At 51.5% G+C, this 143,427-nt stretch overlaps 4 protein-coding genes and 1 non-coding gene across 11 annotated transcripts; 3 read left to right on the top strand and 2 right to left on the bottom strand.

Annotated features, from left to right (window-relative positions):
* Positions 1-3,417: 3,417 nt before the first annotated feature.
* LOC133347740 (acidic proline-rich protein PRP25-like) lies at positions 3,418-4,257 on the bottom strand. Its single transcript, XM_061560286.1, has 3 exons — positions 4,178-4,257; positions 3,756-3,891; positions 3,418-3,609 (listed from the first exon to the last, which is right to left on the bottom strand). Exons 1-3 carry the CDS (start codon positions 4,255-4,257, stop codon positions 3,418-3,420), a joined length of 408 nt encoding a protein of 135 aa, XP_061416270.1.
* Positions 4,258-4,732: 475 nt separating this feature from the next.
* On the bottom strand, positions 4,733-22,048 carry C3H17orf75 (chromosome 3 C17orf75 homolog). Its single transcript, XM_061555198.1, has 10 exons — positions 21,700-22,048; positions 16,143-16,211; positions 14,353-14,478; positions 13,510-13,752; positions 12,105-12,162; positions 11,649-11,768; positions 10,471-10,535; positions 7,674-7,798; positions 6,938-7,041; positions 4,733-5,285 (listed from the first exon to the last, which is right to left on the bottom strand). Exons 1-10 carry the CDS (start codon positions 21,903-21,905, stop codon positions 5,061-5,063), a joined length of 1,341 nt encoding a protein of 446 aa, XP_061411182.1. The 5' UTR covers positions 21,906-22,048; the 3' UTR covers positions 4,733-5,060.
* A 1,292-nt stretch (positions 22,049-23,340) lies between these two features.
* COIL (coilin) lies at positions 23,341-44,171 on the top strand. Of its 2 annotated transcripts, none has more exons than XM_061555219.1 (9): positions 23,341-23,475; positions 24,236-24,561; positions 28,396-29,604; positions 30,362-30,629; positions 32,366-32,452; positions 39,907-39,954; positions 40,503-40,575; positions 41,733-41,833; positions 42,883-44,171. In XM_061555219.1, exons 2-9 carry the CDS (start codon positions 24,281-24,283, stop codon positions 42,979-42,981), a joined length of 2,166 nt encoding a protein of 721 aa, XP_061411203.1. In that variant the 5' UTR covers positions 23,341-23,475; positions 24,236-24,280; the 3' UTR covers positions 42,982-44,171. The 2 variants fall into 2 exon arrangements, with proteins under 2 accessions (XP_061411203.1, XP_061411195.1); XM_061555211.1 differs by having other exon boundaries at positions 23,353-23,475; positions 24,272-24,561.
* A 3,202-nt stretch (positions 44,172-47,373) lies between these two features.
* RAB11FIP4 (RAB11 family interacting protein 4) lies at positions 47,374-116,679 on the top strand. Of its 6 annotated transcripts, none has more exons than XM_061555233.1 (13): positions 47,374-47,769; positions 83,925-87,295; positions 101,893-102,048; positions 102,656-102,796; positions 104,263-104,298; positions 105,472-105,571; positions 106,970-107,073; positions 107,558-107,698; positions 108,447-108,528; positions 109,139-109,276; positions 110,122-110,280; positions 110,696-110,839; positions 111,464-116,679. In XM_061555233.1, exons 2-13 carry the CDS (start codon positions 84,081-84,083, stop codon positions 111,578-111,580), a joined length of 4,533 nt encoding a protein of 1,510 aa, XP_061411217.1. In that variant the 5' UTR covers positions 47,374-47,769; positions 83,925-84,080; the 3' UTR covers positions 111,581-116,679. The 6 variants fall into 6 exon arrangements, with proteins under 6 accessions (XP_061411217.1, XP_061411252.1, XP_061411226.1 ...); XM_061555242.1 differs by lacking the exon at positions 47,374-47,769 and adding an exon at positions 61,668-61,727; XM_061555254.1 differs by lacking the exon at positions 47,374-47,769 and adding an exon at positions 75,895-75,967.
* Positions 116,680-124,364: 7,685 nt separating this feature from the next.
* On the top strand, positions 124,365-124,436 carry TRNAT-CGU (transfer RNA threonine (anticodon CGU)). Its single transcript has one exon. It is a non-coding gene; the product is annotated as a tRNA-Thr (tRNA).
* The last annotated feature ends 18,991 nt before the right edge of the window (positions 124,437-143,427 follow it).

The raw sequence follows: 143,427 nt of genomic DNA on the forward strand, positions 1-143,427 counted from the left end.
GAGTTCCGTTTGTCAGATCAGGTGTCTAACAGTGACGTCATAGTGGAAAAGGTAAATGCACTCTCTTCTGCATCTCGCCACCGCACGGCGCCTGCCCGAGGTCATACTCCGCTTGACGTTCCCCTGTCGCTTGCTCCCCACACAGTGCCAACTTGCGACCTCTTTTCGACCCTGGGCTCCATCCTGGAGACTTCACTTGGGCTCGGCATCGTCTCCACCGGACTCAGACCCTCCTTGGTGTCCCGTCTCCGAACTCGGCGATACCCCAGTTTGCATCGGGGACGCGTTCCTGAAATGTGTGACGACGAATATTGAAATGACGCAAATTAAAGCCATTTATCCACGAGAGCTAAACAAAGACAACGGAGGGGTAACGGTGAAGCTGCGTGTGAATGTGCACATCTTCATCCTGGACGTACCCACAACGTTACATCGCACCTCTGATTAGCACGGTTGGCTGCGTACGGTGCGAAAGAAGTTCAACATACAAGCGTTAAATTACTTAAAATACTGTACTCCCACTCGTGTACAGTAGTCAACCTTAACACACTATTTAAACCATCAAAATACCGTATATAAACAATGGTGCACTCTCCAGTCGCGCGACGCGAGGCAGTTTGTGTCCAGGGTCGGTGGTGGTGGCCGAGACGCGATGGATGCGAGAAAGGACGTCCGATGCTGGCGGTTGACAACTAACATCGGGTGGCGGTATATTGATGCGTTCCCTTTTTACGCGAATAATCACATTCACTCACTGCACCATTCGACGCGAGTTGAACTGCGGCGAGATGACTCTGCGTCCGACCGACGCTTACCCGGCCCTCGCTTCACAAGATGCTCGCAATTCTGCCAGCCGCCACGGAACCAGCACCACTGTTCGCGTTCTGTGAAGCTCGTCCTTACACCTCTTCAGTTTATTTCAGTTTCAGTTTATTTGGTATAGCCCTGTGAGCCATTCGGCTCTTGAATCGGGTGCAACCGCAACAAACAAAAACATGAACAAGAAAACATCTTAAAGTGACTATGCGCAAACAGAAAAATCTTGTAGCTTGTCTGCCATTACCCACAACCCCGTTACTTAACGTTGACTGCCGATAGTTTTTTTTTTAACATTATACTCTGGGGATATCTGCGGTTCTAATCACTCAAGTCAACGAGTTCGTGAAAAAAAAAAAATCTCCCCCAGCAACAAGAAGTGGAAAAAAAAGTTATTCAACGTAAACGTCTCCTTTTAAGGCTGTTATTGCCAAATGTGTTTGAGATTATTTCTGCATCTTGCACCACTGCCAACCCCGGAAGCACCAAACGATTTGTTTGAGTCCGACGCAAACATACCAACTGGGGTCTCCACAAAGACGAACGCAGGCGCTGTTGTTATTCCACGGAATAAATTACTTTATTCGGTATCATAGTGAAGACTACCAATTGTTACATCGGCAAACAAAACCCATCGCTGGTGCGATAGCTCATGCGCTCCAGCTGTGTGGACAGGGAGCTAATTAACAATGTACAGCAACTACACTCGCACCGGCACTTTGACCTCAATAATTACAGCAAATAAAACAGCGTGGAGATTACCTTTGAATATAAAATCCTGGTAAAGTCAGTCGTCTAAAACATTTATGAAGGTCAGTTACATCCTGAAGGTCAGTGCTCACGTTTAGTTACATTCCCACAACAAGCTCTGGGCAGTCGTCTTGGAAACGTGCACCAGGCAGATGTTTCAGTTTTGATTTAAAATTAATAAAAAAAACTTGGAAAATTAAAGCAGCGTGTTGACTTTTTGCCCAAAAAGTTGAGTCGCGTGAACATACATTTTTATCAGCATCTTTTCGTGCAAAGGAATGAACTCGACAACGGAAACCACACTTCGCCACAGAGTGGAATTAAAACAACCAAAGCAAACCATGAACATTTAAAAATCAAACGTGCCAAACGGAATCATTTCGTGTGCTTGGCCACAATGCTTTAAATTTCTCCTCGGTACTACTCTCCGCCTTTCCCCATCTCGCCTCCGTCCAAACGGAATGCCGTGTTCGTGGTTACGTAACTTTCAAAGCAGGTTAACCCTTTCCCGTTCCCGAGACGTCTGTAAAGTTGCAGGGTGGGTGTCCCGTTCACCGCTGCTGAACCTCAGCACGCGCGAGCGGCTCAGCGTTAACTTTATTAAGAGCGACGTCGTAGCGCCGTTGTTTTTAAATACATTGTACTCACCGCAGAGAACCGTAGTGACACGACCGCACGCTATGATAGCTGGCGCCAAACCCTGCCGCACGCCTTCCCCCACATGGCCTTGTGGGAGCCTCGGTACATCTTCTGACGTGAAGACGTACCGATAAGGATATTTTATTTATTATTTAATAAATAATAGTTCAAGGGTTAACTCGGCAGCAGTGTCTCACGTGCATTCAATTAAATTACAACACCGGACGTGGTGAATTTGGCACAAGCTGGACCGAAACGGAGCGAGTGTAGCAGTGTCTGCAAGGCAGTGGCGCGCCCTTCGCAAACTCCTCAATGCCTCCTCCGTGTCTCGAACGTAGTGCCGGGACCCCGCCCAATGGGCCAAGCGCAGCCCAGTGTGGTGACATGTGCGACTTCCGATCCTTGGGGCAGAGCGGTGGTGAGATGTTTACCACCTTGCCAAACCCTGACAACTGTATATTTGGAGTTTGCGTGTCTTTCTCCCCGTGGTCGCGTCGATTTTTCTCCAGGCCCTCCAGTTTTTCCCTCCACATTTTCCCTCCACATTTAGAATCAATGCGCATTTAAGAGTATTTGGCTGCTCTAATCTTCCACATGATGATAAGCCACTTCGAGTATTTGGCTGCTGGTTTAAATGGCCACGCAATAAGCCACTTCGTTGAGCCATAATTTGTGGCCATATATGAATGGAAACAACGAAATTATTTTCTTTGTTTAATGTGCATTTATAGAGTATTTGGCTGCTATAAATTTCCACATAAGCCACTTTGCTGAGCTATCATTTGTGGGCAGAGATGGCATGGGCCATGTCGATACCCGACTGCTTCAATCACAGTCTGGTGAATGGACAGGAGCATTTGATAACGGCTAATTAAATTACGTTTTGGCCACAACATTTGACGTCCTGCGTTTGTGCCGAACGTTATAACGGTGGTAGTTAAAAAGAACCATCTGAATGAAACGCTAAACGTGTGTGGAGATGGGCAGAGCTCGGGACACGCTTGACGTGGGATACGGAGTGGAGTCTGCTTCTGTTCCAGTTTGGTCGTTGTCCTCCTCGTCGTGGTCTCACATGGTCTCACGGGGTCTCACGGGGTCTCACGGGGTCCCATGGGGGTCTCACGGGGGTCTCACGGGGTCCCACGGGGTCCCACGGGGTCCCACGGGGTCCCATGGGGGTCTCACGGGGGTCTCACGGGGTCCCACGGGGTCTCACGGGGTCCCACGGGGTCCCACGAGGTCCCACGGGGTCCCACGAGGTATCACGGGGTCCCATGGGGGTCTCACGGGGTCCCATGGGGTCTCACGGGGTCTCACGGGGTCCCACGGGGTCTCGCGGGGTTTCGTGAGGTCTCGCGGGGTCTCACGGGGTCCCACGGGGTCTCGCGGGGTCTCACGGGGTCCCTTGGGGTCTCACGAGGTCTCGCGGGGTTTCGTGGGGTCTCACGGGGTCCCACGGGGTCCCACGGGGTCCCACGGGGTCTCACGGGGTCCCATGGGGGTCTCACGGGGGTCTCACGGGGGTCTCACGGGGTCCCACAGGGTCTCACGGGGTCCCACGGGGTCCCACGAGGTCCCACGGGGTCCCACGAGGTCTCACGGGGTCCCATGGGGGTCTCACGGGGTCTCACGGGGTCCCACGGGGTCTCACGGGGTTTCGTGGGGTCTCGCGGGGTCTCACGGGGTCTCACGGGGTCCCACGGGGTCTCACGGGGTCTCACGGGGTCCCTCGGGGTCTCACGGGGTCTCGCGGGGTTTCGTGGGGTCTCGCGGGGTCTCACAGGGTCTCACGGGGTCTCACGGGGTCCCACGGGGTCTCGCGGGGTTTCGCGGGGTCTCACGGGGTCCCATGGGGGTCTCACGGGGTCTCACGGGGTCCCACGGGGTCTCACGGGGTTTCGTGGGGTCTCGCGGGGTCTCACGGGGTCCCACGGGGTCTCACGGGGTCTCACGGGGTCCCTCGGGGTCTCACGGGGTCTCGCGGGGTTTCGTGGGGTCCCACGGGGTCCCACGGGGTCCCACGGGGTCCCACGGGGTCTCACGGGGTCCCATGGGGGTCTCACGGGGGTCTCACGGGGGTCTCACGGGGTCCCACGGGGTCTCACGGGGTCCCACGGGGTCCCACGAGGTCCCACGGGGTCCCACGAGGTCTCACGGGGTCCCATGGGGGTCTCACGGGGTCTCACGGGGTCCCACGGGGTCTCACGGGGTTTCGTGGGGTCTCGCGGGGTCTCACGGGGTCCCACGGGGTCTCACGGGGTCTCACGGGGTCCCTCGGGGTCTCACGGGGTCTCGCGGGGTTTCGTGGGGTCTCGCGGGGTCTCACAGGGTCTCACGGGGTCTCACGGGGTCCCACGGGGTCTCGCGGGGTTTCGCGGGGTCTCACGGGGTCCCATGGGGGTCTCACGGGGTCTCACGGGGTCCCACGGGGTCTCACGGGGTTTCGTGGGGTCTCGCGGGGTCTCACGGGGTCCCACGGGGTCCCACGGGGTCTCACGGGGTCTCACGGGGTCCCTCGGGGTCTCACGGGGTCTCGCGGGGTTTCGTGGGGTCTCGCGGGGTCTCGCGGGGTCTCACGGGGTCCCACGGGGTCCCACGGGGTCTCACGGGGTCCCACGGGGTCTCGCGGGGTTTCGCGGGGTCTCACGGGGTCCCACGGGGTCTCACGGGGTCTCACGGGGTCCCACGGGGTCTCACGGGGTCCCATGGGGGTCTCACGGCATCTCACGGGGTCTCACGGGGGTCTCACTGGGTCTAACGGGGTCCCACGGGGTCTCACGGGGTCCCACGGGGTCTCACGGGGTCCCACGGGGTCCCACGGGGTCTCACGGGGTCTCACGGGGTCTCACGGGGTCTCACGGGGTCTCCCCATTCTCGCGCGTGAACTCGGCGAGCACGCGCAGCACGCTGAGCGCCGCGGGCCGTGACGCTGGCACGAGGCCCGGCCCCATCGCGGGACAGGACAGCAGCACCCCGCCGTTCCCGCACGCGCGCACAAACTGCAGGCAGCGGTAGAGCGCGTAGTGGTCGCTCTCCGCCTGATTCAGCAGCCGCTGGAAGCTGTTCATGTCCTGGATGGCCTGATCAGGTCAGGGGAGCCAGCAGTCATGGATGAATGAACAAAAGGATAAACAAAATCGTGAATATGTGCCCCGGAACGAAGCACGTCCAGCCATCGAGTGACGTGCAGGTGAGGGTTGATGGACTGTAGAGAGACCATGCGTGTGACACGTGTGTAAGGTGCCTGAAGGAGGTAGTACAGCAGCGAGGTTGTATACAGATTATGTATGACAGATTGCATAGGTTTCATCTGCTCAAGTCGATTTTCAGATAGAATCCAGTGCAATTTTTTTTTCATAAAGTCCCGACTCAGTGCGGCTTCCGATCACTTGAAGAACTTCACTAATCACAATGCCTCCTTTGTGTTAGCTCCTTGTTGACGTGGTACCAACCGCAACAATCCACACAACTGATCACAGCGCTCTACAGCAATCCCATCGCCTCAGCAGCCCCACACATACCCCTCTACATACCTAAAAATCTTTCTTTGCTAACGGCTGTCAGAATCAGAATATGTATTAATACTGGAAGAATCCGATAAGATATGAAGCTCTTTTTCACAGATGTCCAGTCGGGGTGGGTCACGTTAGAAAAATAATACAAAAACATGATAGTAGTGCAAGGTATAAGAAAGGTAAACAAATCAACCAAACACGTAAAAAAAAATTAACCCGTAAAAACAAAATTTTTCACTATAAATCCTTTATATGTAAGATCACCTCTTGACATGCCCCGTATATTCCCGAGGGCACTAGCGTTGACCCGTTTGACCACTTTCAAGAACCTGGCGGCTTCAATTTAACTGCTCTAAATAGTCTCCATTGTACAGTGTGGGGGCAGGGATTTCATGCCATGTGGTTAGTCAACATTTGCGTCATCATGAAACGGGCGGCTAGAGTCCTCTCGTCCTCTGGCTTGAGATGGCTGCCACCTATGGGTCAGATGATTGTCTGCCACCATTAAGCAATTGGTAATTAAATATTTTAAAAAATTTCCCTAAACAGTGTAAAATTTTGGAAATGTTTTTCACGAAAATTAATTGTCACGCACAACGAGTCTGTGTGCAAAATGTCAGCTCGATTGGATCACGGGAAGTGGGTTAAAAAACGACCGAAAGATTTGCACGGTCGTAAGCAAGCAAGCAAGCACGCAAGCAAGCAAGTGAACTTAATATAAAGGATTTAATCAAATGAAATCATCCCCATCCTACCAGGCAAAGCCCACTGAGGTATTAACTTATTTATCAGAAGCGACCTGGACACAAATGATAGCTGAACGAAGTGGCCCATCATTTGGACATTTATAGCACCAAAATCTAAATAATCTCAATGCATGTTTCTAAATGTGGAGGGAAAAACCAGAGGACCCAGAGAAAAATCCACGCGACCACAGGGAGAACATGCAAACTCCAAATATAAAGGAGGCAGGGTCGGGATCGAACCCCCGACCTCCATATCCAGGCTAGGAAGATAACGTCACACCACCATGTTGCCCCTTTAATAAATAATTATGAAGTTTCTAATTAAAAATTGCATTATCAATTCCCAAGAATTACATTTACAAATCACATTTGCCAATGTGGCTGTAATTCCAGCTCGCAGGCCGTCGCAAATACAAAGTGTGGACGGGAGCGCAATCCCCAGGCGTCGCCGCCGCATCCGTGGTCACGCACCTTGAGCTTGAAGTTCTCCAGGATCTGGCGCAGGACAAAGGCGCTGCCGGTCTCCGCTGCCCGCGTCAGGGCGTCTGCCCACGTGTCGCAGAACCTATTGCTGGCTTCGCAGTGCGGGGCAAGAGATACATGGGACCGGAGCGGCAGACTTCACAACACAATTCACTGACCAAACAAACATTGAAATTGATGTTGACACCCAAATAATCTACCAGAACAGCATTCTCTTCCCTTGCCACCTGCTGCCACAATGTAGGGCACCTGGGTGCCGAGATGTTAACAACCTCGCCTGGTGTACAGGAGGTCGTGGGTTCGGTCCCGACCTTGATGCCTGCTGCTGTATATTTGGAGTTTGTATTTCTATCTCCCCGTGGTCATGTGGATTTTTCTCCGGGTCCATCCGGTTTTCCCTCCGCATTTAGAATGAGCATGCGTTCAGAGTATTTGTTTTAATAGAAGTCACTTCATTGGCCTATCATTTGTGATGGCCAGGTCGCTTGTGAAAAAAGAGCTTTACAGCTCAGTGGGCCTTACCTGGTAAAAGTTAAATAGTTTTAAATAGCAAAATATAAAACGTGAGACCTCTTAGCGGGCGTCTCCAGCCGAGGTCCCAGCCTCCCACACAATGTTCAGTGTGCAGGCGACTCGGCAAAGTCGGTTTCGGGAATTGTTGAGTCAGCCGGGGGTGGAAGAGACGGGGGTGGGGGGGTGGGGGTGAGGGGGGGTGCGCACTCACTGCCGTTCCTCACGCTTGGGGAGTCGGTGCTGCAGTCGACCGTCACCATGCTGTCGCCCGCCGACTGGGGGCACGCAGAAGGGGACCCCGGCATCAGCCCCTCGAGCCGGCTTGTCTGCACAAACCTGGCGGAGAGCCGACGGAAAAAGAGAGGGAGTCTCCCTCGATTTCCTCCGTAACGAGAGATCCGTGGTGCAGCGGTGGCGCCGTGGTTCAGCACGCTGCGACACCTGGCGAACCCGAGTTCGATTCCCGACCAGGGCTAACATCGGCGGCATGGTGGCGGTATGTTAACTACCTTGCCTGGTATGCAGGTGGTAGGTCCAATCCGGACCCTGACGCCTGCTGTATAATTGGAGTTTGCATGTTCTCCCTGTGGTTGCGTGGATTTTTCTCCAGGTCCTCTTGTCTTTCCCTCCACATGTACAGTGAGGGAAAAAAGTATTTGATCCCCTGCTGATTTTGTACGTTTGCCCACTGACAAAGAAATGATCAGTCTATAATTTTAATGGTAGGTTTATATGAACAGTGAGAGACAGAATAACAACAACAAAATCCAGAAAAACGCATGTCAAAAATGTTATAAATTGATTTGCATTTTAATGAGATAAATAAGTATTTGACCCCTCTGCAAACATGACTTAGTACTTGGTGGCAAAACTCTTGTTGGCAATCACAGAGGTCAGACGTTTCTTGTAGTTGGCCACCAGGTTTGCACGCATCTCAGGAGGGATTTTGTCCCACTCCTCTTTGCAGATCTTCTCCAAGTCATTAAGGTTTCGAGGCTGACGTTTGGCAACTCGAACCTTCAGCTCCCTCCACAGATTTTCTATGAGATTAAGGTCTGGAGACTGGCTAGGCCACTCCAGGACCTTAATGTGCTTCCTCTTGAGCCACTCCTTTGTTGCCTTGGCCGTGTGTTTTGGGTCATTGTCATGCTGGAATACCCATCCACGACCCATTTTCAATGCCCTGGCTGAGGGAAGGAGGTTCTCACCCAAGATTTGATGGTACATGGCCCCGTCCATCATCCCTTTGATGCGGTGAAGTTGTCCTGTCCCCTTAGCAGAAAAACACCCCCAAAGCATAATGTTTCCACCTCCATGTTTGACGGTGAGGATGGTGTTCTTGGGGTAATAGGCAGCATTCCTCCTCCTCCAAACACGGCGAGTTGAGTTGATGCCAAAGAGTTCCATTTTGGTCTCATCTGACCACAACACTTTCACCCAGTTGTCCTCTGAATCATTCAGATGTTCATTGGCAAACTTCAGACGGGCATGTATATGTACTTTCTTGAGCAGGGAGACCTTGTGGGCGCTGCAGGATTTCAGTCCTTCACGGCATAGTGTGTTACCAACTGTTTTCTTGATGACTATGGTCCCAGCTGCCTTGAGATCATTGATAAGATCCTCCCGTGTAGTTCTGGGCTGATTCCTCACCGTTCTCATGATCATTGCAACTCCACGAGGTGAGATCTTGCATGGAGCCCCAGGCCGAGGGAGATTGACAGTTCTTTTGTGTTTCTTCCATTTGCGAATAATCGCACCAACTGTTGTCACCTTCTCACCAAGCTGCTTTGCGATGGTCTTGTAGCCCATTCCAGCCTTGTGTAGGTCTACAATCTTGACCTTGGCATCCTTGGAGAGCTCTTTGGTCTTGGCCATGGTGGAGAGTTTGGAATCTGATTGATTGATTGCTTCTGTGAACAGGTGTCTTTTATACAGGTAACAAGCTGAGATTAGGAGCACTCCCTTTAAGAGTGTGCTCGTATTCTCAGCTCGTTACCTGTATAAAAGACACCTGGGAGCCAGAAATCTTTCTGATTGAAAGGGGGTCAAATACTTATTTCCCTCATTAAAATGCAAATAAATTTATAACATTTTTGACATGCGTTTTTCTGGATTTTGTTGTTGTTATTCTGTCTCTCACTGTTCAAATAAACCTACCATTAAAATTATAGACTGATCTTTCTTTGTCAGTGGGCAAACGTACACAATCAGCAGGGGATGAAATACTTTTTTCCCTCACTGTAGAAGTCTGCGCTTAGAGAACTTGGCTGCTATACATTTCCACGTGATAAGCCCCTTCGTTGAGCTGTCAGTTGTGGCCAGGTCTCTTCTGAAAAAGAGCTACACAGCTCAGTAGGCTTTACCTGGTAAAATAAAAATTGTTTAGTTTAGTTTTAGAGTGGTATCTGAACCAGTCCTGAGCAGTCCCCAACCCCTCACCAACCCGCGCTGACCAGCGTGGTGAAGTATGGTCAAGCAACTGCCGTAGCCGATATGGAGTGAATTCACATTCGCTATAAAATATTAAATTAAAGTAACCAGCATAACACACCTGTCAACTCCTTATCAGTGCCTACCTTACTACAGACCAATTCAGACCTTATTGGTCACCCCGTGCCCTTAAAAATCTCAACGTTCATCCTACAAAACTCCATCATAAAAATATATTTTTTTGCCTGAATTGAAACGGCTGTACGTCGTATGGACCTGAAAAATCTATTTCCCTGTACAAGAATATTGGTAAACCGTATGGGTTGACAGGTATGTATCAATCGGAAGGATTCGTGTTTAAAGCCTGGCTCGGGGTCAACTCGGCCCATCACCGCCTTGTCGTCAATTATGGCTGTTCCGTGCATAAACTGGCTTCTGCCACGGCAATGTGGAATTTCCACCACTGCCTCAGGCCCATCACGGGTGATAAGCGCCACTCGTGTGAGGGTGAGGAGCCGGCAGAACTTTTGAACGTTTGATGAAAATTGAACGGTCACATCTGCATCGACGGTGCCCACCTGGATATGTCTTGGCTGAGTTTTTCATTGGCTCCGACTACGTCCACATGTGCGTGACTCAGAGCCTGTGGAACAGACGCCAGCGGACGGAGGCACCGAGTGTTACAAACAAACATTCGGAAGCAACGAACAAAATCAATACGCAAGCCGATGGGAGACCTTTTCTGTTTGACATCGAGTGAGGTTTCCATCTAATTCATTCTATTTGCTCAAAACAAATCTATTTTTACACATTTCTTGCGTTGTTTTGTCCAGCATCTTCAAAACATTACAACTGATATTAGTTAACAAATTGTTCAGCGTTCAATATTTTGTAGACTGTCAACGTGATGGATGACTGCTTTTAATTTTCTCTCCAATTATCTAAAATGTTGTCCTAAATAGCTTGTGCAACTTGGAAATGATCTTGAAGGAATTGTCCAGTTCTATGGTAAATTGAACACAGTAATCAGCGATGAGTGAACGATTAAAGAGGAGATAAACACGACAACCTCTCCAAATGCATAGAGATTTGGGCAAAAATATATGTGGAATCGTAAAAGGAAAAGTGTGAAGAATAACAATTGGAGTTTTGTCTTTTCACGACAAAGACAAGGAAGTACATTAGTGCAACTGCACACTTTGTCTCAAGTTGCACACGTTTCTGACAAACGTCCTGTGCTTTTAGGCGTCATCAATTCGAAAGGCATTGCCCCAAATGCGTACGTAAAATATGAACAAAATGACACAGTCCAAACATCCAAGCAGAACCCTGTTAAAAGTCTTGAGACTCATTGAAGTAGTCGTGAGTAAATCAATGTCATGTATTTTTATAATCAACTATGGTGTCCCCTGCCAGAGTAACGTGGAATTTCTACCACTGGGTCAGAGCCAGTGTGAGATTATGGCTGCCTGCGTGTGATATATTTTTAGGCTGGTGAGGAGTGTGGAGTGTGTGTGTGTGCATTCGCCATACACGGTGTGTATTGTATACCTGTGTTGAGATGATTATCGGTAACACTTGGTGAGCGTGTGTGTGCGCTAACACACACAGTGTGTACGTGTTAAGATAATGATCAGTAAACACTGGGGGTGTGTGTGTGTTGCGACGATAGGTAACGCTGGATGTGTGTGTACGCTAAAGGTATGTGTTGAGACGATGATTGGTAATGCCTGGGGTGCGTGTACGCAAGACGCACGGCGTGTAGCAGCATGGCGATGTGCCCGTTGAGGGTGCGCAGCACGCGGTGGATGTAGAGAACCGCGTCCTCAAGCCAGCCACCCAGGTATGTCGCTCCGTGCCAGCCTTCCGTGCCCACCTACAGAGAAAACAATCTCCGTGCGTGTCAAGCATCTAAATGCGACTGCACCTCGACACTCTCGCTACACAGGAGTGGGGGACACGTTGAGAGGGGACGATTGGTTGGGACGGAGAGGGTAGAAGTTACCAATCAGCACAGTTGGCTACGTACGGTGCGAAAGAAGTTCAACATACATTACCACAGTGTTAAAGGACTAACGGATTCCTGAGACGTATGCTTACACGCCGAGTAGAGGTTGTGTGGGTATAACAGAGGCGTCATTAGACGTCAATGGATGCTGTTCTACATAGGTGAACTACACACAAGTGGAGTTTTGTGACTTGTCGCACTTACCTCGGCATCCAGATACGCCAGCAACCCAGCCGCATACTTGTCCAGCTCTGGCCTGAACGTAAGGGAGTGTTAAGGTCCTATAACATCGGTCTGGGGTTTATTCTAACCTATGTTTTATTTTACCAGATAAAGCCCACTGAGCTATGTAGCTCTTTCTCAGAAGCAACCTGGCCACAAATATCTTAATGAAGTGGCTTATCATGTGGAAATTTAAAGCAGCAAAATTCTCGAAACGCATGTTTTTAAATGTGGAGGGCAAAACCGGAGGACCCGGAGGAGAATTCACGCGACCACAAGGAGAACGTGCAAAATCCAAATACACAGGTGTCGGGGTCGGGAACCATGACCTTCTGCATACCAGGTGAGGAAGATAACATCTCCTCGCCACCGTGGTGCCCACACAGCCAACTTGGCTTGTTATCAAGCCATGACAAATTCAGAAGTGGTTCTGTGGTGTCATTTACCAGAGTTGTTCGTGAACGAGACTCCTAAAGCGAGTGGGATAAGTAGAGATTTTAAATATAGTCCTTTTTGGTTTATCTTTGTTTCACCCCCCCTACACCCCACCGTTATATAAGTGTTGTTTTCAGGATCATGGAATGTCAGGGAACGGCCATTTGAAGTAGACATGACACAAAAGGGCTTGAGATCCCTTCAAGTGATCTCCTGTCCCCACTAGTGGTGCTGCACTTTGCCATATTTCGTGCTATAGAGATGTTTATTTGCAAGCCAAAGCAAAATGTTATACTTTTAATTATCAGATGGAATTTAGCTAAATTAGAACATTTAGCCAGAGTGTAAAAGTTATGAAATTTTTTGTTGTTGTGTGTGCAGTCATTGCCGCCTGAGCTGAGACCATCAAAAGTCCCTACATTTATTGCATTCTGACCACGAGTATTGTGGTTAATGCAGACAAGATTCCTTGTAAGAGGTTTCAGTTTGGTGTTTTAACAACTTAACACCTGTTTGTTGCCAGAAAAAAGGCGAAAACCTATTCTCATATTTTGGTACTGGCAAAGGAGGTCCCATGATGTAGCTGCTCAGCCCGAGCTCGCATCACTCTGATAGTGCGTTGTCTTCGTGCTGTACGCCTTTTGGCGTCCTCTGGTCTAACACCGTTTTAAGACGAGGCTTAAAAGAAAGCCGTCTCTGGTGTAGACCAATCAGTTTCAAAGACAATGCATATATTTATCAGAGTATGTTTTTTGTTTGCATCCTGACCACAAGTATTGTGGTTAATGCAGACATGATTCTCATTTCAGAACCCGTTTTAATCAGTGGCATCTTAAACCAATATTCTTCAACCAAGATTTGAACCCAGGATCTCAACGTGTCCGCTCGGCGTCCGTGATCCCCGAAACACTCTGCTGCCACTTAACAAAGTACACATTCTAGCGGAGGATATAACTCGAGGCCCTGCTCTGTCAGACCCAAAAAACAAATGACGTAATCAGCAGCCATGGCTCCATTGGAGCCCTCCTCCCTGCCGCTTCCTCCATCCTCCCCGGGCTCCCCGGGCTCCGCACTCTCCACACGCTCCGCACTCTCCACACGCTCCGCACTCTCCACACTCTCCACACTCTCCGCCACCGCTGGTAATGGTTGCTGCAGCAGGCAGTAGTAGCAGGCCGTGCTGTCGTCGGCTGACCTGCACAGGCAACAGTGTCACACACGCGACTCGGATAATCCCATTTCCAAGATATAATTGTTCCTTCAGCATATGTCTGTGTATGCTTCACGTTTGGTTTTGTATTCACTCACAAACAGTGGCAGTGGCATGTGAGCCTGTTTGGTTGTTGTATTTGCAGTCCCTTTTCATCATTTAACAGCAGCTCAAATGTGTGTTGGGTAGCCCGGGACACGTAGCATGGGAGTTAATAAGGGCACCGCTGTTTTGAGATGTTAACTGCCTCGCCTGGTATGCAGGAGGTCGTGGGTTCGATACAGACCCTGTCACCTGTATATTTGGAGTCTGCATGTTCTCCCAGTGGTCCTCCGGTTTTTCCCTCCACATTTAGAATCAACGTGCGTTTATAGTATTTGGCCGCTATAAATTTCCACGTGATGATAAGCTACTTCGTTGAGCTATCATTTGTGGCCAGGTCACTTCTGAAAAAGAGCTAAATACTGTAGCTCAGTGGGCCTTGCCAGGTAAAATAAAAAATTGTAATATAATAGGTGTGTTGTGTTTTGGGTTGAATATTCCTGTTTAAGGTTTAGATCTGTGTGTGGCTGCTGCTGGCCGTACGTGAGGTTGAGAGTGGCGACGCTGCCGATGCTGCCATAGAGAGCGCCCTTCTCCAGGCGCCTGGCGATGAAGCTGCGGAGCTCTGCCTCACACTCAGCTGCCAGGTCGCTCGCGACCACTGTCAGCCTGTTCAAAGCCACGGTCACAACACAACCACTCACAACCACTGTCAACCTGTCCACAACCACTCACAACCGTCAACCTGTCCACAACCACTCACAACTACTGTCAGCCTGTCCACAACCAAGGTCACAGCACAACCACTTACAACCACCGTCAGCCTCTCCACAACCACGGTCATAGTGCCAACCACAGACGACAAGTCACTCACAACCACCGACAGCATACACACACACATAGCTAACCAATTATCGTCGACTGGTCACTCACAACCACCGACATCCTACAAATGCGCAGTTGCGCCACCGTTCTTCACTACCGGCGTGCATCTCCAAGAATGTATAATAGAGACTGCTAAACAATAAAGGAAGTATATGCCTCTCTCAGACTAGGTTATTATATTATACATCTTGGAGTAATAAGATGGCCTGCTAGTCATAATCATCTCTACCGCTCCATTATAACCATCACTTAAAAATGTTAACTCTCATCCCTGCAAGACACAAGCCTCCGATTAGCGCGGTTGGTTACGTACGGTGCGGAAGAAGTTCCACATACATATGTGGTGTCGGTGAGTGCCTCTTCTGCTCGTTCTCTCTTCTCGACGCTCGAGGCTTGTGTGTGTGTGCGGGTGGCGCGTATCGCACACACACTCAGTCGGAGACGAGGTAGTCGCAGGAGGCACCATCCTCCCCTTTTATTGTTGTTGAGTTCACGCCACCACTCGGGCCCCCTCTGTCTCACGACCACGCTGCCGCACGACCCATCCCAGACACGACCCTGTCCGCGTTGCACTGACGGCGTCGACTGGGACAGCCAAGTACTGTCCGGTCGCGCAATGCCCGGACGAAGGCGGCAGCGACGAGAGCGACGAGTCCAATCCCATAACCAGCAGCCCAGAGCTCTCCGCCGCTTTTATTCCCTTCAGCGCGGCTTGGCTCCGCCCTAGCCGCGCCTCCCTTCTCGAACCCTCCAGATGGTTCCAGGGGCTTCCCAACGAGGTCTACCTTGACCTTTGCCCTAGTTCCTCCACCCTGCCAGCACACCCGCGTATATGCTCAGCGGAGTGTGCGCTAAGTGCCCACCTGCAGTTGCGGCTGCTGTACAACAGTCAGCGCTATGTCACTGCACATACAAGCTGAAGCAATGTATTTTAATAAAATTTAGAGATTAATGCAATTAATAGGGAGCTTAATACATCAATGACTGTATACGTTATGGTTCTTTCGGTAAAGTCACGTAGAAACAAAATAGATTAAATAATAGAATACGATGTTTCGATTGCAACACAAGCAATCATCATCAGGTACGAATGAATGAGAAAAAACAAACCTAGCAAACTCAGAAATATAATGCAATACAACACAGTCGGCTAACATAACAGTCAACACACTACCTGGTGGATTACTTTCTTCCAAAGAGTGCTAAATTTGAGAGAGAGACAAAACACAGACACGGAGACACATAAACAGACACATAAGCAGAGAGAGATAAGCAGAGAGACACACACACATAGGCACACAGAGAAACAACGCCTCTGTGTCGAGGCCTTAAATAGAGAGAGGGGCAGAGAGAAAGAAATCCCTGCAGTCACGAAAGCTCCAAATCAAGTTTAATGACTCTATACTGAAGGAAACTCTTAGAAGAGGCAACTACGAAAACATCCTCACCGTAAGTCTTGGTCAGAAGCCTCCTGCTGCTGCAGTGTGTCCGTAATTGAGGCTTTTCGTGACTTGGCCCTGTTAGATACAGAGAGGCACCACAAACACACACATTTAGCATACTATAGAAAACTATGTTTAATTTTAACAAGGCTCAATGAGCTGTGTAGCTCTTTGTCAGAAGCGACCTGGCCACATATAATAGCTCAACGCAGTGGTTTACCATGTGAAAATTTATATCAGCCAAATACTCTAAACGCATATTTATAAACGTGGAGGGAAACACACTGGAGGACCCGGAGAAACATCCACGCGTCCACGCGGAGAGACATGCAAACTCCAAATATACTGTAGAGGCGTCAGGGTCGGATTTGAACCAACGCCTCCTGCATACCAGGCGAGGGAGCAAACATCAAATCTATAGAGAAAACATCTCGTCACCGTGGCGCCATTACAATTATAACATCATTGACACAGTTCCATAATCCCGGATGTATATTTCACACGAGCTTTTTTGCCCGTCCAAGGACGGGTGTATATTGCAGTAAATCTGAAATATTTCACGTACTTTAACGATGTACGTAATTATTGGGATTATGATGAAGTGACTTGTTAACTGGGTACAGAAAGCCAACCTACATCGACAATGTATACCCCCCTACCTTGCTGCTCGCGCGTTCAGTTTCGTGTCTGTGTCAAACCATTGCCTTCTGCCATGAATAATTAATTAATCCACGAGCTCCCAGCCTTCAGTGAATTACTTGAAACATGACACGCGTGACACTAATCTGGCGGCAGGCAGGCGAAATCGTATAACTCGTGCCTCACAGCAAAAAGGGACCTGGGTTCGACTCCGAACTTGGGGGCCACTGTGTTGGGGTGTGTATGTTGTCTCGCCCTGTTCTGCATGAGTTTCTTCTCATAGCTGCGCGCGGTGTCACTGGCCAAAACCACATCCCAACGTTGACTAATTAACTGCGAATGACTCAATTGGAATTACACACGGTAGCAAGTCCCCTCGTGTGAAAACTTAGCGGTGGCTAGATGTTAACTACCTCTCCTGGTATACAGGTCATGGGTTCGATTCCGACCCTGACACCTGCTGTATCTGTGGAGTTTCCGTGTCTGTCTCTCTCTCTCATCATCACAGTGGCTAGGGGATGTTAACTACCTCGCCTGGTATGCAGGAGGTCGTGGGTCCAACCCCGACGCCTGCTGCTGTATATTTGGAGTTTGCGTGTCTCTCTCCCTGTGGTCGCGTGGATTTTTCTCCAGGTCGTCCGGTGCTCCCCTCCACGTTTAGAAACATGCGATTTAGAGCATTTGGCTGCTATGCATTTCCACATAAGCCAGCCGAACTTCTTATAATCATGACAATAATCAAGGGGACGTGGGAAGGAAACGAGAACTTGGGACGACGTGAACGATCCACGTGGGTGCTCGCAAGCTCACCCGCACAGCAATCAGCCTTAGAACGACTTCCCTTGTCAGAGTGAACCCGGGAGAAGTTCAAACTCCGGTGCCGCGTCGCTTTGACCCCAACCCAACCCAGCGCCGTGGACGCAGCGCCGGGCCACGGACTCCAGGCCAGGCCGGGACCCCGCAGCCCAGCCCGGGCAAAGGATTCAGGCGACACCGAAGGCTTCATTCCGACTCAACCCTCGGTCCCGTGTGGAGGCCCCAGGCGAGGGGCTGCCACTCTCCCTGTTCTCCCCGGTCTCTTCTCGCCTTCCTGGCTCCCTCGGGCCGATCCTTTCGCCCCCTGTCCCCCTCAAGTTCAAGTTCATTTATTAGGTATAGCCCTGTGAGCCATTCTGCTCTTGAATCGGGTGCAACCGCAACAAACAAAAAACATGAACAAAAAACATCTTAAAGTGAATATATGACTAAGTGCAAACAGAACATCTAAGAAAAGACAGCAAAATATTGCAGAAAAAAACACCGTACACCAACGCTGTGTGCAAAAATCCCAGTGGTCACCGTGGAGTTTCCAGACTCTGCTTCGTTAGATTCCCTGCGGTCTCGTCTCGGACATCTCGGAACTTCCACTTCTCTCTCGCTGCTGCCCCCCCTTCTCCTCCTGCCCCCCCTTTCTCCTCCTGCCCCCCCTTCTCCTCCTGCCCCCCCCCTTCTCCTCCTGCCCCCCCTTCTCCTCCTGCCCCCCCTTCTCCTCCTGCCCCCCCTTCTCCTCCTGCCCCCCCTTTTCTCCTCCTGCCCCCCCCTTCTCCTCCTGCCCCCCCCTTCTCCTCCTGCCCCCCCTTCTCCTCCTGCTCCCCCTTCTCCTCCTGCCCCCCCTTCTCCTCCTGCCCCCCCTTCTCCTCATGCCCCCCCCTTCTCCTCCTGCCCCCCCTTCTCCTCCTTCCCCCCCCTTCTCCTCCTGCCCCCCCTTCTCCTCCTGCCCCCCCTTTTCTCCTCCTGCCCCCCCCTTCTCCTCCTGCCCCCCCTTCTCCTCCTGCCCCCCCCTTCTCCTCCTGCCCCCCCTTCTCCTCCTGCCCCCCCCTTCTCCTCCTGCCCCCCCTTCTCCTCCTGCCCCCCCCTTCTCCTCCTGCCCCCCCTTCTCCTCCTGCCCCCCCTTTCTCCTCCTGCCCCCCCCTTCTCCTCCTTCTCCTCCTGCCCCCCCTTCTCCTCCTGCCCCCCCTTCTCCTCCTGCTCCCCCCTTCTCCTCCTGCCCCCCCTTCTCCTCCTGCCCCCCCTTCTCATGCCCCCCCCTTCTCCTCCTGCCCCCCCTTCTCCTCCTGCCCCCCCTTCTCCTCCTGCCCCACCTTCTCCTCCTACCCCCCCCCTTCCCCTCCTGCCCCCCCTTCTCCTCCTGCCCCCCCCCTTCTCCTCCTGCCCCCCCCCTTCTCCTCCTGCCCCCCCTTCTCCTCCTGCTCCCCCTTCTCCTCCTGCCCCCCCCTTCCCCTCCTGCCCCCCCTTCTCCTCCTGCCCCCCCTTCCCTCCTGCCCCGCCCTTCTCCTCCTGCCCCCCCTTCTCCTCCTGCCCCCCCCTTCTCCTCCTGCCCCCCCTTCTCCTGCCCCCCTTCTCCTCCTGCCCCCCCTTCCCCTCCTGCTCCCCCCTTCTCCTCCTGCCCCCCCTTCTCCTCCTGCCCCCCCTTTCTCCTCCTGCCCTTCCCTTTCTCCTCCTGCCCCCCTTCTCCTCCTACCCCCCCCCTTCCCCTCCTGCCCCCCTTCTCCTCCTGCCCCCCTTCTCCTCCTACCCCCCCCCTTCCCCTCCTGCCCCCCCTTCTCCTCCTGCCCCCCTTCTCCTCCTGCTCCCCCCTTCTCCTCCTGCCCCCCTTCTCCTCCTGCTCCCCCCTTCTCCTCCTGCCCCCCTTCTCCTCCTGCCCCCCCCTTCTCCTCCTGCCCCCCTTCTCCTCCTGCCCCCCCTTCCCCTCCTGCCCCCCCTTCTGCTCCTGCCTCCCCCTTCTCCTCCTGCCCCCCCCTTCTCCTCCTGCCCCCCCTTCCCCTCCTGCCCCCCCTTCGCCTCCTGCCCCCCCTTCTCCTCCTACCCCCCCTTCCCCTCCTGCCCCCCCTTCTCCTCCTACCCCCCCCTTCCCCTCCTGCCCCCCCCCTTCTCCTCCTACCCCCCCCCTTCCCCTCCTGCCCCCCCTTCTCCTCCTGCTCCCCCTTCTCCTCCTGCCCCCCCCCCTTCTCCTCCTGCCCCCCCTTCCCCTCCTGCCCCCCCCCTTCTCCTCCTGCCCCCCTTCTCCTCCTGCCTCCCCCTTCTCCTCCTGCCCCCCCTTCTCCTCCTGCCCCCCCTTCTCCTCCTACCCCCCCTTCCCCTCCTGCCCCCCCCTTCCCCTCCTGCCCCCCCTTCTCCTCCTACCCCCCCTTCCCCTCCTGCCCCCCCCCTTCTCCTCCTACCCCCCCCCCCTTCCCCTCCTGCCCCCCCTTCTCCTCCTGCTCCCCCTTCTCCTCCTGCCCCCCCTTCCCCTCCTGCCCCCCCCCTTCTCCTCCTGCCCCCCCTTCCCCTCCTGCCCCCCCCCTTCGCCTCCTGCCCCCCCTTCTCCTCCTGCCCCCCCCCTTCGCCTCCTGCCCCCCCTTCCCCTCCTGCCCCCCCCCCTTCTCCTCCTGCCCCCCCTTCTCCTCCTGCCCCCCCTTTCGCCTCCTGCCCCCCCTTCTCCTCCTACCCCCCCCTTCCCCTCCTGCCCCCCCTTCTCCTCCTACCCCCCCTTCCCCTCCTGCCCCCCCCTTCTCCTCCTACCCCCCCCCCTTCCCCTCCTGCCCCCCCTTCTCCTCCTGCTCCCCCTTCTCCTCCTGCCCCCCCCCCTTCTCCTCCTGCCCCCCCTTCCCCTCCTGCCCCCCCCCTTCTCCTCCTGCCCCCCTTCTCCTCCTGCCTCCCCCTTCTCCTCCTGCCCCCCCTTCTCCTCCTGCCCCCCCTTCTCCTCCTACCCCCCCTTCCCCTCCTGCCCCCCCCTTCCCCTCCTGCCCCCCCTTCTCCTCCTACCCCCCCTTCCCCTCCTGCCCCCCCCCTTCTCCTCCTACCCCCCCCTTCTCCTCCTGCCCCCCCCTTCTCCTCCTGCCCCCCCTTCTCCTCCTACCCCCCCTTCCCCTCCTGCCCCCCCCTTCCCCTCCTGCCCCCCTTCTCCTCCTACCCCCCCTTCCCCTCCTGCCCCCCCCCTTCTCCTCCTACCCCCCCCTTCCCCTCCTGCCCCCCCTTCTCCTCCTGCTCCCCCTTCTCCTCCTGCCCCCCCTTCCCCTCCTGCCCCCCCCCTTCTCCTCCTGCCCCCCCTTCCCCTCCTGCCCCCCCCTTCGCCTCCTGCCCCCCCCCTTCGCCTCCTGCCCCCCCTTCCCCTCCTGCCCCCCCCCCCTTCTCCTCCTGCCCCCCCTTCTCCTCCTGCCCCCCCTTCGCCTCCTGCCCCCCCCCGTCTCCCCTTGGTCCTGTGACCTCCCCCCGTCTCTGTCCCCGTCTCTACCCCCGCGGTCTCCCTGAATATCCCCTTCCCTCCCAGGGCCCGTCTGGTCTCCCGTCTCCCCCCCCCCCCCCCCCAATTCCATTCCCCACTAAGTGACGGTGGCGTCACCACGGCGCCTGTGCCAGGCTAGGTGCACTTTAAGGCCACGTGAAGTGTCGACAGCTCGCTGACAGGTGTCGGGACAGACCCAACAGGTGCCACGGGTTGAATGACCGAGATGACCGACAGATGCACACCAGCTGTGACCCCTACTGTGACAACTTTCTGAATTTTATCCGCCCGGCGCTCCGTTCGTTGTTGTGAGCGTCGCTCCTCCACCCTCCGTTGTTGCTGGAGGACGACTGCCTCCAGCAGCAGCAGCAGCGTCCTTCACGAGCCTCCTCCTCCACAGAGGCCGATTTTGGCAAGTCCACTAAGCTCCACATCTTCCTGTACTACATCAGCTCCATCTCTCCGGCCAAACAGAAGCTGCTTGGGGGCCATGCGGTGGCTGGGCATGCGGGCTACGTGGCCCTGCTGGAGGAGCTCGCCGATGGGAATGTTGTCACAGATCCGTCAAAGGGTCTGTGAGCTCCTCACAATGCGACCTGCTGGTTAAACCCGTGATGGCTCGTGGGCAGCGCCAGCCTGAATGTTTTCCCCGAGAGGGACCCCCACACACACCCCGCGTACCCGCATCCCCGCGCCGCGTAGAGGGTGAAGGAGCGCGCCGAGGAGGCGGCGGCTGCGGCCTCCCCCGCCGCCTCCGCCGCCGCCTCCTCCTCGTCGTCGTCGTCGTCCCGGGCCGCGCCGCCTTCGCCGCCTTCGCCCTCCCTGAAGAACGACGACGACGACGACTCCTCTTCCGTGGACTCCGTGAACAGTGCCGCCGCCTCCATAGCTGCTGCTGCCGCCGCTGTCGCTGCTGCTGCTGCCGCTGTTGTCTTTGCTGTTGTCTCGGGAGGGAGAACCCCGCGGGCTCGCGACGGGCGCAGCTGCGGACGTGGTGCCGGGCGAGGCGGAGGAGGCGGCCCGCGACTCGCCGCCCGCGCCTCCTGCTGCCTCCTGCTGGCGGCGCGGGGACGGGCATCTGAGCGCCTCGCCTCGGAGGGATCGACCCCGAGCCGCTGACGAGGCCACTGACGTTGTGGGTATCAACATATTAGAGTAGAATCTAGAATAAGAGGAGGCTTTACCCTTTCTGGTAAGAAAACAGCTGCGTTAAGATGTTAAAGCACCAAACTGAACCTTCTGCAAGGCATTGTGTCTGCATTAACCACATAAACGTGTGGTGAACATGAACACATAAACACGCTTTCTTTAGAGCCCGGTGTGTCTCTGGTGTGGACCAATCAGTTTCAAAGGCAATGCATCATACACGGCCAGAGCGTGTGTCTATGTTTGCATGTTCACCACAAGTATATGTGGTTATTGCAGACATGATGCCTTGCAGAAATGTTTCGGTTTGGTGGTTTAACATCTTAACGCAGCTGTTTTATTGACAGAAAGGGTTCAACCGAGTCTTGTGTATTTGTGGAGTGGAGTTTTCTCCGGGTCCTCTGGTTTTTACCCTCCACATTTAGAATCACCACGCGTTTTGAATGTTTGGCTGCGAGAAATGTCCACGTGATGATGAGCCGCTGCGTTGAGCTATCATTTGTGGCCAGGTCACTTCTGAAAAAGAGCGACAGCTCAGTGGGTCCTTGGTAACAAATCCGAGTGGAGAGTTGGGAGAGCTTCTGCGGATTTCCTTTGTGGTTGGCTGCCGCGGATTTCTCACCGGAAACAGCCTCGCGGACAGGAAGCTGCGCGGCCCACGTGGAGCTGCGGCCTTGCGACGCCGCGACTACAGCAGAGACAGCGACACAGCACGGAGACAGCACAGAGACAACAGCAGAGACAGCGACACAGCACGGAGACAGCACAGAGACAACAGCAGAGACAGCGACACAGCACGGAGACAGCAACACAGAGACAACACAGAGACAGCGACACAGCACGGAGACAGCACAGAGACAACAGCAGAGACAGCGACACAGCACGGAGACAGCACAGAGACAACAGCAGAGACAGCGACACAGCACGGAGACAGCACAGAGACAACAGCAGAGACAGCGACACAGCACGGAGACAGCACAGAGACAACAGCAGAGACAGCGACACAGCACGGAGACAGCACAGAGACAACAGCTGAGACAGCGACACAGCACGGAGACAGCACAGAGACAACAGCAGAGACAGCGACACAGCACGGAGACAGCAACACAGAGACAACAACACAGAGACAGCGACACAGCACGGAGACAACACAGAGACAACAACACAGAGACAGCGACACAGCACGGAGACAACAACACAGAGACAACAACACAGAGACAGCGACACAGCACGGAGACAACAACACAGAGACAACAACACAGAGACAACAACACAGAGACAGCGACACAGCACGGAGACAACAACACAGAGGTAGCGACTACAGCACGGAGACAGCATCACAGAGACACAGATACAGCATCACAGAGGTAGCAACTACAGCTCAGAGACACAGAGACAATAACACAGAGAGACAGCGACTACAGCTCAGAGAGACAGCGACACAGAGACAGAGAGACAGCGACACATCACATTGGTAGCGGGGTCAGCAGCAGAAGTAATCAGGAACTGCTGTAGCATAGCAGCGAGATGATGATGATGTTACAGCCAGAGCCATCATCTTTACACCAGAATTGGCAGGCGTTTCGAGGTCACGGCTCGAGTCTTTTAAGAGCCGTGAGGACTGCGGGTCGCGAGTTCCCACTGATCGATGCTTTACACGCGGTCCTGCGAGTGGGTCGTGCGCGTACGAATCGATATCGATCTACACGCATCAGGTAGCTTCGGCTCCGCAGCCTGCGGACTGCTTAGCGACTGCTCTTTGTGAAGGACCGCCACCGCCTCGCGGCTCTTATTGTGGTTGCTGACCCCTGCGGTAGCCTAGAGTAGCAACATCAGCAGTTGTAGCATCACCAAATAGACGAAGACACCTCGTATAACCTTAGACTGTAGGGGCAAGTGTTGTTCGCGAGCACATCGCACCAGGTACTCATTTGAGGCGGAGTCAACCTAGGGGAGGCCCAGAACCGCTTCAGATAGTCGTCACTGGTGTTGGCCGTGAGCCGGAATCGAACTCGGGTATCTTGAGTTCGTAGCGCTTGCGCACTAACCACTGCACCACCGCTCCCCACAGCATCATCATCATCATCGTCGTGATCGTCACCTGCAGGGCCCCGTGATGTCGTGGGACTGCCCGCTGGACCCATCTCCCGGGACGTTCCCTCGGCCGCCGATCCGCCTCAAGGTTTCCTTCGAGTACGCGCCGCCCGAGGCCGCGGGCGAGAGGCTGTGCTGGCTGGCGCTGGAGCCCGGCCGCTGCCGCGTGGTGGCCGACCTCGCGTGCCTCATCCGCCAGCGCTTCGGGCTCGGCGGGCGCGTGGGGCTGTCGCTGTTCGTGCAGGGCTGCCTGCTGCCGCACGCCGAGCCCGTGGGGCTCGTGCGCGACGGAGACACGGTCCAGTGAGTTCAGCTCATCTGTCCAGAGTTGTGGGACACTTTCGCCGATAAGACATCATCGGCGTGAGAGGGGTTACGCCACACACGGCACCGCCTGCAAGGGGAGGCCGCTTACACATTTGGTCCGCGGGCCCCTTGCAATGATAAACACTGGCGTAGTGTTTTGCATGCGTGTATGTATGCATGGGACATTTTTGGCAGTATCAAAATTAATGGGGGGAAAATAGAATAGACTTTAGCTCTTCTGGCAATAAAGCAGACGTGAAGATGTTCACACACAAAATAATGAGGTAATAAACAAGCTTTTCAATGTACACTTTTATTTGCACTCAAAAGTAGAAAATCAATTATTTTGACCACAGAATTAATCAAATTTGATGTGCTCAATAAAAGTGGGTGGCTTGCATAAAGAAAATAAAAAATCGAAGGGAAGCTGCTACCCACTTCTTCCAACATTATCCGCCGGTCCTCGGCCGATCCGGCGAACCTGCATCACAGCTGATTGAGTTTGATTCAGACTCTGAATAACCACCTCCATTTCGAGCCCCCTATGATCATCCCATGCAAGTCTTCGAGATTCGAGTGGTAAGCACAGTCCAGTAAATACAGTAACTTTTTACAGTAGATATATTTTTCGTCTTTGTATGTTTATTTAGGCCAACTTCATATGGTAAACAAAATTAAAAGACAAAAAATTTTACACAACACCTAAAAACTTGTTATTCAAGAATGTGCAAAAATACGTTATTTTAAATACTGATATGATTACCTGGCGTTTTTGAAAATCCGGCACTCCCTAACCCCCCTAAGTCGATCATCGATCTACATCCAGTTGATCGATGATCGACTGTATGTTGAACTTCTTTCGCACCATACACAGCCAACCGTACGAATCGGAGGTGCTGTGGAAGGATAACAAACACAAAAACTTGACTATTTAGAAACATGCGTAGAAATTATTGATATTAATTTGTTGCTATGAATTTTCACTTGATAAGCCACTTCGTTGAGCTATCATTTGTGGTCAGGTCGCTTCTAAAAAATAAGCTAATAGTTCAGTGGGCTTTACATGGTAAGATAGCAATAGTTTAGTTTTATTTGTATATATTTTAAAGTAATTTGTTTACCTTTCCAATACGTTGCACTCTCACCATGTTTTTGTATTGTTAGCTGTTGTCACATTCTGACCGGCCCCTACTGGGACCTCACTGTCCCTTTGTATATATGTTGAACTTTTTTTTCACCATACGTAGCCAACCGTGCTAATCAGAGGTGCTGGGGGGGGGGGCAAGTTTCATTGGACCTCTGTCTGTCACCAGAGTTTGGTGACATGGTACCCTGGTCTCATTCCCATGGGACCTCACGCTCGAGGGATCTCACTCTCACAGACTTCACTGGCTCTCCACCCTTGCAGACCATACCCCCGTAGCCACACACAAGCCGGGCATGGTTCCTGGATCACGCAGAGATGGGAGCCGTCGTGCTCGTATGAGATATCTGTAGATACGACCAGGTGGTAGTCTCCGACGTGTTCAAACTGTCAGGATTGTTGAGCCAGTCTTTTGAAGCAAGGGCTGGATAGATGGCTTCCTGAACCCAGTCTGTGTAGACCTTTGAGTTGTCTACTCGCCCGAGCGGGTTTTCTCCGGTTTCCGCACGCACGAAGCTAAATGTGCGTTTCAACCGGAATGGGTCAAGCGATCCTTTGGGACTCCCGTGAGGCTTTTCTGGAAGGACATTGTTTTTAGTTTTAGGCCGGAGTGGTCCACGGTGACCGTGGTGTCCCAGCGATGAGCCTCATGGGGGGGGTCTCCCCGCTGCTGTTGGCAGTTCTCACCTTTGCGGCCTGATGACCGCAGCAGTCTGGGCATGCACCATTACCAGACAGGAATCTAGGAGAGATCGCTGTCGGGGTACTTGATCTGGACATCAGTAAAAGCATTTCATTTTCTTTTACAATGAACACATTTTTGACGATTCTGTAATTGAAATGCTTTTTTATAAACGACGTTTCACATTTTTCAAAGAAATATAAAACGTGAGAATAGGTTTTCCCCTTTTTTCTAGCAACAAAACAGGTGTTGAGATGTTAAAACACCAAACTCAAACATTTTAAAAGGAATCAGACAGCTTTCTTTTGAGCCTCGTCTCAAAAGGCGTCCTCTGGTCTAACATCGTTTTGAGACTAGGTTGAGACTAGGCTCAAAAGAAAGCTGTCTCTGGTGTGGACCAATCAGTTTCAAAGACAATGCATATATTATCGGAGTATGTTTTTTGTTTGCATTCTGGCCACAAGTATTGTGGTTAATGCAGACATGATTCCTTGTAAAAGGTTTCAGTTTGGTGTTTTAACATCTCAGCACCTGTTTTGTTGCCAGAAAAAAAGGGGAAAACCTATTCTCATATTTTGCTACTAGCAAAGGAGGTCCCATGAAATCTAAACCGTTTAAGGCAGGGGTGTCCAAACCTTTTGCAAAGAGGGCCACATTTGATAAAGTGAAGATGCTCGGGGGCCAATAGTTCCTTCTGACATTTGTTTTAACCACAAAAGTTACGTGAAAATACACACTGTTATAAAACAATTTTCATTGTCACAATTACCTTTATTTTTCAAATGACAATGTAACCAAATATAAGCCACTCAGGCAGACGTGAACAACTCTAAAAACACAATTCTGCCTTTCATTCAGTCAGATAACATTGAACAAACTGTATAGAATACCTTAAATTTCCATGAGTTAAATATCTTTGCCTCATGAACATTTTAAACAGGAGTTATAAGTAATGCAAAGTGATCTGTTATCATAAACCTTTAAAACAAGTGAATTTTGCCCTTGTCTTTTACAAGATCTTTCAGAAAGCAATAGTTTGTGTCACATCTACAGGTACATAACATCAACAGTTATAACCAAATCTTATTCAAGAGTTTAATAAAACAAGTGCCATAATTCCAAGTGCATTAGTGTGCTTTAGGCTTTTCACTGTTAATAGTGACAGATGTTACCGTTCAAAACACTCAATTTCAGATTGATCAAGGAACAGATAACTTGCTGACACTAATGAGAAGGGTGATACTGAGATCTAGATTTTAGTAAAGAGACCAGGTCTGGCTTGAGGGCAGTGGTTGAGATGCGTAAAATGTCACGCAAGTGGGAGTCGCTCATCCTTGACCTCAATCGGTTCTTGTTTAAGTTCATGACTGAGAATGTTTGCTCACACAAATATGTGGATCCGAATAAGCTCAGCTTTTTCTTAGCGAATGACCGCATTTCTTTTTTTGCAGTCGCCATGGCAGAAATGACTCGAGAAGGGTTCGCGGCACGGATGCAGAGCCAGATAGAATTAGAATGGTGTTGACACCGTGTGGTCAAAGGAGGAATTACATCTTTAAAGTTTTATGATTTATAAGACCGAAGCTGCGGGCCGTGTGAAATCTGACTGCGGGCCGTGATTGGCCCGTGGGCCGGACTTTGGACATGCCTGGTTTAAGGGAACACGATAATAAAATAAACACTGGGTGTGGACCAGTATGCGGGCAGCAGAGGGCAGTGCAGAAGATGTTGTGCAGTCCTGTGCTGCCACATCTGTGCTCTACGTCAACACGAACCATAAGGGACCAACGTGGTAGAGCCTGGTCACTCGCAAAACCGGCACGGTTTGGCAGGGCTCTCGTCCAGCAGTGCATTGACAATCACCAGCAGCCATGCTCTATCCACTGCTGGTTGAAGGCCTCCCATTACCGTCACCACCTCATATGTAGTATTCTGTTGCCACTGTTTCATTGGTGGGTCGGTTATCCTCGTTTCTGAGTTCGTGTGTGTTGTTGTTTTTATCCAGTGTGCGGCAGACAGAACTTCTGGACTTGTGCCCATCTAGTGGTGAGAGCCAGTCGCTGCCATCTTGCAAGAAAAGGAAGAGCTGCCACGTTGAAGGTGACAGCGATGGAAGCGACTCTGTCCACAACAACGTCAGAAAGCGTAAAAAGAAAAATAAACGGGAAACGGAGTCTCCCAAGGACCAAGAGGACCTACAAGAAAACCACGTGAATTCAATCTCACCAGCAAAGAAGAGAAAGAAGAAGAAAGCTGAAGAGGTTAATGATGATGATACAGTCAATGCCAGACAGGCATTTGAGACAAGTAAAGTCAAAGCGAAATTGGATAAATTGAATAAAGGCCACGGGAAAGCTGTGAGTTCCAGCAGTGAGAAGGATGAGCATGAAGATGGTTCTGAGCACGAGAATTCAACGACGAAGGTTCGCCAGAAAAATAAAGTTTCCCGGAAATCTGAAACCAGAGTGCAGGCAAATGATAAAAAGGAGAAAAGGAAAGCATTTGATTCCCAACAAAACGGTTCTGCTTTGTTTACAAAGGAAAGAAAACGGACTTCGTCAAAAGCTGCAGCAAGCACAAAATCAAAGGTTGCAGTTACAGTGAGCAAGCAGAAGTCGAAAAGCAGCTTATCTTTGAGCTCAGGTGATGATGGCGACGATGGTGTCCAAAGTGATAAATCAGGCAGTGGATCTAAAGCCGCAAAAAATAAAACGGTAGGTGCTGGACGTGCAAGACAAGGTAAAGGGAAACGAAAGGTCACCAACGGTGGGATGCATGCAACTGTGCAGATTCCCACGCAACAACGGAAGGCCGGGAAACCAGTGGAAGAAACTGACTCCAGCTCCGACAGCGATGAGAATGACAAGGGAAATAAACTAAACAGTCCTGCCGACAATACGGTTCGCCCACATTCGGGAACAAGATCTGCAGCAGCTCCTTCGGCCGTCGCCAAGAGCAGCATTGCAGAGAAGTCCTCGAAAGGGGACGGCTCGGCCGAATCGGGCAGCAGCAGCAGTGAAGACGCGTCGAGTGGAAAGGAAGCTGAACCCGCAGTGGGGCCGACGCCCATGAATGTGTCGGGGAGGAGAGGGGGGAAGAACACGCAGCGCGAAAATTCACCATGTGAAGTAGAGGATGATGCCCAGGGAGCCACGTCTGGACTGGGAAGGGGCCAGAGGAAGTGGAATGGAGCAGGGAACCGTGGAATTGGAAGGTGCCGTGGCTTTTTACTTAAAACAAAAAAATCCTAATATTAACATATAACTTCTAAATACGAAGGGACTTTCTAGATGCTGTACAAAGCAACCCATAGAAGCAAATAGAAAGCAAAGCAAAGACAATGTACGTGTTATGAGTCGCTAGAATAAGGCTAGTATTACTTATTCTTAGTGTGCAATTTGTGGCTTTTTTATGTGTTTTTCTATTATTTGGTTCTTTTGGTAAAGTCACAGAGATAGAAAAATAATCATTATTATTTTGAATTCCTGCAGTCACGAAAGTTTTGAGTCATCATATTTTTTTCTGCATAACTGTTTGCAGATACACCAGTGTAGTCTCGAGTGTGGTACGTGTAGGTGTTTAATATCCAGCCAGGTGTCACTGGCACAACGCTCGGCTCTCGCATTCACACGGTTGTGAGGTCACTTGCTGGTCGGGAATGAGTTTAGCTCTTGTACACCCCTCTGCGTCAGTAAAATATGGATCACCTTATGAAAAGGCATCAGTGCTTGTGATTCGGAGAGTGCCTCTCGCCTTGGGAATTTAGACTTTCCACCACTGGCTACTTAGTGAGGGAGAGTGCCATGTTAATACTTGTTTCAGAATCAGAATATTTATTTATACTGGAGGAATCCGATGAGTTAGAAAGCTCTTTTTCTCAGATGTGCAGTAGGTCGACAGATGTCCAGTAGTTGGAGCATGCGTACACTTTTAAACGTGTACTTAACTGGACTGTATTCTTTCGAATGCAGGAGTTGTGGAACGTTTCCTGGCACTCCGTACCCGAGCCGGCATGAAGATGGGACATCTGGGATGCCCAACGATGAGCCTTTCCCCGGGCGAGGGAGAGGCTGGAGGGGCGGTCGGGGCCGAGGGGCAGTGGGGGAGAGCGCTGCTCAGTGCCGCAGTCACTTGCGCTTCGACGCGTTTTCCTCAGAGCCGGAAGTGTTGCCCAGCAAGGAGCTGAGCAGAGAGAGTGGAGCTGGAGATGTCTACACCAACGCCTCCACCGTAGTGCAGGTGCCGCCATCATTTACAAACACTGCATAACGTGGCCACTCTTTAACCTTCGTTGTTAAAGTTGTGGAAACACCGACCATCAACCAACATAGCGAAATGCTGAAAACTCCGAAAAATTCAACAGAAGTATTGAAGCAATCCACCACCCAAGAACTAAATGTCCGGGCTAACTACTTTGGATATAAATATATAAGTTGTTTATCATCCAGCATTCAATGCAAGGATGAAAATTATTTCCGAGGTTCTTGATACATGCATCAAATCACACGTGTCAGAATTGATTATTAAAAAATAAATAATTTAAGATGCTCGCAGATCATTTGATAATAGTACAAACACAGCGATACAAACTAGACAGGAAAAACAAAACAACTCCAACGGGACAAGAAGCAAAAAACTAATTGATAGATTATTGCATAGAATTGCAAACCCCAATAATGTGAATTCATTCATTTACTCGGGGGTTGTATCCATTAGATGCCTATAGTATTAATAAATAGCACAACTAAACAAAGCCACTGGAGGCTGTTTGGCATAGTTCAGGGGTCGGCAACCAAAATAACAAGCAGAGCATTTTTTTCGAATTCTGTAAAAAAAAAAAGCTGAATATATCAAGAGCCGCAATGCAATGTGAGCACGAGACAGTGGCCCTTCATAAATAACGTCACGAAACAGCAGTCCTTAAAGAGCCGCATGCGGCTCTGGAGCCGCAGGTTGCCGAACCCTGATACAGTGTGACGCACGGCATGATAATAAACAGACATGGGGGCATGGGGGGAGGTGTGCTTTGGAGGTCCAGAGGACCCAATGGAGAGAGCCATTAAAAGAGAGCTGAGCTCAATGGGCCTCGCCTGAGATATACTGACTGACTGTGTCATAGTGAGAAAGAGGTGGAGATGCCTGGGGATCTGAGTCAAGGATCGGCCGATAAAAAAAAAACTGCTTTATGCGATTAGTTTGTTGTCCTTCCCCCACACCTCCAATTGGCACGGTTGGCTGCGTACGGTGCGCAAGATGTTCAATATACAGTCTGTTCTCCTGTAACGTGGAAGTTGTGTTCCTGAAGAACATACACGCTTGCAAACACTTTTATTGGAAAGCTTGTGCTGATTTGGTGTTCATGTCGCCAGGATGTTACAAGGAAGCTGAGGCATACATTCTGCCCAGCAAAGTGTGTTCAGGATGGAGGTCATGATTTTTTCCAGTTGATATGGAGTTTGGCAGTCGTGCAATAGGTGGGTAAGGAAGGCGTTGTGGTGGTACTGGGTTCGGGGCCTAGCCCACCAGAAACCAGAGGCAACAGTGGTGTAAGTATAAATGTGCCGTTAAACCCGCCACCACCCGACACAGCCAATTAGTAACGTTTGTCACGTTAACAAAACATGGCCATTAGTTACTAGTTCAACCTACGACATTCCAGTACTTTGATGTTTGGCCGGTAATTACAACCAGCCTCGTCAGGCGACATACAGAATTGTGGAGAATTTCTCCTGTTTCGGTGTGAGACTCACAAAGCGGTGTTAGACTCACAAATTGCATTTTAACAGTAGTCTAGCATGTTTGTTTACACATTCAAATATAAAGATTTTATATTAAAGTCCACACAGTTGTCCGTTTGACCGAGTCCTTTTGTTCGGAGATACCCAAAAGGTATTGGAGCTGCGTGTGAAAGCGAGTAGCAAGGTGCTGTCGCTGCCACGGTCACCTCCGCCGTGTGGTCTGTGTGCACCGTCCAGAATGCCGTGGAGGTGGTCAAGAGGGATTACTCTGCACTTCCTACCTTGGATGGACCTCCACGGGCAGGGGACCACATCGCTTTCAAGGTGATGGCAATAAATATACTTTACTAAACCCTTGTTAATTTGACACATGGGGATCTGACCTTGCCGAATTATCCAATATTCCGAATTATGTCCCCAGTGCCTCCTGCCCTAATAGTTTTTGTTTTCCAAATTTGTTTTCCAAAACTCTTCACACACCATACGCATTGACACACACCCTGCATCGATTCTATCAAAAAGTTTGGATTTGTCTTGCAGACTAAAGCATTTATACTTCAGTCCCTTTCTATTACTTCTTGATGCCGTATTCTATGGTTCTTTCAGTAAAGTCACGTAGATAGAAAAAATAATAACAAAATAATAAAAATAAAGTGAATAAAATATCACGACGTTTCGATCAAAACACAAGCGGTCATCAGGAACAGGGGGATTAGCCATATGAGGGCAAGCTGTGTATAAAGGTGTAATAAACCTTCTCGAGACGGCTTCTGGAATCAGTCCTTTATTTTCCACTTCCACAGTTTACACACACTCCCCGTTGCTGGCAGGCAACGGGAAGTGGGTAGACAGCCAGCGAAGTCGCACCGCTCACGTGGCACTCAGAGCCCCGTACGCGCATGGCTCCTGCTCTCTTCGTTCCCAGGTCTGCTCCCGACTCCTCCGTCTCTCCCCCTCTTAACCCCTGGGTCACGTGGTACCCCTAAGCCAATCCTCAGTAGTCAGCGTCGAATACTCCAGATTACTCCCCGTCAACTCCCGGGACCACGCCTCTGATCCGGCTTCCCATTAGCTGAGGCCAAGATCGGCCAAGCCAATCACCTTAGCTAACATGCCGTGATCACGCCGAGGCCATGCTCCCGGGCTCTCCCCTCATTGGCTACAAAGCGGGACCGGCAAGCCGATCGCCACGTGAGTCATACATGGCTCTCATTACATCACCACCCCCCCCCCCCCCCCCCCGGTGAAAAAAATCAGCCGTCTCGGCTGGGAAAAGGGTGATTAGCCGATTCCATAAAATTGCTTATTAGGGCGCCAAGGCACATTTAACAATAAAGGGTGAAATGGCGTCAATGCGCCGAACAACACTTAAAAACAGAATCACTCATGAACAACCAGACATACATTAGGGCGCCCCTGCAGCGCGGTAACGACAGGGAAGGGACAGCAAGACAATCAGACGCTAACGAAACGGGAGAGATTTAGATTGCGTACGCGACGCGGGACCCTCTCCGCTTCCTGCGCACGGTCGCCTTGCCGCCGGTTCGACAGGAGGTGGTAGGCATGAAGAAGAAGATTGTTCGTTTTCGGTCATGTCCAGGGCAGGTCCCATTGGAGGGGGGACAGCGGGGGCTTCATCAGCCCTCAAAACCTGTTCATCTGCAGGGGGTACAACAACAGTCCCACTGGGGATCAACGGGCGAGGCAAGCGGCGTATTCGTCACAGCAGATCCCGGCAGGTCAACAAGTGGAGATGAGGGATCAACACGCGTACTAACATAGGGTTTAAGTCGCGATGAATGGACGTACCACCGACGTTTTCCGTACTGGACGCGAACACTCTGTGGATTCCGAATGTCCACCAACGTCACAGGCCCCCGCCAAGGCCTGTGCAGTTTAGGGGATGTGCCCACCGGCACCTGAGGGCAGTGGAGCCATGCCAGGTCGCCCACCGACCAGGGCATGTGAGTACGCGATCGACGCGCATACCTCTTGTTCCTTGCCTGCGCACGGGCCGTCGCACATCTGGCGGCCTCTCGCGCCTCTGTAACCCGTTCAAGCGAGTCCCGTACGTGATCAGGCAAGGAACGGGACCGTTGTTTACTCGGCGTACCCAGTTGCACATCAATGGGTGGTACGTTCTCACGGCCATACATCAGAAAAAATGGTGAATATCCCGTGGACGCGTGTGGAACCATGCGGTATGCCGCTAAGATGCTCGGTATGTGCAAGTCCCAATCGGTTTGCTTTTCACTCACCGTGTGACAAAGCATAGCCGAGAGGGTGCGGTTGAATCGTTCCACCATGCCATCCGTTTGCGGATGGTACAGGGAAGTGCGGATCTTCTTTGTGCCCAGCGCCTCGCAAACCTCCTTGAGCAATTTGGAGGAGAAGTTGCGTCCCTGATCTGTGAGCAACCTGTCGGGTGCCCCCTTATCCATGACGTACCCGTTCAAGAAAGCATCAGTGATGGACGCGGCCGTTTGGTCGGGCAGAGGCCAGGCCATCGGCCATCGAGAAAAATATTCTACTCCGACCAGAAGGTATTTATTGCCCCTAGCCGATGGAGGGAACGGGCCGAGAATGTCCAGAGCAACCAATTCGTTGATGCGGGACACCTCAATGGAACGTAATGGCGGCACATACTGTTTCCGAGGCGGTTTCCTCTTCACACAATCATGGCATGAGCGGACAAAGTCATTAACGTCTGCCATCATGCCGGGCCAGAAGAAATCTTTTTGCATCGCGGCCAAAGTCTTCTGCACGCCGAGGTGCATCAATTTGTCAGCGTGCAGAGCGCGAAGCAGGTCATAGCGAAGGGAAGTAGGCACGACCAAGCGTGGTCGGTCAGGCAACCCATCGATACACATCAATAGTCCCGCCTGGCCTCGGAACATCCGCCACTTCCATCCCGCTAACTGAGCTTTTTGTTTCCCGATCAATTTCCGCAGCGGAGCCAGCGAAGTATCGGCCTCCTGCTCGCGTAGCCAGACCGAGTGCGGCAGCTGTAGGGTATCATCAGTGTCCACTGACACCTCCTGGTTGGCCTCGTTCGCTATCGCCCCCATAACCGGACAGGGCGAGGTGAGCGGCGCCGAGCAGCGGTGCATACCCGTCAGACAAGTGCACGGGGGAACAGGTGGTAGCCTGGAGAGCGCGTCTGCGTTAGCGTGGCGGGCACCCTTACGGTACGTAATATCGAAGGAAAATGCCTGTAATGATTCCAACCACCGAGCCAATTGGCCTGATGGTCCAATTTTAAGGAGTATTGCAAAGCCGCGTGATCAGTGCGAACGAGGAATTTCCTTCCATATAGGTACGGCCGGTACAGGCGGACAAAATGCACAATTGCCAAAAGTTCCCGCCTCGTTACGCAATATCGTGTTTCTGCAGGGGACAGAACCCTGCTGCCTTACGCAACCACTCGCTCAACCCCGTCTTTACGTTGTGATATCGCTAGCATCCGTGTCAAGGATGAACGGCTGGGAAAAGTCTGGGTAATTGAGCGTAGGCGCCGTGGCGAGGTGATCCCGAAGCGAGTGAAAAGAGCTTTCCTCCTCCGGGCCCCATTTAAACCTTTGATTTTTGCCCGTCAGAACATGCAATGGTTTAGCCAATGTTGCAAAGTTCTTAACGAAGTGGCGATAATAGGATGCGAACCCAATAAACCGCCGAACATCGCCCACCGAAGTGGGTGTGGGTCACTCTCCGACACATTGCGTTTTCTGAGGGTCAGTGGACACGCCATCCGAACTGACGATATGACCCAAGTAACGGACGGAGTGTTGCAAAAGGTGGCATTTCTTAGGTTTAAACTTTAGGTCAGCCGACCGCATTCTTTGAAAGACCGTCTCCAGGCGTTGGAGGTGTTCCTCCAACGTGCGGCTAAAAACGATGATATTGTCTAAATATGAGGCACGTTTCCCACTGTAATCCAGCCAGTACCAATTCCATGAGTCGTTGAAACGTCGCCGGAGCCGCATTCAAGCCCATAGGCAACCGATTAAACTCAAAGAGACCTTGTGGCGTGCGGAATGCCGTCTTGGGTTTTGACGCGTCATCGAGGGGAAGCTGCCAAAAGCCCGAGGACAGATCGAGGGTGGAAAAGAATTTAGCACCCGATAAAGCGTCCAATGAGTCATCCATCCTTGGTAAAGGGTACGCGTCCGCCACGGAAATCTTATTTAACCGGCGGAAATCTACACAAAACCTTGTCCCACCATCCTTTTTCTTAACCAGAACCACGGGCGCACCCCAAGGGCTGTTGGACGGCAAAATAATATCCGCCGCCAACATCTCGTCCACTGCGCCGCGCACATGTTCCCTTTCTGCCGGGCTCATGCGATGCGGATGCATACAGATGGGAGGTGTCGCACCGGTGTCAATATGGTGTGACAAAAGTGACGTGCGGCCGAGATCCAAATCATTTTTGCTGAAAACATCAGCGTACCGTAACAATAATGAATGCAAAGCAGTTCTTTGCTCGTTCGACAAGGATCAATTTTCCCCGCACAAGTCCGCGATCCACCGTTCCTGTGAACGATCGCGTGGAGGTCCACCAGTGGGTATTCGGGCGTGCGGTTTTTTGTCAAAAGTGACGAAATTGGTAGTGGCGTGAGCCAACACCGATCCCGCCGGGACAACAACCCGGTCCGGCCCCCCATTCAACACCTGTATGAACGGTGCCTGACCTGGCCGTACGATCGTTTGGGCTGCCGCCAAGGAAAAAGATTTAGCCACCGAATTAGACGGGGATAATAGCACGCCCATTGCACCCTTTTTAACTTGAAGGGGTTTCCGGTAACGCAGCGGAATGAGCATTTGTGCGCCTGATGGGACTTCTACCGTAGCAGCGACCATGGCGGTAACTGTGTTACCCGGAGGCGAACTGGCCAGCAGGGAAGGCAGGAACGACATCCTACGACCCCCCGGCATTTCCAAACAATCCTGGTCGACCCGTATCTTTAGTGGCATTCGGCGCAAGAAATCTGTGCCTAGCAAGCATGGGACGGCTAGCGAGCGCGAGATCAACACGGATCCCTTAGCGGTAATATTCCCGATAGCGATACACACATCGACCTGACCGCAGATACCCATGCTACCCCCATTTGCGGCTACACACGCGTCATTAACCCGACGTATTCGCGATGTGGGAATAGACAAAAGATGAAAAATAACATCGGAAATGATGGTGGCAGATGCGCCAGTGTCCACCAAAATACTGGACGTCGATGCCCTCGATGGTACCCCGTACCGTCGATGAGCCCGATGCCGCAGCCACAACCCTACGAGCCAATTTTTTTCCATTGTGTAGTAGAGCGTGGAAATGATGCAGAAGAATGACAATTATCATCAGAAGTGCAACTATGAGTGCGAGTGGATGAATGATGTGACACGACCTGCCGGGTGCCGGGTGTCTGATTTGTGGGGTACTCGCCCGAGGGTGTCGCGGCTCCGCGCCCGGTGGAGGAGATGGAGGCCCCCTCGGCGGAAGTGGCGAAGGCAGAGGTCGGCAGCGGCAGTCGTGGGCGAAATGGCCTCGTCGGCCGCACTTGAAACACGTGGCCGTCGTCGGCCGGTGGTCGGTCGACTCGGCCCCCGCACGTGGACGGCCTGCATAGTCACCACGCTGGTCGCGCAGCCACCGTCTCGGAATCCCGTGCGGAACAGCAGCAGCCAGCACCTCGTCGTCGCCGGAGTCGTCGGAGCAGTGGACGACCCGTCGTGGAGACCACCCCAAGGGTGGGCCGTCGATCTCGGGTTTCCCCGTCCACGCCGCCATCTGGTCCCAGCGCTTGATGTTAAACTTAGCGTCCAGGCAGCGCGCCACCCATCGCGATGTGAGCGGTTCGTGGCCGCATACCGGCAGCGAAATGTTGAGCTCCTGGGACAGCTCCAGCATACGGGAAAGGATGAGAGGATCCAGATGATCGGCCGTCGCGTCGGGGTAAGCGGCCATGGCCAGCGCCATCAACGCCCCCCGATAAGCCAAAGGCGATTCCTCCGATCCTCGGCGACGTGACATAAATTTTCTCGTGGCTGCTGTCGGCGGGTCGTAGAACTCCGCCATCTCTGCGAAAGCATCACGAAGCGTATTCTTCTTGGACGCCGGGATGGAGCGGAAGACCCCCAGAGAAACATCGTCGAGCAGTGTAGGTAGCGCTTCCAGCGTCTCCGCCTCCGTCCATCGCACGGATCTGAAGGCCGACTCGAAGTACCACGTAAAAGAACTCCAATCGCCCCCGGCGATAAATTCCTTAATCTGTGGAAGGCGATGTCCGCGATGGCAGGCAGACGCCGCGGGCGTCTCCGATTTCGTTTCCCGCGTTCCACCTGTTGCAGTCAAAATGGCGTCCGGCGGCCGCGTGGTGGCAGCTTCGCACAAAATGGCGCCCAACGGCTCCGGTGCTGCCGACCCGCCCAAGATGTCGGCCTCTTCCCGACATCTTGGGCGGGTCGGCAGTGGCGGACGCCGATTCCTGGGCAGGATCTCGATCCGCGGCTTTGAGCTGGCCTGCTATCTGGCGACCCACGGCTGGTGAGGATGCCACCGCTGTCACCAAACTCAGCAGAATTGCGCATAATGACTCGATCTGCTCCGCCATCAGCCGCCATCCATCCTTCGCCCCTGAGGTGGTCGTATCTTCACCCTGTCGGCGTTGAGAGGCGTTGAGAGGTGTCGAGGAGAGTAGCAGCAGCCGGCGGCAGAGGAGCTGTAGCCCCCAACAGATCATCTTCGTCCGTCTCGACAACTTCCTCCGATGGAGGCTCGGGTGGATTCTTCTTTCTGAGGTGCTTGGACATCTTGAAGATCGTCCAAACGGTCCCAGAAGAACTTCTGACACCAATGTAATAAACCTTCTCGAGACGGCTTCTGGAATCAGTCCTTTATTTTCCACTTCCACAGTTTACACACACTCCCCGTTGCTGGCAGGTAACGGGAAGTGGGCAGACAGCCAGCGAAGTCGCACCGCTCACGTGGCACCCAGAGCCCCGTACACGCGTGGCTCCTGCTCTCTTCGTTCCCAGGTCTGCTCCCGACTCCTCCGTTTCTCCTCCTCTTAACCCCTGGGTCACGTGGTACCCCTAAGCCAATCCTCAGTAGTCAGCGTCGAACACTCCAGATCACTCCCCGTCAACTCCCGGGACCACGCCTCTGATCCGGCTTCCCATTAGCTGAGGCCAAGATTGGCCAAGCCAATCACCTTAGCTAACATGCCGTGATCACGCTGAGACCATGCTCCCGGGCTCTCCCCTCATTGGCTACAAAGCGGGACCGGCAAGCCGATCGCCACGTGAGTCATACATGGCTCTCATTACAAAGGTTTAGAGATGGGCGGGGTTCGCCCCATAATATTTACAGCAACAGATCCATCTTTATACATCAGCGATGAGATCTTCACATCGCCTTTTTGTAAGGTCCAGGCTCTGTCCCTGGGGTGATCAGGATTTTGCCAGTCCAGCTCCCAGGCTTTGGAACGCTTTTGCCTTTGCGAACAAGACAATCAGAATCATTAGATATGTTTAAGTCTGTCTTGAAAACTGGCCTCTTTAAACTGGTCTTTTACCCCCTTGTCCGGCCCATTCACCCTGCAGGTTCTGTTAATTTCCTGCTTTCCATATACTGCGCATTATTAAAAAAAAATTATTACGATTAAGTGCAACAGCAAATAAAGACGCTGTACAAAAGAGCGGGACATCAATTGAAATGAAAATGTTGTGAATTGTTGAAGCCGATACATTCCTGTGATGTTTTTGTACTTTTTATTCTCTTCCAGATGTTGGAAATGAATGACAATTACTCCCCAGAAGTCTCTGACTACAAAGTGAGTTCCACTCCACGTTGTCATGGCGTTATCACGGAGTCTGGCGATATAATGGAACCCCCTGCCAGTGCAGTCCACAGTGTGTGAATGTGCAGGTGGCGGTGACTTTAGGTGGGATCGATTGTACCTTTAAAGTGGTCTGTGGAAATCAGTAGGCAAGTAGGTTGCTTCTGCGTGTACAATATTGGATATGCATTCATATACACGAGTTGAGTTTACTTTAAAGTGGTCTGTAGAAAGCAACACATAAAGTAGGTTCGCTTCTGTGTGTGCTTTTTTAAAAATAAACCGTCAAAGTCGTAGACGTGCGTTTAATTTGTGTACGCCAGCTTTCACCCACATGCAAAAGCAAAAAAATAGAAAAGAACGGACCGAAATATTTGAAACGGAGACCCCTTGTAAGGAGCCATCTTGAAACTCCATGGGATGAGGCCTTTCCGAGCAGAGGGGTTCGATGTTGCTGTGACGCCTCCGCCATTCGTTTTCATTTCCACGTCGCGGCGACGGCGCTGTGTCTATTTTCACGTCACGTTTTGTGCCCCACGCAGGAGGGGGAGGTGCTGATGTACGACCCCATCTCCCGCGAATTGGAGATTACGGTCAAGGCGGACCCATCGGCAGGTAAGGCCAGCGCTCCGCTACGGGAGGAGACGCCATCGCCACCGTCTCGCCACCTAAGCAACGGATCTGGCGATTTAGCTGGAAAAAGCTTGCACGCCGAACATTGCGGGCAGCGGCACCTCTGCAGAGCAGAGAGAAGGCCGAGGGTCATATCGGCGTGGTATACTGACAGTTTTTGTCGGGATTTATTTGGTACAAAACCTTAGAGATGCAAATTGTATACGTGCACAATGCAAAGAGTAATTTCTAAAATAAGCTCGCTATAAATATAATGGTGTGCCAGCCGCTATGGCATTGCCATCTCTCCACAATGATATGAGAAGGTGGCCACATATACAAGGGCTCATCCTTGTACTACTTTTATTTCTCAGGTTAACGATTTAAATCCTTCTTATCCACCCCCCTCCTTCCACAAATATTAACACCGATTTGCCAGGTGAGACACACCTCATCGGCATCTCTTAGTGCCTGCCGGTGTAGCCAGATGGTAACTCGCATGCAGTGGCATTCTCTTAATGACTCCACTGGGGAGAACATACAAACTCCAAATATGCAGCAGGTGTCAGGGTCGGGATTGAACTCACGACCTATATACCAGGCAAGGTAGTTAACATCTCGCCACTGCGACGCTCAAACAAAGGGTATTAGTGGTTTGGTACTTTGTAGTGACATGGAATCGGTCACGTAGCAGCATAGCGCTGGCTGCTGGCAGGGAAGGGGATCTGCGGCTTACAGCAGCCCTGACTGACAGCAGGCCACGTGATAGACCAGAGAGGGATCTTGGGGAAAGGTTACGGAAGGGGCACATCGAGAACCCGCGAGAAGTTTCCAGAAGGGGGGCGTGGCCGTGGGCGGAGCCAGGCCACGCTGGCGGTATAAGAGGGGCCCCGGGAGGGGAGCTCGGGGCTGTCGTGTGGAGTGGGAGGATCGCCGTCGTGCTGCTGCTGGAGTCTTCACCGTCGTCTCCGTCTTCACCGTCTCGGCGTCGCCAGTCAGGCAGTCTACCAGCTGTCCTGACTGGGAACCGTAGTTACCAAGTGTTAACTGTTAGGCCGTGTTAATAAACAGAGTGCCTCATACTCTGAGTGTCTCTGAGTCAGTCACTACAGTTTTACAAAGATGGTCCCATGTTTTGTTTTTGCCGTATGACTTTCCAGGCAAGCGGATGGGTGGAAAATTCGAGTTGGAGTACGAGAGTGATGCCGAGGGCAACTCTCCAAGGGCGGAGGCTGCACCCTGCCTCACGCGCGAAACGACAGTGAGAAGCGCATTCCACTCAGAATATGTATTTATTTATACTGCAGGAGGAATGTTGTGGAGGAATCCGATGAGATATAAAGTCATTTTTCACAGATGTCCAGTACAGCCTCACAAAGATGACGATGGCGGCGGCAAAGAGAATGGGGAAATTGTTGGAAGAAAGCGGGAATTTTTACATAAAAAAACTTGGCCACTGCTAAATTTGGGTTCAACAAAAACATTGCAATGTGAATACAGTGTCATGGTGAAATTGTGGAGTCCCTCTTCCCCACCAGCTGTAAATGGGTTGATGTTTTGCACGTAATATAATTAATCATCCTCTTATCAATTCACGGTTCGATGAAGACCTCCAATCCGCAGTGTCAGTCATGGGTTTTGTTTGGCCATACTTCACCGTGCTGATCAATGCGGGCTGGTGAAGAGGGGCGGGGGAGTTACCTAGGACCGGTACAGATATCACTCACCACTGATGTTAGTCGTGACGAGAATTCAATTCGGTTCGCCAGGTTCATACCACAATGTGAAAAACACTTGTATTCATAATAGAGGTTTTTGGGTTATATCGCGTAAATGTAGAAATGTGTCATTAAAACCCGCCACCACCCGACGCAGCCAACTAGTAAGGGTTGTCACGTAAACAGAACGTGGCCAATTCGTCACTAGTACAGCACACCGGTGTGTTGGAGAGCCAAGCCACAACATTTGCAAACTGAGTAATAAACAGTTTGTAAATTGGCTGTGTCGGGTGGTGGCGGGTTTTAACGACACATTGATATATTTACGCGATACAACCCAAAAACCTCGATTATGGATGATATTGGTCGCGGAAGCCGACGTGTTAAATCTCCCTGTATTATGTATATAAGCGGCATTCTTGAATTATTGTACTGTGTCCTTCGGAAAGACTTGCCCCACCATAGAATTGTGTAATTTCCACTGTTGGTTTTGGGTTTCCAATGACGATGAATGCTGTCCCGATGCTTGCTTGAGCGTGGAGAAATACTACCTGAGTTTTTTGTAGCGTAATAGAACTATTTTTTTTCACAGATTACCATTAAGTGGACGTCGCTGTTTGATCCCAGGCTGATCGTGGAGATTGTGCCGCCCCCCTTCGTGGCCCTGCCCTCATCATCTCCACAGCTGTGACCGGCCAAGGAGTTGGCCAGAGGTAGCCAAAGCTCGGTGCGGCCTGGTGGACCCCGAGAGGTCCTGCCTCCACCTCCCCCATGCTGGCGAGATGTTAACTACCTTGCCTGGTAAATGGGAGGTCGTGGCTTCGATCCCGACCATGTGACGCCTGCTGTGTATTTGGAGTCTGTATGTTCTCTCTCCTCGTGGATATTTCTCTGGGTCCTCTGTTTTTTTGCCCCACATTTAGAATCAACGTGTTTAGAGTATTTGGCTACTGCTATACATTTACACATAAGCCACTTTGTTGAGCCGTCGTTTGTGGCCAGGTCGCATCTGAAAAAGAGCTCTGTAGCTCAGTGAACCTTAGCTGGTAAAATAAAAAAAAAATCTGTAGGGGAGCAATCAATTTGTTTTTATTGAATGTATGCTCGTATGTATGTTGGACTTCTTTCGCACCGCACGTAGCCAACCGTGCTAATCGGAGGTGTGGGGGAAGGACGACAAACTAAACACAAAAAGCAGCTTGGCTTAGCATATGCTCGTCCCCTGCTAAATCTGTTGTTCATATTTTAATCGAGGGACGATATCGATGGCGTGCGCGTCTTCCTTTTTGGCCGCGATGTCGCGACCGTTTCTGAAGGCAGCCCGAGCAAAAGTGCGCAAGCCCTTCCCACTCCCTTTTGGAAAAGCAAGCCCCCACTCGGCCCGCCGAAGGGGGCCAACGCAGAGCTGGCTTGCACCCCTCCCCTCTCCCGCGTAAGACAACGTGAACGTCTGGAAGCTGGGGAACATTCGCTCAGTTTTGCAGGCCACATCAGTGATTTGTTTTAAGCGGTCTCGTGGGAAACTGAAGCGAGTTGACGATGTGTTCGTTCAGTTGTTTATCTCACAGGAGCCCAGCGATGCTTGCTGTAGATCGTGGCGAAGGCTTTGTCTGTCATTGCGTTCAGGATCCTTGTGAGATGTGCCATGGAAGATTTTACGCACTGCCTTTGGACGTGATACTTTCAACGTGAAAATATTCTACAGCCGTGGTAAATTGGCTACAAGCGCAGGTGTTGGAGCAACAGAGCCTTGTCATTAGAATTTTATATGTGTGCAAAAACCAGTGGAAAAGTCAAAACAGCATCGTGTTCACCTGGAATACCGTTTAGAATTTTTATATTTGAATAAATAAAAAACAAACCATCACCGACGTTTCATAACTTGCACACATTGCTTCAGTTATTAACACCTAACATCATGAATACAATGGGACGCTCCATTTTAAACGACCGGTGTTCACAATTGGATTGTGCCATTAAGAAGAGGGGTCAGCTGTTATCTTTCAGGAGCCTACCATTTAGAAGAGGGGTAAGCTATTGCAGTATCTACTAATGGTTGCATAAAGGCTTCAACCAGATATAAATCGTGCTTAATATAATATAATTCTAATGTCAACCTTATATTGGTTCAAGAAAAAATATATACAATATTTAAATTTAGCACGAAATGCAACTGCATCCCAAGGTTACGTACAAAAGTGCTGCACAACTGATGTTCTGCGGAAAATTTCCAGCGGGTGCGCTGCGGTATTCTTGGAATTGTAGGAAAAGAACCTCAATGTCTGCAGGCTGGGAGGGACGAACTCTCCTCCGTGCCGTTCAGTGGCCGATCCCCCCACCCCCACCACTCAACCCCGGTGCTGAACGGCAGACAGCCGTCAGCCCCCACTCCCCGACCCTCTCAACTCTCTCGGTTACGCTTGCGCATATTCTTTGGGTCTTTCGGTAAAGGCACGTAGATAGGTTCAAAGAAAATCTCCAAAAAAACTACTAAAACACGCATGCGCAGTTGGGAGAGCAGCCTCGAGAGCAGGGCTCGGCAACTTTTCAAAGATGAAGAGGAGGAGGCGTTGTTTTGTTTTTTCATTTGACCAAAATAGTTCTGAGCGCCCCATCACACACGGAGCTACTTGTACACAGACACAGCAGCGGGTGCACAGCAGACAACACGTGATGGAATAAACTGCGTCTATTTAGTTTATTCTTTAACAACACAGTTTGTTCTACATTTTGTCGTCACTAAAACATTACATAGTGACCCATTCCCTGTCATTTAAACAATTATATTTACGTTAAATTATTTTTTAGTTTTTTTTTAAACGGATGCCTGCAAGGGGCAGCCAAAGAGTCGCCGTGGAGCCGCTGGTTTCTGACCCCTGCTCTCGACCCATCCGGACCCACAGTGAGTTTGTGGCTCCGTTTGTGGCTCCGTTTGCCGTGAGAATCGAGCAAACTCGACAAGATAGTGGTGGAATACGAAAAGGGCTGAGAAGTAGTGATGTACAAGATGCGTAACGTGTGCTAAACGGGGACGAAAGGGCAGTCGTTCATATTTATCAGTCGTAGGCAGCGGAGAAAAGGAAGATTTAACCTTGGACTTTAATAGGGGCAGGGAATCGGCAGCACGGACGGATTGGGGGGGGACGTTAGAGACGGTGGCAGCAGCAGGGAAGGAGCGACCTCCCACCGATGGGATGCTGGTTGAGAGCTTTGCTCCAAGTGCTGAATTATGACGTTATACAAATGTGGCCATCTGCCCGCGAGCCCGGGCCAACCTTGCACCACAGCGCCACCGATCCGGGTTGACGCCTTTGCATCGGTGCAAAGATGCCAAACGCGACGCGCGCCATGCACTGTTGTCAGGCAAGTGGCAGTGGCGGTCTCGTTCACGCGTCAGCTGCTCTTGGAAGTGCGCCCTGAATGAACCACCCCACGCGGCGTCTCAAGAGTCGCGGATCTTCTTCACTCGTTTATAAAACGTGGCAATATTTGAGACATTCAGGTGCCCCGTGTGATCCAGCACTTCGGAGGCGAGGGGTTTTTGGTGGCTCGCGTATAAATTTGTGAAGCTCCCTCCCAAGTTGTGCCGCCAGGAGATGGTAGCACAGCACGTGGATTGGGTCATTCGTGTGACCCCCTCATCTCCGTCTGGAATGCTCTTCCGATATTAGGGAGCTACTGGGAGCTATGCACTTTTCAATCATCTAGATCACTACATTGTACACTACACTAGGATATACACTACACTGCTATATAATACACTATACACTAATCTACACTACTACACTTATATACACTACACTCCACTTTTGGCTAACCTTCGAATAAAGACGGTATCATCGCATCGCGTACTTTCAGATGCGCTTCTGCGGCCGTCTGGAACTCTTCCGATATCAGGAAGCCACTGGGAGCTGCGCACTTTTAAATATTCTGTATTGAAGACTCATTTCTGTAGAACTGCTTTGTGTGTAGTTTGTTGTCCTTCCCCGCGTCTCCGATTAGCGCGGTTGGCGACGTACGGTACGAAAGAAGTTGCCTCCGGCAGGAAGCCAAACTCTCATTCATGGGAATGGCCAAGCAAGCATCCCAATGTGGCAGGACCCTCCTGAAAAAAGTCTTATGACTCAATGGGTCTCCCCTGGATGATCGTGCAATGTTTTCAATGTTGCACGGGGTAGAGCGGTGGTGCAGTGGTTATAGCACCGTGCTGCGAACCGAGCCACCCGATCTCGAGTCCCAGGCGGGGCTAACACACGAGAGCCGAGTGATGTCAGGACCGGTCCATCCGCCACCTTCACCAACCCGCACTCACCGGCGGTGCTGAAGTATGGTCAACAAACCTCCACACGACCGACATTGGGTGGAGTGAGAGCGAGGTCCTTAATCCATCGGTGGATTGCGACTTTATTTATTTATATACATTACGTCGGGAGTTCGTCACAGGGATATATGCGTCACAAAACTCGACGTCTGCGCGTAAATAAGTGGCAGCCAAGGGATGGAACACGTCCGAAAGCACGTCCAGCAGGGAGATGGAGCAGTGAAATCGATCCGTGTGTAGGTGCTAAGTGGTGCATTCCATCGCTGCACGGTCAGAGGCGTTCGGCTGCTCGGAGCGGGGAGGCCTTCATCCAGCAGCGGATTGATCATGGCTTGCTGAGGATCACGGTGCTGCTGGTGCTGCCTCGGTGTGGCTGAATGAGCGCGGTGACATCATAAGGCTCGGCTCAGCGCAGCCTGCAGAGCCTCCCCGGCTCGCTGGTGGCGATGTCTCCCCGCTCCTCCTCCTGCTGCTGCTTCTGCTCGACCGCATCCCTCCTCTCAGTCACGAGCGCTCCGCGTTAAGCGTCGACGGTGACTACAAAGGCGACGGAATCTGAAGGGCGCGAAGCGGCCGTGCGGGCGGGAGAGGAGGAGGAGGCTCCTGCTAACAACGGGGAATGGGGATGTGGCGGCGGCGCTGCTGCTGCTGCTGGTGATGCGGCCGTGGCGAGAGGGAGAACGCGCGATCTCGTGTAGAAGGACGCGACGGGCAACAGCGGACACGGCAGCCGAGTCATTGCTGCGGATTGGGGCATGGTGACGCCGAAGCAGCCAGGCCGCGCGTTCGTTAACCTACAACACACGTGAACTCGTGATCTCGGCATCGTCGCTATTGCTGCTGTTGCATTGCACATGGAGGTGGGGAGGGAGGTGATGTGGGGCTGGCGGACATGGTGACCCGTGCCGTGCGGAGGAGCCCCTGCGTGTAGCAAACATCCTCACCACCATCATCCTCACCATCATCCTCATCATCATCCTCACCACCACCACCATCATCCTCATCCTCCCTGCTGCTGCTGCTGAGCCGTGTGCGTGGCACGGTGCGACGTGCAAGGCAGCAGCCCGCGGCTGTCTCTTCTCCATCCTCTCCATCGGCAGCATCCGCATCCAGCCGAGGAGGAATCGACAGCGGAGGGGAGGGGGTGGGGGAGTGGAGGTGGGTGTCATTTTATTATTCCCGCTTCGACAATGGCAGTGGCTGTAAACAGTAGCATCCACTGGTATGTGTGTGTGTGGTGGATTGATGACTGTGTGTTTGTGTGGGCCTGTTTGTGTTGCCGACGCTGCGCTACCAGCCCGGCCGCCCGAGTTTTATTCCCGTTCACGGCCACCACCAGTGACGATTATCTGAACCGTTCATGGGCATCCTCTAGGTCGACTCGGCATCAAATGTGTGCCACTGGGGAGACAAATACGGCCGGGCGTGGTGCTGGCGACCCAACCGTCGTGTGCCGTCATTCCTGCCTTCATAGGTGCTCGCTAACAGCGCTTGCCCTAACAGTGTGTCAGCGCTTTATGGGGGATCTTTATCTTTGCTCTGCACAATACAGCAGCAGGAGATTGTCTGTTGTGTGTGTATCGTGTGTGCCTTCATATGCATCTGTCCGCCTATCCAAACAATGCAAATTATGAATGCATCATGTGCTTGTGTGCATGCCTGCTACTGTGATATACAAATTGGGTGTAACGCCCGTGTGCGCTGTTTGCAACAATTTATGGCGTGAGGGTGGCTCGCAGATCCCTTACAGATGTACAGCTGCGTCTAACGGCACTTGCCTCAACAGCCTGGTCAAGGCTGTATACGGGGGATCGTTGTCTTTATACACGTTTGAATGCAAGTCTGATAACGGTGCGTGTGTACTGCAGTAACGGAATGCCTATATGCACTTCTGTGCTCGATGCAGATATTCCTGGACGGTTATGTGGGCTGTGCGTGTGAGTGCCTCGACTGCCTGTGCGTGTGTGGCTAATGTCTGGACCATAACACACACAAAACAAGACAAAGATCCCCCATATAGCCTTAACAGATTGTTGGGGCAATTGCTGATAGCGAGCAGCACCTATGAAGGCCGGTACTGCACACGAGGAGGTGGGTGGCCAGCACCACACCCGACCGCCTTTGTCTCCCCAGTGGCCATGTTTGCACACCCGCACTAGGTACTCATTTGAGGCTGAGTCGACCTAGGGGAGGCCCAGGACCAGTTGATAAAATCGTCACTGGTGTTAACTGTGAGTGGGAATCGAACTCGGGCCACCGGGTTCATAGTGCAGCGCTAACCGCTACACTACCACTCCCCTTAACACACACACACAACAGCACACACGTAATTACCTGGGCCATACAAAGACACATGATTCCTCAAGGCACACACTGGGCCACACACACAGTAACGTTACGCGCACTGTTCTGCGCTCGTCTTGTCTTTGACTCTGTAACCCAGGTCCCTCTTGGACACGGGGGGGGGGGGGTTCTCTGGCAAACAGAGTGGGGGCGAGCAGTCCATTTACCCTTTTGCCTCTGAGTCCAATGGATCGCACTGGACAGGGGTATGGAGACTTCCCACCCACTCGATACGCTACTGTTTGTGTGTGTGTGCCTAGTGTGGTAGTGTCATCTTGAGGTGCTTGCTCATAGCACTTGCCCCAATAGTCTGTTAAGGCTATACGAAGGATATGTGTCTTTTGTGTCACCTTGGTATTTACAAAACGCATTTACAGGCGTGCGTCAGCTGTTATAAATTTCGTTCATCTTGTTCCCCTATGAAGTGTTTGCCTGCGAGGGGAATTCAAAGCAATTGTGTTGATATCCCATGCGGTTTACATGGCTGAGCCTCTTTCCGTGTCAATTATATAGCCGGGACAGGATTACTGTTTCTGCAGAAGCGTGGCAAGAAGAGTAGGCCTAGGTCCTGCTATCGCTAACCCCAACCCTGATCATAAACCCTTACCCAAACCATATATCCTAACCAGAACCCCAAATCCTTCATCCTAAACCCAACCCCTGACTCCAATCATAAGCCCTATCCCTAAACTCGAACCGCCACTTGAACCCTAAATTCCAACCCCTGATCCAAATCCCCGAACCGCCACTCGAACCTCTAATTCCAACTGCTAAACCCTAACCCCTAAACTCTCATCATAACTCTCCCTAAACCCTAACCCCTCAACCCTCACCATGACTCTCTCCATAAAGCCAACCCCTAAACCCTAACCGTGAAACCCTCGCCATTACTCTAACCCTAAAGCCAACCCCTAAACCCTAACCGTGAAACCCTCGCCATTACTCTAACCCTAAAGCCAACCCCTAAACCCTAACCGTGAAACCCTCGCCATTACTCTAACCCTAAAGCCAATCCCTAAACCCTAACCGTGAAACCCTCGCCATTACTCTAACCCTAAAGCCAACCCCTAAACCCTAACCGTGAAACCCTCGCCATTACTCTAACCCTAAAGCCAACCCCTAAGCCCTAACCGTGAAACCCTCGCCATTACTCTAACCCTAAAGCCAACCCCTAAGCCCTACCGTGAAACCCTCGCCATTACTCTAACCCTAAAGCCAACCCCTAAACCCTAACCGTGAAACCCTCGCCATTACTCTAACCCTAAAGCCAACCCCTAAACCCTAACCGTGAAACCCTCGCCATTACTCTAACCCTAAAGCCAACCCCTAAACCGGGCCATGATCCACTGGCGCAAGTTTAGGGCGACCATTGCCGGCGACATCGGTTGCTGAGCGATGAGACCTGGTCCCACGGGGGCTCAGGGTCCAGGCCCGCACGCGTTCACCCGGGCCGCCCTGGCAATCAGCGATGATGTCACAAGGTCACCATGGAAACGAGACGAGTGGTCGAAGATGCCCCTCGCTTAGTTCAACTTCAAAGCCGCGTTTTTTTGTTTGAGGAAAAACACAGTGGAATTTCGTTTTTACAAAAACGGTAAATGTATTAGCGTAGCCTTAGCTCATTCAAATCTATGTTAATCTTGTTTTAATTGCTTCTCTCTGGCCCTGGGTGGTAGAGATGAGGGGCGGGGGGGGGATGGAGGGGGAGGGGCCGAGGCCTCGTGGCTCATGGAGTGTGGGGGACCTGGACCTGTGCCCCACGCTGTTGATACTGGAACGGCCCAGGACCTCCCTCGGCCACGGGGGCCACTTGCCAACGGTCATGGAAACGGCTTGGTACAGGCACTGCCCCCGTGCGTGTGCGTGAGATATAACCGAAGCAAAATTTACGCAATTTTACGTGAATCCCCTGAAATTTCCATAAATCGTTGTTAGCGTCTACACACCCGTACGCTTTGAAGTAATGTATAAGACTTGTGGATGGACAACATTGGAGGTAAATACTCCTCGATGACCCTTGACCTTTGGTGTTCAGGATGTTGACTGACATCCTGTCGTCTTTCAACTCTCGCGAATGCGACGGCGCAGCAGTTGACGTTTGTGAAATCAGGTTTGGGCACGTGGAAGCCCAGTGCTCTTGAATATCTCTGAACCTGTGCTTTGTTGATGATCATAGAATGCGCCACGCAGTTCAGAAACTAGCGTCGCTCTGCAGTGAATGGCATTGTGGGGTCGGAAGGTGCTCGACTTTGTCGACCGTTCAAGCTGCCATACGTTACACACTGCACGGTGACATATTGCATCCGACATGCTACACAGGAATCTGAAATTGGAGGAGCTATTCGTTTCCAAATGGCACTTGCTCACCTGCTACTTCAGAGCTGGGCGGTGATGGGTACACACGTTGCCTGTAATCCAGCGCTGTGGAGGCAGCAGCAAGGGTTGGTGGATGACACACAGATGTTGTGACACTCCCTTTCCGTGGGCGTCGAGGTGTCATACCCACAGTGGTGAGATGTTGACTACTTTGCCAGGTATACAGGAAGTCACGGGTTTGATCCCGACCCCGACACCTGTATATTTGGAGTTTGTGTGTTCTCCCCGTGGTTGCTTGGATTTTTCTCCGGGTCCTCCGGTTTTTCCCTCAATATTTAGAATCAACTTGCGTTTAGAGTATTTGGCTGCTATACATGTCTACGCAATAAGCCACTTCGTTGAGCTATCATTTGTATCCAGGTCGCTTCTGAAAAAGAGCTGTGTAGGAGAAGGCAGTACAGCAAGTGGACTAATCACCATCTGTTTCCATCTGTACAGGGATGGAGCATTTTCTCCGGGCGCTCCGGTTTCCTCCCACACGTATAAGTGCCATTAATTGGCTGAAAACATCTTAAAAATAACCCAATGCAGGACCCTCCTGAAAACGGGTGCTACGACTTGCTGTGGCTCTCCTGGATAATAAGAAAATTCTTTTTATAATTCCTGTACTCTCAAGCACACATTTATCACTGCATACTGTTCGAGCAATGCGCGTTCCGATGATGTCAGCACGTACAAACCGTCGGCTGTTGGATGTTCTGGCGTGGTTTTTTTCTCTCGAAATTGCACGGTCAAAATGTTGTAAATTCAGAAAGGCGAACATTTTCCGGGGACAGTCCACGGCCAAGAGAATCGGAATCCGTATCTTTATTCATCCTGGAGAAGTCTGATGAGCTATGAAGCTCTTTTTCACAGATGTCCAGTTAAAACGTTTTTGTCACCTTAATTTGTTCCTCCGATGTAACGCGTGGGAGATCCAGAGCGTGACGGACGGACACTTGTAGATAGTATGTATACAGTACACTATATAGATTTAGTACGTCAGCTGTCCAAACAGTTTTTATTTTACATTGCGTCTCGTGGAGTAGTTCACTGATGATGGTACAGTACGAGCACGAGTGTTTTTTTTATTGTGCTCATATTTGCACCCATGTCGAGTGATTGATTGCACACGGGAACAGCGTTTGTGTGATTGTTCATTAGCGCTGCGTGCCATGCAGACGGCCTGGTCTGGGTGGTGAATCCCGAATTACCATGCCGTCATGGACTGGAGAGGCGGTCAAACATCCGCGCAATGTCAACGTGTTGCGGTGCTTTAAGGAAAGAGAGCGCGGTTATTTTTGTCGTTGCAATTGGTATGAAAAGACGCTCCGCCAAGAAAAGCAGCAATCTTTTCTGTTGTCACGGGTTTCTCGTCACGTACAGATTATAATTCTTGTCGTTGCCTCCAGGCAGGGCGCAACGGGGGGTCCCCATAGCGTAAGGGCACAGGCCCTGTCCATACGTGGGCTCCAAAGAGGCATCTGGCAGCAGCGAAACATTCTGAATTGGAGTATGGTATTTATTTTCCTGCAGGAGGAATCCGATAAGCAATAAAGCTCTTCTTTCACAGATGTCCAGTAGGGGCGGGTCAGCAAGTTACAACAACAAACAGTACAAACACACGATAGGATACAAAGAACATACGAATACAACTCAACCATCCCCCTCCTACCCAGGGCAAAGCCCATTGAAGTAATAACTTATTTTTCAGAAGCGACATGGCCACAAATTATCGCTCAACAAAGTGGCTTATTACGTGTAAATTTATCGCAGCAAAATAATCTAAATAATCTCCAATTCATGACGGTGCTGAACTGATTTGGCCTAATGAGGGCGAGAGATCTAACCCAATGCTTCCCAGCCACTGTCACTCCATGGCACGGCACGCTGCCGGGGTCACAAGGGGGTATCGTAACGAGTAACAGGTAAGAACACTTCATGGGACCTCTCTTGCCAGTACCAAAATATGATAATAGGTTTTCCCCTTTTTTCTGGCAACAAAACAGCTGTTAAGTTGTTAAAACAACAAACTGAAAATTTTACAAGGAATCATGTCTGCATTAACCACAATACTTGTGGTCAGAATGCAAATATTTTGGTACTGGCAAAGGAGGTCCCATGATGTAGATGCTCACCCCGAGCTTTTGGCGTCCTCTGGTCTAACACCGTTTGAGATGAGGCTAAAAAAAGCTGTCTCTGGTGTGGACCAATCAGTTTCAAAGACGATGCATATATTATCAGAGTATATTTTTTGTTTGCATTCTGACCACAAGTATTGTGGTTAATGCAGACATGATTCCTTGTAAAAGGTTTCGGTTTGGTGTTTTAACAAGTTAACACCTGTTTTGTTGCCAGAAAAAAGGGGAAAACCTATTATCAGGTAAGAACACAGACCCAGGTCTGGCATTAAAACAGGAAGGTGTGAAGATGTTCAAACATCGAATAGATTGCTGATTCAAATGCATCAAATTGGCATCAACCACACAAACTTGGGGTAAAACATGCAAACAAACATGCTCTGATAATGTAATGTATGGATTGTCTTTGAAACTGATTGACCTACACCAGAGACAGCCTTCCTTCCGGCCCTGTCTCAACCATCAATGACCAGAGAACTCCAAAAAGGTGAACAATATAAAGGCAATGCAAGTATCTAAGTATTAATTGCTGGATCTTGACTAAAAGCTTTCGTGACTGCAGGAATTCATATTCTTTTGGGTCTTTCGGGACAGCCACGTAGATAGATCAAATAATAAAAATATATAAAAATAATAAAAAACATAAAATTTTATAAAAAATCATATTGATAGCTCGGGGTGAGAAGTCATACACAGTCGCCCACCTGTGTGTGGAATGGTCTGGACTCTGGGACCTCTCGCATGCTCCCGTTGAATGTCACCTTGCCCGTGAGTGGTAGTTTTGCTGGTGGTGGTGTGGGTAACTGCGGTTCTTCTTAACCTCTTTCATGCCATGGCACCGCAACACTTTCAAGCCGGCTCGATATTCGCGGCCACGCTGAACCTAAGAATCGCTGTGGGCCTGGGTGGGTGGGTGAGTGGCGAATGCGTTGTAGCTGAGAGATTAATTCCAATCCCTTGCTTCTACTGATCTCTATATCTCATCCGATTCTTCCAGTATAAATAAAGATTCTGAAGTGGCAGTCCCAAAATGCGTGACGAGAATTTTCTTTAGCTGCGTGAGTGTATTCATGTCTGTCTTTATATCAGTGTATCTCTATGTGTCTGTGTGCGTGTCTCCATGTCTGTGTCTCCGTCTCTGTATCTCTACCTCTATGAGTGTCTCCGTGTTTATGTGCATCTGTGTATGTAGTGACAGGTACAGTAGAACCCCTCTTAACGACCACCCCTGTTAACGACTAATCGCTTAACGACAGGCCTCCATAGAGCCCAATGTGTTCTCTTACCGACCATTCCTCTGTTAACGATGGGCTGTTGTAGGTAAAGTAAATATGTGTAGAGAGTTCAACTGAGTCGCAGACGCACTTCTTGGAGGCAACACATTTATTAAAAGCAACACACGGGGTACTACCCCTTAACACATTAACAACCTATGGTGGTGGACCACCAGGCGAACTACACTAATTACACTGGAACTAGCTACGACGGACCGGAACCTGGCCTGGGTCCCGGTCCACGTGTTGGTGACTCTTGTAGGACGTAGATTCTTCAGGATGAACAACAACAGCCAGTCCCTCTCGGGGACCCGGCTTATATCCTCTGTGGCGGGGCTGGCTCCGCCCTCAGCCACGACCACCTTCGACAACCCTCGACAGGATCTTGGCCCTGACACGTGACCACCCCTAGCCCCCACCTGGGGCCCCTGTGTAGACTTTACAGGTCACGTGTCCTTTGGGGTCAACCAGGGTGCCATGGCCCTTATTAACCCCATTCCCATGGCCGGCACTCTCACACCCCTATCCTGTAGGGGTCGGCACTGCACGCAGAGCGTGGTGCCATCCAGCACTGGCAGTCAGCGCTCACCGAGCCCCTCTAGGGCCGGTACTGCACCCACATCCACGTGGTGTCCGCGATTTCGCTACATGGCACGCCGTGCCTGTCTAAGGCCGGCATTACACAGTGACATCCACGATGTCACTACATATGTGTAGGGGTTATTACGGGAGAAACGGCGGACAACAAACACAGGGTTGTCGGCACTCACATACACGGGTGGTCACACCGACGTCCGCATCAGTTATTGCCCACGCCCCAGCCCTCGGAGGCGATCCCTATAAAAGGTGGAACCCAAAGAGCTCGAGTTCAGTTCGACACGAAGCTGACCAGTGAAGATCCAAGACTCGGAGATTAGGCCCTGGGACTCCCCGGTCTCGCCGTCCTTATAAGGGCCGAGCCGGGTAAGCCAGTGGCGCGGCCCAGGAGCTTCCAGACCGCTGCCCTTGTCAGGGCAAGGCTGGTTAGCTGGTGCCGAGATCTGTGCTTGCCAGGGCCAGATCAGTCAGCCTCCCGTAGCCCAGTAGAGGAGGACTGGGGGACAGGACAGAGGGCTTAGTACTAGGGTGGGTTTCCCATAGTACGGGTGAAGGGGCCGATACCCCTTCAACTATTGTATCTGTCCCGGAGTTAATAAACAGTGTGTCTCAACTTCGACATCGTCTCCTCCGCTACTTACTACATATGTATTAATGCATTGTTTAACCGTGTTTCTTTAAATATTGTGTGTCTATAATGTTCTTAGTATCTTTATGTATTAATATCCATTGCTTAAATATTATAAAGTGCGTTTTTTGGGTCGATGCTATCGAAACGAATTAAGCCTTTTGACTTGTATTTCCTACACTCGCTTAACGACCAAATCACTTGACCGGTTTCGTGGAACCATTTACCGTCGTTAAGAGGGGTTCTGCTGTATTGTAGCGGTCACAAACACTGTGCTACGAACCCGGCGACCAGAGTTCAATTCATGCTCACGGTCAACATCGGTGATGCATATCTGAACCGGCCCTGGGCCTCCCCCTGAGTCGACTTAGCCTCAAATTGAGTAACTGGTGCAGTGTGTAAAACGTCTCCACTCGGGAGACAAAGGCGGCCGAGCGTGGTGCTGGCCACCCACCCCTTGGTGTGCCATGTCGGCCTTCACAGGTGCTCGCTAGCAGCACTTGCCCCAACAGTCTGTTAAGGCTATGCGGAGGATCTTAGTCTTTGTATATAGTCACGTCTCTTTGTCTATTTATCTGTGTATCTGTGTGTGTGTGCGTGTCTCCGTGTTCCTGTGAGCTGCACTGTAATGCCATCACTCTGTGAGCTGCATCATCATCACCTTGTCAGCCGCACACTAACACCTCCATGCACGCCCCCTGGCACACACAGCGGCGTGGCTAACGTGACTCCCACAACGTGTGAGATTACTCCGTTTCTTGGCAAGGGGGGTTGGACTCGTGACTCTTGAATTCGCCAGCCGTCACTGTTTAACACAAGCGGCTTGGGTACGATAAAACTACGTGGCTACTCAGGTGGGTCTTGAGTTTGGAAAGTTTCAGAACCCCTCCTTCTTCTAGATGCAGAGCAACAAAAACGATTTCACATTCAGGTGGCCAAGCCACAGACAACCGCGTCAGGAGCAAGCAGAGTGAATCATCGCTGCGATGTCGCCTTCGTATTTGTGGATCGCACCATTGCGTCGTTATACGTTGTACGGTCTGTTCTGGATGACCACAGTCACACACGGCTGGAGAGTTTGTGCGGTGAGGTTTAGCGTGAACCACGAGCTTCACGGAAGATCCAAACACAACAAGGTGTTGGTTTAGGAGTTCTTTGGAACTCCATTCAGCTCTCCAAGCTTTATTGGAGTTGAACTCGCATCGTTGAAGGTTAAGTGTATGGGTCTAAAGGGGCTCGTGGTGTGACTTCAAGCGATGACGAGGGACGTAATTGAGGTCCTGATGAATGGGAAGGCGACTGTTTTCCTCGATTCGCAGGACTTCCTGGAGGGTTGCAGCCTTGCAGCGGATTGGTGGGGGAGAGACGTGGTGACAGCACGGGCAGCCAGGGTGTTGGGGTCGACTTGAGGGTTCCAGTGATGCACCGCACCGCAGTGTTCGGTTGGACATCAACAAGACGAGTGGTGACTCCTTCTGGTCCATACTGGTGCACAGTACTCGGCTACAGAGTGCACAGGGGCCATCGTTGATGTCCCGAGCACTGGTGCTGATCTAGATGATAGGAAATACATCTGTGATGTTGAAAGGAGAGGCTCCTCTCTGTTAACAAGTCAACTCAATTTGATTTTTGTTTACATACGTTGGCTCATTTTTGGGACAAATCTGTCACTCAAAGCTTCATTGCATTAAAATGCAAGCTCAAGATAAAATTTGAACATTTTTATACATATTTACAAACTATCTAAAGTTGTAGATTGTATCTATAATCGTAGATATATTAGCATGGTTGGCTACGTACGGTGTGAGAGAAGTTCTACATATAAAAGCAAAGCTGTGAGTTAAGTTGTTGGATGCAAATGCAAAGGGCAGGTGTTGTTGAGTTGTTACTTGAATGTAGTGATGATCGAGTCGAGTGTGCAGATTGCTTCGGGGACAATGAAAAATAAGAATAAGTTTGACCCTTTCTGGCAATAAAACAGGTGTTAAGATGGTCAAACACCAAATAGATACATTTGTCCCCATGATATGCTTCGGGAGAGGTCAGGGCCCGGGTTGGAGCACGCGATATTGTTATTGCCGAGTGTGGGGTTTGAGAACAAAGGGACAGTGTGGACTCGCGAGATGTTAACTGTCTCGCCTGGTATACAGGAGGTCGTGGGTTCCATGTCGACCCTGGCGCTTTTATATTTGGAGTTTGCGTGTTCTCCCCGTGGTCACGTGGATTTTTCTCCGGGTCCTTCGGTTTTCCTCTCCACATTTAGAAACACGCGTTTAGAATATTTGACTGCTATACATTACCACGTGATAAGCCACGTCGTTGAGCTGTCATTTGTGGCCAGGGCGTTTCTGAGAAGGAGCTACATAGCTCTGTGAGCCTTACCTGGTAAAATGAGATAAACAATAGTGCAGTGTAGACCTTTAGAAATTGGCTTAAAAGCCAACAGATATCCAGCATCAGAATCGGAATCTGTATTTATACTGGAGGAAGCCAAAGAGCTATCAAGCTCTTTTTCACAGATGTCCAGTAGGGGCACAGTGTCAGAACGTTAAAACAACATCAGCCAGCGATGGGAATTCTCCACTCCAAAGTTTGTGCTCTCTCTCCACAGGACGGACGTTACACACTTCCCACAAGGTGGTACGAATTTTATACCCCCCCCCCCGCCCACCTAAAGATGATGAGCCGAGTTGATCCTGGATATTATAAACTCACGTCGGCCTTCCCTGGCAGTCTGCCATAGCGCCGCCTGGCTGGGTGAAGTCAAAAGTGATTTCCTGCTGAAATGAGCATTGAGGCAACGGTGCTCATCTCCTGTTTACAGCCCTGCAGATCCAGTGGTGGGAATTCCACATTCTGTGGCGGCGGCGAGTCTCCCTATTAGACAGCCGCCATCGTTGACTTCCTCACAAAGTGGTAGTCTTTTTTTTTATCAACCCTTAATGGACGATGTGCTGAGTCAACAACCGACCCAGAATGTGAGCTCGCAGCCTTTCGCTGTGCCACCTTGGCCAAACTGAAATAACCGGGGGGGGGGGGGGGGCAGCTTTGCTCTTTGTGGGCATAGTCAGAGTTGCCTGATGAGGCTGGTTGTTGAAATTACCGGCGAAACGTCGTTACTCGAATTGTAAATATTGTGGGTTTACTCATCAAAACACCGCTGCGCTGAAACAGTAACCAATTGGCACGTTTTATTTACGTGACAAACCTCACGAATTGGCTGCGTCAGGTGGTGGCGGGTTTTAATAACACATATTTCCGCGATCTAAGCAAAAAAAAACCTCTTATGGATAGTTAGAGGTTTACTTATTAAGCCTTAGAAGTCGACGTGATGACCAGCAGTGATTTCTCCGAGTTGTCGGGTTCATGATTTACGTGGCGACTCGTGACGGCTTGTGACTTTGCTCGCTATATCGGCGGCCCTCGTGCACAGTTCGAGTCACAGCTGTTCCTCGCTTCCCCGTGTGAGTCTCGGTGTGCGCTACGCGTAACTAAACTATATATATTTAACTTAAACAGGTAAGGCGGCTCGCTGAGCTATATAGCTCTTTTTTCAGAAGCGACGGGCCAAATATGATTGCTCAACAAAGTGGCTTATTATGTGGAAATGTAGAGCAGTAGTCAAATACTCTAAACGCGTGACGTTGATTTTAAATGTGAAGGGAAAAACCAGAGAACCCAGAAAAAAATCCACGAGACCACGGGGAGAGAGACACGCAAACTCCACAGATACAGCAGCAGGAGTCAGGGTCGGGATAGAACCCACGACCTCCTGTATACCAGGCGAGGTAGTTAACATCTCCTCGCAACCGGTAGGCCCCACACACAGCCTGTGGGGCCGTCTGGGGGCGGTACTTGTTCTTGTCGTGCCCTCCAGGCCGAGAGCGAGAGGCTGCACTCCCTGTGACTGGACATGTCCAGTACAGCTCTTTGTCAATCCACTGCTGGATGAGGGTCTCCGCACGTTGTGCGCGGTTGCGTGCGTGTGGTTTTTGACCATGTACGTGGGTGGGACCACAGCCGTGCAGGTTGATGGATGTTGCTCCCCTGCCCTCTGCTGCCCACCACTGCCCACCACATCGTCACGCAGCCTGTAACAACCCGTGACTCACAACGGTCACACATCCCTAGTTGTCTTTCCCCCCGCACCTCCGATTAGCGTGGTTGGCTTTGTACGGTGCTAAAGAAGTTCAACATACTCCTATAACTTGGCGGTAGTTCCTGAACAACACCTCTTTGTGGAAATATCGCGTTGTAGTAAATTAATATGTAATGTTGGGGTAAAGCACAGTCCGCGATAACACGTGAGATGCGTACGCAGGCCGAACAAAGACTGAGGTGCTTGGGTAGCATCTCGAAGCATCCCCAATGCCCTGTGCGATGCTCTGTCGAGGTAGCCGTACGACCGCTATTCGCGCGACGTAGTTCTCTTCACTCAATTGCGTTATATCCAATTCGCATCCGTGTGACAAAAAATGTGTTTCCTCATACATTCATCGCGCTATATCCAATTGGCGTTATGAAAATGCAGCGTTAAAGGAGAACAGACTCTACGTGCGTCGGAGTGCTTCTCAGGCTCATTTCCCACTTAGCTGCCAGAGATCTGAAGAGGCCGGTGCACTTCACGTGGTTTGGCCATTGGCTGCAATGGAGTTACAAACTGGGGAATGTGAGCGCTGACAAGACGGATTGATGGTGTGGAGCTGTCAGGCGGCGGCAGCAGCAGCAGCGTCGTTCTCGTTCACTCGCCGAGCGTGGCCTCAGTGACTCCCGAGGCTCCGTCTGCAGCAGGAAGAGGGCTCTGCACGCGTTTGTTCTGTGCAACGAGGGCAATTCTAGAGCCGTGGGTGTCGTCTGATGAGGCTGCACTTGAGTTGACCTCGAGCGGTGCGTCTCAACCGCTCTCACTCCACCGCACCGCTCACCCTCGAGCTTGCTCGATCTTCGCGGCACAACGAACCACCGTGAGCTCTTCATCCACCAGTGGATCGATGGTGGCTGATGATGCGTGTGTGGGGAGCGGTAGGGGAGCGGGAAGCACGCTGCGCTACGATCATGGCGACCCGAGTTAGATTCCCGCTCGTGGCTAACACCAGAGACGATTGTCTGAACCAGTCTTGGATCTCCCAAAGTCGACTCAGCCTCAAATGGTTTCGATGTCTAAAAACATTGCCACTTCTGGAGACAAAGGCGGACGGGCGGGCGTGTTGTTGAACACGCACCCGCTCGTGTGCTCTTCCAGGCATTCATAGGTGCTCGCAGATAGCACTTACCCCAAAAGTCTGTTCAGGCTCCATGAGGGATATTTGTCTTCGTGTTGGCACAGTAGGGAGCACAAATGGGTGCTCCCTCCTAGATCTGTCCCGTAACCTCCTGCCAGCAGCGAGCCGCCCTCCGCACTTCACGTGATGCCATCCAGGTGCACCTAGCCTGGCACGAGCACCGCGGGGACGTCGGTGCCACTTGTTGGCGAACAGCGCCCGTTGTTGTTGTCGTCGTCGCCGCGTCACAGCCGTTGCGAAGCGCTGACCTGGGGGAAGCTGAGGCCAGAGCACATTGGTTGGGGTTTCTCACTGTCCTCGTTTTTTCCCTCCCCCACCCCCCCAAGATCATTCTCGCTTTGAGGTCGCGCCGTCTTGGGACGGTAACTGTCAGGGCTGTCGTCGGTTGCATAATAACCCCCCACCACCACCCACACATAGAACACTGCGCGGTTACCCGCGGGTCTCCTCTCTTGCGGTGTTGAGAGATCGTCTTGTTCTTCTTTGTCATCCCGAAGTAAGTCGTTTTTTTTTTACCTCAGATGAACAACCCTAAGAGTCCAAATATTACGCATTGGGGTGCCACGGTGGCGAGATGTTAACTCCCTCGCCTGTTATGCAGGAGGTCGTGGGTTCGATCCCCACCCTGGCGCTTGCTGTATATGTGGAGTTTCCGTGTCTCTCTCTCTCATCATCATCATCACGGTGGCTAGGAGATGTTAACTACCTCGCCTGGTATGCAGGAGGTCGTGGGTCCGACCCCGACCCTGGCGCCTGCTGCTGTGTATTTGGAGTTTGTGTCTCTCTCTCCCCATGGTCGCGTGGATTTTTCTTCGAGCACTCCGGTTTTTCCCTCCACATTTAGAAACACGCGTTTCAAGTATTTGGCTGCTATACATTTCCACGTGATAAGCCACTTCATTGGGCTATCATTTGTGGCCAGGTCTCTTCTGAAAAAAATCTACATAGCTCAGTGGGCCTTACCTGGTAAAATAAAATAAAAATCTTAATCCCTCTGATAATGCGTATGGCTATCATTTAGAAGAAGGCCATCAAGCATTGTTTTAGAGGATTTGTAATTATCGACGTTTAGGGCCATTGCCTGAAAGCACATGCATTATGTATGTTGAACTTCTTTCGCACCATACGTAGCCGACCATGCACTGTATAATAATCGGAGGTGTGGGGAAGAAGGGTCATTGCCCGAAACGTCACTGATTACATATATCACGACCACGGTTTTGATGAATTTGAGTTTGTTGTTGTCATTATTTATTGCTTGTGCGCCACTGCCAATGCAGCAGCACCAACACCACCACCAATTGAATATGGATTATTTATGGACTAAGTAACGGTTCGACTCGCAACACAGAACGCACCATCGCCATCCCGACATTTTGTTGAACCACCGGATGCTCGTCCACCCTGGGTCCACTTGTGGCGGCCCAGGCCCCCGGCTTAAAGTTGTGGGGAGGACAGAAGCCGGGTTCGGAACCGGCCGTGTCAGCCTGTTTTATTCGTACTGCCGGAGGAATCCAATGAGCTACAAAGTAATTTTTTTACAGACGTCCTTTAGGGGCGGGGTCAGAAGGTTACAACAACAAACAACAGAAAAGCACGATAGGAGAGTGCAAAGTCTAGGAAAAGGTATTGATGGTAAGGGATACTGTGAGGGCCGTTGGCTCCCGGGGTCTCCACCGCCTCCATTCCCTGTTCCCGGTTGCGTTGCCACACTGCCCTAATACCCGCTAGGGTTTCGCCGGTATTCAAATGCGACGCCCCTACTCATACAGCCTCGTGCAGCGCTCCCACGCTGCGAGCGTACGTACGCACCGCATCGTCAATCAAACACCATACTCCCCCTCACGCAGCTTCGCGCAGTACTCACTCGCTGGGAGTATACGTATGCCCGTCTACAGCCCTGTGCAGCACTCGCCTCCACGCCGAATAACCACGTTACCAATGCGCACCTGTATCAGATACGTAGTGAACGTACGCGCACACACGCAGCTCCGCTCGCACTCACTCACTACGAGGATACTTATACATAGTGCCGCGCACTCCAAACGCAACCCTTTCTAACTTAATTTGGAGCTTTCGTGACTGCAGGAATTATTCTTTGGTTCTTTCGGTAAAGTCACGTATAAAGATAAAATAATAAATTAAATTAAATACTAGCATACGACGTTTCGATTGCAACACAAGCAATCGTCATCAGGTATAAATTAAATAGAAACACAAATCTAGTATACTTAGAAATGTAATGTAATACAACAAAGAGTCGGATAACATAACAGTCAACACCCTATCTGGTTGATTACGTTCTTCCTGAGAATGCTAAATTTGAGAGAGAGATTAAACACAGAACCAGAAACATAGACAGACATATAAGCAGACAGATATCATAGAGATACATAGAGAGAGAGCAAACATAGGCACAAAGAGAAAATACGCCTCTGTCGAGGCCTTAAATAGAGAAAGGGGGGGGCGGGGGCGGGGAGAGAGGGAGGGGTTAGAGAAATTAGCATGTCCATGAGTGGAAACGGTGAGTGGCAAGGTGTATCTCTGTGATATCTGTCTGCTTTATATGTCTGTCTATGTTTCTGGTTCTGTGTTTAATCTCTCTCTCAAATTTAGCGTTCTCATGAAGAATGTAATCAACCAGATAGGGTGTTGACTGTTATGTTATCCGACTCTCTGTTGCAGGAGCGGTTTCTTCATTAGGGCGATTGGGCGACGCACCACCAAAGTGTGAAAGGGACTTTTTCAATCACATTCAAAATCTCATTCAACCAGAGTTATGCTAGCCGTTACTGTGCCTCTGGATATAGTCCAATCAGCGTCATGTCACGTTCTGTGGAGTACCGCCTCTTTTTGGGCGATTTCACTCTGGCTGAGAATCGCCCAGAGTGTTCCCATAGACTTACATTCAAATATGTTTTTTTTCGAACGGCAGGCGTGGCAATACATTCTCTATGGCTTCCGGGAGGGCTCGCACTAACGTGCTTACGTCATCATACGTAAGCACGTTTCAGTCAACAATATTATTTGTCGCCACCTAGTGGAATCTTTAATAAAAGAAACTGAGTGGATTGTAATAATAGTGAATATAGAAACAAACAAGGAGATGTATTGTAAGAGTCACTTTATTTTTCATTAATATTAAAGTAGTGAAGTTGCCTTTACATGCTTAAGCTGTTAATTTATCCATTGCATGGGTGGACCCTTATCCTTATCAATCATCCAGACATTTGCCCCCCCTGAGAGATTTTGCAGGAGCCGCCACTGCTCTGTTGTATTACATTACATTTCTAAGTATACTAGATTTGTGTTTCTATTTAATTAATACCTGATGATGATTGCTTGTGTTGCAATCGAAACGTCGTACTGCTAGTATTTAATTAAATTTATTATTTTATCTTTATACGTGACTTTACCGAAAGAACCAAAGAATAGCAACCCTTTCTCTTGCGCCGCTCTGCGCAGCGCTCCCACGTGGCGAACCCCTGTATACACAGCACCACACGCGTGCACACTTCTCAGCGACATCACACGAGGCCACAATCAGCTATTAATGATTTTTTCTCGGCAACTGCACTTTACTGTTAAGTCAGTATGAATCGACGAGGCTGGCCTACGCTGATACCTCTATGCCTATTCCCGATTTATCTCCTTATCTCCTTATTACTCACGGTTCAAAGTATTCGGCGTCCTGTGGCTTTTCCTCGATGCTCGTCTGGATAACGTCGCACGGACGTCCGGAGGGCAGAGCTGGGAGCCGTCTTGGCCGCTGGCTTCTTGGAGTGAGAGGCCATCTACCCGTTTGCGCCCCCCTTTTATCGTCCCTACATCAAAGAGATGCCGCCCCGCCTGTTGTTATGCACTCCCAGTTTTTCTTTAACAATGGGCGCGCGCCAGTCAGGGCGCGTGCGGCGGTTCCGGGGCGCCTTTGTTATGCTAATAAGATGCGCTGCGTGTCGCGGCGCTTATTCTAATTATGCTCCTCCATAATAATGCTTATGCGCTGCGCGTATTCAAATTAGTCCTATTCTTATGCCCCTCCATAATAATGGGTGGTCGGCCTGACCGCGCCGGTGCATGGCGCCTTTGTCATGCCAATTAGCCGTCTCGCTCCTCCTCTGCCTGCCCCGTCGATACGCGTGTGTGTGGGGTGCGTTTCAATCGCGGTGGCCGAGTGGCTCCCCGCCGCGACCATGCAATCTTAATGCCGGCCACAGCGCCGCGGTGCGAATCAGCATCGGGGGAGGTCGTCCAATTCCCTGGCCGCAGGAAACCGTGAAGATTATCCCGGTAAGGGCTTCTCGGGTGAAAACCGGTCAGCCAGGTGACCTCCCCTCGGAGCTCTATGGGGGGGGAAATGCGTGCGGGTGTGTTTATGTGAGGTGAGGTGAGGGGGAAGCGGGGCTGGCTCTGTCGCTTGGTGGTGGCGAGGTCGTAGATGGGGTGCCCGCCGAGCGGCTTCGTGGCGGCAGCATCACAATACCACCCACTCCAGGATAACACCCACTGATGGTAAGGGATACCACCCATTCCAGGATAACACCCACTGATGGTATCCTGGAAACGGGGCCGGCGCCATCAACAATTGCCCGAGCTCTGCAGTCCACTATATGGTAAAGATATTTTCAGCCAATGTAATGAGTGTTTATGCATTAGTTCCAAGCTGACAGCGGAGTATTAGACATTGAGCTGCGCAACGTGCAGATGTTTCACTCTTAATCATCACCGACTTGAACATAATTCGTGATCGGGGTGACAAAACCTAGTTTCATTCAACAACAAAAACCTAGTCAAAGATAATATCACAGAAGACAATTCTACAGTTTCTCTTTCTCCCATCACGTTTAACAATGATATTGTTATCCATAATAAAATAATACATCTGCTTGGCACAGCAATCTCCTCTGACCCATCCTGGAGTGGCTTCTGTTAGTGATCTGGCTAAAGGGGCATCAGAGAAGTTTGGATTCGCTCTGAACAAAATTACGACTGCTGCCAAACAAAGCACAGCAAATTCTACTGGATGTAAACTTTAAAGATGTTGGGAAATCATGCTGTCCTACCCGGCGTGGAGCACCCCATTCCCACCTCATTGCAGTCAGTTTAATTTAACGTGCCGTGGTGGTGAGATGTTAATTGCCCCGCCTGGTATATAGGATATCGTGGATTCGATCCCGACCCTGACACCTGCATATTTGGAGTTTGCGGTGTCTCTCCCTGTGCTCGTGCGGATTTTTCTCCGGGTCCTCCGATTTTTCACTTCTCTTCTCCAACACACCGGTGTTCTGAACTTGCAATGAATTGGCATGTTTTGTTTACATGACAAATCTTACTCATTGGCTGTGTCGGGTGGTGGCATATTTAATGAAACACGAATATTTACGTGATCTAATCCAAAAAAACCCACTACCTTGAAAGTGCTGTTGGTTTCTTGCCATTTCAATTATCGGGTCTTTGGGCTTGTGATTAAAAACCCCGCCACAGCCATGGCCCGACGTTTGCTAATGGCCTGGCATTTACTTTGTGGCTTGGCCGCCTGCTAATGTCTTTGGCATTTGCCTATGGGCGGCCAAACCCACAGGCGTTTCGTTTTCTCCGGTCTCGAGCAGCGATCCCAGATTCCCCCGTGCTGTGCATCTGCGGTCAGTGCGCAGGCCTTGCATCAACTGAACGCACAATGTGCACGTGTACTATTGATTTAATGTTGCTCCGTTTTCCTGGCAAGAGACATCGATTGTAAATAGTTTTGAACAAGAGCTGCTATTGTAGGTGGCTCCTTAGTTATGGCAATGTCAGGTGGCTGTATACAATATTAAGTATCAATAGCACAAGTGTAGATTCCTCTATACAGTCATTGGCGAATCGGGGTGGTAGGCCGCCTGGTGCTGTATTGTTCCCGACTCTCACACCTTTATAGCTGAAGTTGTATATCTCTCTCTTCCCCGTGGTTGCGTGGATTTTTCTCAGGGTCCTCCGGTTTTTTCCCTCCACATTTAGAAACGTGCCTTGAGAGTATTTGGCTGCTCTAAATGCCCACTTGATGGTAAGCTGCTTTGTTGAGCTGTCATTTGTGGCCAGGTCGCTTCTGAAGAAGAGCTACATAGCTCAGTGGGCCTTACCTGGTAAAATAAAAAAGTGTTGTTTAAAAAATATATATATGGAAAGCATTGAAGCCTTGGTAAAAGTGTTTTTTGGATGATGCCTATCTGCTTAACCCAGCAGCAGAGCAAGAATTTTGTAAATGACAGTTCTATGGCAGGGCACGCTGCATCCGTTGAGTGACTGCTCTTGAATGATCACAAAGTTGTACTCACTGTATCAACCTTGGAGGGATGATGAGCTGAATCGACCCCCAACGGAGATTTTAACTCATTCATCTGTGATTGTGAATCTTGCACTCTAACCGCAGCGAAAACTGGAACCTTTCCAGGCCGAATTAAAGCCCTGTTTTAGGCGAATGATGCGAACGCGACCTGCACAAACGAGACGACCCAAGAAGGATCCAAGAGCACACAGATTGTTTAATTGAATTGAACCATAACAATTTGTAAACTCGTTGAGGATTTAATGACACGCCAAATATAATACAGTGCACAATGGCTGTGTTACGTTTTCCCCTCCCTTAAGAGCCATTGGCTAAAACCGTAAGCTTATTACGCTGGCTAGATTTTAAAATGTTATTGGCTCGTATTCGCTGGAGAGAGATATATGCGCGGCCTAGTATTTTGCAGGCTGACCTCGGCGGTTAATTTGCTCGACGTCGTCCGATTTACCCCGTGGCTCTGAGCGGTGCCACGTGCAGGCGCTCGCGCCATGTCCGTGAGGCCCGGGGTCTCCGCGTGGGGACGTGCGGCACGTTCATAACGGTGTTCCTCCGCCCAGGGACCTCGATCTCCCCCTTCGGAGTGTGCGCATCATGGAATTACTGCCGAGTTTCTGAAGTGTAGCGCATTAAACTTGGTCGTCGTGACGAAGGGAAAGAGCAAAAGACGAGAGATTTCTTTTCATTTCTATTTTAATGTCTAACGAGATGGCAATCGGTGATGCTGAAAGCCGGTAGTTGTAGTGTACACTCCGAAAATTAAGAATGAATCGCGTTTGTCTTTCACATTGCACAAAATAGGATCATCACTCACTCCCAAGGCACCTGACGATGAGTATCTTCTTAGTAAGTCATAACGCCATGCTCGACACTCAACACGACGTTCTGCCATCGACCACACACATCTTCGTCTTCTCATCTGCCATGCTCATTTTTAGAACTCGGAATCTGAATCTGTATTCACATGGCAGCAGGGATCCGATGTGCTATAAAGCTGTTTTCCATAGAAGTCCACTAGAGGCGGATCAGAATGTTACTGCAAGAAACAAAACAAAACACGAGTGTTAAGTATAGGAAAGGTGAGCAAATCACTAAAAACATGCTTATTTTACCAGGTAAAGCCCTCTGAGCGATCAGCTTCTTTTCAGAAGTGACCTTGCCACAAATGATAGCTCAGTGAAGTGACTTGTCACGTGAACATTTCTCGCAGTCAAATACTCTAAATAATCTAAACTCATGTTTCTAAATGTGGAGGCAAAATCCAGAGGACCCGGAGAATTAAGGAGAATTAATTTCGAAGTGGCAATGTTTTGACGCCTGACATGAATACCAAAGAAGGGTGCACGACCGAAGTTGCGAGGGAAGACGTTTTGTGGCGTTTGGGCAAATTTGGGAACATCTCTTCTTGGTGTCGGCCAGATTGGACTTGAGGAGATGAGAGTCCGCTAATGGCAGCGTTTAGGCTGTGGTGTATGGGGTGATGTATTCAAATTGGATAAGAATCTGTCATACATAGCAGGGGTTACCAAAAAGATTTCCAAAATCTTAAACAAACACAAGATCCAGGTTCGTTTCAACACAGTACACAAACTCCGTGATTTGATCCCATCTGTAAAGGATGTGATTCCTGACATGCAATATCCTGGTGTCTACAAACTAAGTTGTGGCTGCAGCAGCAGTTACATTGGGGAAACGAAACGACATGTCTCGGACCGTGTTCGCGAACACAAGGCAGATCTGAAGCACGGTGGGACCAATACCTCTGCCGTTGCGGATCATTGTTTTAACGCTGTGGGCTCACACAAAATAGATTTTTCCAAGATGAAGGTACTCTGCAAACCCACTGGCTATCATCAGAGATTTGTTCATGAAGCCATCCAGATATATAAACACAGACACAACTTCAACCGAGAAGATGGGTATAAATTGAGCAATCATTGGAAGGACGTGATTAACCAGGTAAAGTCTTAACCTGCTGTGATGTTTCCATCTTTCCTGTGATTTTAGCTGACTCTGAGTTGCATCATTAGGTTGGATGTCTTTGTATTGACGGGCTGGATGTCCTTCTCGCTCTGTCACCGATGCTACGACATACTAGGCAAGTCACCGATGCTGCGGCATACTAAGCTCTCACAATACAACAGCCACTTCCACAGCCTCAGGCAGACCATCTCTAGCCCTCTTACCCTGAGGCTGCACCCATCCCAGGACTACATCAGACCTTGTTTCAGTAGCTTTCTCTCTCTCCCTTGAAGACGGTCGCTTGTGTTGTGATCGAAACGTCGTGATCGTTTAATTTTCTATCTACGTGACTTTACCGAAATAACCAAAGAGTAAGCCTTCCATATATACATAGACACAATTTCAACCGAGATGACGGGTACAAACTAAGCAATCACTGGAGGGACGTTAGCAACCAGTTTAAGTCATAACTGCTGTAATGTTTACATTTTTCACTGCTCTTGTGCCCTGCCCATTCCGTTCCTCTTGTGCCCCAAACCACTCCGTTTTAACACTTGAGCTACGCCCACTTTTAAACCTTTATAAACAGCTGCATTCGAGGCTTACCCCCCTTTTCTCTCCGCCTGATGACGACCGCTTGTGTTGCGATCGAAAGGTCGTAGTTTTTTGTTTATTTTTATTAATTTGAACCTATCTACGTGACCCAAAGAATATGGTTCTTCTTGTTATTTTGGTTGCCGACCCCTGGCCATTGGAAGTCCTGTTCACAGTGGAAGTCGAGTTCACCGTGGAAGTCCAGTTTACCATGGATATCCAGTTGACCATGGAAGTCCAGTTGACCATGGAAGTCTAGTAGACCATGGAAGTCCAGTTCATTGTGGAAGTCGAGTTCACTGTGGAAGTCCAGTTGACCATGAAAGTCTAGTTGACCATGGAAGTGCAGTTGACCATGGAAGTGCAGTTCACCATGGAAGTGCAGTTCACCATGGAAGTGTAGTTCACCATGGAAGTCCAGTTGACCATGGAAGTCCAGTTGACCATGGAAGTGCAGTTCACCATGGAAGTGCAGTTCACCATGGAAGTCCAGTTTACCATGGAAGTCCAGTTGACCATGGAAGTGCATTTCAACATGGAAGTGCAGTTCACCGTGGAAGTGCAGTTCACTGTGGAAGTGCAGTTCACCATGGAAGTCCAGTTTACCATTGAAATCCAGTTGACCATGGAAGTGCAATTCACCATGGAAGTGCAGTTCACCATGGAAGTGCAGTTCACCATGGAAGTCCAGTTGACCATGGAAGTGCAATTCACCATGGAAGTGCAGTTCACCATGGAAGTCCAGTTTACCATGGAAGTCCAGTTGACCATGGAAGTGCATTTCAACGTGGAAGTGCAGTTCACCGTGGAAGTGCAGTTCACCGTGGAAGTCCAGTTTACCATTGGCAACCTGCAGCTCCAGAGCTGAACGCCGCACTTTAAGGACTGCTTCATGACATTATTTATTAAGGGCTGACCGTCTCGTATTCACCACAGTACATTGCGGCTCTTGAAATATGGAGGATTTTTTTTACCAAAATAGAAAAAAATTACTCATTGTTAGTTTGGTTGTATTTGAATCGGTATCTCAGCAAATAGTCTATGAGATCTGCCCGAAAAAGTGTGACACCCTGCCGATTTGAGTTTTCCCCCCACCGTCCCATCGTACGTTCCACCTCGGAGGTCAAGCCTCGAGACCAGGCAAACGTCGCTGCTCCGTCGCGGGCCCAAGTCGTCAGGAATTCGCCCCTTTGGGTCACGGTGCTCGTCGCCGTCCATGCAGGCACCTCTGCTGGAATCCGAAGCCTAGTTCCTCCTTCCTTAGCAAGTACATGCAGAGCGCGGGAGAAATCTAAGTTCCATACCGGTCGCATTATGAACGTATTAATAAATGCATGTGTGTGATGTCCCATGTATGCTCCGTGCCAGACGCGGTGTCAAAGGCTGCGCGGGTATCAGTGCCGTGCAGCGAACTGTGCGCATGTAATGATGCGACTCTTTGTGGGTTCAGTCTTGATTCTCACGCGTGACAATCGCACACATCTCGAAAGCGAACGTCCGGAATCGCGGAGCTGCACCTGCTGCCCCGTGTTCTGCTACTGTGCAGGTCGCGTGGAAGCGGAAGATGCTCATTGTACGGCACACGTTCGCCTGTCGTGTCTGCTAGAGCACGCAGGGGATCTGACTGGAAATGAGCTGCAGGGTAATCGCGCAGTGTTTAGCTTCGCTGCGGTCGGAGGCCTCGATGGGACCACGTATGAACGTGCACCGTACATTGAACTGCCTTCGCATCGTACGTAGCCCACCGTGCAAATCGGAGATGCGGGGACACAAGAAACTGAGGACCGTGGTGGGGGAGGGGGGGGGAGAGGAGGTCGTGCCGGTGCTGGGAAAGGAAATGGGATGTGGTGCACTCGTGCAAATGTTTTCTCGAGAGCAAACGACGGCAGGTTGCAGCCGCAAAGCTCGAGGGCAATGCCCGGCTCCTCTGAAGTCATCACTGGGGCTCAAACCGAGCTCCTAAAGTCTACGGAGAGGAGCGTCTCTGTTCTCTGTCCCGGAGCCGGGGCTGCCCCACCGTGTGGGACCGCGGTTGGCTTCAAGGGCAGAGAGAAGTCGGCGCCAGTGGCACGGGGCTCGCGCTGGTAGCGGGAGGGGGCTTCTCGCGGGCCTCGTATCGGGAAATTGACACGGAGATAGCAGCTGTGGGTGGAGTGGGCGGTGGTGGCAGTGGTTGGGTGGTGGTGGTGGTGTGGCGGTGGGATGCACCCTAATTACCCAGCAACATCGCAGTCACAAAGACACGCGTATCCAAAGACAAAGACCCCTCGCATTTCCTTGACAGACTTTTGGGGCAAGTGCTGTTTAGCGAGCACAAACATACGGACACACAACGACAACAGCCGCGACATTCATCACGAAGTGGCAGTAACGTCACCACAGCACTTGTGCCAGACAAAGTGCACTTTGAAGCCACGTGAAGTGTCGAAGGCTCACTGACAGGGGGTCACGGGACAGACGAGTTAACTGCCCGAGATGACTGGCAGATGCATCGCACTCACACACACATTTTAAACACGCGTATATACAGATGACGAAGACAAAGATCCCCCGTATAGCCTTAACAGAATGTTGGGGCAAGTGCTGTGAGCGAGTAGCACCTATGAAGGCCGGTACGGCACACGAGGGGGTGGGTGGCCAGCACCACACCCGACCGCCTTTGTCTTCCGACTGGTGATGTATTACACACTACACCAGGTACTCAATTGAGGCCGAGTTCACCTAGGGGACACCCATGACCGGTTCAAATTATCGTCACCGTGGTTGGCCGTGAGCGGGAATCGATCCCAGGTCGCCGGGTTTGTAGCGTGCTAACCGTTGCACCACCGCTCCTCACACATGCACACACGCCCGTTCACAAACACGCATGTAACACACACCTACAGCACGCACGTATCCACGCACACGAACACACACGCACGTATCCACGCACATGAACACACACGCTCACATCCCTCGTTCAGTTGCAGACACGTGCCTTTTGCCCAATCCTCTCCTTGTACAATTTACTTTCAAGTGCAAATCATAACGAGCCTAATGCAGCAGCACTCTCATCATTTGCTGCGGTCGAGCCAATAATCGTCACGTGGCGCGGGGGCGTTCCCCCTCGCGTCTCGGCTACCCCAGTTGTGAGCCACGGAGTAGTTTCAGCTGCAACATATTCACAGCTCTGTGGCTCGCAGTTATCTGGGAATGTCAACGTGGTATTCGGAGCGAGTTCGCATCGGCAGTCATTGACGTCAGCGTCAGCATGAGTCATGTTCTTATTTTTGTTTTGTTAATATCACCAAGCCGTGCTTATTAAACGGAACATTAGAGGCGAGGCGTCCCATGGTAATTAAGTTGCGTTTGAACGATCAGCAATTAACTAATTATTATCTTTCCAGAGCAGTGGAGACGTTGGAAAGGGGATATGGCGTGGGCGGGGGGGATAAACCCTGAGTTCAATTCCCAGTCACGGTGAATAGCAGTGATGAATAACTGATGTGGTCCTGGGCCTCCCCGAGGTCGACTCAGCCTTATGTAGTGCGATGTGTAAAACATGAGCACTGGGGGGAGACAAAGGCGGTCGGGCGTGTTGCTGGCTACTCACCCCCTTGTGTGCCGTGCCAGCTCTCATAGATGCCTGCTAACAGCAGCACTTGCCCCAACAGCCTGCTAAACACTATGCCGGGGATCTTTGTCTTTGTAGGGGTCATTGCCACCGTGGGTGGCGTGTATATATGTATGTCACTTATGTTATGGGTCACTGGTAGGCTGGAGTAGGTGGCACGCGACTTGTAGCCACATCCCATCGCGAGGGGTGGTATACTGGATGTGGTGTGCCAGGCTTTTAATCCGGAACAGACCCGGCTGTAAATGCCACCAAGCCCTGGCCCATCGTAGTGGCTTGAGTGGGTGCCCTGCGGTCTGGTCTGTGGGTGGACGAGGCATCAAGCCACCGATTCTCTGGGCTCGCGATACGCGCTTCATATTGCTTGGGCAAGAATTTCCTTGTTCACATTCATATTTGTTGTTTGTAAATTAAACTATTTTTTTATTTTACCAGGTAAGTCCCACTGAGCTATATAGCTCTTTTTCAGAAGCGACCTGGCCACAAATTATAGCTCAACGAAGTGGCTGATCACCATCATCACGTTGATTCTAAATGTGGAGGAAAGAACCGGAGGACCCGGAAAAGAATCCGCACAACCACGGGGAGAGAGACACGCAAACTCCACAAATACAGCAGCAGGCGTCAGGGTCGGGATCGAACCCACACCTCCTGTATACCAGGCGAGGTAGTTAACATCGCGCGATGTTAACTACGTGAACCCTGCAGTCACTGGATACCGCTTTATTGAGAATTGTAAAAAAAAGATTTTGCAAAACTGTAATCCCAACAGCCAGGGTTAATTGTCAATTAGTAAGATATTTGGCTTTGTTTATTGGCCGCCTTGCAGGCTGGCAATTAACCAGCAGCATGTGTTCGCTCGCGAGTGAACTCTGGACCGCTTTGAGCGGGCTCGCTAAACAAACACCGTACTGCCGCTTCACCAGATGTTATTGGTAAGAGCACTCTCAGTCAACAATGGGAGCCCTGATCGAGGAAACACAAGGCGAGATCGAATCTTTCACGCAGCCACTTGGGTTCCATCTTCAGCCCCATCACAACACAGCATCAGTGGCGGCTGAAATAACCGAGAGAGATCACATTGGTCTACCACACGCGATCTGAGTATTGCGAGAGGACACCCTGAGATCTGAGGCTGGCCTGGGAATTATCGAGGTGAACTCAGAACTTAAAGAGTACCCAACGGGGTGTTGTGACGTTGTGCAAAGTCGGCGCTGGCGGTGGCTGTCAACCTCCTCTTTCGTGTACGCCGTCTTGTCCCGGCCTTCGCTGGGGGCTCCAACAGTCGACGAAACTAAACGGGGATCTTGCTCTTCAGTCAAGAACTCATTGGTTCTGCTCGGGGCCAGAGTTCCACGAAAGGTTTAAACCTTCCACCACCCTCCCTCGGCGATTCCATGAGGCGGCTCATCTTTTGAGGTCACGAGTCAATTCTCAAGAAGTCGATGTTTACGGCTTGGTGAGTCTCCATCCCTTGCCCCCGTGTCGTCCGTCTTGTTCCGTGGCGGTGTGATCTCGTGTGCAAGCGGTGCAATGGCACCGGTGCCCCAGCGGGGAGGCGCAATGGGGGGGGGGGGGGACATTGGACAGGGGGCCCCCGATTGAATTGCTTGCACCGGGGCCCATGCCAACCCACGGCGCTATGCCACTCGTCTCATTCGTCGAGCCTATGGTCTCTAATAGCCACACATATACTACGAGCATGAAATACGCGTTTAAACCCATTAATAACGAATAGTCGATTCTCATTCGCACGACTCGACGTGTTTCTTGTGAGAGCAAGAATCGACGTGAATCGAGGCTGGGGTGGAGCTGTGCGTTTTGGGCTCCGAAGCGGGAACGTGGAATTTCCACGCCGTGGCTCTCGCTGCGCCGAGCCGGCGTCGGGGCGACCGCCGGTGTCCTTGCTCCGTCCGAGCATCGGACCCCGGAACCCCGTTTCACGGTGAGTCCTGCGAGGAAGCCAAGGGTTAAACCGCGTCGCCAGCTCCACCGTCAGCAGCAGCGCCACCGTCGCCGCCTGCACCGCCTCGACTCGCCGACGAGTGGCGAGCCCGGGCGTGGACTTTGGCCGCCGTCACGTGCCGTGCCGTGAACCCGGGGCGAGTGCGAGCGCCACCCGTGGAGGTGGAGGCAGACGTCGCGTGGCGTTGCACCGTTTCGGAGAGAGGCGGGGGAGGGAGAGGCCGCGCGCGGGTCGGGGACAGGTGCTCGGGATAAACCCTCGGCGCGTTCACAGACACAGGTACGACGGGGCCACCCGCCCGCTCGCCCGCCCGCCCACTCGCCCACCCGCCCACTCGCCCACCCGCCCACTCATTCACAGCGCTTTGGCAGTACGTTGGTGGGGGGGGGTGTGAAGGAGAAGGGAATTCACTAGGGCAGGTGAGAGACTGCTCGGCGTCGCGGCGGACGGGAGGATGACACGCAAGGTGGCTTGTACGTACGTGGAACTTCTTTCTCACAGCACGTAGCTAACCGTGCAAATCCGGAGGCTTCTGCTGAAGGTCAAGTCGCATGTCCCGTGGTTCTCTCACGTGCAGCCCTATCTCTCTTGCCAGTCCACTACCCGGTGAAGAGCATCTGCACACCGTGCCAGTCGTGAGGGTTACTTGAACCATACTTCACCACACTGGTCGGTGGGCGTTGGCGTAGGTGGGGAGCATCGATCGACGTGAGAGCATAGAAGTAGCGTACAACTGTTGTTTTGCTGCACTACCCTCTGCTGCCCACAACGTAACACCGGTTCTGCGCATCGTGGTCACTGTCCAGGCTCAAAACCTCCTGCCCAGCTTCTGAGATCTGACGAGCTTGGGTGCAATCAGAGTGATTTGGTCATCGGTGATACAGCACATACATTCATTTAATGCTTGCAAACATTACCATAGTCGGCGTCGTTTACAGTACGAAGCACATATGCTTGCATGCATGATGCACGGTGTGAGCTGTCTGCAAGTTAAATTATAATTTAACTTGCAGACAGCTTAAACAGACAGCTTAAATAATTATTTAATCAAGACAGACTCGCGTCTGTTTCGCCAAGTGAAATAAAATAAGGGCGAGTTTAAACTATTTTTGATTTTACCAGGGAAGGGCCCACTGAGCCACATAGCTTTTTGCTGAAGCGACCTGGCCTTCAATGACAGCTCAGCGAAGTGGCTTATCACGTGTAAATGTATAGCAGTAGCCAAATACTCTAAACGCGTGATGTTGATTCTAAATGTGGAGCAAAAAAAACCAGAGTACCCAGAAAAGAATGCACACGACCTTCTGTGGCCGCCTGCAACTGTCTTCCTTCTGAGATTATGAAGCCACCGGCGCTACGCATGTTTTAATCATCTATATTGAAACTAATTTCTTTAAAACTGCTTTTTGTGTTTGGTTTGTTGTCCTCCCCCGCACCTCAGATTAGCACGGTTGGCTACGTATGGTGCAAAATACGTTTTACATACGTACAAGATACAAACTACAAATATACAAGGCATCAGGGTCAGGATCGAACCCACGACCGCCTGTTTACCGGGCGAGGTAGTTAACATCTCGCCGTAAGCCTCTGGGGTCTTCCGGACCAAAATGTCTATCCGTGCGAGTCTCTCGCAGCCACAACCTGAAACAGATTTCATCAGCAGGGCAGTCGGACGACTTCATCCCATCAACCACCACACTGCAGGTCGTCACCTTACGTCCGCTTCTTCTCTCCCACTGCTTCACTTTGCAAGTCATTCTCCCATGAGCGTCTCTCTTTCGAAGTTATTATAACTTCGTTCAAGTCAAGAAGCGCTTTAATCCGAATGTATTACACATGCAATAGTGCAGTTTGTTGCTGACCGCTTGGCGGTTTTGGATTTTGTTTTTGTTGGGCCTGTACTTTTGGGTATTCACTTACTTGGGCTTAATTCCCCTCGCAGAGAATAACAGACATCAGTTTGAAAAGTAACCTGAACCCAAGGAATTGAAGTGATGCTTTGTAGCAAACATAATAACGAGTGGTTTAAGCCATTGTGTTTGTCGGAGTCGAGTGGCGTGTAAGGATAGGATGATTCGCACTCACGGGTAATGTACTGACTCCGTGCCGCTACTGGACAGCTGTGAAAAAGAGCTTCATAGCTAATCGATTTCCTCCCGTATGAATTCGTATTTTCGATTTTGAATTCCTTGAGTACTCGCGATGCAAGGTCATCGCGACCCGTCTCTTTTCCCCCATATTGTTTCTACTGCTTCCAGTCTCCTGACCTCGTGTGTTATGATTGTGCTCCCTCCAGGAGCTTCAGTGTCACGGCATAGCGGTGGGGGGGAGGCTGGGATGTGGAGGGAGGGGTAGGTGGGGGGGGGTAGGTGGGGGGGGAGTAGGTGGGGGGGGTAGGGAGGGGTGGGGAGCTAATTAATTTCAGACGCTGAGGACAGGCGCCCTGCCAGCACTGTGGTTCTTCACGTGTGGTAAAGTGCTCCATTTGATATTTTATTCCATGAATTTTAAAATTATGATTTGTATTTCTCAGGTTAAAAACAAGTTGTTCAAGGAGTGGGACATTTTGGGGTCTAAACGTTGCTCGGCATTTAAGATGGGAGGGAGTCGATGGGAAAACGACGAGATCGCTTGACGAGTTTTTGCTTACAGAGCCATTTTTGCGGAGCGTATCTCGCTCGTTCAGCGTGGCGCGCCTGTCGTGGTAGCTGTTACTGTGAGGAGAGGAAGAGCTGCACTAATGAGCATGATAGCAGCTATAGCATAGACACGGAGAGGACACATATCGACGATGAGAGAGAATGGTCTGAGTGGAGCATTGAGATGAGGAATCATCTGTTGGGATGGACATCTCCCAGAGCCACGTTTGAGAGATGAGAGCAGAATAGGAGCGCGAGTCTGTGGCGTAGTCGTGTGAATGCAATGGACCTTGGCGCAAGGAAGTAAAACTGTGTAAGTGCCTCAGACTTTTTCGGTATGCTTATCTATGAATTCGCGTTATTATTATGACTGTATTATTATTATTATGACTGTATTATTATGAGACTCCCGTGGTTAATTTCCACCCTCTTCTCGGCTCGACGCCCGGGTCCCCTCTGGCCCCGTGTGGGCCTGCGCACGCGCGCGATAGACAGGCCACGGATAGCTAGGGCAGCATCTTAGAGCGGCGTCAGTGCGCAAAGTGGGGGCCCGGCCGTGATGCCGGGTGGCAGCGGGCGGGGGGTTTCGAGCGGCATCGCTGAGGTTGGGGAGTTGCCGTCACGTGTGAGAGGGATCGGCACCGCGTTAATGTGCGAGCGAGTGCCGCGAATTCTTCTCAATCATTCGCTGGGAGGCCGGTCAATGATCGGCACAGCACGTGAACGGCACTAACAGAGGCCGGATCCCGTTAGAAACGGTCTCATTGTTTTGAACCTCTTACTCGTTATTTATTACCGCAAATCTTTGCTGTGGCTTTAACGACCAGTGGCAAAAAGATTTATACGTGTTGTAATCGCAGGAATAAAATCAATGTGTCTTTGTTTTTGCGTCATTTGGAAAATGCATCAGTTGTGCCATTTTCATCCCCGAAGGCTCTTGGAGTGAAACTGCTCTCCCGTGGTTTTTAAAGTCGCTGTCTCCTTGCCAAGACGAGAACGGGGCAGTGCTCACCTCCGTTGGTGGCACTGAGTCGGTAATGGAAATTCCACGTTCCCATGGCCAGGTGTCAGTTCATCGGTAGGGCAAGCACAAAAACTTCGATTCCTCAAGATTGCAATGTGTCTTGTGTAAGCATCATGTTTTCCAAATCCATACGTGCGTTCGGTTCACGTGACCCCTGCAACCAATATAGGAGCTACATTGACAGTAGTGTTAAAGAAAGGTCTTGTTGAACAAATGATGACAGCAACTCGGGCGGATTGAGGTTAATCATTGCATCCCGATTCCTTGGTACAAAATTTAATTAACCCCCAGAGGGACCACGGCCCGCTGAGTTAATCGCTCACCGGAATATGAACTCACATCCTTGCCATTGAGAGCCAAGCACTGTGAGCACAGTGCCACTCACATGCCCAGGTCGTGCCGCCACTCGCCAGCCCGGATTGCGCTGGTGGGGCAAGCGGAGCCGCGTTCCTCGTCGAGTTACGTGGAACGACGTGCGTTGGCGTTTGAGAAGATTGCTGTTCTGTTGCTCTCAATAGAACGGCAGATAATGTTGCAAGTGACACCTTCTTCTCAGCCTCACGTGGTTTATTTGTGCGATCCTCATGTTCTTCAGCAATGGGGGAAATTTAGATAATTATCATTTGTTCGCTCTCCCAAATATACTTGCTGACAGCTCAAAATGATCCGTCACGGTTTGCTGGCGTTTATTATTGCTTTGTGTTTTTAAGGAAGTTAAAAATAAATATATATGTGTAACATGCCCACTGTGTGTGCTATACGACACGAGTTCCCAGAGGCAATTTCCCACTGGTGGCGTCCTATAAAACACATAAAATAGCCAAACGTGCTTAAATTAAATGCCTACTCAAGGCTCCAAGGACATTTCTGTACACGTGAGTTTTTGGAAAAATGTCGCTCTGTTGTGTTAATGTAACTCTCATATGATAGGAAAAATAATAATCATAATACATTCCAGCCACTCTCTGCCATCAATGGTTGAAGGCCACCCCATGCCATGTCAGTCATGGGTTTTTGTTGTAACTAAATTTCACCACACTGGCCAGTGCAAGTTGGTGGAGGGAGGGCAGCACTGGTTCTGATCTCACTCGCCACACTGATGTTGGCCATGGTGGGGAATGGAACCCAGGTTTGCCCGGGTTCATAGTGCAGCATGCTAACCACTGCACTCACTGCTCCACCCTTCGCATATCGTATTTTAAACGTCGAAAACTCTACAGCATCATGTCCCGAATAAAACCACTCTCCCGACAGGCTAAACACACTGAGCACACCACTTGGTGGGAAGTGAGGAGTAGTTCTATATAGACATGGGTACTCGCCATGGGAACATGGGCTTTCCACCACTGGCTTAGGGCCCCCAGCGGAGATGGGCCTCAACACCCCCCTCCCACCCCCTCTCACCTCCCTCCCACCCCCTCCCACCCCCTCTCACCCCCTCTCACCCCCCTCCCACCCCCTCTCACCCTCTCCCACCCCCCACCCCCTCCACGGCTTCTGCGAGCAAAGTGCATCTCTGGCCAGGACTGCGTCTTGCTCTCTGTGAAGGCAAGCCTGGGCGCACGCCGACGGGATGTTAACGACCTCGTCTGGTATACAGGAGGTCTTGGGTTCGATCCCGACCCTTAACGCCTGTATATTTGGAGTTTGCGTGTCTCTTTCCCCGTGGTCAAGTGGATTTTTCTCCGGGCCCTCCGGTTTTCCCCTCCACGTTTATAAACATGCGTTTTAAGTATTTGGGATGTTCTAAATGTCCACATTATAAGCCATCTTGTTGAGCTGTCATTTGTGATAGCCAGGTCGCATCTGCCAAATAGCTCTATAGCTCAGTGGGTCTTGTCTGGTAAAATATAAATAGTTTTTTTGTTTAGTTTTCTACTGCCCGTCACGGAGGGTTTGAGAAAGTGGCCTGGCCTACAGGGGGCCGGGCAGCCTCGGCTCCTGTGACGCTCAGCCGGCATCGCAGAAACCCTGGGCTCAAACCCGGGGTGTCAGGCGCCCGCCTGTGAACCTGGTGCACCTGATTTCTCGAGCGTAGCCGAGTTGACGGTCTCTGCCTGGTCACCACAAAACTCGTCAAAATTAATATTTCGATTTGGCCCGATGTTGGCAAAATTCCAGCCCCTTACAAAATGTAAAAGTGTCAGGTTTGATTGCCGTGCTAAGAACAGCGTGAACTGGTGAAATAACGTGTGTTGTGCGCCTAGTGTAGATAATGAGGCCTGCTGTAAAGGGCCTTCAAAACTAGTTCTCTTGCATTCTGTTCCCGACTGTTCTCTGCCACGGGGTGGTGCATTGCTTGCGGGGGAAGTTTCGGATGTTTAACCGCTTCACATGGCTCCAGTAGCTGCTAGGTTACGGAATGTTAATAGTTCTTGAACGTTAGAACTACGGTCCCAAATTGTAATGATGGTGATGTTAAACTGACAGTGCGATGGGAATTATCTTTTATTGAAATCCAAGCTTCTTCGCAGTAGGGCTCCCAGCAATAGAGAGAGCAGCCCAACGTGAGCGGTTTCGTGACGAAAAAAACCCGTCACGGATTCCACTGCCTCTCTTAATTTACGGAGCCTAGAGCCGTGACCGATCACAACAGCGGCGGGAGCAGCGTGCACCGTCAGCTGTCGTCTTAGAGTAAACTTTGTCAAGATCAAATGCTCGTGCAGCGGAGAATCTAAACAGCTCTTGTTTTCCAAATTAAAGTTCCATTCCTAAGTCCTCTGATGTCCTCCTCGGCTAGAGCTGCGCTCGAGTTATTTTGAGATGTTTTTGTTCTTTGCGACGAGTTGAACACGGAGCTTGGATTTGAAAGTGGGAACGGTCCGTGCCACGCCGAGCGTCCCCGCGGTGTTTGATGGGGGGTGCCCCTTGCCCAGTAACGCCAAGGCAGCACGGCGGCATCTGTCGAACGGGCCGCACTCTTCTGGTGAGACTCGGAGAAGTCTAAACCAATCTTGGGATTTTCTGCTGAAACAAATACACCCACGGGTACACGTGATGTGTTGTTTTCGTTTGCATTGGGTTTTTTTTTTGGTGAAACAGGTCTTGTGGGCTTATTCCTGGTGTTGTTACCATTCACAATCTGCTGAAGGGGGCCCAGGATTTTTGTGCCGTTTGGAGAAGCCAAAGTCGAAGCTCCGTCTCCGGCCTAAGACACAACCCAAGAGCCAGCAAACAAACGGGCGCAGAAACGAACCATAGTTTGAACACAAGGAACAAGGCCGCTGCCCGAGCCTTCGACTATTATATGCCAATCCTCCTTTAACGCAGCTGCTGTGCGTGCATACGGCAACAGGACTCCTTTCCATCTCTGACCACGCCTACCTACCCTTGGGTGACACCCACCTCAAACCTATATATAACCTCTTGTTACAACAGCCCTTTCTTGTTCAGCAGTTCTACTGCTGTATCTTTCTACCTGATGACGATTGCTTGTGTTGCGATCGAAACGTCGTGATATATTATTTATTTTTCTACCTACGTGACTTTACCGAAAGAACCAAAGAGTATTATACAGTACATATGTACTGGACGGCAGCCCGTCCTACAGACGGGGTGATGTGACACATGACGTCTGACCCTTGTCGGACATCCACTGCTCACCAGACACCGGCCATCAACTCACCAGATATTCACCATTCACTTGACACCACTAACCAGGCACTCGCCACTCACCAGACATTCGCCACTATCCTGATACCCGCCACTCACCAGCCATCAACTCACCACCCACCATGCACCACGTGCTCAGCATCCCATTGGCTTTCTACATTTCCCACTTAACACAAGGATCATTTTGCTGCCTACCCCATGTACCTGAACTGAACACGCAGATTGGTCGAGTGTTTCGTATTTTGAATCTGGCCAATTAGGGGGCATCCATTGTTGGTCAGGTGACCTCAATCGATATCTGACCGACAACAGTTATACTTTGCTGTACTGTATATATATATTTCCTAATCGTAGGAGCAGACAAATAAAATCCATGCATAGCAGAGGAATTGTAATTTATTGTCAGCTCTTTAAATTGTATTTCGTTGCCACTTGACAGGGGAAACCATTTACCACAAATTATTATTACATTTTCTACGGTTTTATACAATTCGGAATATGTGAGCGTGGCCATTGTGTAATTGTTACGTCAGGTGACCTGCAGAGAGATGCTCTCGAGCTTTGCCCTTGTGGCCAGAGGGAGGGTGGCCTTTGGGTGGCTCTGGCTGGCAGTAAGTTGGGCTTCATCTGCCCCACTACAGCCCTGTCCTGCGCACATGGCCACACTGGCCACAGAAGCTTGGCCAGCGACCTGGGTGCAAGCCCCAGCCATGACAAACATGAGTGATGAATATCTTTGGACCAGTCCTGGGCCTCCTCTAGGTCGACCCAGTCTCGTGGTGTGTGAGCATCAGCACTGGAAAGACAAAGGTCGCACCCCACCCCCTCTCGAGTGCCGTCCTGGACTCGGTAGATGCTCGCCCAGCAGTGCTTGCCTCTGCCATCTGTAAGAGTGAATGGGGATGTTTGTTGCTTGTTGACCAGTGGCGGATCTCCGCGTGTGCCTGTGTCTGCTTGGCAGGGTTCACACCACACGTCTCCACGCACGCGCCGCTCGAAAAGTGGACATTGGAGGGCAGCTTAAAGTATTCACACGTTGCTGAGTTTTCCTTCGGCAGTGACTCCTAAACAAACTATTTCTTCCCCGACGCCACCGGCGAGCTCTGAAAGAAAGGCAATGGAAGGCAGCGGTGCCGTGAGCGAGGCATTCAGCTCAGACCTGGTTGTCTCGCTTGAGGCGGCACCGCAGGCCATCGACGGAGGGCATCGTCATGAAGACAAAGTGGGTCAAGGGGACTTTGGTTCGCCTCTTCTGATGAAGTCTCAAGACCTTCAAGATGTGTTCGAGCTTGGGCTGGGCAGACGCTTTGACAGCTTTATTTCGACAAATGAAAACCCGTCGGAATTTTTGGGCCTGGATTTCGATGGATTTGCCGCCACCACAAATCAACAATCCGCAGAACTCTCGGTCGAGCAGTTGGCAAGCGGGAGATACGACACCGACCTGTTGGGACTCGACCTCGATAATGTCATGCCAAGCAAAAGCGCTTCGGGCCAAAACCCAGAAAACTTTTGGGGCCTCATATCCCAGAAGGATTCGGACTCAATGTTCGACCCAAAGGATTCGGACTCAACGTTCAGTCCAAAGGATTCGGACTCAACATTCAGCCCAAATGGCCCAGATCCCTGGGTCATGAGCACGAATGCTAATCTGTCTGCTGTGAACCTCGAGCAAGCATCACATGACCTCCTAGGTCTGAGCCTGATTGAGTCCTCGGAGGTCGCCTCCGATTTCTCCGACCTGGCTGCGACCAAACCCTCGCTTGGCCTGGAGTTTGACTTCCTCCCGCACGGCGAGGGCGTCACGGATGCACCTTCCTTTCACGAGTTTGGCACAGGAGGCGGCCAGGCCAGGCCGGAGAACGCCATTGATTTGAGCGGGGAGGAGCTCACCGAAGTGAGCCAGCTGAGCGAGCTGACCAACACCGACTTGCCCGCCATGTCTGCCTTCACCACGAGTGACGACTTGCTCTCGTCCAGCAGCCTGGGCCTGGACGACGAGTTGGACATGGCACCCGGCAGCCCAGACCGCTCCGCCACCAGACCCCCATCGGACTTGGGCTTTGACATTCTCCCCCTTGACGGTGCCGCGGCGGAGGAAGGGAAGGCTCATGCAGGCTTGGAGTTTGGTGAAAGCAACCGCAACAACAACAACAGCGGGGGCAGCACGGGAGAAGTTGAGCCCACAGAGGACAGCAGAGATGCGATCGCATGCAGAGCAACGCCGGGCGACCCTCTGGGTCTAAGCAATGAAGTGGTTATGCAGATGAACTTGGATGATGAGCCGAAGAACACAGGTCTGCACACAAAGCTCCTGGTCTCGGACGATTTCTTTGATGCGATTCTCACCCAGTCCAGTCCCTTGCCAGGTATAAATTTAGTGAGTATGCTGCCTGAGGAAGGCGATGTAGAGGAGTTTCCTTTTCCCGACATGGAGTGGAAGAATGATGATCGCCTTGTGGAAATACCCAGTTTGGAAGAGAGCAGTGGATATGAAATCATTGACGGAGACAAGTTGGAGTGTGTCGGGAACGAGCTGATGAACGACAGCTTTGCCACACAGTCTGCAGCCTCTGTCGTGAGTGACGATGTGCCCATGGGGAGTGACCTGGACCTGGACGCGTCTTCCGATGGACCGCTCGTTGAACCCAGCCCCTTCTGGGTTCTGGGTTTTGACGGTGGCCTGCACGGTGGGGGAGCCATGCAGAAGCCGCCATCTGCCGATGCCGAGCAGCCGGAGGCAAGCGCCGTTCTTCCAGCAGCTGACACAGAGGGCGGTGGCGGCGGCGAGGGGATCGCGGGCAGAGCCGGCTGGGATGAGGCTCCGTTTCCAAGTTTAGCACCCGCGGGGGAAGCGAACGTGAATGACGGCGAGGATGACGATGAGGAGTCCGTTGCCGCCGCCGCCACTACTGTCGATGCAGCGAGTGGCAACTGGCCCCTGCAGAGCGACGCGGACTGGGACGAGTCTCCTCACGCGAACCCTCTCGATGGCGGCGCATCATTCAGCGTGGACCGCGATGCAGCCCCTCGCAATGACGACGTGCCCGAGGGTACACCGCCTCCTCCCAATGCTGACGACGTAGAAGCGGCTGAGGAGGAGGTGGAGGAGGGAGACGATGACGTAGCTGGCTCTCGTTCCACTGCAGATTTGAGCAGAGGGAAGGCGCCAAACGAGAGCGTGAATTGCGAACTGACAATCGCAGGAGGGGCACCGTGGGAATCCACCGACGCCACAAGCGATGGCGCCTCTTTGCTCACGAGCGGCTTTGGCCCGGAGTTTTCCGACGTGACGCCCGCCACACCCGGCTGGTCATTCAGCTCGGATACTGACGACACACCCTCGCCGGGGCAACTGACTCCCATCGAGGAGGACGATGGTGATGACGAGGAGGAGGAGACCGTAGAAACGGAGGATGGTGATGGCAGCGTCATGGACATAGCCCGGTCGCGTCACGCCCTGGGCGAGAGCGGAGAGGCGTCAACGGAGGGGAATGCTAACGGAGGGCCCTTGCACGGCGGGCCGGCAACAGGACCCCTCGCTGCTGAGGTCGAGGCGTTGTCCAGCGTCGTCGAGCCAGACAGAGCCACGGGCGCGACACCCGGCCGGTGCAGGGAGTCTCCCAACACGGACATCGCCCCTTGTGATGCAGAGTCAGCAGAGCTGCTGCCCCTTCCTCGAGAGGACGACCGTACCTCGCAGGAGTTGTCCTTTCCCATCGAGGAGTTGGTGGTGGAGGCGGTGGAGGAGGTGGAGGAGGTGGATGAGGTGGAGGAGGTGGAGGAGGTGGAAGAAGAGGAGGATCAGAAGAACAATGGTAATGAAGTCGCGCAAGCGTCTGTCTCGGAGGAGGAGACAGTCAGTCGTAGTGACAATGTGGCCGAGCGCGGGGATCTCGCATGGACGTCGCCAAACGGCGCGGGCCCTCGAGCCGGCTCCATGGAGGCGAGGCCGCTGGGTGTACTCCTGTCGAGTGGCCCGGCAGACCCGGAGCCACCCTTTCCTGGCTCTGAGGAGGCGGAGGAGGATGAGGAGGGGGACGACGAGGAGGGGGAGGATGACGTTGCGGAAGCGGACGGCTCTGAGGAGGCATCAGACGCAAGCGGCGAGGGCCTTGCGTGTGCAACGGAGACCGGTGCCACGTCGAGCCCTGAGCCGGCGAAGGCGGCTGGCGACGACACCGCGCTGTCATCCAGCGGCCTGGGCGAGCTGGAGCTGCCCTCGCTCGGCGCCATCTCCCCCGTGGCGGCCGGCAGTACGTCCGGGGTGAGCAGTGGCGAGGACCGGGAGAGCGGATTCAGCAGCCCCTGCCTGCACGAGCGCTGGAAGGGGTGGGTCCTCACCTCCAACCCATCATCTCTACCCTGCGTGTATCTCATCTCTACCCTGTGTGCATCTCATCTCTACCCTGTGTGTGTCTCATCTGTACCCTGTGTGTGTCTCATCTCTACCCTGTGTGTGTCTCATCTCTACCCTGTGTGTCTCATCTCTACCCTGTGTGTCTCATCTCTACCCTGTGTGTGTCTCATCTCTACCCTGTGTGTATCTCATCTCTACCCTGTGTGTGTCTCATCTCTACCCTGTGTGTGTCTCATCTCTACCCTGTGTGTGTCTCATCTCTACCCTGTGTGTGTCTCATCTCTACCCTGTGTGTGTCTCATCTCCACCCTGTGTGCATCTCATCTCTACCCTGTGTGCATCTCATCTCTACCCTGTGTGTGTCTCATCTCTACCCTGTGTGTGTCTCATCACTACCCTGTGTGTGTCTCATCTCTACCCTGTGTGTCTCATCTCCACCCTGTGCATCTCATCTCTACCCTGTGTGTCTCATCTCTACCCTGTGTGTGTCTCATCTCTACCCTGTGTGTATCTCATCTCTACCCTGTGTGTGTCTCATCTCTACCCTGTGTGTGTCTCATCTCTACCCTGTGTGTGTCTCATCTCTACCCTGTGTGTGTCTCATCTCTACCCTGTGTGTGTCTCATCTCAACCCTGTGTGTGTCTCATCTCTACCTTGTGTGTGTCTCATCTCTACCCTGTGTGTATCTCATCTTTACCCTGTGTGTATCTCATCTCTACCCTGTGTGCATCTCATCTCTACCCTGTGTATCTCATCTCTACCCTGTGTGTGTCTCATCTCAACCCTGTGTGTGTCTCATCTCTACCCTGTGTGTGTCTCATCTCCACCCTGTGTGTGTCTCATCTCTACCCTGTGTGTGTCTCATCTCTACCCTGTGTGTGTCTCATCTCTACCCTGTGTGTCTCATCTCCACCCTGTGCATCTCATCTCTACCCTGTGTGTATCTCATCTCTACCCTGTGTGCGTCTCATCTCTACCCTGTGTGTGTCTCATCTCTACCCTGTGTGTCTCATCTCCACCCTGTGCATCTCATCTCTACCCTGTGTGCATCTCATCTCTATCCTGTGTGCGTCTCATCTCTACCCTGTGTGTATCTCATCTCTACCCTGTGTGTGTCTCATCTCTACCCTGTGTGTCTCATCTCCACCCTGTGCATCTCATCTCTACCCTGTGTGTGTCTCATCTCTACCCTGTGTGCATCTCATCTCTACCCTGTGTGCATCTCATCTCTACCCTGTGTGCGTCTCATCTCTACCCTGTGTGCATCTCATCTCTACCCTGTGTGCATCTCATCTTTACCCTGTGTGTGTCTCATCTCTACCCTGTGTGCATCTCATCTTTACCCTGTGTGTGTCTCATGTCTACCCTGTGTGCGTCTCATCTCTACCCTGTGTGTGTCTCATCTCTACCCTGTGTGTATCTCATCTCTACCCTGTGTGTGTCTCATCTCTACCCTGTGTGTGTCTCATCTCCACCCTGTGTGTGTCTCATCACTACCCTGTGTGCGTCTCATCTCTACCCTGTGCATCTCATCTCTACCCTGTGTGCATCTCATCTCTACCCTGTGTGTGTCTCATCTCTACCCTGTGTGCATCTCATCTCTACCCTGTGTGCATCTCATCTCTACCCTGTGTGCATCTCATCTTTACCCTGTGTATCTCATCTCTACCCTGTGTGTATCTCATCTCTACCCTGTGTGTGTCTCATCTCTACCCTGTGTGTCTCATGTCCACCCTGTGCGTCTTATCTCTACCCTGTGTGTGTCTCATCTCTACCCTGTGTGTGTCTCATCTCTACCCTGTGTGTCTCATCTCTACCCTGTGTGTGTCTCATCTCTACCCTGTGTGTCTCATCTCCACCCTGTGCATCTCATCTCTACCCTGTGTGTGTCTCATCTCTACCCTGTGTGCATCTCATCTCTACCCTGTGTGCATCTCATCTCTACCCTGTGTGCGTCTCATCTCTACCCTGTGTGTGTCTCATCTCTACCCTGTGTGTCTCATCTCCACCCTGTGTGTATCTCATCTCTACCCTGTGTGTGTCTCATCTCTACCCTGTGTGTTTCATCTCCACCCTGTGCATCTCATCTCTACCCTGTGTGCGTCTCATCTCTACCCTGTGTGCATCTCATCTCTACCCTGTGTGTGTCTCATCTCTACCCTGTGTGTATCTCATCTCTACCCTGTGTGTGTCTCATCTCTACCCTGTGTGTGTCTCATCTTTACCCTGTGTGTGTCTCATCTCTACCCTGTGTGTCTCATCTCTACCCTGTGTGCGTCTCATCTCTACCCTGTGTGTGTCTCATCTCTACCCTGTGTGTGTCTCATCTCTACCCTGTGTGCGTCTCATCTCTACCCTGTGTGCGTCTCATCTCTACCCTGTGTGCATCTCATCTCTACCCTGTGTGTGTCTCATCTCTACCCTGTGTGTATCTCATCTCTACCCTGTGTGTGTCTCATCTCTACCCTGTGTGCGTCTCATCTCTACCCTGTGTGCATCTCATCTCTACCCTGTGTGCATCTCATCTCTACCCTGTGTGTGTCTCATCTCTACCCTGTGTGTCTCATCTCTACCCTGTGTGTCTCATCTCTACCCTGTGTGTCTCATCTCTACCCTGTGTGCATCTCATCTCTACCCTGTGTGCATCTCATCTCTACCCTGTGTGTGTCTCATCTCTACCCTGTGTGTATCTCATCTCTACCCTGTGTGTGTCTCATCTCTACCCTGTGTGCATCTCATCTCTACCCTGTGTGTGTCTCATCTCTACCCTGTGTGCATCTCATCTCTACCCTGTGTGCGTCTCATCTCTACCCTGTGTGTATCTCATCTCCACCCTGTGTGTATCTCATCTCTACCCTGTGTGCATCTCATCTCTACCCTGTGTGTCTCATCTCTACCCTGTGTGCGTCTCATCTCTACCCTGTGTGTGTCTCATCTCTACCCTGTGTGTATCTCATCTCTACCCTGTGTGTGTCTCATCTCTACCCTGTGTGCATCTCATCTCCACCCTGTGTGCATCTCATCTCTACCCTGTGTGCGTCTCATCTCTACCCTGTGTGTCTCATCTCTACCCTGTGTGTATCATCTCTACCCTGTGTGTATCTCATCTCTACCCTGTGTGTGTCTCATCTCTACCCTGTGTGTGTCTCATCTCTACCCTGTGTGTATCTCATCTCTACCCTGTGTGTGTCTCATCTCTACCCTGTGTATCTCATCTCCACCCTGTGTGTATCTCATCTCTACCCTGTGTGCATCTCATCTCTACCCTGTGTGTCTCATCTCTACCCTGTGTGCGTCTCATCTCTACCCTGTGTGTGTCTCATCTCTACCCTGTGTGTATCTCATCTCTACCCTGTGTGTGTCTCATCTCTACCCTGTGTGTGTCTCATCTCTACCCTGAGTGCATCTCATCTCTACCCTGTGTGTCTCATCTCTACCCTGTGTGTGTCTCATCTCCACCCTGTGTGCATCTCATCTCTACCCTGTGTGTATCTCATCTCTACCCTGTGTGTGTCTCATCTCTACCCTGTGTGTATCTCATCTCTACCCTGTGTGTATCTCATCTCTACCCTGTGTGTGTCTCATCTCTACCCTGTGTGCATCTCATCTCTACCCTGTGTGCGTCTCATCTCTACCCTGTGTGCGTCTCATCTCTACCCTGTGTGTGTCTCATCTCTACCCTGTGTGTATCTCATCTCTACCCTGTGTGTGTCTCATCTCTACCCTGTGTGCATCTCATCTCTACCCTGTGTGCATCTCATCTCTACCCTGTGTGCGTCTCACCTCTACCCTGTGTGTGTCTCATCTCTACCCTGTGTGCATCTCATCTCTACCCTGTGTGCATCTCATCTCTACCCTGTGTGTGTCTCACCTCTACCCTGTGTGCATCTCATCTCTACCCTGTGTGTGTCTCATCTCCACCCTGTGTGTCTCATCTCTACCCTGTGTGCGTCTCATCTTTACCCTGTGTGCGTCTCATCTCTACCCTGTTTGTGTCTCATCTCTACCCTGTGTGTGTCTCATCTCTACCCTGTGTGTCTCATCTCTACCCTGTGTGTGTCTCATCTCTACCCTGTGTGTCTCATCTCTACCCTGTGTGTGTCTCATCTCTACCCTGTGTGTGTCTCATCTCTACCCTGTGTGTGTCTCATCTCTACCCTGTGTGTGTCTCATCTCTACCCTGTGTGCATCTCATCTCTACCCTGTGTGTCTCATCTCTACCCTGTGTGTGTCTCATCTCTACCCTGTGTGTGTCTCATCTCTACCCTGTGTGTGTCTCATCTCTACCCTGTGTATCTCATCTCTACCCTGTGTGTCTCATCTCTACCCTGTGTGTCTCATCTCTACCCTGTGTGTATCTCATCTCTACCCTGTGTGTGTCTCATCTCTACCCTGTGTGTGTCTCATCTCTACCCTGTGTGTGTCTCATCTCTACCCTGTGTGCGTCTCATCTCTACCCTGTGTGTGTCTCATCTCTACCCTGTGTGTGTCTCATCTCTACCCTGTGTGTGTCTCATCTCTACCCTGTGTGTGTCTCATCTCTACCCTGTGTGTGTCTCATCTCTACCCTGTGTGCGTCTCATCTCTACCCTGTGTGTGTCTCATCTCTACCCTGTGTGTATCTCATCTCTACCCTGTGTGTGTCTCATCTCTACCCTGTGTGTGTCTCATCTCTACCCTGTGTGTCTCATCTCTACCCTGTGTGTGTCTCATCTCTACCCTGTGTGTATCTCATCTCCACCCTGTGTGTATCTCATCTCTACCCTGTGTGCATCTCATCTCCACCCTGTGTGTATCTCATCTCTACCCTGTGTGTGTCTCATCTCTACCCTGTGTGTGTCTCATCTCTACCCTGTGTGTGTCTCATCTCTACCCTGTGTGTGTCTCATCTCTACCCTGTGTGTGTCTCATCTCTACCCTGTGTGTGTCTCATCTCTACCCTGTGTGTGTCTCATCTCTACCCTGTGTGTGTCTCATCTCTACCCTGTGTGTGTCTCATCTCCACCCTGTGTGTATCTCATCTCCACCCTGTGTGTGTCTCATCTCTACCCTGTGTGCATCTAATCTCCACCCTGTGTGCGTCTCATCTCTACCCTGTGTGTGTCTCATCTCTACCCTGTGTGTGTCTCATCTCTACCCTGTGTGTGTCTCATCTCTACCCTGTGTGCATCTCATCTCTACCCTGTGTGTATCTCATCTCTACCCTGTGTGTGTCTCATCACTACCCTGTGTGTGTCTCATCTCTACCCTGTGTGCATCTCATCTCTACCCTGTGTGCATCTCATCTCTACCCAGTGTGTGACTTATCTGTACTCTGTGTGTATCTCATCTCTACCCAGTGTGTAACATATCTGTACTCTGTGTGTATCTCATCTCTACCCTGCGTGTAACTCATCTCTACCCTGTGTGCATCTCATCTCCACCCTGTATGTATCTCATCTCCACCCTGTGTGTGTCTCATCTCTACCCTGTGTGCATCTAATCTCCACCCTGTGTGTGTCTCATCTCTACCCTGTGTGTGTCTCATCTCTACCCTGTGTGTGTCTCATCTCTACCCTGTGTGTGTCTCATCTCTACCCTGTGTGCATCTCATCTCTACCCTGTGTGTATCTCATCTCTACCCTGTGTGTGTCTCATCACTACCCTGTGTGTGTCTCATCTCTACCCTGTGTGCATCTCATCTCTACCCTGTGTGCATCTCATCTCTACCCAGTGTGTGACTTATCTGTACTCTGTGTGTATCTCATCTCTACCCAGTGTGTAACATATCTGTACTCTGTGTGTATCTCATCTCTACCCTGTGTGTATCTCATCTCTACCCTGCGTGTAACTCATCTGTACTCTGTGTGTATCTCATCTGTACTCTGCGTATGTCATCTCTACCCTGTGCATGCCACGCGAGTCATAATAGGCAACTTTGTCAGGGGTCGATGTCGCTAACGGCGAGACCGATGTGTGTTTTTTTGACTCGGCGCAGTGCATCGATTCCTTTCGCGTCCCCCTGGGGGCGCATTCCTGCCTCCCATCTTTTTAATTTGTCCACCGAGCCGTAGAAACGCGTACACTCCCCGCGCTCGTCGTCGCGACGTCGATTCGCGGGTCGGGTGAAGCGAGACCTCCCAGTCGATCGTCCGGCAGTGGGGGCCTTGGCGTTGATGAATGAACTTTAATGCACCCCAAGGGCGGTTTTCGTCCGCTGTGGGGATGGAGCGGTAGAGGGCAGCTCCTGTGCAGGGAGCTTGTCTCGCACCTCGATTCCTCGAGCACCGTCACTCAAGGCACTCGACAAAGCTTCCAGGAGCGGTGACTCGGAATGGAACGGTGTAGATAGCAGGGGCGGTGCTACCAGGATTGAGAAATGAGTAACACCGGGATTGACGAATGAGTGACAGCGGTGACCGAGGGGCACTTGGGGATCACAGAAGGGGTAGGGGAGGGACGGGAAAGAGTGGAGGGGGTGAGGGGAGGGAAGAAAATGGGGAACAGAGAAGAGGTGAGGCTTTGAGAGAGGAATGGAAGGAGGTTGATGAGGGGGTTTGCTTCATATACAGGGGCAGTGTTGAGTCTCTGGGCAGTGTTGAGTGAGTCTATGGGCAGTGCTGAGTCTCTGGGCAGTGCTGAGTCTACGAGCAGTGCTGAGTCTACGAGCAGTGCTGAGTCTACGGGCAGTGCTGAGTCTACGGGCAGTGCTGAGTCTACGGGCAGTGCTGAGTCTACGGGCAGTGCTGAGTCTACGAGCAGTGCTGAGTCTACGGGCAGTGCTGAGTCTACGGGCAGTGTTGAGTCTACGGGCAGTGTTGTGTCTACGGGCAGTGTTGTGTCTACGGGCAGTGTTGAGTGAGTCTACGGGCAGTGCTGAGTCTCTGGGCAGTGCTGAGTCTACGAGCAGTGCTGAGTCTACGAGCAGTGCTGAGTCTACGGGCAGTGCTGAGTCTACGGGCAGTGTTGAGTCTACGGGCAGTGTTGGGTTTACGGGCAGTGTTGAGTTTACGGGCAGAGATGAGTCTACGGCTTGCGTCTATGGGCAGTGCTGATTTTACGGGCAGTGTTGAGTCTACGGGCAGTGTTGAGTCTACGGATTGAGTATATGGGCAGTGCTGATTCTACGGGAAGTGTTGAGTCTACGAGCAGTGTTGAGTTTACGGGCAGTGCTGAGTCTACAGGCAGTGCTGAGTCTACGGGCAGTGCTGAGTCTGCGGGCAGTGCTGAGTCTACGGGCAGTGCTGAGTCTACGGGCAGTGTTGAGTGAGTCTACGGGCAGTGTTGAGTCTACGGGAAGTGTTGGGTTTACGGGCAGTGTTGAGTTTACGGGCAGAGATGAGTCTACGGATTGCGTCTATGGGCAGTGCTGATTCTACGGGCAGTGTTGAGTTTACGGGCAGTGTTGAGTCTACGGATTGAGTATATGGGCAGTGCTGATTCTACGGGAAGTGTTGAGTCTACGGGCAGTGTTGAGTTTACGGGCAGTGCTGAGTCTGCGGGCAGTGCTGAGTCTACGGGCAGTGCTGAGTCTACGGGCAGTGCTGAGTCTACGGGCAGTGCTGAGTCTATGGGCAGTGTTGAGTCTATGGGCAGTGTTGAGTCTACGGGCAGTGTTGAGTTTACGGGCAGTGCTGAGTCTACGGGCAGTGCTGAGTCTACGGGCAGTGCTGAGTCTACGGGCAGTGCTGAGTCTACGGGCAGTGCTGAGTCTACGGGCAGTGTTGAGTCTACGGGCAGTGCTGAGTCTACGGGTAGTGTTGAGTCTACGGGCAGTGCTGAGTCTACGGGCAGTGCTGAGTCTACGGGCAGTGCTGAGTCTACGGGCAGTGCTGAGTCTACGGGCAGTGCTGAGTCTACGGGCAGTGCTGAGTCTACGGGCAGTGCTGAGTCTACGGGCAGTGCTGAGTTTACTGGCAGTGCTGAGTCTGCGGGCAGTGTTGAGTCTGCGGGCAGTGCTGAGTCTGCGGGCAGTGCTGAGTCTGCGGGCAGTGCTGAGTCTGCGGGCAGTGCTGAGTCTGCGGGCAGTGCTGAGTCTGCGGGCAGTGCTGAGTCTGCGGACAGTGCTGAGTCTATGGGCAGTGCTGAGTCTACGAGCAGTGCTGAGTCTACGGGGAGTGCTGAGTCTACGGGGAGTGCTGAGTCTACGGGGAGTGCTGAGTCTACGGGGAGTGCTGAGTCTACGGGGAGTGCTGAGTCTACGGGGAGTGCTGAGTCTACGGGCAGTGTTGAGTCTATGGGCAGTGCTGAGTCTATGGGCAGTTTTGCTCAATGTGCGGGGGAAGTTGATTCCAGTAGAGGGGTGCAAGGAGGGGGAAGGATCATAAACAGAATTGAGCACTGGGAGAGGAGGGACACATTATTTGGGTCTTTCGGTAAAGCCACGTAGATATAGAAATAATAAAACATTAAAATATCACGACGTTTCGATCGCAACACAAGCAATCATTATCAGGTGAAAAAATATAGCGGGAGAGCTGCTGAGGCAGGAAAAAATATAGCGGGATAGTTGCTGAAGCAGGATGTTATATAGGTTTGAGATGGGTGTAGCCCAAGGGTAAGCGGGACTACGAAGCTGTGGAGGTGGCCATTGTATTGTGAGAGATTAGCATGTCAATGTAAGAGATCCAACGCAACGGTGGCTGTGTTAGTGAGACATTTCGCCTCTTAATGTATCTCAGAGAGTCTGAATTAACTGCTAACATCTGCAGGTAGGATGGAAACAGCACAGCCAGTTATGACTTAAACTGGTTAATAACTTCCTTCCAATCATTACTCAGTTTATACCCATCTTCTAGGTTAAAATTCTGTCTGTGTTTATATATTTGGATGGCTTCATTAACGAACCTTTGTTGATAGCCAGTGGCTTTGCAGAGTACCTTCGTCTTGAAAAAATCTATTTTGTGTATGCCCACAGCATTAAAACAATGATCATCCACAGCCAAGGTATTGGTCCTACCGTGTTTCAGATCTACCTTATGTTCACGAACACGGCCTGAGACATGTCGCGTAGTTTCCCCAATGTAACTACTGCCGCAGACACAGCTTAGTTTGTAGACACCGGGGGTATTGCATGTCAGGGATCACATCCTTAACAGATGGGATCAGATCACGAATTTTATGTACTGTGTTTAATCTAACCTGGATCTTGTGTTTGCTCATGATTTGGGAAATATTTTTAGTGACCCCTGCTATGTATGGCAAGGTGATGGTTTTGATTGGGTCCTGAGATGGTTCTTTCCCAACGGTTGGGGTGATAACTTTCTGGATTGTGTAGTCCAAATATCCATTCGTCTTGAGGGCTTGGTGTACGTGCTCCAGTTCACTGGCTAGGTGGTGATGGTCGGAAATACAACGAGCTCTATGGTATAGAGATTTGATGAGGGAATTCTTCTTGGCTGGATGGTGGTGGGAGTCAGGTTTTAGGTCGGCATCCGTATCGGTGGCTTTCCTGTAGACAGTGTTCCATTGAGCCATCTGGTTTCTTTTAGATTAAAATATTCAAGAATGGTAACTTGCCATCCTTTCCTACCTCCATGGTGAATTTGATGGCTAGGTGTATGGAATTGATGTGGTTGAAGAATTGGCCTAGCGCTAGTAGGCCATGTGGCCAGATGACGAACATGTCATCATCTATGTATCTCTTCCACAAGGAAGGACGTAGGGTGGATGCCTGGATGGCATCTGTCTCAAATTTTCCATGAAAACATCACTATCCAGGACTGGATAGCAGCCAGACAGGAGGGGATATGAGAGCAACGGTCCAGGGGTAAATGAAGGAAAGGAGAAGAATATTTGGGTATCATTAGTCAAGAAATTCAGAGGAATGCAGAAAAAGGAGATAATAGATTCAAGAGGCGAAATATCAAAGGGAGAAAAGAAAAGGGCCCAGAACCGAACCGTGCGGAACACCGACCCTAGGGGAGGGAGGGGATACGGAGTGACTGAAGGAGACTGAGGATGTGCGAGAAGTAAGGTGAGATTTGAGCCAGGATAGGGGGTGTTGCCAGAGATTCCGAGGTCAGAAAGAAGAGTGGGTGATCAACAGCATCAAAGGCAGACGAAAGGTCAATTAAATTCAGATTATTCTTGCATCGCGGCACCGTGAGGGGAGGGTATCAGCTTTGGGGAGGCCTTCATCCAGCAGTAGATTGACCACGGCCTATTAATTGTTTTGTTGAATGCTGCACACACGCCGTGCAGAGCAAGAGGCAATCATCCACACGGCACGACCTGTACATGTTTCTGCCTCTTGCCCTGATGTGTCGTATTTCCCGGTGCCACTGAACCCTCACGCTTGAACTGGAGAGCTGTTAACCCACGTCAGGTGTTCACAGTGATTTCAAAATCAATGTCAATGCGCTGGAGTTAATTCTGCCATACGGTGTCAGCAGACATTATTCTGAATCTGGCCAAGGTGGCGAGATGTTAACTACCTCGCCTGGCATGCAGGAGGTCCTGGGTTTGATCCCGACCCTGACGCCTGTATTTTTGGAGTTTGTGGTGTCTCTCACCCCGTGGTCGCGTGGATTTTGGTCAGGGTCCTCCGGTTTTCCCCTCCACATTTAGAGACATAAGTTTACAGTCTTTGGCTGCTATGTTTCCACGGGGTAAGCGACTTCGTTCAGCTATCATTTGTGACCAAGTCGCATCTGAATAAGGGCCATATTGCTCAGGGGGCCTTACTTGGTAAAATAAAAATTGTTTATAATTAGTCAAAGAGAGTCACCTGGCTGGGTGGTGGAAAGTTGTGAGTTGAAATCCCTTTCGGGGTCAACTCATCCTTTCCTCTCTCCACGGTGGTTAAAATAAGTACATGCTTTGCGGGGAAGTGAATTTCCTAGATGTCAACAGAAAGATTCACACTTTGCATAGGAAGCAGTAACTAATCGGCAGAACCAATTGGCTTTGTCGGTTGATAGTGGGTTAACGACACATTTATATTTATGCGATCTAACCCAAAAAAAACTTAACCTTGATTCTGAATTTGTCATAGGAATGTGTAATTTTCTCCATTTCTGCACGAGATGAGCACCAATTGACGTTCCGGTGTGAGGGAAGCTGCTTCGGGTAATTGTCTCGCTCAGCTGCTACCGACAGTGGCGTCGGACAAAAACCTCGGACCAGCGTCCTATGGGGGTTCTGTACGGGTCAGTTTAACACGTGGTCGTAGTAGTCGTAGGCTTTCCCGACCAATATTATTCATAATACATTTTTTTGGGTTAGATGGCGTAAATAAAAATGTGTCGTTAAATCCGGTGACCACCCGACACAGCCAATGAGTAAGGTTTGTCACGTCAACAAAACGTGTACAATGAGTTACCACTTCAGCACCACGGTGTGTTGGAGAGTAAACTCACAACGCATACAACTTAACTACCGTGAGTTTTCGCTGGTGATTACAACAAGCAGCTTCATCAGGCGATTTTGCCAGAGTTGGCGAATCGTACGATGACTTCTTTAAACAGAGTGACCGAGCAGTCTCTTAACAGCGTTCTCACCTGGACGGAATCTGTCTACTTAAACTTCGGGGACGCGTGCATTTTAACTCCTGTCCCAAGACGGGGCATATTACAGGGTGGGTGTCTTGTTCACTGCTGAATCTCAGAACACGTGAGTAGTTAGTGTTAATGTTATTTTAGAGAAGCATAGTGCCGCTGTTTGTACTCACCGCAGAGAACTTTAGAGACACGCCCGCAACTTTATGACAGCTGGAACCAAACTGTGCCACATGCCCTCCAGCATCGCCTTGTACTTCCGATTCCATTCCGATGTATGTCATCGGAACAGAATCGATGATGTATGTCTACGTACACATAAGTCATCGGAACGGGATCTGAAGAAAAACTGATAACGTACACGTTGCACGCGTCCTACGTCATCGGAATGGGAAAGGGTTAATCCTGTCCTTGAGCAGGGTAGCGTTTTCTGAAGGACGTTTACATTGTATGTCCATCCTATCCCATTTGCTGCAAAGAATGTATATTTTAATAAATGGCATTACACCAAAATAAGTTAAAGAATCAGGTTTATTTGATATAATCGGGCGGGAACTCAAGAGACCAGGATTTGTGTTATTTACACGATCAACCTGGGGCATTCGTCTGCCAGTATGGGGGGAAGATGATTGCTCTGTAGAATCCCAATTGTGGTCATTTGGCAAATTTATTTACCCTGACAGCCGGCACACGACGTCCTTCTCTTGCAGATGACGTCGGGGGATCTTGAACATCCACCGTGAAGCAGATGTCACGTTGTGCCATCGCGGCATTCGACGTTGCGATAATTACCAGGGCGGCTGTTGAATTCTAACCGTGAGCCTCTGCATGAAGCGGCGAATGCATTAGCGCCGATTCCACGTCACCGCTGGTGCGACGTCACCGCTCTTAATAGCAAAATAATAGCAAGGTGAAGTGGAATGGCGGTGTGTGTTTTGCATGCGGTGCTTACCACGGTATCCCGAGCTAATGACCCACTCGTGTCGGACGCAAATGTCTCAAATTCCGTGGCGTCGCCGCGGTGACCGATGAGGGCCCAGGCGCGATCTCGCCGCCGGTGTTGAAACGGATTGAGCGCGGTCCGCCGGAAATTAACCCGTCGTGTTAATTCATGGAAGAGGACTAATATGAAGAGGCTTGCTAATGTACAATTGGGGAAGTCCAGTCCTTTTCGGTCACTCGGCTGTCAAATGTTGGTCTCGCTCTGCGCGTGCGCGTGTGGTGGATGTTCGACTGTCGCGGTCGCCGCGTGTCATTTGCACATCTCGTCGCGCCAGCCCATTGCGTGCACATTGTAATAATTTTGTGCTCTCGCCGTAGCGTTGGGGGATTTCATTCTCCAGCCCCGTTGCGCTCGCCACTTAATTTCGGTGCTGCCGACTGCCAGCCGCGTTAATGAATTTGCTTGTAATTTTTAGAAAATTCTAAATGTGAGGCAGAGAAGCGCGTCATAATAAGACGGTGGGATTTTGAGGACACAGGGCTGCCTGTCATCGGTTCCCCACTTACCACCGGCCAGCAGACTTGGACGATTTATTCAGGAATCTAAGCAGGTTCACGTCATGAGTTGGGTCCAAAAGAAATATAAAAAATTGCATCGCAGCGATCTCCTGGTTTTGCCTCCAACCCCTTCCACCAAAAACTGCACGATGCTCTTTTATTTCGAGCTCACATTATAATCTCGACTTAGGCTTTTCAGATAAAAAAAAGATCCCCTAAAAGCCACGCGGTAATAATCTTACGTCGAACGGATTATTACCGATGAATACATAGCACGCGCACGACTGCACTGAGCCATGATTTCGCGTGAACATGAAACGAGCGGTGACGGTCGCTCCGCGGTGGATGCACGAGTCGAACTGCGAGAGGTCGTGATGTCGAGTCGGGAATGTTTACACGCTCTCGCCTCGGTGCTCGCTCTCCTGGATCTGCCTTCCAGGGTTGCGATTTCCGCATGGAAAATGCGGAAGGAGGGTTCAAATTTTCCCGCATTTTTGCTAAAGTCAACCGCAAACGGTGGAAAGACTACTCCTATGACCGCGCGCTTTTAACAACACGTTAATGCGTTCTATTGGAAAGGATACATCATGTACATGTGCTCGTAATCACGGCTCCGCATTTGAATAAAGTATGTGGTTCTTGTGCGGAAATGCGGAAATCATATATTCATTCCAATCAGTAACTCAAAGCCCTACGTGATGCTGGGCCTTGCATGTATCCTTTCCAATAGAACGCATTAACGTGTTGTTAAAAGCGCGCGGTCATAGGAGTAGTCTTTCCACCGTTTGCGGTTGACTTTAGCAAAAATGCGGGAAAATTTGAACCCTCCTTCCGCATTTTCCATGCGGAAATCGCAACCCTGCTGCCTTCCCCCACCCATCCGTGCTGTTGACTCCCCGCCCCTGTTATAATTCTAGGCTCAAGCCTTCCGCTCCTCCTGCCTATGACTGATGGTGTTTTTCTGTCTATGTATGTATGGTCAACTTCTTTCGCACCATACGTAGCCAACCGCGTTAATCAGAGGTGCGGGGGAAGGACAATAAGCTAAACACACGAAACCATTCTAAAGAAATTAGTTTTCAATCTATGAAATTAAGACGCTCCCTGTTTCTGTACGGTGTCTGGAGATGCGGTCACATTGAGTTGCTACGTACATTCGAATTGAATTATGTTGACACTCTATTGACCGTCCTAAGCCAGTGGGGAGGTTCACTCTTTCCTCTCGCAGGGGCCACTGGAAGGGCTCTCTTCCTGTGACCTTTATTTCCACACTAGGGGGGGGGGACATTCCCACAATGCCCAACTGCAGAATAAAAAATTGGCCAAATTAGGTGTGAAGTCATTTGTGAATGGACAGAACCAATCAACTTGGCACACTCGAGGAGTCAGTTTCATTGAATCGCTAGGGCTGGATTCGAACCCAGGCTCTCAGCGGTGCTGGCTCGGCGTCGACGAACCCTGAGCCACTCAGCCACCACTGCATGGCAGTTACACCGGCGCGGTACGGCGCTGAGCCATGCTGAGTGGTACCGAGCGGTACCTAGTGGCACCGAGCGGTAGCGAGCGGTGCGGTGTTCCCCGGCGTGTGCAGCACCCCCCAGCGCTCCGTGTCCCACGCGGAGCCCAGCGAGGAGGAGCACTTTGAGGACTACGGCGAAGGCGACGAGAGCGACTTCGTGTCGGAGCCGCACAGCGAGCGCCAGGGCGGCGCCTTCCTGGACGCGCCTGCCGGCTCCGTGCCCACCAGGTACCCCCATGTCACCCCCTCCCCCGCGTCACCCCCACCCCCCCGCGTCACCCCACTGTGGCCGCGATCCGCAGGGCCTCCGGCGCGAGGCTTTGCCCCTGCGCACTCTTCGCTGTTGTCTAGATCAAGCGCCAATCTGCTAATCGAGTGACCGCGTGTGGTTTCTTCGTGATTGTGGATCAATCCACGCTGCCATGGTGATTTTTCTCTGCCACGGCCTTCTCTGCTCTCCCCCGCTGCTTGTCCCCGTCTCCTCCCTGGCGCCTCTTTGCCTTCCTCCCTGCTCTCACCTCACGCATCTTCCCGTCACCTCTTCTCATCTCATCCCCTTTTCTCTCCTTCTCTTTTTACATCTCAATCTGCATCTCTGTTCCTCTCCACGCATCTGCCTGGCTACTCTCGGCCTCTTCCCACATCCGCTATCTTGCTCGCACCTCAAACTCTCCTCTACCCTCACCCTTGCTCTTCTCGCCTCTCCTCGCCTCTCCTCAAACTCTCCTATACCCTCACCCCTGCTCTTCCCTCCTCTCCTCGCCTCTCCTCGCCTCTCGCCCTCCTCCGCCGTCCCTCGTTTCTCGCCGCCGCTTCCTCCCCGCTCGGGCCTCAGCCCGTCGGAGCGCTCGCAGCGCCGCTGGCTGGGCCTCTTCCCGCCCAGCCCGGGCCTGGCACTCTACTGCAGCCAGTGCAGCCGCCGTGTGGACCTCCTGCGCCAGCTCGACGCACGCCTGCGCCACCTCGAGGCGCACAGGTACCGCTCTTCCCGTGGCCGGTGCCCACCTCAGGCCCCACCGGCCCCATCGCCCTCCCCTTGAGCTCGCAAGAAGGAGCCACAGTGTGACCCAATGGCAGTACCCGGCAAAATTCTCCTGATCGATCGGTTGGAATGAGCAGAGTTTTTCGTGGATGGCTTAGGCCCTCGGTGTAAGGAATGAAATAATGAAGTGGTGTTTTCTGTCCGATTGCTCCTCTCTAAGCCGCTCCAGCCCATGGACACCAGTGCAGGTTCATCGCTTGGCATGCACTGGTGGTTGGGGTGGTGCAGTGGGGGGGCGATGGGGAAGATCGCCCCTCCCCACCGCCTCATCCCCACAGATGGCGAAGCACTCGGCAGTGATCTCCAGCCGTAACTTTTACAATTTTCAATTCGGCCGAGTGGCGTTGCGGCTGGAATTTAAAGTGGGTCCTGGCTTCTCTACTCGGCACGTTGGGTTCTCGGCGTGAGCGGCGCTCGTTAGCTCCACGCTCGCCGCTAATTGGCCGGCCTAGTGCCGTCTCGTGTCCTGCTCCAATTAGGCCGCCCTTGCCTCGCTGTGGAGATGCTGCAAGTGTTGCTCATCTGTGAGCAAAAGTAAAATAATCAAAACATTAGTAGAGCCTCCTCCTGGGTCCAGCACCACGCCTGGCCGCCTTTATCTCTCGAGTGGCGATGTTTTTACACAGAGCATTAGATACTCAACAAGGAATCCCCGTATAGCCGTTAACAGACCTTTGGGGGAAGTGCTGCTAGCGAGCACCTTTGAAAGCAGGCACGGCACACGAGAGGGTGAGTGGCCAGCATCAACGCCCTAGTAAACATCGCCCTCGTGGCGATGTTTACACACCGCACCAGGTACTTGCTTAAGGCGACATATGGGAGGCTCAGGACCGGTTCAGATAATCATCATTGGTGTAGGTGGCCATGACCAGGAATCGAACCTGGGTCGCGGGTTCGTAGCGCAGCACGCTAACCACGACACGACCGCTCCCCATACACACAGCAAACACACAATGACACGAATACAATAAAAAAAATCTAATCTATATCCTCTACAGTGCGCAATACGATGAACATGGCACCCAGTCAAATGCATGAATGACTGTGTACACAGATATTGAAGTGGTGCACACCGCGTGGAGTGGGCGCTGCGGCTGTCACAGTTGCAGTGGATGTCGTGCGCGGAGCACGTTCTGTTTTGATCCACGACATGAGCATGTCGAGACTGGCGGCACGTGTCGGCCTGCGACGGAAGGGATCGTTCCGTGCTGATCGGCTCTTTGTCGGAGCGAGAGCCGTGTCCTGCGTTCACCTCTTTACTCCGGAGGGGCGGGGGGTCTTTAACCGCTGTGACATTGGGACCGTAGAGCAGACCAGCGACCGTTGGCTTGCGGTCGGCCCTTGTTCAGCTCCTCCCAGCTGCACCCACTGATTTGCGGTGCCTTTGTTCTCTTTTTCAGCCCCAATCGGAGGATATCTACGAATGCGTTTGCCAGGTGAGAGGAGTGCTGCTGGGTTTTAGCTCGTGAAAGCGCGCGCCTCCGATACAGAAGTTTGGAAGCCGGCGAGGTTAAGACGTGGAAGCTGCACTATGAGAGGAGGCTCACGGACCCCGAACATTGATTGGCCTCAGCTTTCAATCCTCGCATTCATGCTGGATGATTTCAAAACTTGAGTCCTTGCGCTCCACATTTCGGCTAATATTCTCCTTTCAGTGGCACATAGAGTCACACTGCAGGTTGGAATGGCAATGCGTTGTGTACGTCGCTTCATTCTGTCGCAGGGGCACACCATTCGCACGGTCAGACCCTGGCGGCTGAGTTCAGTCATCAGGACGAGCTCTCGTTCTTCTGTGTCCAAACTGAATGGGACGATTAGAGAATCGGTGATGATGTTGACATTGATGGTCTGATGGTTATGATGATGATGTTGTTGATGATGCTGACTTTGATGATGATCACGATGACGTCACTAATGATGATGGTGATGTTGAAGGAGTGCTGCGGTGGTGAGGAGGTCGTGGTTCGAATCCTACCTTGACGCCTGCTGCTGTATATTTGGAGGTTGCATGGCTTTCTCCCCGTGGTCGTGTGGATTTTTCTCCAGGTGCTCCGGGTTTTCCCTCCATATTTAGAATCAACACGCGTTTCGAGTATTTGGCTGCTATAAATTTCCACGTAATAAGCCACTTCGTTGAACTATCATTTGTGGCCAGGTCATTTCTGAAAAAGAGCTATATAGCTCAGTGCCCCTTAAAGTTTATTTTTTTTTATACACACGGCACACACACGGCCCCTAACAGCCTCGTTGGCCTCCCCCACTGCACTCGCCAAAGCGTCTCCACTCCACTTTGTCTCTTCCACTTAGGGACCCCAGCTCGCCTGGTGGGGTTGCTCCCCGCCCCCCCCCCGCACCTAACCCCACCCAACCCCATCTGACCGCACGCCGCGCCTTCCCCTGTTTTTTTTTCTTCAATAAAATACTTCTGGTGACAAAAAAACCTGATACGGCGAATAGAAGTAAATGGAAATCGGAGCAATGAATGACCAAAGAGAAATTATGGGGGGAAAATAATACAAATAAACCGCACTACATAAGATGTCAATCCGATCGACAACGCGTGAAGGCGGTGCCGCCGACGATGCCCGACGCTGACGAATCCCCCACAGGCAGCTGCTGAACCACAGCTCGCTGAGCAGCGCGGCGGGCAGCACGGAGGACCTCTACACGGAGAGCCTGGACCTGGGCGGCCCCGACATCGGGGAGAAGGTGAGCGCCACGCACGCCCACTCGTGCCCTCGCCGCCTCGTGGCCCCAACGACCCTCATCGGCATTCCTGACCCTGGGTGGCACCAGAATTTTACAAATCGGGGGTGGGGAGGTGGAGGATGCGTGGGCTAAATGACGTGGTGGTGGGAGGGGATGGGGGGGGGGGCGGTGGGAGGGAGGGAGGGGAGTGGGGACCGGGTCTTGGCTGAGGCGGCACCACAAATGTTCATAGAAGCAGGAATGGCGCGATGTATGCTGCACGGAGGAGCCGTAGTCGATTGGATACGTGGAAGCTGCACTGAACAGCTCCTGCATTGAACAGCTGCACTGAGGGGATACGTGGAAGCTGCACTGAACACGCAACCAATGGGGGTTATAATCCTCGCCTCGGAATCAGTTTCATCTCTACCCACCCCCTCGGCTACAGCGTCTCTCCCCCGAGCGATGCTGCCTTTAGCTTAATTCGTATGATACATTGTATTATATATCTATATATATAAAAGGGAAATCTGTGAATATTTGTGTCTGTTCAAAATGTTAGCGTACTTTCCGACATGCAACAAACTTGAAATTTGCAAAAATTATAAAAATAGACTTTTGATATTTTTGGGGGGGGGGGGGGGGGCGCAATAATGCATATATTTTGCACGGCAAGTGAGCTGTGACGTCACATCTGTCATGTGACCCCTATACGGAAGTGAAACGGCGTGTGCCTGCTGATGTCCCCCCTCCAACCCTCCATGGGTAAAGTGAAATACAAATGTGTTGCAGGTTTAAGGCGTTCTTCGCGCAGCATTGCTTTATTGTTTGAGTAGTTTACTGCCCTACGCACCCTGAAAGTTGCGTGTCTGCAGCAAGCGCGTGTGTGTGGGGGGAGCGGCAGTGTAGTGGTTAGCGCTACGCTGCGCTACGAACCCGGCAACACGAGTTCGATTCCCACTCACGGCCACCGCCGGTGACGATTATATGAACCGGTCCTGGGCCTCCCCTAGGTCGACTCAGCCTCAAACGAGTAAATGGTGCGGTGTGTCAACATCGCCACTGGCGAGACAAAGGCGGCCGGCCGTGGTGAATCCAAGTCCCGGGCGAAGCCGGGTAGTGAAGCTAGTACTAGTATATATAATACTACACACATTGTCTACGTGCGGTTGGCTACATACGGTGTGAAAGACATTCGATTGCTGGTGGGCAGCTTGAAGTCATCTCCTCGACAGGCTGCCAAACGGGGGCCATGGCACCTCGCCCATCCCCACGGCCTCGGGGAACGTGATTGTTGTCATTGTTCTCACCATGAACATCGTCATCATTGTCATCATAACTCATCATGTTCACCGCCGTCACGCCTCCTCCTCCTCGTCGTGGTTGTCGATGATGACCCCCCCGCGTGCCGTGTGCCAGGTGAGCATGCTGGAGAAGAAGGTGCTGGAGCTGGAGACTGACACGGTGGCCAACTGCGACCTGCAGAGCAAGCTCAAGCAGGAGAACCTGCACCTGGTGCACAGGTGCGCGCGGCGCCGTGCACGCACGCACGCACGCACTCACGACTCACGCACTCTCTCACGCACTCACTTACTCACTGACTCACGCACTCATGCACGCACTCATGCACGCACTCGCTCACACACTCACTCACGCACTCACTCACGCACTCACTCACCGACTCACTCACTCATGCATTCACTCACACACTCACGCACTCACGCACTCACTCACTCACTCACACATTCACTCACCGACTCACTCATGCATTCACTCACACACTCACTCATGCATTCACTCACACACTCACTCATGCATTCACTCACACACTCACTCATGCATTCACTCACACACTCACTCACGCACTCACTCACTCACTCTCACGCACTCGCGCACTCACTCATCCATTCACTCACACACTCACTCATGCATTCACTCACGCACTCACTCATGTACGCGGCGGTGGCTGCGGTGGTGGCGGCTAATCCCGTGGTACGTTTGCGGCAGGATCCACGAGCTGGAGGAGCAGCTCAAGGACACTGAGGTGCGCGGCGAGGAGCGGCTGGAGGAGGATGCACGGCGCCACCGCGAGCAGACGACACGGCTCACTCGCGAGAAGAATGCCCAGATGGAGACGCTCGCCAACAGGTGCCGCTCACTCGCTCGTTCGTCGCTATGTGGAGGGGCCATCGGTTCCTCCATCATCGTCGTCGACAGAGCAGCAGCAGCCATGATCTATGCGCTGCTGGATGAAAGCCTCCCCAAGCCATCGTCATCCTTAGTGGTCCCTTCTAGCACCAATGAAATAGGCACGAGCCTATTTCATTGCTACATCTCCGCGGTTTACGTCCATTGTGTTATGTTTCCCTCAATTGGCTGCCACTCCATTGTGAGCTTTGGCCGCTGGTCACTTCACTCCCAGAGACGTGTCCTCCCCAGACCCGCTTAATTTTCAGTCACTTTGACGTCTCTGGCTTTCTCTCATCCGTGTGTTCCTCTTCCTGAATTCCAAGCATGCACATCTCTGTGGTTCGGTAATGCTACCGTTCGTTTAGATGTACACGTTCACGTTTAAAATCTGGCATTGAAGTCAACTCCGCACGGTGCGGCATCTGAGCAGCTTCAATACGAGCACCCCAACCCCCTCTGCGCCCACCGTGAAGATCCTGGGTCTTGGTGGAGTCCTCGTGCGTCCTATCACAGTTGGAGTATTCCATAGTGCATTGTGGAAGCCACGCACGCAGTGCATTATGGGAGTCACGCAGTGCATTGTGGGCACCACGCTGCGCACCGCGGGGCCATGTTTGCGCCGGGTGCTGCCCGCACCACAAGCTTGTGCCGCCACCGTGACCATAGGTGCCGTGTGTTTGCGCGCCGCGCACGCGTGCGTGTCCAGGCTGCTCCTGGTGGAGGAGGAAAACGAGGCGTTTCAGACCACAGTGCCACGACTCAAGACGCAGATAGAGAAACTCGAAGAGGTGAGCTCTCGTTTACCACTTCATTGCTGATGTGGGCAACGATGTAAATATACCGGCTGCGGGTGAAATCACGCGGTCCCCCCCCCGAAAAGACAATGGCGATTGCTTTCTCTGCAGAGAACTCCCCTTTTGTCATTTACCAGCTCACGGTAAACTCCCCTCCGATTCTCACGTTTGGATACGTACGGTGCAAAAGAAGTTCAACATGCATACTGTACATAACCACACGCCGTCTGCTTCACAGCGCGCATTAAAGATGCCGTGACGTTGGGGGGAAAAAAGTGTTGGCAGCGTCTCGATCTAAATTTGGCGAATGGTAAAACAAAAAATACTCGAAAAATAAGTTAATTAGGTAGAACCGCACAGAAACATCGCCCCTCTCTGATAGACTTTACCCGCCTGTGAAACAAAACGCCTTTGTGATAGCCGGGCACGAATACGAAGGCGTGAACACCGTTTAGTGTGTATCGATTTGATTTGAAGGATTGTCTCCGGGACATCAATAACCTCGTGGTGAATGTTGCTGGGGTAGAGACGATCATTTTGCTCAACCCATCACCCCGTATCTGCTCACCCACCCCCTCCCACCCCACCACCGTGGCGTCTCCAGGAGAAGACGCGTCTGGAGGAGCGTCTGGAGGACCTTGTGCTGCGCGTGAAGGACGAGATGGACTTGAGCAAGAAGCTCTCGGACAAGATGAAGCGCGACCGGCACGAGTTCCAGAAGGAGAGGGAAGCCACGCAGGAGGTTTGCCATTGTCCGCCGCGTGACCACGCCTCGCTCCCACAATCCCCCTGACTGACAGCAGCTAACGAATATCGGCCGGGTGCTAAATGGGGCGCACGCAGAGCCGGGGAGACTGCGCCCGAGGGCAACTCGAGGGGCGCCACGTGACGAGGGGCGCGACGCGACGAGGGGCGCGACGACGGCGGTGCCGCGCTACCTCGTTTGTGTCCGTCGTGCACGTGACTGATGATGTTGCAGGGCACATGGGGGTTTTATTCTGCAGCCCGATAGAAAATAGTTACTGCTCCATAGGTGAAGCAAAGCGCTTGTAACTTGTAAGGCTGAAACATCGCGTGATTTATTAGTTTAAACTTGCTGAGTCACGAGCGAGGAGCAGCGAACAATAGAGCCACCGTGAACATCAAGGGAGGGAAATTGGTGTGGAATGTAGCATTTTCTATTCATATAATTTTTTTTCACAAGCACGGTTCATTTGCCCACGGATTGTTGAGTCACTGCAGTGCAAGAACTCCGCTCCAGAGCGCTACCTTCCGTGTAGAGCTCAGACTTTCGATTAGCCAAGCGATCGATCACCGATTGTTGGTTCTCGTCAAATATCACGAAAATAGTTGGGGGGTGGGAGGGGGGAAGTCTCCCCTCTGTTCCTACGCATGCCACTGGACGGGAGGTGACGGACGGGGCTTCGTGACATCATCGGTCGTGTTACACGAACTGTCAGTTGTGGGGGGGGGGGGGGGGGGGGGGCGGGCAGCCATTGTTGTAAAGGGGCCACAAAGTAAGCGACCACGCAAATCAATATTTCGTCGTATTTTTTCCCAAACCCTCTCCCGTGTGGCGCACCGCAGTTGATCGAGGACCTTCGGCGTGAGCTGGAGCACCTGCAGCTCTTCCGCCTGGAGATGGAGCGTGGGGGGCGAGGGCGCAGCGCCTCCTCGGGCCTGCAGGAGTACAACACGCGCACGCGCGAGGCCGAGCTCGAACAGGAAGTGCGCAGGGTCAAGATGGTGAGGGCTTCACACAGGGGGCCCCTCACACGGGGCGGGGGGCGCTCACACAGCGGGCCTCACACAGGCCTCAAATGGGGGGGGGCTCACACAGGACCTCACGTGGGCCACCATGGGGCACAATGGGGGAGGGGGGGAGGGTCCGTTTGCATCATTAAATACTGGCCTGATCAAGCAAGCCGGGTGGCTCAAGAATCAGTGATGCTGGACCACAGAGATCCTGAGTTCATCTATTTGGGTGCAAGCGGCCTGTGATTAAACTGGGTTCACAAGTGAAGGAAGCCCAGAATAATAAGTTAACTGCCGTTCAGTGTTCCATCTCTCCTCGCTCACGTTCCTCTCGGGCCGCGTGCGGAGTTTGACACTGGGAGACCGCTCGAGGTAATGGAAGTTTGTCCTGGTCCTTCCTGCACAGGAAAACCGCAAGCTGAAGGAATCTAACGATGAGCTTAACGGGCAGATCATCAGCCTGAGCCTCCAGGAGGCCAAGAACCTCTTCTCGGCCGCCACCAAGTCTCATTCGCTCGCCGCGGAGATTGACTCGGCCTCACGGGACGAGGTACGGGAGGGAGGACTGGTGACACGCACGTACTCACTCACTCACTCGCACGCACACACGCATGCACTCACGCACACACGCATGCACTCACGCATGCACTCGCACGCACCCGCGTTTACACATTACATGCGGCTTCCTGTGGAGACGTTTTGCCACTTGCAGATCCTGTTCAGCTCAGTGTGTAATGAATGGTAGGCGTTGATTAAAATGTATTATTATGCTCATGATACACGCTTGAAATCAGTGATATGTTTTCTCATATGTGTTGTGTACAATTGGTCCATGTGGCTCTGCAGCCACGAGAGGTGCTACATTTTCAGAATGGGAAAAAAAAAAGGAAATTGAATGATTCAGGGTCACGATTCTAACAAAATGGTACAACCAATATAAAGAAATTAATAAATTATTAAATCTTTTCGCCCCTTCAAATCGTGATAATTCATCACCGGGGTGGTAACGCATTGAATGCCTTCCAGTCCCTGCCACTGACGAGGAAGCTAAAAGCGGTATTTTTTTATGTTATCGTCTTTATTTTCTCTCCTGACGCATTCTCATCAGCCCAACCTCATTGCGCTCTCTCTCAACCTCACCGTCTCTAACAGTCAACCTTTGTGTGCCCGGCAGCTGATGGTCGCTTTCAAAGAGCTGGAGGACATCAACGCGCACCTGCGACAATACATGGACAAGATCATCCTGGCCATCCTGGACCACAACCCCTCCATCCTGGAGATTAAGTCGTAACCCAGCGGGGGCGGGCGGCAACCGCCAGGCACCCACGTGCCCCGGACGGAGCGATGCCCGCGCATGGGCCAGGGATAGTTTTGATTGCAGTGGCACTCACGATCTCTTCTGCGATCACGTAGGCGACTGCGGTGCAATAAATGTCGCCACCTAAATTCACGAGAGCGGAGAGAAGGCGTAGTGTTTGTTTTGGTGCGACACTGCGGGTCGAGGCCTCCACAGTCGGGACGTGACTTTATTCCCAGTGCTTTGGCCTCTCCGTATGGGACCGCAAATTCACAAAATCTTTCCTGGATTGTGCCATCTGGACATATTGAAAAGACCGCTATTAAAAATGAAAATATATTTGGTTCCGACAAATGATTAATTTATTAAATTGATTGTGGCTTGTTGGGTGTAATAGAGGTGGGGGAGCACGTGAGCATGATTGTGCGTGGTTTTCTCAAAGAAATAGTCAAAAATGTGTTTACGTTTGCTGCAGGCGATGGCTCGGCACGGTAATGGGGGGCCTCGCGAGGTCATAATTCACTCCACGCCCACCGGCTGTTGCCGCATCATCAACCCGTTTTACAAAACCCCACTCCTGAAATTAGATTTTTATTCGGCTTTTTATCCCATCTGTAACAACTCGGGCCAACGTTCACAAATTCAGTGGAGCCGTATCTCGTAAGGCACTTTATTATTTTGCACTCCCCCCCCCCCCCCCCCCCCCGTCAGTGTCTGTGAGAGATCCCAGGCCACCCCTCTTGCTTTGCTGTTCGTCTTTGTTCCCCGGTTTCAGTAAAAAAACTTGGCTTCGTGCAGCTTTCACAGCTGCTGCGGTGAGAACTGGAGATGGGGGACCTCGGCTTTATTTAAAATCAATATCGGCAGGGACATGGGGCCTCTCTTCTCGTGGTAGCCCATCTGCCTGCTCGTTACAGAGGTCCGCGGTTCGAATCCAGCTCCCCCCCCCCCTCCTTGATTAATACTGCGGTGTGGTATTAACTGTAAAAATATGCGCTGTCTGCTTCATGGTGACCGTTAAAGATCCCGTGATGCCATTCGAATGAGTGGACCCATCGTGTGCCGGCGGCGAGGGCCAAATTTGCCAAAAAGTAAAAAAAATAAAAATACCCACAAATTACGACTCGGTTGGAATAAATATACGCGGCGATCATCGCACCAAACCGCAAAAAAAAAATGAGCAGGACCCTCCTAAAAAGAGGCAAGTCTCAGTGAGGCTTTCCTGGGTTAAATAAGCATTGTATGAAAGACAATAAATACATGTCTGATGTTGCCACCATGCTGCCGTGAGACCCGCTATTTTAATTGGGCTTCGTTTTTTTGCATTTGTCTCCATGAATGGCGCAGGACCGTCAGTGGCGCTGTTTTCATGCGACGGATAGAACAGCTTACGACTCCTTTTAAGGAGGGTCCTGCCATTGGAATATTTGGCCAATTCCACCAACGAGTGTTTGTTTGACTTGTGATGAGAAACCGTGAGTACCCGGAGAAAAACCCCATGCCTGCGATTGAATGACATGGAAATCTCCGCACAGATGGAATAAACCCACTTGCTGTACTGTGACACGACCCACCGACCCTCATCTCCGAAGTGCTCTATCGCGGGTGTGCGGTGCCTCTCGGCTCACGGTGCCTCTCGGCTCACGGTGCCTCTCGGCTCACTCCCTCACAGCCGACAGTGGGGCCCCCTCGTCCAGCTGGGCCGTCGCCTGTAGCAGCACATCTGTTGTAAGCCACCGGCTTTGGCTCCATTGCGACTCAAGGAGGCCACTGCTCCCTCGCCCCTGGGCATTTTAAGGCTAGTGGGGTTGCACGTCACATGCCTTCGTCGCGGCTCGGTGTAGGGAGCGCGGGATCCTCTTTTACGGAGGATGCCTGCATTGACTTTGGAAACACGCAGTTGTCCTCAGCGTCTTGCATGACCAGTGGTGGCGGCGATGGTGGCAGCAGCAGCATAATTACTCTATTTAGATGACTGTATATTGTGGTGGTCTGTTGTGTAAAATTCGGATGGCGCTAAGTACCAGTGATATTCACTGCTAGGGCACTTTCTGCTTGGAGGGAAAAAAATCCGACAAACTCCTGAAAAGAAAACGAGAAATTTCGTTTAAATGTACTGCTTTTTTTTTTACAATCATGTTTAATATTACTGTAAACATTGCCACGGCCGGCTTCCAGATCTCTCGAAACTTGAATAATTAACTTTCCATCCACATGGAGACAACCTCACAACTGCACGCAATGCAACCGCGGAGCTCCTCGCTTTATCGGTAAATGTTGTGTCTGCTTGATATTGCACAAACATAACTCTTCTCATTCCATAGCAGAGAGATTGTGTTACCCACACTTTACCCCACCGCAAGGAACGTGCCAATCGGTTGACTGGAGGGTACCTGGCAGCTGTCTCGGGGACAACTCCACTTGAGGTGCTGTCCTCGTTTAAAGGGGGTTGGTGTTCTGGGGGGAAAAACCCCGTGATTAAAAACTTGATAACCCACATGCTGATGGAGCCACAGTGTATTTAACGATTCCGTCACTCCCCCATCCGCCTGAATCTGCACTCTCAACAGAACCGTACTCTCTGGACAAATGTACTTTCGTGGGTTTTCAAGCGGTTTTTTTCCTTCTCCAGGACACCCCTGAGTAGGTGGAAGTGCATGTCACTGTCAGGTTGGGCGACCTCTCCCCGGGCTACGTGTGAACAGCTGACCGATGTAGTCGCAACACAAAGCGTGCCCTTGATCCCTAACAAGCTTTGTGCGAGTGCACCTGCCCTGCCTTGGAGTCACGGGTTGACCTTCAGATGCGAGCACATTCATAAAAGGGATGGTTGCTTTACGCGCTCCAAGGTGAGCTCTGGGTGGAGGTGCGTCGTTCTAAGGTGGCGGTAATCTCCGAGACGCTCCCCTTGCCCAGGGGAAGAGGAGCGTTCACTGGAACGCCATGGCAAGTCGATGGGTTGATCCTGCCTACGATTTGAACTCGTACTAATTGTAGGTAGGAGCAACGTTGCTTGAATAATGTGAGGTCATTGGACCTTAAAGCATAACATATAAGAAAAAACACTTGTCAATTTTCCAATCTGTAAATTATATATATACTTAAAATATTTCGTCTATTGTATGAGCATTGCACACGCGCACGCACATTGTGTTCAAGATACTTATTACGTTATGTTTATGTTGCACATTTGTGTAAATGTTTGCTTCGATTACCTGAGCCTATTCAAATGCGCAATTAAGATATTTATAAAGAAAAAAATACAGAAAATTTACAAAAATAATTTAGAATAGCAAAAATGTAGAGGCACAATGTGAAAAAAAACTACTTTTTATAATGCCTTGCATCATCAGCTTCTGTTGAATTCCAGTGCACTCGGTGATCGCGATTGTTAATTTTGTACTGTGGTTTAATTTAAAATGTGCTTGTTATCTTTGACATAAAATGTAAGTTATATCTCAATAATCCTCACCGTAATATATGTCCAAGAGAATCGCTAATGACACGTGGAGTATTAATGTTAAGAGACTCGGTCTCATTGCTCTAGGATTAGTCGTTCTGTAGGACAATATCTGTGGACCTCCCACTGAGGTCCGCCGATGTCTTTCGCCCCAGGCAGTGCTATTTTATCGACCCCAGAGAAACGACGACGATGATGATTGGCGTGGGTCCGAGATGATCCTGGCTGAAATTTCAACGTGAAATTTCCAAGGATGGGGGCGCCCTCCTGCTTCCGCTGGGCTCTGTCCCAGATTCTTTAAAAAAAAAACAAAATCATTAATCAACTGTGTGACCCAGGAATATGAATTCCTGCACTCATTGAAGCTTTCAGTCAAGATTCAACATTGTGCTGTTTTCGTCCGTGTTAATTTGGCTAAGGGCATCTCTTGAAGCACTTGTAAACCATTCTCCGAGGCGTTTATTGCACGTGCAGTCCGCTGTCGACGGCACACGGCCGAGACGGCCGGAGGTCTCGCGCGTGTGGGTGTGTGCGCGATAAGACGGAATGTCGTCTGTATGTCCGTCGGCTCGAGATTGTTGACATCCTATGTCGGGCGTGTTTCGCCCCCCACGTTCTCACGACTCGTTCTCACGAAGAAAGGCCTCGATCACGTGCGCACACAAATTGGCACAGGTCCATAAGTTTTGAGGTGACAGTCATCAAACCGCAAAGTTTCCCATTTATCAAATAAACCGAGGCATGTTTTGAATCGCATTGTATTATTATTTTTTCACCGTAACCTTGCAGGGTATTTGTGCTAAAGATTGGAGTATTTTATTTAAATAATATATATTTGAAAACAACACTACGAATAACAACACTATTTAAATGTGTAATTGGACAGCCAGTAACTAATTTAGGTGACATACATTCATACAACTTACACATATATTTGGAATGGCCTGCATCGAACAAAATCGTCCCATCCTCAAAACTTGTCCCTGCCGCGAAATTAAACTTCGTGCGAAGCGCACCGACTGTTGCCGGCACCGACTGCTGCCGGCACCGACTGCTGCCGGCACCGACTGCTGCCGGCACCGACTGCTGCCGGCACCGACTGATATTGGCACCGACTGTTGCCGGCACCGACTGCTGCCGGCACCGACTGATGCCGGCACCGACTGATATCGGCACCGACTGTTGCCGGCACCGACTGCTGCCGGCACCGACTGCTGCCGGCACCGACTGATATTGGCACCGACTTGCCGGCACCGACTGCTGCCGGCACCGACTGATGCCGGCACCGACTGATATCGGTACCGACTTGCCGGCACCGACTGCTGCCGGCACTGACTGTTGACTGTTGCCAGTTAATTTTGCCAATGGAAGTTGCGTCCCCACGTTATTGATAATACGCACGATGTCAAAATAACTGCGTAGATGTTTTTTTTCTTCTTCTCATTCACAAAGGCAAGTGTGGTCAGAGGCGCGCGGCGTAACACCCAGACGATGAACAATAACTCCGATAGCTGTCGAGGTGCGCTCACAACGTTGTGCATCTTTTAGTTTTTCCATTTTTATTTAAAGAGGGGGGGGGGGGGTCACGTGAATGCCGTTGCCTGTTGAATCGCAAATAAATCAGTCGTGCCTATTTCACAGCGCTTGCGTGGTATTATTATTATTGTTCTCTCGTGAACTGTGACTGGTTTTTGTTGTCCACGTGTTCACCCACGCGGTGGTCACGCTGCCGGTGATGTGGACAGCGAGCGGCAGCTCGTTCCGCCTCCGTTTAGCACGGTTGGCTACGCACGGTGCGAAAGAAGTTCTACACAAGCATGCATACATCGGGGCCATCCATAAATGACGTCACGCGATTTTTGACGATTTTTGACCCCCCCCCTCTCGTCACACGGCGTCACAAAAAAATAAAACATGCTTCAAATCGCTTTAAACTATTGTCATTGTAGTGCGTATTTAATGTGGCGCTGCACTTTGATGTTGTAGGAGAAAACATTTTTCGATTTAAAGCTTTCGTGACTGCAGGGATTCATCTTCTTGGTTCTTTCGGTAAAGTCACGTAGAAGGGAAATAATAAAATAATAAAAAGAAAACATGATAAAATAATTCTCACGACGTTTCGGCCACAACGCAAGCAGCCCGTCCTCAGGTGAAGACCAGGTCTGTCGGGGAGACAGCGTCTGAATGAAACACCACCACGCTTGGAGCGTATATTTAAGCTGGGTTGGAAGGGGGGAAGGGCGCCTTGACAAAATAATTTGCATATCAAGAGAAATGTATCATATTTATGGGAACTGCAGGTATGTGATTAGTACTACTTGTGAAATGCGTAGGAGGTGGGCGGGGGGTTTCAAAGTCATTATGCCCGTGCATTATGCAGGATTAGCAGCATCAAAGGGAAGGGGTAGGGGTAGTATTAATAAAGGGAAGGAATGTTAATAGTATGTAGCTGCAGTAACTAAACAACCACTTAAAAAACTAAAGTATAAACTACATAGTATCATCAGTATACTAAATATACTCTCCAATAAGCTGAGCTACTAACAGTAAGTAACACATTACAATTCTATGTCGCAAAAAATATAATATGCTTCCAGCTAAACTTGTTTCCTTACATCACACGGGTCTACCCCGTACTATATACTGCCTTATACAAACCCAACAAACCCAACATTAAATTATATACTGGTGTATAGTAATACAGTATGTAATTTAATGTTGGGTTTGTCTGACTCCCACCCCCCTAGGTGCGTGACGTCATTTATGGACGGCACCGTAGCCAAGAGGAGCCGCGATGTAGAATAGCCTCGGTGTGACCGCGCCAGAAAAATCCAATATTAGGCACCTCACTCGACTGACTGTCGCACCCCCCTGAGCTGATAAATGTCGTCACTACGTCACTGATCGTCACTACACCACTACGTCACTACGTCACTGGTCGTCACTACGTCACTGGTCGTCACTACGTCACTGGTCGTCACTACGTCACTACGTCACTGGTCGTCACTACGCAACTACGTCACTGGTCGTCACTACGCCACTGGTCGTCACTACGTCACTGGTCGTCACTACGTCACTGATCGTCACTACGTCACTGGTCGTCACTACGTCACTACGTCACTGGTCGTCACTACGCCACTACGTCACTGGTCGTCACTACGCCACTGGTCGTCACTACGTCACTGGTCGTCACTACGTCACTGATCGTCACTACGCCACTATCGTCACTACGTCACTGGTCGTCACTACGTCACTGATCGTCACTACGTCACTGATCGTCACTACGTCACTGGTCGTCACTACGTCACTACGTCACTGGTCGTCACTACGCCACTGGTCGTCACCACGCCACTATCGTCACTACGTCACTGGTCGTCACTACGTCACTGGTCGTCACTACGTCACTGATAGTCACTACGTCACTACGTCACTGATCGTCACTACGTCACTGGTCGTCACTACGTCACTGATAGTCACTACGTCACTACGCCACTGGTCGTCACTACGCCACTGGTCGTCACTACATCACTGATAGTCACTACTTCATTGATCGTCACTACGCCACTGGTCGTCACTACGTCACTGGTCGTCACTACGTCACTGGTCGTTACTACGTCACTACGTCACTGATCGTCACTACGTCACTGGTCGTCACTACGTCACTGGTCGTCACTACGCCACTGGTCGTCACTACGCCACTGATCGTCACTACGTCACTACGTCACTGATCGTCACTACGCCACTGGTCGTCACTACGCCACTGGTCGTCACTACGTCACTGGTCGTCACTACTTCACTACGTCACTGATCGTCACTACGCCACTGATCGTCACTACGTCACTGGTCGTCACTACGCCACTGATCGTCACTACGCCACTGGTCGTCACTACGTCACTGATCGTCACTACGCCACTATCGTCACTACGTCACTGATCGTCACTACGTCACTGATCGTCACTACGCCACTGGTCGTCACTACGCCACTGGTCGTCACTACGTCACGATCGTCACTACGTCACTGATCGTCACTATGTCACTGATCGTCACTACGCCACTGATCGTCACTACGTCACTGGTCGTCACTACGCCACTGATCGTCACTACGCCACTGATCGTCACTACGCCACTGGTCGTCACTACGCCACTGGTCGTCACTACGCCACTGGTCGTCACTACGTCACGATCGTCACTACGTCACTGATCGTCACTATGTCACTGATCGTCACTACGCCACTGATCGTCACTACGTCACTGGTCGTCACTACGCCACTGATCGTCACTACGCCACTGATCGTCACTACGCCACTGGTCGTCACTACGCCACTGGTCGTCACTACGCCACTGGTCGTCACTACGCCACTGATCGTCACTACGTCACTGATCGTCACTACGCCACTGGTCGTCACCACGCCACTGGTCGTCACCACGTCACTGGTCGTCACCACGTCACTGGTCGTCACTACGTCACTGGTCGTCACTACGTCACTGGTCGTCACTACGTCACTGATAGTCACTACGTCACTACGTCACTGGTCGTCACTACGTCACTGATAGTCACTACGCCACTGGTCGTCACTACGTCACTGGTCGTCACTACGTCACTACGTCACTGATCGTCACTACGCCACTGGTCGTCACTACGTCACTGGTCGTCACTACGTCACTGGTCGTCACTACGCCACTGATCGTCACTACGCCACTGGTCGTCACTACGCCACTGGTCGTCACTACGCCACTGGTCGTCACCACGCCACTGATCGTCACCACGCCACTGGTCGTCACCACGCCACTGGTCGTCACCACGTCACTGGTCGTCACCACGTCACTGGTCGTCACCACGTCACTGGTCGTCACCACGTCACTGGTCGTCACCACGCCACTGGTCGTCACCACGTCACTGGTCGTCACCACGTCACTGATCGTCACCACGCCACTGGTCGTCACTACGTCACTACGTCACTGGTCGTCACTACGTCACTGGTCGTCACCACGTCACTGATCGTCACCACGCCACTGGTCGTCACCACGCCACTGGTCGTCACCACGTCACTGGTCGTCACCACGCCACTGGTCGTCACCACGTCACTGGTCGTCACCACGTCACTGGTCGTCACCACGTCACTACGCCACTGATCGTCACCACGCCACTGGTCGTCACCACGTCACTGATCGTCACCACGTCACTGATCGTCACTACGTCACTGGTCGTTACTACGTCACTACGCCACTGATCGTCACTACGCCACTGATCGTCACTACGTCACTGATCGTCACTACGTCACTGATCGTCACCACGTCACTGGTCGTCACGACGTCACTGATCGTCACCACGTCACTGGTCGTCACTACGTCACTGGTCGTCACTACGTCACTGGTCGTCACTACGTCACTATCGTCACTACGCCACTGATCGTCACTACGCCACTGGTCGTCACTACGTCACTATCGTCACTTCGCCACTGGTCGTCACTACGCCACTGGTCGTCACTACGTCACTATCGTCACTACGCCACTGATCGTCACTACGCCACTGATCGTCACTACGTCACTATCGTCACTACGTCACTATCGTCACTACGTCACTGATCGTCACTACGTCACTATCGTCACCACGTCACTGGTCGTCACTACGTCACTATCGTCACTACGCCACTGGTCGTCACTACGTCACTGGTCGTCACTACGTCACTATCGTCACTACGTCACCGGTCGTCACTACGTCACCGATCGTCACTACGTCACCGGTCGTCACTACGTCACTAATCGTCACTACGCCACTGGTCGTCACTACGTCACTATCGTCACTACGCCACTGGTCGTCACTACGTCACTACGTCACTATCGTCACTACGTCACCGGTCGTCACTACGTCACCGGTCGTCACTACGTCACCGATCGTCACTACGTCACCGGTCGTCACTACGTCACCGGTCGTCACTACGCCACCGATCGTCACTACGCCACCGGTCGTCACTACGTCACCGGTCGTCACTACGCCACCGGTCGTCACTACGTCACTAATCGTCACTACGTCACTGATCGTCACTACGTCACTGGTCGTCACTACGCCACCGATCGTCACTACGCCACCGGTCGTCACTACGCCACCGATCGTCACTACGCCATCGATCGTCACTACGCCACCGGTCGTCACTACCTCACTAATCGTCACCACGCCACTGATCGTCACCACGCCACTGGTCGTCACCACGCCACTGGTCGTCACCACGTCACTGATCGTCACCACGTCACTGGTCGTCACCACGTCACTGGTCGTCACCACGCCACTGGTCGTCACCACGTCACTGGTCGTCACCACGTCACTGATCGTCACCACGCCACTGGTCGTCACTACGTCACTACGTCACTGGTCGTCACTACGTCACTGGTCGTCACCACGTCACTGATCGTCACCACGCCACTGGTCGTCACCACGCCACTGGTCGTCACCACGTCACTGGTCGTCACCACGCCACTGGTCGTCACCACGTCACTGGTCGTCACCACGTCACTGGTCGTCACCACGTCACTACGCCACTGATCGTCACCACGCCACTGGTCGTCACCACGTCACTGATCGTCACCACGTCACTGATCGTCACTACGTCACTGGTCGTTACTACGTCACTACGCCACTGATCGTCACTACGCCACTGATCGTCACTACGTCACTGATCGTCACTACGTCACTGATCGTCACCACGTCACTGGTCGTCACGACGTCACTGATCGTCACCACGTCACTGGTCGTCACTACGTCACTGGTCGTCACTACGTCACTGGTCGTCACTACGTCACTATCGTCACTACGCCACTGATCGTCACTACGCCACTGGTCGTCACTACGTCACTATCGTCACTTCGCCACTGGTCGTCACTACGCCACTGGTCGTCACTACGTCACTATCGTCACTACGCCACTGATCGTCACTACGCTACTGATCGTCACTACGTCACTATCGTCACTACGTCACTATCGTCACTACGTCACTGATCGTCACTACGTCACTATCGTCACCACGTCACTGGTCGTCACTACGTCACTAATCGTCACTACGTCACTAATCGTCACTACGTCACTGGTCGTCACTACGTCACTATCGTCACTACGCCACTGGTCGTCACTACGTCACTGGTCGTCACTACGTCACTATCGTCACTACGTCACCGGTCGTCACTACGTCACCGATCGTCACTACGTCACCGGTCGTCACTACGTCACTAATCGTCACTACGCCACTGGTCGTCACTACGTCACTATCGTCACTACGCCACTGGTCGTCACTACGTCACTACGTCACTATCGTCACTACGTCACCGGTCGTCACTACGTCACCGGTCGTCACTACGTCACCGATCGTCACTACGTCACCGGTCGTCACTACGTCACCGGTCGTCACTACGCCACCGATCGTCACTACGCCACCGGTCGTCACTACGTCACCGGTCGTCACTACGCCACCGGTCGTCACTACGTCACTAATCGTCACTACGTCACTGATCGTCACTACGTCACTGGTCGTCACTACGCCACCGATCGTCACTACGCCACCGGTCGTCACTACGCCACCGATCGTCACTACGCCATCGATCGTCACTACGCCACCGGTCGTCACTACCTCACTAATCGTCACTACGCCACTGGTCGTCACTACGTCACTATCGTCACTACGTCACGATGTCAACTAGACGGAGCATGGCGCAGTCGCGATGCTGCTGTCGTTCTCGACATTGCCCGGTACAGATTCGTTGGCACGTAACCGACACCGCCAGTTTGAGTGTTCGTCTCATTGAGAGATGGGCACCACCAGCCACTCGTACAGAGAATTGCAGGGAACTTGAAACTAAGCCATTGTTGTTGTTTTACCCGGTAAGGCCCGCCGAGCTATTCGCTTGTTTTTCAGAAGCGACTTGGCCACAGACGACAGCTCAACGAAGTGGCTGAGCATCATCACGCGGAATAGTCAAGCCGCCAAATGCTCGAAACGCGTGACGTTGATTCTAAATGTGGAGCTCAAAGGCGGAGGACTTGGAGAAAATCCACACCAGCACGGGGAGAGAGACACATATATACAGCAGCAGGCGTCAGGGTCGGGATCGAACCCACAGCATCCTGTAAACCAGGCGAGATAGTTAACATCTCCTAACCACTGTGATGATAATAGAGACACGCAAACTCCGGGGGTCATGGTCGGGATCGAACCCACGGCATCCTGTACACCAGGCGAGATACTTAGCATCTCCTAGCCACCGTGGCTTCAACAGAGACACAATGTTAGAACAGAGACCACGAGCCATGATCTATCCACCGCTAGAGTCACAACCACGATGCCAGTATCGCAGGTCGGTATCTCCCTCACCACACACGGGGGGTGGGGGCTGTGTCGGTGAACACAAACTATTCAAATGTTTAACGCGTAAGCCCTTAAACACCCCCCCCCCCCCATCTTTTGTCAACTCTGGGCGTTTGCGGTGATTTGGCCACATCCACGTTTGAGTTGAACAGGGCCCCGTATTTTAGACGATAGAGTGCTGTCTTGCCAATCACATCTTGGGGCCGTCCATAAATGACGTCACGCACCTAGGGGGAGGGGTCAGACATTTGTGACGAAGTGTGACGATTTTGGACGATTTTTTACCCCCTCAAATATGACGTCACAAAGCTCTGCCCCCCCCCCCAAAATATAAAACATGCTTAAAATCTCTTTAAACTATTGTCATTGTAGTGCGTATTTAATGTAGCGCTGCACTCTGATGTTGTAGGAGAAAACATTTATTAAAAAGTCTATTTAATTAAGTAGAACGTGTTGTCTATATTTATTTAAATTTGCGCATTTTGATGTGACGTCACATTTCTCAACCCCCCCCCCTCGTCACACATCGTCACAAATGTCTGACCATCCCCCCCCCAGGTGCGTGACGTCATTTATGGACGGCCCCAGTGACAACAAACTAAAGACAAAAATCAGTTCTAAAGAATTGAGCTTTCAAAAGTGTTCGTGGCGATACGCAACTCGTCACGAGCCAAGGTCAATCGACTGCTGGATGACGTCACGCGGCCGCTCTGCCTCGTCGCCTCCAACGTCGGGAGTTCGATTCCGGCTGTCGCGTAACAGACTAATTTTAATTTTTAAAAACATGTAATCTCCCAACATCAACACGTAGCACGTTCCCGTACATGACCCGCAGTCGAATCCCGTCAAATCGGCGCCGCGTGTGTGCCGTGCACACGAAATACGCTCACTTGTTTAACCGAGGACACTGGGGGAGGCTGTTGTACTTTTACATAGGGGCCGTGGAGGCGCCAGTGGACGTGGAGGCGCGGTGGCCAAGTGGTAAGGCGTCGGTCTCGTAAACCGAAGATCGCGGGTTCGAACCCCGTCCGTGCCTGTGATGCTGATTTTTTACTTCACAACAAATGGCGTCATCGTGCCGACAAGAGCGCCGCTAAGACGTGGGAATCATAAAAAAATCAGAGCCGTGAATTATTTGACTGCGCGGGACCCAAACGCCGCGGAAAATCTCCCGGCCGCGGTGCTCGGGGTGCTCGGGGTGCTCGGGGACCCCGCGGAGGCCTCTTGCCGACACTGCCCCGCTGCTGCCGCGGGGCGGCGTCCTTCGCACGGCCCCGACACGCGGATTGCGAGTTGCAATCTCAAGCACTTGGCTCAATCCACTGCTGGACGAAGGCCCCCCCCCCACACGCTCTGTCAATCGTGGGGGGCTACTTGGCCCCCCACCCCCCCCCCGTTCTTCACCGCATCGCGCGCTTTCTGATGCGGCCGTCTGGAACGCTCTGCCTCACGATATCAAGAAGCCACTGGGAGCTGTGAGCACGTTTAAATCATCTAGGGATTCTAGGCTTACAAATTCGATTCTTTAGAACTGCTTTTTGCGTTTAGTTTGTTGTCCCCCTCTCACCTCCGTACGGTGCGAAAGAAGTTCAACATAGTTGTCGGAGGACGTGGTTAGCTGACATCACCAGTTCGCGTTATGCTATCACTCGCGCACTGATTTTAGCCGTGGCAGGGAATCGAATTTACGCGTCAGGTGGAAACTAATACTGCAGAATGAGAGATGGAGGTTTGGGGTGATCGAGGTTGGCAGAAAAGGCGCTGCTGCTGGGCAAAGACGAGCTGGAGCTTTGTTGAGAGATACGAGAGTGCCGGATGCCAATTCAAGGACAATGGCACAGGGATATTTGTGCAAGGAGAAAGGCTAAATGACTTGAGATTCGAGGACGACGTAGATCTGATAGGATTAAAGCTGCGTTGTACTGCAGGAAAGTGTCCATCCGGTGAATAAGTCAGGAAAGGATGCAGGGCTGAGGATTAAAGTGGATAATACAAAGACGGCGGTGTTCGTACGGGATGGCATTGGGAATGAAGTAATAATTAAAGAAGCAGCAAGATAGTGAATGTAAAGGATTGTATTTTATACTTGGGAAGTCTCCTGACATGGAACAACGTCTCCATGGAAGACAGAAGCGTGATGATCGCAAATGCAAAGTGGTGATGTCAGGATTCAATAACATCTGGGAGGAGCAAGCAAATCAGCGACAAGACCAAACTGAACATCTTCAGAGCAATGCGTGTTCAGTGCAGCCTTGTGTGTCTGCGAGACTTGGACGTTGAAAAGGACTGACAGAGATACGATAGTGGCGCTCAAAATGTATTTCTACAGAAGGATACTGCATCCAGTGGCGGCTCCTGCAAAATCTCTCAGGGGGGGCAAATGTCTGGATGATTGATAAGGATAAGGTCCACCCATGCAATGGATAAATTAACAGCTTAAGCATGTAAAGGCAACTTCACTACTTTAATATTAATGAAAAATAAAGTGAGTCTTACAATACATCTCCTTGTTTGTTTCTATACTCACTATTATTACAATCCACTCAGTTTATTTTATTAAAGATTCCACTAGGTGGCGACAAATAATATTGTTGACTGAAACGTGCTTACGTATGATGACGTAAGCACGTTAGTGCGAGCCCTCCCGGAAGCCATAGAGAATGCATTGCAGCGCCCGCCGTTCGAAAAAAAACATCTTTGAATGTAAGTCTATGGGAACACTCTGGGCGATTCTCAGCCGGAGTGATATTGTCCAAAAAGAGGCGGTACTCCACAGAACGTGACATGATGCTGATTGGACTATATCCAGAGGCACAGTAACGGCTAGCGTAACTCTGGTTGAATGAGATTTTGAATGTGATTGAAAAAGTCCCTTTCACACTTTGGTGGTGCGTCGCCCAATCGCCCTAATGAAGAAACCGCCCCTGACTGCATCTAAACTGGGCCCAAAGAGTGACTAACGTAGAAGTGAGAAAATATGTTTACATCGAAGAAGGCGACCTGATGATGCAGGCACTGTTTTAACACACATGTAGGATGGACAACAACAGGACAATTAAAAGTGTTGTTTGGAATAATGGAAGTAATCGGAAAGAGAAGAAGACCTCACAGGGAACGTCTTAACGACGACGACGTAAGAGATTGGTGCAGAGGAAAGTGGATACAAATGGCGAAATGTGCAGTGGAAACCTACGGGATATCTGTCCATGGGCCGGGACGATGACTAAGAGTGAGTTGACAATTAATTAAAATGAAGAGTCTGCACTGTGTTTGCTGTTACACCGCAGCAGGAACATTGGTGCCAGCCCTGTCCAAGGTCTGTTTTACACACACACACGTATACAGCACTTACAGCTTATGTGAATTGCATTGTTAGTGTCACTGGATAGATGGTCAGTCGTTGTCAAGAGCAGTGGCTAAACATTCCTCGTTGCTGTGTTTTAGGGTCATGTGCTCAGTGGGTTCAGCCGTTTAAAGGTGTTGATGCTTGGATTACGTGCCATTATTAGTACAGTCAGATTCTTGTGTTTCGCGATACAAGACAGAGTTGCTATTATTGAAGGGCTCAAACAGTACTGTACTGTAAAAATCCAGGCATACAACAGGGTTCTTAGGTTTTGTCCATAGTAGTTCAGCAGCACAGGAAGAGACTCTCAGGGAACAGTTTTCCCCACCAGCAGTGTCTTTAGGGGACGGAATTAACGCGACAATTCGTGTCAGTCAGTCCCGGGCACCACCAATATTCAGAATCAGAATATGTTTTTATACTGCAAGAATCCGATGAGCTATGAAGCTCTTTTTTCACAGATGTCCAGTAGGGATGGGCAGACTGTTACAACAACAAACAATACAACAACACGATAGGAGTGCAAAGTAATGGAAAGATAAACAAATACCTAGATATATAGAAATACAACTAAGCTAGATTTGATCTTAGCAGAGTCCCAGCATCTAGACCCCACGCTTGGCAGGAGGCCCTGTACCCATTTGTCACCATTTACCCTCAGCCCCTCTCTCCTCAGTAAGCGTTCAACATTGGTACAAAAAATATCTGTAAGAATATTACAGCTATTTAAGATGTTAAAACACCAAAAGACACCTTTTTAATAGACATCGTCTGCATTAACCGCACATACCTGTGGTAAAACAGGCAAACACGCATCCTTTGATCATTTAATGTACGCCATTGTCCTTGAAAGTGATTTGTCTACACGAGAGACAGTTTCCTTTATGGCTATGTCTCACCGGTGCTAGCGAGCAAATAAACGCCAAAAGGCAAACAGCAAACGCCAAAGCATGTTGGGCCAACGTTGGTATGCGGTTGGTACCATTGGGCCAAGGTTGGGCCAATGTTGGTATGTGGTTGGTACCATCGACAAAAGCATAAGACGGCAAGTCTACAGAGAACTTTATTGCACACTAGATAACTGCCAAGAAACCTCTGAATTCTCCCGTCCATTCTCAGTGGAGGAAGTAGATGCCGGTATTGCCCAGTTGAAATGCGGGAAAGCCTCAGGTCTTGACGCTATTTATCCAGAATTCATCAAGAACTTGGGACCAAGAGCAAGAAAATGCCTAACTGCATTCTTCACTGACATCCATTCCACAAGCATCGTTCCCAAGGAGTGGAAAGAGGCAAGGATAATAGCCATTCTGAAACCAGGCAAGTACGCATCGGGCGCTCAAAACTACCGCCCTATCTCCCTACTCAACGTCTGCTACAAACTAATGGAGCGGCTTCTGCTCAAAAGGCTGATGATGCCCACGCTTGAGGAAATAGTTCCCGGGAACAAGCAGGATTTAAAACTGGTCAAAATTCTTGCGACCAGGTGCTTGCCTTAACAAGTCACATCGAAGCCGGTTTGAACACCAGCTCAAAACAGCAACAACTTTCATCTACCTCTCTTCAGCTTACGATACCGTATGATGGAAGGGACTCCTGCTGAAGCTTGCGAAAGCCGTGCCTTGCCGCCCGACAATTAGACTAGTCACGGAAATGCTGAGCAACCGATGGTTCACCGTCCACCTTGGTGAAGCTGCCAGCAGCCCAGGAAGATTGAACAATGGACTCCCACAGGGATCAGCTCTGGCACCAGCGCTGGTCAATCTCTATAATAGCGACATTCCAGCGACATCTTGCCATATGTTCACATATGCGGATGATATCGCGCTTGCAACCCAAGCACGGAATATGGAGGACACTGAGGCAGTCCTCGAAAAAGATCTGAAGACTCTGGAAGAATACTTCAAGAATTGGTGCCTTAAGCCAAACCCATCAAAGAGTGTCGTCTCCGCCGTACACCTGAACAACAGACAAGCTTCGAAAACATTGAACATTAACTTCTGCGGGGCGAAGCTAAGGCATGGTGAACACCCTCGGTATCTAGGTGTTAGCCTGGATCAGACACTTAACTACCATCACCACTTCAAGCAAGCTGAAGGTAAAACGAAAGCACGAGTGAATATTATTCAGAAACTTGCAGGAACAACCTGGGGAAGTGATGCCAGCACGTTGAAGATATCGACGTAGGCCCTTGTTCACTCCACTGCGGAGTACTGTGCCGCAGTGTGGGGTGCAAGCCCTCACACGAACCTTGTCGATGCCGAAATTAACAACGCGCTTCGTATCATCAGCGGTTCCCTAAAGCAGGGGTCCTCAAACTACGGCCCGCGGGCCACATGCGGCCCGCCGAGGACATTTATCCGGCCCGCCGGGTGTTTTTGCCGCCGCTGCCTGTCTGTTACTTTTTTTCTACATGAGAAGGACGGTCATTGGTGGAAGAGGGAGAGGGGGCGGAGTTTCCCCCAATCAGACTGCATTGATGGGCAGTGCAGTCTGTATGTCTCTGTGTGGGCAAAGTTATTGCTGGTATATTGTTTTTGTAGCGCTGTATATATTGGTATTTTACTAATAGCAATTTTGACTCCCTAGGAAACAATGATGTCAAGAAAGAGAAAAATTGACTCGGAGTGTAGGATATTCAAAGAACAGTGGACTTATGATTATTTTTTCATGCAGTACAAGGAAAGAGCTGTGTGTCTGATATGCCAGAATATAGTGTCTGTGTTCAAAGAATACAATTTACGTCAACACTATAAAACTCAACATAAAGATACATTTGCTTGTTTGGTCGGAGAAGTGAGAAAAGATAAAATATTAAAACTGAAAAATACATTAACAACTCAGCGAAATAGTTTTGTGAAGCAGAAGCAGCTAAATATTTCATCACTGCGAGCAAGGTTTCAAGTTGCCAAGCTAATAGCATGCACTGGCAGACCATTCGTGGAGGGAGAATTTGTTAAAGAATGCCTTCTTTCTGTTGCCAAAGAGATGTGTCCAGAGAAGGCCGATTTATTTAGTACAGTGAGTCTTTCAGGACCTACAATTACACGGAGGATTGAAGAAATGGGAGACAATTTGCATCAGCATTTGCAAAACTCCACAAAAAAACTTTCCTATTTTTCCTTGGCACTCGACGAAAGCAATGATGTTCGTGATTCTGCACAACTTCAAATTTTTATTCGTGCGACGAATGACTATTTCGAAGTCACAGAAGAGCTTGCTGCACTGCAAAGCATCAAAGGAACAACTACAGGAGAGGATATCTTTCGATTTAAAGCTTTCGTGACTGCAGGGATTCATCTTCTTGGTTCTTTCGGTAAAGTCACATAGAAGGGAAGTAATAAAATAATTCTCACGACGTTTCGGCCACAACGCAAGCAGCCGTCCTCAGGTGAAAACCAGGTCTGTTGGGGAGACAGCGTCTGAATGAAACAGCACACGAGCTTGGAGCATATATAAGCTGGGTTGGAAGCGGGGGAAAGAGCGCCTTGACAAAATAATTTCAATATCAAGAGGAATTTAGCATATTTATGGGAAATGCAGGAATGTGATTAGTACTACATATGCCCGTGCTGCATATGTAGTACTAATAACATTCCTGCATGTCCCATAAATATGCTAAATTCCTCTTGATATGCAAATTATTTGTCAAGGCGCTCTTTCCCCCGTTTCCAACCCAGCTTATACATGCTCCAAGCTCGTGTGCTGTTTCATTCAGACACTGTCTCCCTGACAGACCTGGTTTTCACCTGAGGACGGCTGCTTGCGTTGTGGCCGAAACGTCGTGAGAATTATTTTATTATGTTTTATTTTTATTATTTTATTACTTCCCTTCTACGTGACTTTACCGAAAGAACCAAGAAGAGAGGATATCTATGAAAAGGTTTGCCAAACTGTGAATGGTTTGGAGCTGAACTGGGCTAAACTAGCCAGTGTGACAACTGATGGTGCTCCTAGCATGGTGGGGTCTAAGAAATGAGTAATTGCTCGCATTAACCAAGAGATGGACAAACATAACCATTCTCATCCAATAGCCATACATTGCCTCATCCACCAACAAGCGCTGTGTAGTAAATCACTGAAGTGGGACTCGGTTATGAAATTTGTGGTATCTTGTGTTAACTTCATTAGAGCTCATGCACTAAACCAAAGACAATTTCAGGCATTTCTGTCTGAGCTAAATGTTGACTATGAAGATGTTCTGTATCACACAGAAGTCCGTTGGCTGAGTCGAGGGAGAGTTTTGAAACGTTTCTATGACTTACTTCCACAGATTACAGCTTTTCTGCTTTAAAAAAACAAAGAAGTACCAGAGCTCAATGATGCAGAATGGAAATGGCACCTTGCCTTTCTGACAGATGTAACAGAGCTACTCAACAGTTTCAATGTGCAACTTCAAGGAAAGGGGAAGCTCATCTGTGATATGCAATCACATGTCAAAGCATTTGAAGTAAAATTAGGCCTCCTCATCAAACAAGTGAAGGAGGAAAACTTCTGCCATCTCCCCACAAGTCAAAATCTGTTAGCGGAAAAACCATTGGTTGCATTCCCAAACAAAACGTGTGGATTCACTGGAAAAATTGCAAAAGGAGTTCCAATTTGGATTTAAAGAGCTTCATCTCCATGAACAGGACATACAGCTTTTCCGTAACCCATTTTCTATTGACATTGAAAATGTGGATACAATTTACCAAATGGAACTGGCTGAACTGCAGAATTGTGACTCTGAAAGACGCATTCAAGTCAAGCAGCCTTCATAATTTCTATGCATCTCTCCCCTCTGAGACATATCCTCATCTCAGGAACCATGCACTCAAAATGGCAACCATCTTTGGCAGCACTTATGTCTGTGAACAGAATTTTTCCAGAATGAAACATTTGAAAACTCCAACCAGATCTAAACGAATGGATGCACACTTGCATCACTTGTTACGACTAGCAGTGACAAATATGGAACCGGACATTGACCATCTCATTAGCCAAAAGCAGGCCCATAGTTCCCATTGAAATACTGGCAAGTTTGTTGATTTAACTTTACTTCTTCATTTTAAATATTGTATTTGTTCCCGTTTTGTTTCTTCACTTCAAAATAAGATATATGCAGTGTGCATAGGAATTTGTTCATAGTTTTTTTTAACTATAGTCCGGCCCTCCAACGGTCTGAGGGACAGTGAACTGGCCCCCTGTTTAAAAAGTTTGAGGACCCCTGCCCTAAAGTTTACTCCGCTCCCGTGGCTTCCAGTGCTGGCGAACATCGCTCCGGCCAACATGCGACGCGATGATGCGATGACACGGGAGTACAACAAGATAATGAAAAACTTCACTCTGCCGCTCCTCAAGATCTAAAGGAACCCCCACACTCCAGGCTAAAATCCAGGAAACCGTTCTGGATACGCGCCTCCGCTCTAACAGCCGAAAATAAAGACACCGCCACTCGGTGGTCTGTATCATGGGCAGCTATGGACGTGGCAAACAAAAACATAATTCACGATCCGACGGTGGAAGTACCGGGATTCTCTCTTCCACGACGACTATGGACCGCACTGAACCACGCTCGAACACAACACGGCAGATGCGCGTACATGTTCCATAAATGGAAGATCAAAGAATCGCCCAACTGCGACTGTGGAGAAGTCCAAACCATCAAGCACATCACCGATGAATGCTCCATCCATGCACATCCTGGCGGTATCGCTGAAATCCACACTGCGTCATCCACATCAGTGGACTGGATGAGGAACCTTTGCATTCATTTATGACAAGAATTAAGAAAAATAAAAACTGTTGCTTTTCACAATGCCATACGAAAGAAGAAGAAGACCATCAGGCCTATGTTGGGACAATGTTGGTATGTGATTTGAACCATTGGGCCAAGGTGGGGCAATGTTGGGCCAAAGTTGGTATGTGGTTGTTACTATCGGGCCAACCTTGATACAAAGTTGGTATGTGGTTGGAACCATTGGGCCAATGTTGGTCAAAGTTGACCCAACGATTCATCCCTCATCTCCTCCAGTAGTTCAGCTAACCTTACATTTGGGTATGGGGGAAATCTGCGAGTAGTTTGTATCTTGAAGCAATAATGGGGCTTTCGTGATGGTCTTTTAGAGGCAAAGATGGGGTACAATTTAGAGAAGACAATGGGTCTGAAGGGATATGGTGTGAGAGGAAAAAACTTGCTGAAACCTTGCTGGATGGCCACCGGGGCTTGCCATGTGTTGTAGGCATGGGGTCCGAGTTCACCAGGAGATGGTAATTACAAGTTCCATTGTGAGACACATTGGTTCCGTTCATCATTCCATTCTCATTGTCTCGTTGTGCCCTTTTATTTGTAATGTCTGGCCTCGTGTTCTGTCTTGTTCCATCTCACTTGCGGCGTTGCCCTTACACTATGATGAGGCCTGTGTATCTCGGAAGACAATTATTTTGCGCCTTACGAGGTCAGCTGTGGAGTTTGCAGTGCCTGGAATTACGTAGTAGGCCAATTCTTGAGTGGCAATCCTTGCCACATCCATTGCAAGCGAATGCGGTGACAGCTCCAGGGGTTCATCTTCATGGTTCTTTCGGTAAAGTCACGTAGAAGGGAAGTAATAAAATAATAAAAATAAAACATAATAAAACAATTCTCACGACGTTTCGGCCACAACGCAAGCAGCCGTCCTCAGGTGAAAACCAGGTCTGCGTCATTCAGACGCTGTCGCCTCGACAGACCTGGTTTGAAACGTCGTGAGAATTGTTTTATTATGTTTTATTTTTATTATTTTATTACTTCCCTTCTACGTGACTTTACCAAAAGAACCAAGAAGATGAATCCCTGCAGTCACGAAAGTTTTAAATCGAAAAGCTCCAGGGGTGTTTGTGTTTTTTTGTTTACGTAAATCCCTCTTGGTCTGCCACGCAGTGTCTTTAATCCTCGCCTCTCCTGAGGCCTGTTTGCACAGCCGGCTGCCAGCTGAGTCGGTCGCCGGCAGTTAGCTTCCAGTCCCATGGGTTGATGTCACAGCTCTTCGTGTCCCATTTGCAAACTGGGCGACCAGTGGCCCGTGTGCCTGATGCCAGCTTGCCGTACAAGACATCCTTGGGTGTTCTGCCATCCTGCATGCGGCGCATGTACCCAAGCCATCTCAGGCGCCTTTGACTGAGTACAGAGTACATGCTGAGAATGTTGGCCATGTTGAAGATTGATGTGTTGGAAATGCGATCTTGCCATCTGATACCGAGGAGGTGGAATGTGTTTCGTCGATGTTCTTGTCTGGCGTATGTTGTCCAGGACTCGGACCTATAGAGCAGGGTGCTAAGGACACAGGCCCGGTACACCTGCACTTTGGTGTTGAGCGTTAGGGATTTGTTCTCCCACACTCTTTTGCTCAACCTGAACATCGCTGTTGACGCCTTCCCAATGCGCTGTGACAAGGGATACGTTGCAGGTGATGGTGGAACCCAAGTAGGAGAGGTCCTGAACGGCTTCCAGGGTGTAGCTGCCAATGCTTCTGGAAGGGGTGTCTCTGACACCCTGACCCATGACATTGGTCCTTTTCAGGCTGATTGTCAGGCCAAAGTTGTTGCAGACATTGGCAAGGTGGTCGATGAGTGTCTGCAGACCTTGTTCTGTGTGAGCTGTCAGCGCGGCATCATCAGCGAAGAGGAGTTCTCTGATGAGGACTTTGCGGACTTTGGTTTTGGATCTAAGGCAGCCAAGGTTGAAGAGTTTGCCCTCAGATCTTGTTTGGAGAAAGACTCCCCTCTTTTTCTGTAATTTGCATATGACGTTCATAAATGACTATATAATAGTTTTTAATACGCTATTAAATGCATCGACTATACTGTATTTTGAGAACTTTATGGGCAGCGGTAGTGAAGCAGTTAGCGCTACGCTGCGCTACGAACCCAGCGACCCGAGTTCTATTCCCGCTCACGGCCAACTCACGGCCAACACCAGTGACGATTATCTGAATCGGTCCTGGGCCTCCCCCTAGGTATGCTCAGCCTCGAATGAGAACATGGTGTGTAATCATCACCACTGGGGAGGCAGAGGCTGCTGGGCGGAGTGATGGCTATCCAACCATTCGTGTGCCGTGCCGGCCTTCATAGGTGCTCGCTAACAGCACCTGCCCCAACAGTCTGTTCAGGCTATACGGGGGAAATCTGTCTTTGTTGTCTGAACATAAGAGTCGATTATAATTTATCAATGACTGCAGCCTTTTGTCAATCCACTGCTGAATGAAGATCTCCCCGTGTTGTGCGGGTCGTGGGGGTCCATATGACCATACTTCAACACGCTCGTCAGTTCCAGTTTTCGAAGGCAAGTAGCGCAGAAATACAGTCCAACAATTGATTTTTCTGTACTGTTGCAATGCTCGTATAGCTCCCCTTTGTGTGCTGACAAAGGCTGAACACGGCACAGCGAGAGCCAGAGGTCAGGATGCCAACTGTGCAGAAAACAGCCCGTGATGGCGAGGTGCGGTGGCCTATTGACCTTGACAATAAGCAACGGTCACTATCGACATGGGGGTGGGGGGGGGGGGGGTTCGTTACGGCCAGACTGTGCTCCGCCATGGGAACGTGGAATTGATTCTACAGCACTGGTCCGGAACGGCGGTTGTTTGAGAGCAGGCGCTAATTGGTGGATTGACTTTGACAGGTCCGTGCGACGGACACGTGCATTTTAAATCAACGTTGATGTGATGCTAACGACGACGACGACGCTGATGATGCTGGGGGTGATGACCGTGACGACGTGGCCGTGCAACGAGGTGGCGGCGAGCGGGCTCGAGTGGTGGGGATCGTGAGCGGTGGGAAGCCGCTGCACGTGGTGACGTAATGGCTGCTGCTGCTGCGGCTGCTGCGTATTTCCCGCGAAAAAAAAAGAAGTTTGCACGCGCCGGTGGGCGGGGCCAGACGGCGGCGCCGACCACTGAGACGACGCCGCGGGCTGTGACGTCACAGAGATTCTTGGAATCCCGCGCTGTGGCTCCGCCCCCACCCCAGTGCCGGCGGTGGGGGCGTGGGGGATGGGGGGGGCACGAGACGCGGCCGCATGTCCACAGTTCCTCAATTCGCGAGGTTCACTTTTCTTTGTTTGGCTGCTGCGGTGGTGGCGTTGCCCGCATCCCTCCCCCGCTTGTTGGATGACTCCCCCCTCCCCGCCCCCCCGTGCTTGTGTTGTGAACGAGGAGAGAGGAGGGGGCGGTGTGTGACGCGGCCTCCCCGGGGTTAATGAGGACGACGGGCGGGCGGGCGGGTGGATGGGTGGTGGGGGAGCTGCGAGCAAATTTAAATGTGCGGGGGATCGCGTTGGCAGCCGCGTTCCAAGTGCAGGCAGAACCCGTGCCTCCCCTCCGCCGTCTCGATCCACCACCCCCACCCCCACGCCTCTAAAACTCGAGGACAGACAGCACCCGTGCGCTGCACGCTCCATCCGAAGGCTCACCGCCGCTGTCGAGGGAAGGGCGGTGCTTTGCCTCTTCACGAAGCGCGTGAAGTCAGTGCCCAGGGCGGCATGGCGCATGTGCGGTGCGTGCACCTGGACAGGTCGACAGGTTGCGTGGCTCTGCCACTGCCGCCGCCGCCGCTGCTGCTGCTTCTGTGTCTGGACGTGCCCCGCTTCTTGAAGCCTCTGCCGGCGAGGTGAGTGTGAGCACAATGCCCCACGCGTGCCCTCGTGTATGCGAAGGCATCTGGGATGCAGGCTAGGCAAGTGTGCTCAGCTGGGTGAGTGGGTGGGTGAATGATCAGCTGGGTGAGTGGGTGGGTGAGGGGGTGGATGGGTGAGTGAGTGGCTGAGTGAGTGGGTGAGTGCTCAGCTGGGTGAGTGGGCGGGTGAATGATCAACTGGGTGAGTGGGTGAGTGATCAACTGGGTGAGTGGGTGGGTGAGTGTGTGGGTGAGTGAGTGGGTGGGTGAGTGAGTGCTCAGCTGGGTGAGTGGGTGGGTGAGTGATGTTGGCAGGTAGTGGGGAATCTCTTGCATCCGTTGCGTTCTGTGCAAGTCGCGTGAAGCGCCGAGTGCCATATCAAGGTTGCTCTAAATTCCACAATATTAGCTCCGAGGGTGAGTGGCCGTTGATCCACCCGCATACGGCACGCGGCGTCGCGTCACCGCTCACATGGCGTGCGCGTGCGTGGCTAACCCTTTGTTGCGCCAACGCATCACACACGCGGGCGCTAGAACGGTTTCCCGTCCAGCGGTGGATAAGACAAAAAGGGCCGTGCGTTAAACGAGGCCACGAAGCGCGCACGAAACAACGAAGCGAACAACAAAGAACAGGAGCGTTGCCGTCTCTGGGCGGCGTGACACGCGCACACGCACGCGCGTGGTGGTGGTGAGCGCGCCCACCACCCTCGGAGCCCCACCACTTTTCCGAGCCGCGGGTTCACGGGCGGCGCGGAATTCCTAGAAAGAGCTCGGGTCACGCGCTCGATGCGCACAGCGGCGCGGGCAGTGCCACGGCGCTGGCGGCACGCATTCCTATAGGGCAGCAGCGGCAGCGGCAGCAGCAGCAGCAGACGGCAGCAGCAGCATCACCAGCAGTAGCAACATCATAACCAGCAGTAGCAGCGGCAGTATCGGCAGCAGTAGCAGCGGCAGTACCAGCAGCAGTCCCAGCAGCAGCAGCAGTACCGACAGCAATAGCTGCAGTAGCAGCAGTACCAGCAGCAGTAGCTGCAATAGCAGCAGTCCCAGCAGCAGTAGCTGCAGCAGCGGCATTACCAGCAGCAGTCCCAGCAGCAGCGGCATTACCAGCAGCAGTAGCTGCAGTAGCAGCAGTACCAACAGCAGTAGCTGCAGTAGCAGCAGTACCAGCAGCAGTAGTAACGACAGCGGCATTACCAGCAGCAGTAGCAACGTTATCAGCAGAAGCAGTAGCGGCAGCAGCAGCAGCAGCGGCAGCAGAGGGGGCTTGCAGCCCACGACACACTCCAGCAAGTAAGCCTCATTCATTACAGCCGCTATTGTATCGGCGCTGCGTCTACAATGCTGTTTGTGCTGAAGCGTGCTCAAGTTAATTCAATGTCATTCGCTCCGTTTCTAGAAAGCGCTCATACAGGACTGTAACGTGTGGCCGTGTAGATCGCCAGACGTGTCGGTGGGGGGGGGGTCTTGCTGATATGTGATTTCACAGGCTTTGTGTGTTTTATCCGAATGTGCTTTCGACATTTGAGGATTTTTTTTTCGCTACATTCATCATTGCGTTGAGTTGATCACCACTCAGCACGCTTGCACCACCACCAGCACCACCACCAGCACCACCAACAGCACCACCAGCAGCACCACCACCAGCACCACCAGCAGCACTACGGTGAGCACCGCTATTGTGACATCACCAGCATTGTCTTCACCGGTTCACGCCGTCATCACCTGCAAGCAGCGATGCTGTAGCCATTGTCATCTCCACCACCACCACCACCACCTTGGGAGCTTCCCCCACTGACCTTGCAGTCGCGCCACTCACCACTTGCGACCACCTTGGTCACCCGTAATTAACGCGACCGCCACCAATCCCCGTCTTCGTCAACGAGATTGCTCATTACTGGCACCACCATCGACAGCGACCAATACAATCCTCATCATCGTCAGCATAGGCGGTGGTGGCGGGGTTGGCGGGTCGCGTGCGCGAGACAGACAGCCACCTTCACCGGGAGGCAGTGGAGTAAGTAGGTTTCCCACCTATCCGTGCGCAGTGTTATCCGCCCCATACCGTGTGAGGTTTCCTCCAGGGACTTGGCTCACCTCCCACCCACACAATAAAGCGACTTGCCAAACGCCTGAACTCGTGAGTGAATAAAGAATTTGTCACAGTCGTCATCATCATATTGTCATCATCGTCGTCATCATCATTGCCATTATCATTGCCATCACAACCATTGCGATCACGATGAGTCGTCACGACCGTCGTAGTGGTCGCTGTCACGCAATCTGGCGGATGTCCACCACGAGTCGACGTGGCGAGGAGGAGCCTTGGCGGCCACGATGCGCGCGTCTGGTGCCGGGGTTTCACGGTGCCAGCCGAGCCCCACAGCGGATCCACTGGCCCGTAAAGTCCCGACGCCCGGCGCCGCTCACGCAGGCGCAGGCGCCGGGGCTCTCAGCTGCTGCTGCTGCTGCTGCCCGCATTCCACGGCGGCGACGTCACTCGGACGAGCTTCACAGGCGACCGCGCGAACACACGAGGAGGAGGAGGCACATATCGAACGGGAGTTGAAGCGGGTTCGTTTTCACTTCGTATGCTCCACCGCTCGCAGCCTCACTGGGACCCCCGGCGGTCCGACGTGGCGAGATGTTAACTACCTCGCCAGGTTTACAGGGGGTCGGGGGTTCGATCCCGTGGTCGCGTGGGTTTTTCTCTGGATCCCTCGGGTTTCCCCCTCCACATTTAGGATCGACATGCGTGTTCACGTGACGAGCCACTTTGCTGAGCTTATCATTTGTGGCCAGGTCGCTTCTGAAAAAGAGGCGTATAGTTCAGTGGGCCTTGCCTGGTGAAATTAAAATAGCACAGTAACAGTGTGAGGACCGCCACACATTGCAAACCATTGGGGTTGGCAGCACGATTGGGTGTTGTCATATACTGTTGTGTCGTGTCGGAGGTCCCACTAAAGGCCACGAGGGGCCGCCAGTGGCTCGCGGGCCTTGTAGCAGCGAAGATCGCGGTGACTAAGAAGTTCGTGCCATTGACGGAGTCGGTGGTTTCCATCGCGAGTCTCGCGGTCACAGGGAACGCCTCTGAATGGACTTGCTCCTCCCGACATCGATGACCTCCTTCAGCCATCAAGATCATTGAGATCAAGATCAGTAAGATCCTCACATTGGGCATTGACCGCTGTTCCACGGTCCAGGCTTCACACGGTGGGGGGGGGGGGGTGACGGCGCCTTTGCAATTGCGGCACCTAAACTCTGGAGGTCAGGGGGACTCCCAAGACACTGCACATCTTCAGATCTCGACGAAAAACGTGTCCGATTAAAATGGCTTTCTCTCTCTTTCGTTATTTTCCAACGTCTTTCTCACTTGTTCTTTTCTCGGTTGATGTTAAACTATTTCCGCCTTTCCATGCAAAGCGCTACGAGAACGATTGTTTAAGGGCGCTTCGTGAATTTAATGACTATTACTCAGTAGTCGGGAGACAGACACCTTGGGATTTGCTGGGATGTGCGCGTGATGCGCGCTCTAAATGTATCCACGCGAGTGTCGTCGAACAGAGATCCACCGTCCTCCAGCTGACCAATGGTGGGCCATTCCACGTTCCGATGGCGGGAGCCATTCTGTAACCATGGGTGGACTTTATAGTGTTGAGTCCAAAAGAGATGACATGGCCGAGTGGAACCCCCCCAGTAAAGATTAGAACTCGCAAACTTCCGATTGTGAGTCGAGTGATATACATAGCAAGGCAGTATATATGCTGTACTGTACATGATAAGTGAGGCAGAGTGGAAGGCACGGAAAGATGAATGGATCGCGTGTGTGTGGTCCTTCAGACTTCACTGGCAGAAATCTGAGATGCTTGGTGGATTGGAATGTGATTTTTTCTTCCTTCTACGAAATGATTCTGCAAAGCGGCTGTCAGAATCATAATAATCATAGAGTAGAGGTCGGAGCGGCCGGGCGAGGAGACTCCGGGGCAATAACGAGCGGAGCCAGAGACGCATCAGTGCGTGCCACACTCACGTGAGGCTCAGTCACGTGGGAGTCACGAGCTCACACAGACAAAGAAACCCCGTGTGGGCTAAAGAGACTGTTGGGGCAAGTGCTGTTAGTCTTTGAAGACAGGCACACGAGAGGGTGGGTGGCCAGCACCACGCCCGGCCGCCTTTGTCTCCCTAGTGGCGATGTTTTACACATCGCACCAGGTACTCATTTGAGGCTGGGTCGGCCTAGGGGAGGACCAGGACCGGTTCACACTTTCTCCACTTGTTATTTGGTCGTGAGCGTGAATCGAACTCGGGTCGCCGAGTCCGTATGGCGCTGACCACCACTGACACTTCCGCTCCCCCACGCACACACCCCAGACACCCACCCCACCCACACACGCACCCACCCCACCCACGCACGCACCCCAGACACCCACCCCACCCACACCCACCCCACCCACGCACGCACCCCAGACACCCACCCCACCCACCCACGCACCCACCCCACCCACCCACCCACGCACCCACCCCACCCACTCCACGCACGCGCCCACGCTCCCTCGCGCCCAGAGACACGGGGACTCCTCTTCGCCTGTGAGCGAAGCACGCGCTGAGGCCGACGCGGTCACACAAAGGAGCCGATGGGGTCCGGCACCAGGCCCCGCAGCCTTTGTCTTCCCAGCGCGTGTCTCGATCCAGGACACTGCACCAGATTCGATCCTGGGTTTTAGGCTTAGTCGACCTCGGAGCAGCGACCACGCCAGATTGAGCTTACAGTAACCACGATCGGCTGGAATCGATGCGTTTAAAAAGGGGGTATCGGACGTGAGTTCGAACCCCAGTCGCCGCAGGCTCGCACATGGCCATGGGTGCTCGAGACCCCGGTTCGTCCTGGGGTTGAGTCTCAGGGCTTGCGCAGGGCAACGTCGCTCTGACGTCGCCCTGCGATGGGCCGGTGGGGGGCGACACTCGCAACGGAGTGGGCAGCCAAAGCGGGCGGAGAAGAAGAAACACTCTCTAGAGAGCTCGGCCACTGCGGAGATGGAGCGACGGGTTCATGCCACGCGCAGGAGGAGCTCGAGCGAGAGAGATTGCAGCATCACGAGACCGTGAGGGATCAGCGACGGTTTGGGGCGGGGGCTTATCGCCCAGCAGTGGATAGAGCTTCGCCGACGCTCGCGATGACCGCCGGAGGTTGAACCGCAGAGCGCGGCGCGCGTAGGGCGGTGTCGGGGTGCCTCTGCGCTGAGTCACCCGCCCGGTGCGGGGTGGAGGGGGGATGGGGGGGGGGTCTGGGGGTGGATGGGAGGGGGGACGCATTCCCACCGCAAGCATCACTCCACCACCACCACGAGCAAAAATCAACCAGCGCTACCAACCACCACCAACCTATACACCACCACCATCATCATCGGCACCACCCAATCGACCACCACCACCACTTCCATCACTACCCATACCAATCGCCACCACGAATGCACCGCCACCAAATCATCATCGCCACTCCCGTCCATGCAACCACCACCACCAGCGGCGCCACGGGGTGGGCTGCGAGAGGGATTCTGAGTCTAAAATAAATGCGCGTCGCTGGGGAGCGCGCGGGGCGGGAGGGGCGCAGGGCGGGGGAGGGCGCGGGGGGCGGGGGGACGTGGGGCGGGGGGGGGCGCGGGGCGGGGGCGCTATTCCCGGGAGCAGCGCCGCGCCGGAATGCGCCACTCGCTGTAAGGGGACCCTCACTGCGGGACCGGGGGGGGGGGGGGGGTGTGATGGGGGGGGGGGTGATGGGGTTCGTGATGGGGGGGCGGTGATGGGGGTCGTGATGGGGGGGGGGGGTGATGGGGTTCGTGATGGGGGGGGGGGTGATGGGGGGGGCGGTGATGGGGGGGGGGGTGATGGGGGTCGTGATGGGGGTTCCACCAGGCTCCATGTACAGTGTCTCTCCTGGTGAGATGGAGGTTAGGGAGGGTTGGTGGACTATGTAGAAGGTATGGGAGCATGCAGGAGAGTGGGGGCAGTGCTGGGGGAGGGAAGGGGGTTTGGGAGGAGGGGGGCTCTGGTGGTGCAGTGGGAATGCGCGTCGCTTGGCTCTCTGCCCAGACGCTGCACAGCCCCCGGTCCGCGCCGTGGCGCACACGGGGTTTCAATTAGAGCCACGGCGGTTTAATATTTAATGTTACGTCTCTTTCTCTCTTGAGCTGACACCGCTGCAGTGCGAATACCAGAGCGAGGCATTGTAACCTATTACAGTAATTCATACATTGACACACAAAGACAAAGATCCTTCGTTTTAGCCTCGACATACTGTAGGGACAAGTGCTGTTAGCGAGTGGCAGCACCTATGAGGGGGTGGGTGACCAACACCACACGCCCGGCCGCCTTTGTCTCCAGAGTGGCTATGATTTCAACCACCGCACCAGGTACTAATTTTAGGCTGAGTCAACCCAGGGGACAATCGTCACTGGTATTGGCCGTGAGCAGGAATCGAACTCAGGGCGTCAGAATCGTAGCGCAGCGCACTAACCGCTACACTACCACTCCCCACAACGCCGACACACACATGGACATACATACACATTGACATACATACAGACACACACATTGACATACAGGCATACACATTGACATACATACAGACACACACATTGACATACATACAGACAGACACATTGACATACATACAGACACACACATTGACATACATACAGACACACACATTGACATACATACAGACACACACATTGACATACATACAGACACACACATTGACATACATACAGACACACACATTGACATACATACAGACACACACATTGACATACATACAGACACACACATTGACATACATACAGACACACACATTGACATACATACAGACACACACATTGACATACATACAGACACACACATTGACATACATACAGACACACACATTGACATACATACAGACACACACATTGACATACATACAGACACACACATTGACATACATACAGACACACACATTGACATACATACAGACACACACATTGACATACATACAGACACACACATTGACATACAT

Source organism: Lethenteron reissneri, chromosome 3 (genome assembly GCF_015708825.2).
Source record: "Lethenteron reissneri isolate LAM-NWPU_2019-01 chromosome 3, ASM1570882v1, whole genome shotgun sequence".
Taxonomy (NCBI): Eukaryota; Metazoa; Chordata; class Hyperoartia; order Petromyzontiformes; family Petromyzontidae; genus Lethenteron; species Lethenteron reissneri.

Excerpts from the sequence above, each read along its gene's own strand:
- LOC133347740 (XM_061560286.1), bottom strand. The coding sequence starts at position 4,257 with ATGGGACCCCGTGAGACCCCGTGGGACCCCGTGGGACCCCGTGGGACC. Across the intron at positions 3,892-4,177 it reads ACGAAACCCCGCGAGACCCC|ACCCCGTGAGACCCCGCGAG; the intron begins GTGAGACCCCGA and ends GGACCCCGTGAG. Across the intron at positions 3,610-3,755 it reads GTGGGACCCCGTGGGACCCC|GGACCCCGTGAGACCCCGCG; the intron begins GTGAGACCCTGT and ends TGAGACCCCAAG.
- C3H17orf75 (XM_061555198.1), bottom strand. The coding sequence starts at position 21,905 with ATGGAGGCGGCGGCACTGTTCACGGAGTCCACGGAAGAGGAGTCGTCG. Across the intron at positions 16,212-21,699 it reads TACGCGGCGCGGGGATGCGG|GGCCAAGTCACGAAAAGCCT; the intron begins GTACGCGGGGTG and ends TGTATCTAACAG. Across the intron at positions 7,799-10,470 it reads CTCAGCCAAGACATATCCAG|GTTTGTGCAGACAAGCCGGC; the intron begins GTGGGCACCGTC and ends GCTCTCCGCCAG.
- COIL (XM_061555219.1), top strand. The coding sequence starts at position 24,281 with ATGTCGTGGGACTGCCCGCTGGACCCATCTCCCGGGACGTTCCCTCGG. Across the intron at positions 29,605-30,361 it reads GGGAACCGTGGAATTGGAAG|GAGTTGTGGAACGTTTCCTG; the intron begins GTGCCGTGGCTT and ends TTTCGAATGCAG. Across the intron at positions 32,453-39,906 it reads GGGACCACATCGCTTTCAAG|ATGTTGGAAATGAATGACAA; the intron begins GTGATGGCAATA and ends ATTCTCTTCCAG.
- RAB11FIP4 (XM_061555233.1), top strand. The coding sequence starts at position 84,081 with ATGGAAGGCAGCGGTGCCGTGAGCGAGGCATTCAGCTCAGACCTGGTT. Across the intron at positions 105,572-106,969 it reads GCCCCGACATCGGGGAGAAG|GTGAGCATGCTGGAGAAGAA; the intron begins GTGAGCGCCACG and ends GCCGTGTGCCAG. Across the intron at positions 110,281-110,695 it reads AAGTGCGCAGGGTCAAGATG|GAAAACCGCAAGCTGAAGGA; the intron begins GTGAGGGCTTCA and ends CTTCCTGCACAG.